The sequence below is a fragment of the Dryobates pubescens genome, chromosome 1 (genome assembly GCF_014839835.1).
Source record: "Dryobates pubescens isolate bDryPub1 chromosome 1, bDryPub1.pri, whole genome shotgun sequence".
Taxonomy (NCBI): domain Eukaryota; kingdom Metazoa; phylum Chordata; class Aves; order Piciformes; family Picidae; genus Dryobates; species Dryobates pubescens.
This window is the reverse complement of record NC_071612.1, coordinates 7,528,493-7,672,163: the sequence shown is the minus strand read 5'-3', so window position 1 is coordinate 7,672,163 and position 143,671 is coordinate 7,528,493. Positions and strand designations below refer to the sequence as shown.

Below are 143,671 nucleotides of genomic sequence, written 5' to 3'. Positions count from 1 at the left end.
AGTCAGAGACCAGAGAGGAGGACTCTGACTCTGAGATGAATCTGCCTTCTGCACCCTACAAGAAGGAGAGGTTTTTTGAGACTCCTCCTAAGCAGCCATCTATGAATCTGCTCATAAGCAGGACATAGTTAATGGTGTGTACAGAAAATGGTAATTCAGGCAAGTAATGAATAGAGGTTTCTATTTGTGTACATCACAGTTCTTCGCTAACCAAAGTCACCTACCAGGAGCAACCAGGCTGAAACAACTGGGATGGGGAAACTGCTACTGTAGAGAATGGAGGGAGGTGTTTTGTGCTTGGAAAAAAGGGTTCTGGGTATAAATATTTACTTGTGGCTTTTGGTGTGGGCTCAGGACTGAGTCCCATTCTGGCATTCTGAAGAGCTGTCTTCAGTATGTTGTGGAGTTCCATCTTCTTTTTTCCACGTTTTTCCCTGGGTTTTGTCTCTTTATGCATCTAGAGAAGGTGCTGTGACAAACTTTTGAGTGATTAAAGTTACATCTTCCTTTGTACTGTAAATTACTCAAGTATCTGTTTAAGGAAAATTTCCCCTTTTTATCAAACATGCCCAGCCAGAAGCCAGGTTTGGTTCTCTGCCATGGTTCTGGTACACAGGGGCTCCCAGAACATGCTGCTCTTTCCTCACTGTCATGGGCAGTAACTCTGCTTTTGGTGCTGTACTTGTCACAGTGTTTATTTGTCCCTTGGTGTTCAGATAAGAACATATCTATTTGCTAGCAAAGGCATTGTAGATATCCTTCACACTAGTTGGTTCCACTTAAATGCCTCTGAAATACTGCAGAACAGAGAAATATCTCGTATTTTGTGTCCTTTTAGACTAGAATTAATTTTTGCCCAGGGAGATATCCTTTCTTATCTCTATTTAATGAAGGTGGGTCTGAATTTAAACATGCAGAAGTCAAGTGAACCCTCAGGATGAGGATATGAAGTGACTTGTAGCTGAGACTTTTCTTTCCCCACTTTTTGTTCAACCAGTTCCAGCTCCCACATTGTTTCATTCCCCAAAAGAAAAGCTCTGGAACATGCAGTGTCATTGGCTTGGGGAAGCAATGCCTGTTTGCTCCCTGGTCAGACAGGAATGTGTGGAAGTAGGGGTAGTACATTGTTTGTTTCAAAGCAGAGATCTTGGGTATGATTTCCTTCCTTCCTATTATCTTGTGTGGAGGTGAGCAACACAAACCAAGTGAAAATGCACCATAAAACCAACCAAGGAAACGTTCTGCAGTGTGCTCTCAACCATGGAGTCCAACGTCCAAAACCGTCAGTATTTCACTGTTTCCCTTGGGAATAGGGCCACAAAACATTTTCCACTGGAATATCTTGAATAAATTAGTGAGTGAGATTGCTCAGAGAAAGCAATCACTGACCTTAGGGCAAGATGCCCTCTAATGCTGTAGAGTATAACAGCTGAAAAATGATGGGCCGGCCTCCATGCAGCTGGCCCTGTTCCAGCCTCCTCCTCTCCTTCAAGGGAAGGAGAAACTTTAGGGATATGCCACGTACATAGCAGGATCAGCCCACAGTGTACAGATCCTCTCCACCTGCTGCCCTGGGGAGCCATGTTATGCAAAGGGGGTGTACAGTCATTTTTGCTTCCTCTGCCTGGATTTTGCACTGTGTAGCTCATCCTGACCTTCAACTCTGCTCATCTTTCCTTCACTAGCTTGTTTTCTTCTCTTTGGCAATTTCCTGAGCACACTGTAGTTGATGCTCCTTCTTTCTCTTCTTCAGTCTCCTGGCTACTGTTCATCTATTCTTCATGTACAAACAAAAATAAACAATTAGAAAGTGGTACAATTCCAGGTCAGAGCTCAGCTAATACTTTCATCTTCAAAGGCTGCAGCTATCTAGATGAGGAGCTGCTAGTCATGCCCAACTTGAGATTCTTTTGGCACCAAGGCAGATGTTGTTGTCTACTGGACAGGTTCCTGGGTTTTTCTCCTTGGGTTCAAAGACAGGGCTGTTACCCCTAGAGCAACTCACCACTTGGGAATTATTCACTGTGAATCATTTTCCCTGTGTGCAAGACCTTTGTTGCTAGAATGAAATAATCAGCTTCATTTGTTGGGGATTTTTTATCTTCCAAGAAGAGGGTAAAAGTAAAGTCTGGGCGTTGTGTGCACATTTGGTAAGAGGTCATTCTCTGTGCTGTTTCAAAGAGGTAATTATGATTGTAGCATATAAATCACTGGGGAGGCATAGGACTGTCCTCTTCTAATGAGGCTTTTTGCAAATGAGTGCTGATTATTTGCTTCCTGATGGTGTAATTGTATCTGGTCTGAACTTACCATACAGATAGCAGACTGCTATGGTTATGTATTTGCCTCTCTGAGGCTGCCAGATACATGCAGCATGTGTGAGCTGACCTCTGGCAGAGGCTCTACAATTGTGTTTTTTTTTTACTTTTAATCCCATTTCCAAGCAGTGTATCACTAACACAAAGTTTACCACCTGAACTACCTCAGCAGGACAGAGGACAGTGGTGCTAGGGTTATAATATTTCCTGGGGGAGGATATTTTGTCCAGTTCTAGTGTGAGCAGCACTGACATTGTGAGGGGGTCCACTAGGTTCTAAGCCAAAAGCATTGACTTAAGTGTTGTATTAATAGACTCATAATTGCTAATGACACTTTAAGGATTAGACACAATATGGCTCAAGTCTGAACTTCATAAAAAGTCTGGGAGCAAGCTGGCAGAGATCAGTGGTGGTTTGAGTATCATAAAAGGAGTTGGCTCTGTGATGCTAAATGATGGTTGCTTACACAAAAGAGTAACGCCAAGGAAAAAGCTGAACTGTTTGGCTCACAATGTTTCCTCCCCTTACAAACAGAGGAAGCAGTGGCTTTGGGATTAGCAACACTCTACACAGCACAAGAACAATACTATCTGTATTTTTGGCTATAGGGAAAATAATCTATTTGTTGGATTTCTCTGTGGAACTAGCAGAGAAGTCAGGTCCCATTAAACCCATCAGCTCCAAGACTGAGTAGGTCTTCCCTCTGGTTGATAAATCCACTGCAAGCAGTCCTCTATTGTGCTCACAATAGGCTCATGTTCCTCTCACACATTTGCAAACAATTTGGCTATGAAGCAAGCAGGGCAGGGGTCCCTTTGGATAAGATTTTTCTGATTTTCATTGAATAATTGAAGAAAGATTAAGAGGGAACCCCAGGTTAGGATAGTGGCTAGGCCACTCAACTGTGAGTGTATATACTGGCATCCAGGTCCTGGAAATTGTGGTGTTATTTACATACAGAATAAATACTTAGGCTAGACTGTCAGATCCTGCTGCGATGGCAAGTTACTCAAATGGGAACTCAGTGCATGTGGCCATTTCTAGATAACAAAACCAAAAACTTTTTACAGTTTGCTTTCCTAAACAGCTTAGGAACACAGACTTCAGACTCCTGGGCATCTTACTTGTAAGTCACTTTGATATTATAGAATTGTTAGGATTGGAAGGGACCTCAAGGATCATCCATTTCCAACCCCACTGCCATGGGCAGGGACACCTCACACTAGATCAGGTTGCTCAGAGACACATCCAGCCTGGCCTTTAAAAACTCCAGGGATGAGGCTTCTACCACCTTCCTGGGCAACCTGTTCCAGTGTCTCACCACCCTCCTGGTGAAGAACTTTTCTAACATCCAATCTGAATCTACCCATTTCTAGTTTTGTTCCATTCCCCCTAGTCCTATCACTACCTGTCATACTAAAAAGTCCCTCTCCAGCTTTCTTGTAGGCCCCCTTAAGATACTGGAAGGCCATAGTTAGGTCTTCTCAGAGCCCTCTCCAAACTGAACAGCTCCAACTCTCTCAGTCTGTCCTCATAGGAGAGGTGCTCCAGCCCTCTAATCATCCTCATGGCCCTTCTCTGGATGTCACTTATCATGGCATAGGGCAGGAATTCAAAGCAGATGTTCCTACATTTCAAGCTAATACTCTAAGTAGGGGACTAGCTCTGTAGAAAGGGGTTTTTTTGTTCCCAGTGGAGAAAGGGCACAGGGAAGAAGAAAACATTTGACAAAGAGAGATGGAAGGGAACTGGACAAAGGAAACCCTTTGTTTGGATTGATGATAGTTAAACAAGCAGACAGTCTCAAACTGCACCAGGGGAAGTTTAGGCTTGAGGTGAGGAGAAAGTTCTTCACAGAGAGAGTTGTTAGCCATTGGAATGTGCTGCCCAGGGAGGTGATGGAGTCACCATCCCTGGAGGTGTTCAAGAGGGGATTGGATGTGGCACTTGGTGCCGTGGTTTAATAGTCATGAGGTCTTGGGTGACAGGTTGGACTTGATGATCTTTGAGATCTTTTCCAACCTTATTGATTCTGATTGGTTTGGTGGTGTGTTTTTAAATAGGGAAACTATTTAATCCTTCCAGATACAGGCAGCATTCACTAGTAAAATTCACACAGAGACTCTGCCCCTTTAAATAATAATATTTTATTGCATTATTTGTAAATTGAGGAACTCTGTGGTGCTGTTACAAAACCCCCATGAATATCCATTAGATAGTCATGTTGGACATGATGATCTTGAAGGTCTCTTCCAACCCGGTTTATTCTATTCTATTCTACCATTCTAGAATGAACTGGTATTAACTTTATTGTGGACTTTATTTAGCTATAAACTTTCAAAGCAGGTTGTTTCTGTGTTTATGTAATCTCAGTGTCTTTATGCCATTAATTTTCCCATCTTAAGTTTCTCTGACAGCCATAATGTTTAGAGAAGGGATTAGATTTAAATCTGTGAGTTGAGGTTTGGGGGAGATGTGGCATCCAATTAGCCCCATTACTTTTACATAGCTGGCCTACCCCTCAAAGAGCCTTAATCAGATCTGCCTAATTTCAGGGACTTTCAGCCCTAGCTTCCCGTCACACTGACAATTGTGACTGTAACTTCTGCCCTCCTTACCATCTCACACTGGATAGGGATAACACACTTCCCCACATGCTTGATGAGCCCTAATCTTTGCACACTGCCTTTGTGGTCCACCCAGTCTAGTCACCTGCTGTTGCTGACTGATGTTGGACACTCAGTTTCCCAGCATCACAGTTTGCTGGAGACTCAGGGTCAAGTGCTCAGGAGCATTAATCAAAATGCAAAGTTGCCTCAGTCCATCTCTGAAGTGATCCTTGTGTTTGTAACTTCACACAGGCAAAGAGCTGTAGGAGATACAGTTGAGCAAGGTCAGTGTTAGCCTCTGCAGTGGATGATTTCAGCAGCTTTATGAGATCAAGCCTTGCAATTTGAATCCTGTAATCATGCATCATTGTGAAATCAAGCATAATATCCCCACATTTGTGATTGGTGTTGTGATGGAAAAGGCACTCAGCAATTCACTAGAAATTGCCTGGCTTTGTATGCAGGTCCCAGAATCTTTTCCAACCCTTCACACATCTGTATTTTTCTTGCATCCAGACCATGTGCTTGTATGCAATCCAGGAAGGAAACTTTTCCATGGGCAAAGGTAGTGTGTGCTGTCTTACCTGTAATTAAAGAGGGGGAAAAATGCTACAAAGCAGAAAAACTTTGAGGTGTTAGGAAGAGAAGAGGGGAGTACACACGCCCCAAAAAAGTGTCTGCATTTGTCAGGTGCACATTGCAGTATGAATGTGTTCAAACAACTCAGAGTTTTATGGTGCATTCAATTAGCCTGGCTCATGAGAAATTCTTGCAAATTAAAGTGAGCTAGTAATTACCCTCCAAGTATCCCTCAGTGCTCCAAGAAGCACTGAAGGAGGCTTTAACGGCTTGTATGTACTGTATGCCTCTCAGCATGACAGCATGAGTTTGGCTTTGCTGCTGTTATGGTGTATCTCAGTGTGTCAGTATGTATTGGAAACTGGAGACAGATAAATCTTTCCTTTAAAATATGTAGCTAGAATGAGAGAAACAGAGCCAGTGGAGCACTTTGGAAGCTGTTGTAACTTTTCATATTCACTGGATTAGAAAAGGAGGAGGAAAAAATGGGAGTGAATAAAATGGTACTTTGAGGTACATCAAGATTGCTGTTACATTGTAGTCCATCAGTTCTTATATATTAAGTAATGATGTTCTTCACAAAATCTGACTTTTCTCCTTGTGTGTGTCTCCAATGTTTGTACTTTTTATGAGGAGAAGGATCCTAGCATTGCTTCTCTTGTACCTCTCCCTGCCAATGGCACAGGTCATCTATCATTGCCTTCTGGTTTGGAATGAGTCCTGTGTCCAGTTCTGGGCCCCTCAGTTTAGGAAAGATGTTGAGTTGCTGGAATGTGTCCAGAGAAGGGCAACAAAGCTGATGAGGGGTTTGGAGCACAAGCCCTATGAAGAGAGGCTGAAGGAGCTGGGGTTGTTTAGCCTGGAGAAGAGGAGGCTCGGGGGAGACATTATTGCTCTCTACAACTACCTGAAGGGTGGTTATAGCCAGGTAGGAGTCAGTCTTTTCTCCCAGGCAACCTGTGACAGAATGAGAGGGCACAATATCAAGCTGCACCAGGGGAGGTTTAGGCTGGGTTAGGAAGAAATTCTTCACAGAAAGAGTGATTTGCCATTGGAATGTGCTGCCCAGGGAGGTGGTGGAGTCACCATCACTGGAAGTGTTTTAAAAGAGACTGGATGAGGCACTTGGTGCCATGGTTTAGTTGATCAGATAGTGTCGGATGATAGCTTGGACTTGATGATCTCGAAGGTCTCTTCCAACCTGTCTAATTCTGTATTCTTCACTTAAGTCAGACATCTACAATTCCTCTTCTGCACCCTTCATGTTGGGAGAGAATCTTTTGGTTAGATTTTAAAATCCACTGAGAAATGCATGTGCCTATTGATGCCTGAAGGGGACCTTTAAGGACCACTACACATCTTCTATCAAAACTGGTTTATTTGTATATGTGTCTAGAAGGGAACTGAGCTTCTCCTGGAAAACCAAAGCAAATAAAAAATCCCACTCCTAGGAAAGATTTAATTTTTTATTTTTTTTTTCTGTTTAAAAGCTAAGGAAGTTAAAACAAAAAGCTTTAACAGAGATAAATCCTGAACTTCACCAAAACTTGTTTCCTGCTAAAACTTATGCCTAAGCAGAAGCTGTGGCAGAAAACATAGCAGAGCCATACAGCACATACTTTAAAGCAATTTACAGTACTGAGAATCTAATAAAGGTGGCTGACAAGATAATTGCCAAATTATATGAATGCATTACCACCACTCACACACAAATGCTCTTTAATTATTTTTTGGCATCTGAGGAAAGGAAGAGAAACGCTGAGTTAATAGACAACATGTAATCCATCTGTGTTTGTTTTGGTGCATCCTGCGCTTGTGGAAGATCCCGACAAGAGACGTTGCCTGGGGTACAATGACCTTTGTGAACAGCAAAAAAAGAAAAAAGAAATTGCCACTCACTAGACTAATAGAGCAAAAACAAGAGAGTTGCTTGTCTTTGGATTATGACCCGGTCACCTAAAGCATGTGGGAAAAATGTGTGCAGATAAAGGCTACAAAATTGTTAACACTTTTAATTATGTTTAGATTACAGAGCATTATACAACTGGCAGTGTCCATGTTATTGAAAACCTTATCAGCTGCCATTCAGGGAATGGCCCCACTAATAAAGTGCTTTGTGGAATTTCTGCGTGTATTTGTGCCTGGTGTTTGTCCAGTCACATCTTGGTGGCTTCCTTCTGAGCTGAGGTATCCATCTGATCCTAATCCCAGCCAACAATTACCATTTTATTCTGTATTACCCTATCTCTTAGTAATTAAAGAAAATATTTCCTTGATGTCACTATCGTTGCCTGTGTATGCATCACACAGATGAAAACGAGAACAATACATCATCTTTAGGCAGTTTTCTGGGGTATTATTCAGCCACTTGTCTGTTAGGCATTCTCAATCCATTTAGAAAATGTCTTCAAATTGAGGCGATATAAAACTCCTTATTAGCATCATTGTCTGATTTCATTTTTGAAATCTTTTCTAAACTGAAGTCAGCAGTCTATTCTGAGAGAGGTGAAGGTAAAACGTTCTTCACTTAGAATACCTTGTTCAAAGCTTGCTGCTTTAGATGGTGGAAACAAAAGGCTTAATGAAAACTGACTTGAGTGAGAATAGGAAATATTGGTCATGCATTTCTTATGCATAGGAGAGAGAGATGAATAAACCTTCCTGTGAAAGGTGTCTCACTGGCAGTATGGAATACCTGGGTTATGTGACTCTGTACTTCTCCTTGCTCAATGCATTCAGCATCCCCAAAGTACTCTTTTTCTTATATGTGGGACTTGATGATCTCTGAGGTCTTTTCCAGCCTGGTTGATTCTATGATACTCTGTGGAATCAGGGAAATTTGGCAACTTGAATATTTGATTTTGGAGGTTTGGTACTGAGGAATCCACCAGCCAGGGGTCGGGAGGACTGGTATTAGTGTTCAGCATCACTGCCATTGTGGCAGGGGAAGGGGGCACATTAATGGGAGAAAGGCAGAGCAAGGCAGCATGGGGAAGAGCTTGAAGGGCACGGAGTTCATCTTATGACTGTGCCAGGGCTTTGAGCAGAGCGTACTCCTTGTCAGTAAAGAAATTGAGATTATGCACACATGGAGCTTGGAGATACTCAGTATAAACTTATCTGATACCTTCCTATACCTGGCACAACCAGGTTCTTTGGGAGAATAAAAGAGGTAATCCTCTCCAGTTGCTCCACAGAGCTGCAAAGTGATGACAGATAGTAGATATCTCATCACTGAGGGTTGGTTGGAACTCCTTTCCTCCCAGAATGCAAACGCTTGGATTGCTTCATGGCCCAAATCTATTAGTCTGGATTTCCAAATGAAAGCTTCCAATAAAAACAGGCATGCCTGAGGTGTTACTTGAAAGCCCTGGTTTTTTTATGTGTGAGGATGGGAATATACTTGGAAGAAAAGCTTTGGAAGGTGGTGGCTGTTCAACAGCAGTCAGGAGACTGCACCTTTGGGGTTGTTTTTTCTTTAAGCTGCTTCGATTTTTTTTCAGCAGTGCAAGGCAATCGCTTCTTCAGTCACCAGCAGCATGCTCTTTGGGGACAAGGGGAATATGGGACAGGCAAAAATAATGGTAGGATTCAGGTAGTTGTAACATGTGGAAGAAAACAGAAACGCAGAGGATTTTGTGTTCACCACCCCAGCAGCAGGTAACCCCAGAAGACTGCAGCACCACCTTCAAGCATGCACACAACCAGCCAGCTCTCCTTGGTACAAGTTCCCAGCAGTAGACATAACTGGGCATGCAGATTCATGGCTTTTGCCTGTGATACCTGAATGCAGATGTTTCTATCACACAGCATTTAGTGCAGGTACAGCAGAGGTTCAAGCTGCACCAGCTGCTTTGCTGGTGCCTGTTATATATTGGCAAAGTGATGTCTTGCCCTGCTACTCCTCAGCATTTTCCCAGCTGGAGTTATCCCAACCATCAGGCTCTACACAAGAAAGCTGCCAATAACAATGTCTTTTTTTTCTGCCTAAAAATATTTATTTTTGAAGGTATGAAGCTTCCAAATAGGCCTTCTGTTTGTTCTCAGAGTCAGGCCTATGGGATGGGCCTGCAGTTGCAGCTGTGGACCACACATCTGCTAGCTGCTTGTGCTCAGTCAGCTCTCTGATCAGACCTGCAAGATTTGCCCCTGGTTAAAGCATGTGATGCAATTGCAAGTTAACTGACTACCAAGGTGCTTTTCCTGGCTGGGAATTTTGAGCCCAGCTTCCTAGTCAGTTTTGCCATTTTCTGCTCAAATCCAATTTCCAATGGGAAATCTGCCTGTGCCTTTGCCAGCATTAGAGCAAAGCCTGCAGCTCTCAAAAGAACAAACCTCTTTCCTGGGTTAAAGCAAAGGGACGTGTTTGAACATATTATATTAGCATCACCTCCAGCAGAGAAGAGTTCATCCTTAAGTTCTTGTGCTCATAAATGTATGGCCGAGTATAAGCTGGTTTTCCACCAGTCACCATCCCTGGAGGTGTTCAAGAGGGAATTGGATGTGGCACTTGGTGCCATGGTTTAGTCGTGAGGTCTGTGGTGACAGGTTGGACTTAATGATCTTTCAGGTCTCTTCCAACCTTGGTGATTCTGTGTGATAAACATGTGCACTACTTGGGCACTACTGCACAGTGAACAATTGCAGAAACTTTACCAAAACATAGGTAATGAAATTATCTCCATTTGCAAGGAGTGGCTCAAGAATTGTCACAGAAGACAACTGTGCCTTAGAAACCATTTTGGTTTGCATGCTCATCAAACTCAACTGTATTGTGGTTGATGTGGAGCAGTAAGAGCAGGTTATCATCCCTAAACCAAACCCATTCCCGTTCAGATTCTTTATTTCTCTGTATTTTTAGTCAAAGAGTGGAGGTGATAGGGCTGAGACAAACTTGTCCTTAGTGTGTGAAGAGGCGGGGGAAATAATTATTCAGAATCCTCAGGGTTACTTTAACCATTTTTCTTCTTCTTCTTCTCCCCACAAGGAATTTCTGCTTTCAAAAATCTATGCTTCCACTGATGGTTTGAATATTCCATATATGTCAACAGACTTTGGTTGAATGTTGCCTTCTCTTTTTCTTTCACGTTTTGTAGTTTGGGGAGTGGGGAGGGGTTGCTGGTTGCTTTGTGGTTTGTTTGTTGGGGGTTTTTTTAATGAGAATTGGGATAAGATCAACAGGCCATGTTTCCACTCAGCAATTTTGTGCATTGCTAGTTTTAAACAGCTTTCCAGTTATGAGTGAATCATTTCTTGTTGGCTTTTTCTTATCTCATGGAGACTCTGCATCAGATTTCACCCCTGTGCAGTTAGGAATTTAAACACTCTTTGCTAAAGCCTAAATATGTGCTTAAAACTAAGTGTAAGCAAGTGTTTTCTTGGATGTAAGTGACTGTAAGTTCATGTTGCCATTATTTTCTGAAGGGTCACACAGGAGTCACTTTCTTCAAGCACTGCAGTGGTCCTGAGGTCTGTGAGATCTGTGGCACACACAAAGTTAACTTTGGCTAAGTGGCTGTGGCACCTGGAGTTTGGTTTCCAGAGTATATCTTGTAAATGTAAACATTGTTTCTCGTTATTCTGCTCCAGTACTTGCTTAAAACATATTGCTTGTGTGAGATTCCTAGCAGAGAGATTTGCTAACAAATGATACTCGCAGTGCAGCAACACCAAAGCAAACCCATTTGCAGGGTAGAACAAATGCACACAAGGTACTACAGACAGCCACCATCCCGGTTTCACTGGCAGCATTTCATTTCAACACATTAGTGATTAAAAAAACAGCAGAGAGCACAGCAAAAGCTAGGCTAGGAACTGTCCTTGTCTGTGGCGAGAGAGCAAGTATGAATACTTCCTTGGTCTCACAACTGATTTTCTATTTAGCATTCATAATATTTCAAGTAGTTATGCTGCTAGCAGGTAGACTGATTAAGGCTATTTCTGAGCTATTTCTTTTTAGCTGCAACTAATAGGCATAAATATTTACTCTGTAGTTATCAGTAAAATATATTTTTCTGCAAGTCCCAAGTAGCAAACCAGTCCTTAATTAGGATATAAACCAGCTGGTGGCATTCACAGAAACATTTCCCTCTCACAGATAACTCAAAGAGCAGGGAACAGTGCAATTTTCATTTGGACCCTTTCAAAGAAAGAGGGAAATAGGAAGAGAGTTTAAAAATTGTGTTCTACATGCACATTAACTCCCACATTGTTTTCTGCACAAGACTGTAAACAATGCTTATCTGAGAGGCTTTAGAGCCAGTTTGTGTTTCTAATACCACAGGGAGCAATTAAAAATACTGAATGTTAGCCTCTTGGTGGCTCATCAGAAGCACCTCCAGCTTGTGCCCCCCTTCCCCAAGCTAAACCCTCTGCAATCACTGGAACTATGTAACCTTTCTGCTGCTTGCAGATTGTTTAGTACAAATTTCATCTCAAATAGTCAGCTCTTTTTTGATGTCTGCCCATGTGTGGTGCCTGTCAAGAGTTGGAAGGATAGATGGGTGTCAAATAACTACTGTTTGGATCCAAAAGGCTTTTAATAACTGCATTATGATCCCTAGAAACTGCTCAGGGATTCTTTAACAGTAGCTAATGAATGTGTCTTAGTGATGAGAACAAAATAAAGTCAGGGCAGGCTGAACTGTTCCAAATGGTTTGCAAATCCGAAACGCAGCATCGATTTTATTCTTAACTTCATTCAGCAGCTTATAAATTGATGTGCGAATGGGGGTGATAGGAAAGTATGGCTTACAGTCAGCTGTTGTCTCATGCTTTTGAGAGCAAGCAGACTCAAATTCAAAGCATCTGTTGCACAACTAAATGAATTCTGGCTGAAATTTATATCTAGAAAAGTCGTCCATCGGGGCATTTCTCCAGTAAGTTGAATATTTATTTCTGCTCTGAGACAAAATTGCATCTGCTGTGTGGTTTTGATTTCAGAGCATCTGAGGGCCAAATCTCAGGTGCCCTAAATAGGTATAGCTGTTCTCCCTTCTTCTCTTAGAGAAAACTTTGCTTGAGATAATCAAGCCGTGGGAAAGATGTCTTCTGAGAAGACTTTGGATGACTTTGAGGTGTTCTGTTTTGGTTTGTTGGTTGTTTTTTTTCCCTTGTGGAGATCAGGTCAAATTGCAAGTAGAATATAGGCAGAAATGATGCTCTGCTGTGGCTGGTAAAAAGCCCAATTTAAATAGTTTCCTTAATAAAATTTAAAAAAAATTAAATGGGCTGTTCTAGTGCAAGTTACTATTTTGTTTTGCTCAAGTTTCTATTTCCTATGAGCACAATAACATTTCATTAACAACCTAGATGTTTGCAGCCAAGATCATGCCACTGCACTTCAGTGGGAGTATGAGGGATTCATGGGGCCCAGTTCCTCATCATGAAGCAGCCAGGCTCTCTGGCTGAACTGACACTCAATATGAGGAGGAATATAAACTCATTCTCTGCCTGGTTCCAGAGGACAGAGATTTGGGGGTTGGAAGATTTTTTGAGACTGTTTTGGGGAGTTGTAGGGATCTTTTAGGAAGAAAATACTTTCTTTTTGATAGCTCAAGCTTTGATTTATTTTTTTCCCCCCGTATTTTTTTTTCATTCAGGGTCCACACCAAGGTCTTTTGCTCAGCAATTATTTTGCCCTTGAGAAAAAGATGGTATATTGGGCTACTTCCATGGTCTCCCAAAATATCTCCACAAAGTTTCTCCAGTCTCATTTACTGCATGTTGGAGAAGGTTCTTGTTGGATGAGTTGCACACAGAAAGAGTAGGTGCAAACAGATTCAAAGAATTGTTAGGGTTGGAAGAGACCTCAAGGATCATCTAGTTCCAACTCCCCTGCCATGGGCAGGGACCCCTCACACTAGATCAGGTTGCTCAGAGACACATCCAGCCAGGCCTTAAAAATCTCCAATATCTTTCCATACCTCATTGCTGATGCTCTGTATCCTGTGGATCTCAGTGATAGTGCTGAGACACCTTTATAATGTTAGAATTTCAATACAAAGGGTTGAGGAATTTTAAGGGTTTTCAGCCTAACTTTGCTTCTCAGTCTTTTGTCTAGCTACTTGGTGCATGAAATAATTAATGTGATTTGGATATCTTTTGAGGAGAAGGTTTTAAGTTCAACTTTCAAACTGTTTAGTTTGTGTATGAGAAATTTTTTCCCACTCACTTTACTTTGGGCTATTGGCCATAGCTGTATCCTGGCCAAGTTTTTTTTTTTTCATGAAACATCAAGAATTTACTGAGTACATATGTTCATTTTTTTCCCCCCAATGGGACCACCTTTCTCCTGCAATCCAGCCTTGAAAAGAAACTTACCACTCAAATGACCTTGACATTTTGCACAGCCTTTCCCATACTTATGCCCTTGGGTTCTTCAGGAAACCAGCACCAGTGGGGCAAGGTACAAAACTGCAAGTAAAATGCAATTTTGCAGTTGTACAACTCTTACATAAAAGTCACAATTTAAACAAATAGACATGAGTGTTGGGCATGTGCCAGGAGACAGAATAGAACTGGTTAGCTACTTAATATGCAGAAATCTTTACTACTTCATTAGTGCTGATATTGTGTGCTGGTCTAGGAAAAAAACTTCTGATCACAGACTCACGTGTGGGGAAACTCAACTGAGGCACCTCTGCCAGGTGTCTACTTATCCCAGGCCCTCAGTAATGAGCAGATGTGACCAGGCTGTGCAGCTGGATGTCTCACTCTTGCCAGAATGGATCCATCACCAGATTGTAGTTCTTTTTTTCAGTATAGATGGAGCACACTTAAGTCTGCACTGCCTGCTGGAAAGCTGACACCTTTCATTACTGGTGCTCAGCAAATGTTGGAATGGGCAGGAAAAGTCTGGGAGCTGGTTCTGTTCACAAGGTGGTTAGAAGGATGTGTCTGGGGGCACTACAAAAATAATGTTCCTTGGTAAATCCACATCCAGGGGTAATTTTATTGTGGAGATGAGTCATAAAGTTTGCCATGTATGGGTGAAGTTGGTTGAGGTTGTACAACAAATGTCCTGTGGAACTGTGTACTTTGCTTCTCAGACCCATCTCCTTCAAATACGTCCTTTCCAATTTCTCATGAATACTTGATACTGACACAGGGTGCTGGATTGGTTGTTGAGTACTAGAGACACAACAGCTTGTTGGGCCTGACTTGCTGTAGTGATTTCTCACCCTAAGACATCTGTGCTATTTCTTGATCCTGGTAAAAGTGCTAGCCAGTGAAAAGCAAGATGAAATCTGTAACATTTGTAATGAGATGTTTCTTGGCCACTGATGTCCATGTGTGCTTAGCCTGGAGAGGAGGAGACTCAGGGGTGACCTTATTGCTCTCTACAACCACCTGAAGGGGGGTTGTAGTGAGGCGGAGGTTGCTCTCTTCTCCCAGACAACCAGTACCAGAACAAGAGGGCACAGTCTCAGGCTGCATCAGAGGAGGTTTAGGCTGGAGGTTAGGAGGAAGTTTTACACAGAGAGAGTGATTGCCCACTGGAATGGGCTGCCCGAGGAGGTGGTGGGGTCGCCGTCGCTGGGGGTGTTCAGGGCGAGGCTTGACAGGATGCTTGGTTGCATGGTTTAGTTGATTGGGTAGTGTTGGATGATAGGTTGGACATGATGATCTCAAAGGTCTCTTCCAACCTGGTTTATTCTATTCTATTCTCTGCACAAGTGCAGGAGCGCTGATGGCTTCTGTGAGAACGACCTGATGTTATTCAGGCTTCTCCCCACCATTGTCTATATGTGCTGCTCTGTAAGTGCAGTGTGTGTGTGTGCAGCTTATGATCACTTAAATAATAATGACATGATTATTTCTATCAAGATTCATGAGATGGTGCTTAACACATTTTGCAATTCATACTCAAGGGAAATCTCTAAAAGAAAATGCCCTATCTAAATTACAAATATTTCCATAGATCTTGTAAGGGGATCAAAACTGTTGCTCTGAGTTTTAAGAACCCACTTCACGTTGTTTTTTAACCAGATGAACCAAATGTGCTTTGACTTTTGACAGAAGATAAGCGACCCAGGAAGAATGCAGCCAGTTCTCAGCCCACTGATTTTTCTGACTTCTCTTTCCCAAGTCTTGTCCTTTGGTATAAGAATTTCCCAGGAAACCTAGCTTTGCAATAGACCAACTGTTTTCTCAGTTAGTCTCTGAGTTATTTACACTATGTAAGATTGCCCAGCTTTAGGCAGATTTTCCAGTAAGGGTGGAGAACTCCAGCTGCTTAGGTCTTTTATGGAGTCTTAAATTAGACAACCGAAAATCACGTAAATTACTTACTCATCATACCTGAAACTCCAGGCTGTGGATTAGTCATTTCAAAGAGCACCACTTCTTTGTTTTTGTCCAGGCTATGCATGGCTACAGTGAGGTTCTTTTGTGTAATCATCTTCAGCACACCCTCTGGGTCCACACACGATGATGTTTGCGCACCTCCCACATGCAGGTGGTTATTGTCTGCTTTCTCTCTTTCCCAAGGAAAAAAATATGAGTTCCTTTGCTTGTTCTAATAGGGTGCTACCTTAATATTAGTGAAAAAGAGATTGCTGAAGAATACTTATGAATGTGAAGCAAATGTTTTCATGGGTTTGAGTTTTATTGTAGCTGGCTAGACATTTTGGACTGAAAGCCAGGTAAAAATGAAATTTGCCTTTAAAATGAACAGCACTGCTTTTTCCATAACTCTTGACTGTGTATACTCTTTGCAGGGGCTCTTGTGAGTGTTTTGGTTCCTAACTGCCACATTTTACTGGCCAGGAACTGAGATCTACAGCTCAGAGTTGCTATATTGTTTTTACTGTCTCCTGCGACTGGACTGATTGCTAGGCGAGGTGCGAATAGAATAGTATTATCCAGGTTGGAAAAGACCTTTGAGATGTTTTCAGGTAGCCCCATTTGTTGATATCTGGACATCATTTTGTACTTTACTGCCCATGGATTACTCCTCCTTGGGTGCTCTAAGTCAGTGGTATACTTCTTTTTCTTTTCAGGAATCTCAATATCATTGGAGTTTGAAACTGTTAATTTTTCTTGTTTGGGCCTGGTGATGGTGGTGGTGAAATCCTTTTTCTATATGGTTTAAAAAACAGTAATAAGACCAACCAAAAAACCCAAAACTACTCTGATTACAAATGCCACATAAACATTCTGAGTAACAATGGGACAGGTGAAGCAGAATAAGTCATCGTAATTTGAGGAGTTCGTATCTGGTATTTGGCTTGCAGCAGGAATAAGGAAATTCGATGATTTTGTCCACTATTTTGTTGAACACTGTCACTAACAATGATAAAAATGACAAGATGACAAGACCACATGTGCACTTAAGGGAAAGTGGGTGGGGAAAGGCAGGATAGTTCAATCTGTAGATTTAATTTTCATGCTCTTGTAGTCTCTAAGGACGTGTATGACTGACAGCTCTAATAGCAAAAATCTGGATTTGAGGGTCTTCCTCCACTGACCCAGTAAGCCTTTGCCAAATCATGATGGTTGCCTGACACACAGCCTGAGTGTCAACTGAAGAAACAGAAACACCTGGGATTCCAGAGCTCAGAAAGACGTTTCTAAATTAACTACAAGATGAAGTAGGAGAAGGTCACAAGCAAAAAACAAAGACTGGAGTAGCTAAAACTAATAGTATGGAGGAGTGGACGTCATTGCAGATGAGCTTACTCTTGCCTCATTGATCATATGGATTTCTAGCCTGGTTTTTGTTACTAGTGATACCATGTTATTGTGATATTACTAATTCAAGCCTGGATCTCCTCTAGATGTCCATATGGGCAATGGGCAGTCTACTTCTGAAAAGAGTAATAGCTGCATCTGGGTGCAAGCGCCAGGCAAGGGGACGCACCAGGGAACAGTGGCCTGCAAGGAGAAAGGGTTTGCTGCCAACAGGGAATTCTATAGAGCTGATCTGCAGATTTGAGCTCCTATTTAATGCAATTTCCAGCAAATCTTTAATCAAGTTTGTGATTATGGCTGACTAGCATTCTTATGTTGCTTTTTATCTGGATCTCTCTTGTCTCACCCCATAAAAAGTGTTTTTTATGAAGATGTGGAGTAGCCTACTGCACAAGTGACACATCACCTCCTGAAATCTAATAGAGCTGTCATCTTCATGTCACCATCGTATCTGTTAAAGCTATCAGCTGAACATCTGTCCCTCTGCATTTTACACAGTACAATCCACTCTGCCAAGTCCAGATTCTCCACCCAGCCAGGTTCCTGGAAACACCACATTTGAACTGTTTTTAGAGTGGGAGGAAAGAGGGAGTGTTTTAGGTTGTTGGGTTGGTTTTTGTTTTTTTTTGTTTTTTTCATTTTTCAGTCAGCTGCATCTGATAAACGAACAGTTTGCAGTGCTGGGTAACCCCCAAACATGTAAAAGCTGGTTTGAAAGCCATGCAGCAGTATTAGAAAAAGGACTGGAGCTCTTCATAGCCCCTTCAATTGGAATTACATTTGGCCCAAATCTGGCAAGAAACCCATCGAATTTCAGTGCTGAAATTTGTATCAAACAGGAATAAATTCTGATTAGTGTGGACTTCATATACATCAAGGCTTCTGTTTCCAAAACTGAATTACCCACAACAGCATAAGCTATTGTTGCTTTTAAGAGCAGATATCCAAAACCAAGCATGGCCAGTTCCAGGTGTTCAATGCTGTAATAGGGGCCAGAGTTGTTTGAGACAATTGGATACATTAAATTGCATGTTGAACTCTTCTGAAAAAACCTGGTCTAGTCTTGGCCACTACAGAAGGGATTGTTTACTCTTTATTGGATGTGGCACTTGGTGCCATGGTCTAGTTATGAGGTCTGTGGAGACAGGTTGGACTCGATGATCCTTGGGGTCTCTTCCAACCTTAGTTATACTGTGATACTGTGATATTTTTTATTTTGTTATATATGTTTAAAAAAAAAGCCTGCCCTCTTTTTTTTCTGATCATGAATATTACTAGAAAGTCCATTTTCTTTTGTTTGGTTTGATGTTGGCCCCAGGAAAGGAGTGCAAAAATGCTCATGAGCCTGGACTAGCAGAAGAAAGCTGGAGAAAGCAGTGATGAAGTGGAGGAGCAGGAAGGGGAGCAGACTGCAGAGCATGGCCATAGGGTTTAGCAAGTCACTCTTCCCATACACACTTGGATAACATAACCTCAAGCAGAGTTTCTTCTCCTTCTAAGGAACAAAGAGCTGAGCACGTTGCTATTAAAATCCATTAGTTTTCATTGCATTAGCTGTGCACTTGTGAACACAAAATAGCCAACTGCTCGTCCTTGTTGTAATGCTTTTTGCCAGGTGTTCTGGGTTGCCCTGCCAGCACTTCCATATGGGTCAGAAACCAAATCAGCTACCAAATACTGATACAAAGTAATTGATTACTTCATCAGTGCTTCTCAACTCCCTCTTTGCAGATACCATTTTTCTTTTCAGCTATGGGCTGTACCTGCCTGTGGGTCAGTTTCCAAGTTAGTGTCACTGCTTTTCTGGTTTCAGCTTGGTATGTGTGGAAAAAAGGTGGGGGAAAAAACCCTATCCTTTCCTAGCCTTAACTTTAAATTTTATTTGTGTTGTGAAGTGATTTTGTTTGTGACACCCCTGTGCTTAGACATGGCCAGAGAATCAAGCCATGGGCAGAGAAGATGTATGTTTAATATGCTGCTATTGAGACTGATATGGGGTATGGTGTATTTGAATGCTCATCCTGAGGGAGAAGTCATAGTACAGGTAGTTTATTAGCTGTGATGGGTATTGATATCTTGAGGAATTCACCCTGTTACACCTTCCAAAAAAAAAAGGCTGTCTCCTGGGAAAGCTAAGGCAGTTTATCTCAATAAATACTTGCATACAGCATACTTGCTGCCTGTGTACCCGCAATCAAAATGAGTTAAAACTAAACTGATTATGTGCTCCTGATCAACTCATTATCAAAGAAGTAAAATTTTCTGAAGATCAAAGGAGCTGTTATTCTTGTGGATGTGTAAAACACATCTGATTACAGGTCTAGAAGTGTCTTGCAGCAGCAATCAAGAAAACAAATGGTGAAGGAAGGCTGGCTGGCTGGATAGATGGATGTTTGGAGCTTAGTGCACTCTTCTCTGGCCTTGGATGCTCCCACCCAGTTTTGGGAGTGTAATACACATTGTTGCAGCCAGCATACCTCCATCTCTTCCAAACTGAATTTTCAGTCAACTGGAGAGACCTAGGTGGGATAGTGAAACTGTCAGATGTATTTTATTTGTGGAAAGCCATCAAGGGGGAAAGCAAGCCATACATTCTCCTGCTTCTCATTTTCCACTGAAGACACAGAAAAGAACCAGGGAGGAGAAAAGAAATCTTACTCAGATGAGACATCATTCATCCTTACATTTCTCAGTGTTATTCATGGTTTAGACTCTGTCCTAGTACTAACATGCTTTATAGTGTAGTAATACTAACAGCTAAGAGTTCTCAATGCTTGTTCCTCCTCAGAGGGTGTGCTCTCAGCACCCCTCACCAGGACCATAACGCTGTCTGTCTCCAAGGTTTGAGGGACAAGGGGAATTTTTGTAGGCTCAGGACACAAAGTTCAGGGAGTCTCTGAGACAAAAGTAGCTCTGTGCCAAGATTAGTGTTGATGGGGTGTGGAGGAGTTTGATTAATATGCTGAAACTTAAGCTGTGTCTGCCAGAGGCTGGTACCAAAATACCATGTTTGAGAAATGCTATAGATGGCCTCACACTGGTTGAGGCACAGTGAGGAAAAACTTGCTTACACTTCTTACATCTATCTGTTGCTGGTAGATATTGAAAAGCATAAAGAAAAAAGAAAAGAATATCTGGTGACAAGGACTTCCCCCAGAGCCATCCCAACAGCAACCACAGAAGAGGTTTTTTACAATGTGCCATAGCTAAACTTTCCCTCCCACATCCTTCATTCCAGGCAAAATTGTCCATCCCTGTCAACACCTCCATGGTGTAAAGGGTCTGTACAACGATCCCTGTCTCATCCAGGGTATAAAGTACTCATGCTCTCTTTCTTCACCCACTCCTAGCCCCCTTCTTCTGTACATTCCAACAATGGATTTCCCAGAACACTTCTGTCTTATTAACACAACATGCTGTCACTCTTGTTTGTCTGCCAGAGAAACTGGGTAGCACCTGAAAGTGTGAAGGGGAAAAGAAGAATACTTTCCTGATAAATGACCAATTATTTCTAAACGAAGACATTTAGAACAAGTGAGTCAAAAGGATGGGACTAGGTGGAATGGAACAAAAATAAAAATGGATAGATTTGGATTGGATGTTAGGAAGAAGTTCTTCACCATGAGGGTGGTGAGACACTGGAACAGGTTGCCCAGGGAGGTGGTGGAAGCCCCATCCCTGGAGGTTTTTAAAGCCAGGCTGGATGTGGCTGTGAGCAACCTGATCTAGTGTGAGGTGTCCCTGCAGGGAGGCTGGAACTAGATGATCCTTGAGGTCCCTTCCAACCCTAACAATTCAATGATTCTATATCTTGAGGAGGAGGCGGGGATCATGCTGAGAGATAATAAGGCACTGTATATTGCAAAATCTGGCTGCTTTAAGACTTCTCTGTGAAGGTTTGCATTATTTGGAGTCCTGGATCAGTGTTGTTTATGACAAATGCCTCATGAAGGAAAAAACATCTCTCATGATTATAAGAATGTCCTGGTCTTGCTATTTCCTGGGCATGTTGGATCATGCTTTGCTCTTGCAGAGGTCAAATGGTGTCATTCTGATAAAGCAGAGTGGGAAAAGGGGTTGGTAGGCCACTACTCTCCTATTAGTTTTCACACGCTCCATGTAACCAAAGACTGAAGCATCATCTATTGGCATGAGGTTGACTGAACTCTGGTATACAAAGAACTTTGTCAAATACTTGACATCTCAGTTTCAACCACAGTTTACATCTGAAGTAATCTGGAGATTTATTTTTTATTAGTCTTGAACAGTAATTTTGGATTATCAGACTGCACAGATCAGAAATGATGCAGCAAAGCTGAAGCCACTGAGATTGCCAAAGGTAACACACTCAGGTTTTCAGTCCTGAACTTACTTGAAGTTGAGCTGAACCGTGGAATATTTGTTTGTTTTACAACTGTTGTCTACCCATCTGCTTTAGGTTTTGCTTGATTTCAAGAAGAGTTGAGGGGTTTTGGGGGGGGGTGTTTTATATTAAGGATATTTAGTGCATTAATCCTCTAAAAAATCAAAACACCCTCAAGATTAATTGCAGATATGGCTCAGCTATTTGTTGCACTCTGTCCATATGAAACAGGTGTTTGGGTTGGCAAGTCACCCAGAGGCAAGGGAAGAACTTAGTGAGAAGCAGCCCTGTGACTTTGAGTTTATGGTGAAACCAACCTTTACAGATTCTTCAGGAGTCAGTTACTTCAAATGATTCTCACTGAAATGGTTTCCTAGAGTCATGGAACAATTAAGATTTAAAAGAAAAATTTTGGGTTATTTAGTCCAATCCTTGCACAAAGCAGGAACATCTGCCCCTGTCTTCACCATAGCCATCCATGAGGTAGCTGAAGAGAGGAATTCAATGCACCTATCCTTGGTTCTTTCTCTTCCAGGCTGAGCAAAAGCCTTTCTCAGTCTCTCCTGTGCCCCAGTCCTTGTCTGCTTTAGCCACAGCATATTCATGTATTCCTTGATGGTTATACTTCAGAGGTTGCCTTCCTATGAGACTACAAGGTAATAATCGCTTTCCCTAACACCCTGTCTAAGCTCTTGTGGGTTCCATGCAGTAGGTGGTTGACCTTCTTTGATGTTCTGCTGGCTCACACTCAGTTCCTGTCCACCTAGTCCCCACCTCCTTCTCTGCAAACTGTTTTCTATTTAGATAATCTGCAGCACATGTGGGGATTATTGCTTCAGCTGCAAGAGTTTGCTTTGGACTTTTTTGAATTTCATGAGGTTTCTGTCAGTTGATTTCATCTGCCAGTCAAGATGTAGCCCTGACATAGCTCTGACCTCTGTCATATCAACCATCAACAGCACAAGAGGACACAGTCCCAGTCTGTGCCAGGGGAGGTTTAGACTGGAAGTTAGGAAGAAATTCTTCATAGAGAGTGTGATTGCCCATTGGAATGGGCTGCCTGGGGAGGTGGTGGAGTTGCCGTCACTGGAGGTGTTTAGGAGGAGACTTGAGGAGGGTGCTTGGTGCCATGGTTTAGTGGATTAGATGGTGTTGGATGGTGGGTTGGACACGATGATCTCAAAGGGCTCTTCCAACCTGGTTGATTCTATTCTATTCATTTCAACTAATTTAGTATCTTACATGAACATGCTGAAGGTGTACTCAAACCTGTTAGCTCGGTTGAGGTGGCTAAACACAGTAAGCCCCAGTATCAAACTTGGAGGAGTTCCACTGATGATCAGCCACCAACTGAGTATCAAGTTGCTGAACAGTAACTTTGGAGCCTGGCCACCCATCCATTTGCTCCATGCATCTCCTTATGACCTGTAGAAGGCTGGCTTGGGTAGAGAATAGTGCAGACAAGGTCTAGGGAGATAAAATAGGAAGACAATGAGTTCACCCTCAGAGGACAGGCACCATTTGCTAATGGCTTCCAATGGGAGGTGGTGAGCTCACAGTGTGTTCTCTTGGGGAAAACTCTAGCAGCACATTTATGGTGTTCCTGAGACTTGGAACCCAGGTTTGTTTTCCTAAGATCTATTTGGCAAATGAATAATGCTTCCAGCAGCCAACAGTGCTGCAAATTTGATACAGCAGGGAGCCCTCTCATTAGGTAGAAGGAATTCAAACTATAGTGGTTAAATCCAAGTACTGGAGTCCCAGTCCAGTGCTGTGGAAGGTCAATCTTAAGAAGAGTTTGTTTGCCAAATGCTGACAGATGACTGTCTTTTCCTCAACAACTAAACTCTTGTTTAGTTTTATTTCAAATGTTTACTTTTCTGCTGGGGTTTCAATAAAAGACCCTTGTCTTGCAGCAGCAAGTCATCCAGCATAAGAATGGGGTCTGTAAAACTGTCCTCAGTTTGTGCTTGTAAAGCTCTTTGAGAGAGAGTGCACTACCCATCCTGTGTTTTGCTTTTGGAAGGAAGTTAAACATACATTATTTAAGTTATTTGTGTTATTGCTAGATCATCAGGACAAAAGGGGCTGACTGGTAGCAAGCATAAAGTAGTTTCAAATATATGCCACTCTGATTCATTTCCCAAAAAAGCAGTTTCTGTGGCTTTTCAGCAGCTCCCATTGCATCCAGCCCAAGTGCAACACCGAATTCATCTCTTCTTCCGGGTGTTCTGAAGAGGGGGGAGCCATGGAGGCAAAACCTGTAGGTCCGTCTCCCCTACTGGTGTTGACTAAATCATGTGAGAGGGATTAAGGAGACCAGTGAAGCATTTTAACCCTGCTCTCACTGCAAGAGCAGTGGGGACCTGGCATGTTAATAATTGGGCATGTGTTTCCTAGAGGCTGGCATATGAAAGGAGGAGCAAGGCAGAGTTTAAGAAACAGTCATCAATTCAGTTTGTTCTTGGATCTAAAGAGTTTCTACTCCAGGATTTCTTTCATGGGACTGTCAAGGATACATGCCCAGACAGAAGGCATTAAGGATCCTTAGCTGCTTTTAGGGCAGCAGCAGTGCCGCAGCAGATTTCTGTGGTGCTCCCACAGCAGTCCCCACTCCTCCCTGGAGCTGTCTGAAACCTCTCTGCCTTTTGATAGTGGCCCAGCTCCCCAGTTCAGTGCCTCGTCTTTGTGCAGGCACCGCAGAGTCCACGCTGGAAGGGAGATAATACTTCCTGAAGTGCTCATTTAACCCAGCAGGAGAGAGGCGGCCGGAGCATCCACACGGGTTATTAAGCTGCACTGGAAAGAAAGAGCAAACTGCAGAGTTGTATTAGTTTATGTATTATCAGCATTTGTAAGGTACCTGTTGCCTTAGTAACAAGGAACAATGTATATAGCTTTGACTGAGCAAAATCACCCTCTGGTTAGGAAAATAAAAAATTCATGGCCTTCCCTCAGGAGCCACCCCTCCTGTGCTTAAGGAGGGGAGCTTAGAAGGCAGAAGAAACTGAGCTGGTTGTTATGACCATACAATCCTGGTTTCTGTTCTTTCACTGCTCTCGGGAACCCTGCAGAGCTGCTAACAAGCTGTGTGTATATAGAGAGCACGTAGCAATATGTTGGAGGCAGGGGGGACAGAGGGGTGTGCAAGCTTATGTAACCCAAAGCATGTACAGAGCCTTTTGGTGGAACAGGCTTGGGGTAATCCTGAGCTGTCCTTTAGGTGTCCCTCCTGCCCTCATCTCAAAAAAAAAAACAACAAACCCAAACAAAAAAACCCCAACCTCCAAAAAAAACAAAAACCAAATCCACAAACCAAAAAACAACCCAAAACATTCCTGGTTGTGGAACACATTAACGGTGCTTCTCCTGGCCCCATCCACCCTGGGAACTGGAATGTTTCTGCATGAGGGGAGTGACAGGCTCTGTTTGTGTGGTGATTGCATGGGTTGCCTTGTCCTTACCTCTCTGGGCTTACTGTTTCATTATAAAATTGGAATAAATGCATTACTCCACCTGAAAAGCTACTGTAGGTCTCACAGGACCAGCTGCTCTTCTAATGTGAGCTGAATGAGAGAATGCACTAGATGCCACTGACATTTGTGTCACAGGAAGGTCCATTCTGGATACCAGGAGCTCAGTGTTGGCTGGTGTTCCTACCAGGATACAGCAGGGGTGTCACATCTTGGAAGCAGTGAGCCTGCCTCGCATGTTCAGCCCTCTGGACTTCCATATCCTTGACATTTGATATTTCCCTTATTGAAAAATAGTCTGCTCTGTATAACTACTGTAACAAGATAAACACTCTGCTCAGTGTGACAACCAGGAAAAATACTGCAAGGTCAACTTAAAGGCTGAGATGAGTTCAGAAGACAATGCTGACTTTGTGTCAAAATCAGGGGAGACTCATTGCACAGGTCCCAGCAGTCACGAGAGATAAACCAGCACTTTCTATCACGTGTGGGTCAGCTAGCACAGAGTGATTTATTCTATATGTTAGCTAATGACAATACAGTTATTGTTCTTACATCTGTTTGCAAAGGGAAATAAGCTGATGACAAAATTTTAGTGCCTCTCCATGAGGCAAATGGGTCAAATTTGGTTGTGGTTTGGGTTGGTTTTTTTGCTACTTAGAGCATCTGCTCTCCCAAATCTGAGCTGCAGCCCAAGATATAGATAGATAGATAGGTGTGTGCATGTGTGTATATATAGGCAGTTCAGAGCCTTATTTTATCATCTTCTACAGGACTTTAAAGTAAGCCATGAAAATCTCCATCAGGATAAAATAAGAGGTAAGATCCTGGTAGTTGTAAAGCAGGCAGCCAGCTAAAGTGAATCCAATTATTTGTGGCATTGCAGGTTTCTGCTGTAGGAAAGTGTCACATGCGGTAGCCAGCAGCACAAAACTTACTTCACTTCATCTTGACACTTGTTTTCACAACTGCTATACAAATAATAAAAATGCATCATCTATTACTGGTTCACTCTCCTCTCACCCTCTTTCTGTTGCATCAGAAGAGATTTATCTTCATCTTCTGCTGGCAGCTGCTGTGGTTATTGCCAATGTTACTTTAGCTATAATTTTAATTGCCTGTAGATGCTGCACAGGTCTTCCTTCTGACACTGAAAGATTTAACAGTGAAGTTCAGCTCCAGAATCAATGTTAACAAGTCTTTATTTGGGGCTATTTTATTTAATGGACTCTCATAGCTTACTAAGGGTGATTTACAAAACTGACCTTCACTGACTCTCTGGAAAACCAGAGAATTGGCAAATATGATTTTTATTTTTTTTTTTTCAGCAAGTAATGGATCCTTCCTTATTGGGAATCACCCTGGCCACAGTTTTACCTGCCCCAAGGCATTACCGCTCTAACTTCTAACCAGAGGATTTATTGCGTTCTGAAGGGCAAAATAAAACCAAACTTCTTGTTCAATACATCTTAAGATGCAGCAGAGATGGAAGTAGCTGATTATGTGCAGTGCAGAGCCTCTTCTCATGTCTAGTGGAGCTGACAGTATCATTTAAAAAGTCTGAAGTAATGGGAGCCTGGACCAAACACTGTAAAAGATATGGTATGGAACAGCTAGGCTTTAATGGAGACATGGCTGGCTAACCTAACAGGCATTCCTTGGCTTTAACAACCCTGCTACAAAGTGTAATGTTTTGTGTGGCTTTGAGTTCAGTATGAAAGTTTCTGCTTTAAAAAGTAAAGGAGGCAGAGGGGAAAAGGTAATTGCATTGGCATTCTCTTCCAGCAGACAATGTGCCACTGGGACCATGCTCCCCAGTGAAAATGCCATAGAGACAATCTGTCTGCTCCTACCCATCACATTTTTTTCCATGCCAGTGACTGGCAGGGCACTTCCATCCATACACAAAATCTGGGCTGCTGGCTGTGGTGGTATTTGCAAAGGTGAAATCATGCAGCTGGTAGAGAAGCTTACTTGGTCCCCATCAGTAAAAGTCGATGAGCATTCTACAGATGATGGCTTTGGGCAGTAGCTCTGAAGCGACTCCGCTTTGCTTCCTTTTCCTCTCTAGTTTGACTGCTGTAGATGCTTCGTGGTAAATGGTATAATAAAGAGTTATTGAGTGATAGGAGCGTGTGAAGAAGTGCTATCCACAAATCAGGACAAAATATTTCAGGTTATTATAAGACCCCATTACAAGAAAATTGAAGGCTTTTACACCAGTTGATTAAGCAGTTATGAAACTGTACCTTTTATTAAACTTTCATGTGACATATTAAATGCACAGCTGTAAATGAGAGGTGACTAGGCCATTTGTTGCAAAACACATGGATTGATATGATAAAAAGGGGGTTGTGCTTTTGTGTGGGGATACTGCCAAGAGGAATAGGAAGAGCAGTTCCAGAAATGAGAATGCCACAATGTGCTTTTACTCCAAAGCAGAGTCCTGAATTTGCCCTGTTAGAAAAATCTATCGCGGGGACTTGAGTGAAGTATTATCTAACCATCTGAGACACAGCCCTATAATTCATGGGTCATTGACACAGTAGAGAAGATCAGTTCTGTCTATTGTAGCAGCAGAGGGACTCTTAATCCATGGATTATTAACGTGGAAAATTGAAGGGGCTGTTACAGGCTTGTGGTTTATTAGACTATTGTGGATTTAGAGAGCTTTAATTTGAAGATTATGGACACAATGGAGTGCAACAGATCCCTTGACAATGTCAGTGGCAAGGCTTTTGTACAGGAGAAAGCTTCTGCCTGAATTCTGGGCTTCCCCATCCCACAGGATACTGCTTAGGGAAACACTTATGTGGCTGTAATCACCTTTTGAAACTCACTGGATCAAAGCAACTCAGAAACTCAACTTCACTGAAGATAACTTTCCATGAGCTATCTACTCTGGAAATTATTTTACTCTAGCTCAAGGCTTTTCTTAGCACTCACTGCGCTCTTTTTTCTTGCAAAACTTTGATGCTATATGTTTTGCAGGTCTGTGGGACATTTTGCAGTACTAATCACCTGAATGCTAGAGAAGGGTCAAGGAGTGAAACTTTGGACTTTCAATAGCAATGACTTGAAGGAATATCCTCCTGCTCCTCATTGTGACCTTAAAGGAACTGAGTTTACCTCAGCTTCACCTCCACCTTGCAGGACTAATAGGTGTGAGGAACTTGTGGATACAGAGATTCACAGTGAGGCTTGAACACAACCATAGTTCAAAAGAGACACAGGAAGCCTGCTAGGGAGAGTTTCTGCCCTGCCCCAGCATCATGCAAGGTACATATTCTCCTTTTATCCTCTTCTGTTCTAGAAGCAAGGAAGGGAACCAGCAATCATTATGCAAAACACTGCAGGAAGAGTTGGCCTTAAAGTGTGTTGAGACTCAGTACTGGCTTAAGTTTCCTAGCTGCAGTTGTATTTGAGAATGGGGATGGTTTGCCTTCGGAGAGCATGAGCCTCTGTGACAGCAGGTGAAACCTCTGCTGGGGAAGTCTTGTCAGTAACATTCTCCAATGCAGAGCAAAGGCATGAGCTGGACAACCTTCCGGTTTGGTTCTCTGATTTGTTTGCAAAGAGGAGTGAGCTGTGAACAGGGCTAACAAAGTGGCTGATTGGGTCAAGGGTCTTTACATGTCTTCTGGTGCACATGCTCAGTCCAGGGTGTCTATGCTTGCATGGGGTGAATTTGTGGTTCTCGCATGAATAGCTGAGGGGAGCAGGGAGGTTTATTGCACTGTTGTACTGAAAAGCACAATTTGGTCATGGGACTCCTTGTTGCTGGAAGCTGAGGAAGCAAAAGCATGAATGGGATCAAAAGAAGCTACACAAATCCATGGGAAACAGCACATGAATGGCTTTTGAGTGATGGCTCAGACACAGCCTCAGCAGAGAGATTTATATAAATTTGGAGGATGGCAGGAGGAACAGGCCATGCTTGTTCTCCTGTCTAGGTTCCTTCCCTGAGCTGGGTACTGCCTAATGTTTTTACTCTAATTCATTTAAAAGCCAGACCAAACTTCAGAACTTCTTAATAGAGAAAATACTAAAGGGAGAAGGCAACTATATAAAACAAAATTGGAGAAGGGAAAGAGCAAGGAAGTGGGGAGCTCTCCAGGCTCCAAAAAAAGCAGCACAGTGGTGAATTAATACTCCTGTTTCTATTCCATTGATGTTGGGTCAGGAGTGACAGTCCCTGTGTGATGGAGGTCACAGCAGGACATCATGCTTAAGTCAGCAAAGCTCTGTTTCTCCTATTTGTCCTTGCTTTGCAAGAAGGGATGCTGGAGGAGAAAGCACTTTAGAGTCTGGCTCAAGAGAGTTTCTAGGAGTAGCCTTGGGCACTCAGACAGTTGCTATCCTCTGATGTTCCAATGTGTACCGAGGACTTGATTACTACACAAAACACAGTTGTGCAGAGCCTTGATTTAAATCATTGTAAAATCAGTTGATGTATTTCACTGCTTTGAGTGACTATTTTAAATTGGAAGGTATGTAATTACTTGAAATAAATTCCTGTTTCTCAACTATGCTTAGGCTATACAGATAGCCTTGTTTATATTTAAATAGAAAATGTTTAATAATCATTCTGGGCGTAGTTGTTTAGCACAAATAACTATTTCTTCCATGTGAATTTCCACTTCAAGTATTTACATTTCCTTGCTTTCCCTCCTTTGCCCTATTCCATTCCTTCCCCCCCACCAAAATTTACTTATATTTCCCAGGGAATATTTGTTGTTTAGAGTAATGCAAACCAAATGATGGATTGAGTGCATTTGCAATGGCCTTTGAAAACTGTCCCAGTGGCCAAAGGCTGCTCAGTTTTATTCCTCTAAGTGTTCTGTGCTTCATGTGCAACATATCATCTACACAGCCAGGAAGTTGTACGAGATATACAGGATTTAAGCCAACAGGATAAAATCCAAGTGATCTTTTGGCCAGCTTTTGAAATTAATAGAATTTTGTGACCAAGATCTCCAGAAATTACTGTTAACTGAGTGGCCAAATGCAGATGGTCCATATGAAGTTTTCTGTGTAACTTCTCATTTGACATGTGAAAAGCTTTATAAAATATACCAGGAGTTTGAGCACTATGCTATCTCAGGAAGCACAGGAATAAGGGTCTTCTCAGAATTGCTTGGGTTTAGAAGACAGCTAGGTTTAAGTAGCTTTCAGAATATATGTAGCACAGCTATTGAGTTAATACTCCAGCCTCACCTCTGGCTGCCCTTGCAGTGAGACATTCTGAAACTGCAGGCTGTAAAACCTACTCAGTTTGAAGATGTCCTACAAATTAGAAGTTTTTGATGTTTGGATTTGTGACCTTCCGCAGACTCAAGTGCATAGTTAGACATCAAGGTGTTCACTCTGAAGTTAAGGATATGGGCCAAGACTCTTGCTGCTGGTGGTGTGACATACAATACCAAAAACTGAATGTGTGTGGACAGAACACTCCAAAGGGAGGCAGAGGGCTCATATCATGTTGTACCTAAAACCCCTCTGGCCTGCTTCACTGAGCACGCAAATCTTCCTCTCGAGCCAAAGATGTCTGATGTTTGGCAAGCATGGAACGTGCAACTCTGTGAAACAGAAGCACACATTTAATGGTCATGTACTGAACACCTGCAAGAAGTTCTGAATACTTAGGTTACGCTGAAGCCCTAAACTCTAAAGCAGTGGGACTCTTTCCTTTGGCTTCAGCAGATGTCTCCTGGAACTATGCAAGAAAAAGCTTTGCTTAATACTAGAAGTACTTTTTTGGTTATGAAATAGCCAAAGGTCAGAGCTTTGTTTTCTCTGGAGCACGGAGCTGAGTGAACAATAGTTGAATAACTTTCTTTTGGTATTTGTAGTCACTGATTATACTCCCTCAAGATAGTCTCACAATCACTTATTCTTCCACATTTGCCTAATAAAGTGGTTGGAGTTTGGTAAACAGCTGATCTGAAAGGGGGTGTAGGAGAAAAAAGCACTGTAAAAGTGAGGTAGGTGAGATGTTCTCCTGGTAAGAGAAGGAAAGACATTTAGTTCTGGGAGGTCCAGACATCAGCTTCTCCGTGAGAGGGTTGTGAAATGAATATTTTGTCATTTGATTGCCAACATTCAGAGCAGAAGTATATTCTACTTATAGTACTTTTGTCATCAGATGAAGCTTTCCTACTGCAGTTTAGAAAGTGGAACGGTCTTGTTTGACACTGACCTTCAGAGGGGGTAACCTTGGTCTGTTAGTTGGACCTCCCTTTCCATTGCTGTGTAAAACACTGAAACGTGTCCCCGAGGTGCAGGGGAATAATGCTGCCTGGACAACTTCACCAAATTACTTCTACTCAGGCAACTATTCTCCTCTGCCTTGTGTCTTTCCTGCACAGCAAGGTCAGATGGAGAGCCATCAGGAAACTGCTGACACTAATTGAGAGCAAGCCTAGCCATTTCCCTGCCTCAGCTTGGCCAAGATGACTATCTGTGCTGTGGAGAGCCAAGGTGGCAATTTATTCTTTCTTCACTTGATCAAAGCAGTCCAATTACATCCCTTTGGAGCTTTGCATATCAGCATCGCATAACATCTCTTTCACTTAACTACTCCAGTCATTCAGTATCCATCCAAAGGAGACCTGGCAGTGCTTTCTATATTCAAGGTTTTTTTGATCAGTAGTTGCATCTGTTGTTGGTCCAGAAAATGTCAGCTTTCATCTGTCCCCTCCCTCGCACGGAGCTTTTCTTTTTAAACCAAAATTTTGTTTAAATATTTAAACGTTTACTTCTTTAAGTAGCAAACTGGCTCATCCCCTACTCATGTCAATTTCACTAGACTGCTCTTCTCTGGCTTTGCTTTTTGTCTCATGGCTCAGCAGATAATGTATAAATGGCCTATGAAAAAACCCTAGCAAGATGTATCCTGAGGAGAAAATGGTTAAAGTCTGGGGTTTGGGGGGGGGAGGGGGTTGATGGTCCTTCATATGGAAATGTTGCTTAGAAAGGTGTTGTGACTCTAATGGAAAAAATACAGCTGCTTCTCTGCATGTACTACATCCAGGAGGAAAGATCTTCCATGGTCACTTGTCTTGTATCAAAACCTCCTGACATTTCCTCCAGGAACTCTGAGCTCTGTGTTTATTAGTCCAATAAATGGCTGTCATTTAATTCTCCAACCAAACCTCCTAGTAATTACAATCAGCAGGGTTCCCATGCTGTGCATCAGTGATGGTTAGTGAACTTGCTTCAGTAACTTCCCATGAATCATCAGCAGAGTTGACACAGCTGAAGCAGAGAAGTCAAACTACAGTTAGGTAGTTTCATTGGTTGTATTTTTTTTTTTAAGCTTGGTTTCCTAAAAGGAAGATTTCCACCAGTCACTCACCAGTCAGACTCTACATCTGAATGTGTTGCTAAGTTTCCTCCAAATTTGACAGGCAGCTGGATATGTCAGCAGTAGCAAGACAAGCAACTGAGGAAGGGAGAGATTAAATTTGTGTCCCCCCCCATCAGGAAAAACAGTTGCCTTGTAATCTCAAGTAAATCTCCAGATCCCTCAAACTACGCATAGGAGAAGTATTCCCATTATAGGAGATGTTCTGATTTGATTTTGTGTGTTGCTATCCAGAGACCAGTCCAACCCTGAGCCAGGGAGCCAAAGGAAACAAAGGTTTGCAGCCTCCACTGCCTACAGATTGGCTTCTCGTTAAATGCTTTCCTAACTCCACCATCAGAGATGCAAGTCAGATTTTGAGCTTTTGTTTTAAACATACAAACAAAGATGGATTTTCCATTAAATGCTGTGCAACTGTCCTGGGAGGTACATTTCCAGTATTTTCTTTGCTAATAACTCCTGAGCAGAGAAGGGAAAAGGAACCTGAGGCCAGAAGGTACAGCAGGCTTTCTTTCGTTAGATGACAACCTGAGAACATCTCTGGTGTGGGTCACAGGCTTATTCAAACTGAAAATGCAAACATGCCAGATTCATATGATATGGTGTGATGTCTCCATGCTCCCATGACTGTGGCTGGGACATTGACATTGAGATCATAATAGTCCTCTGATTAATGTTGATAATCCAGTGTCTGCCAGGCACCAGGCCTGTTGCAAGGTGAGGAATAGACAAGGGCTGTGTCTCAGCTCTGTAGTTTTGGGACACCCTTGTTAGCTTAGCCTCTCACTGCTCACAAAGGTGCTGGAGCTGAACCCCAGTTTCAGATGTGAAGCTCTGCCACAAATCTGCACAAGCATTTATTACTGACTGTACAAGAAGGAAAGCAATCTGTAAGAAGCAATGATGCCATTATAGGCTCTAGGTAGCATTGTCCAAGACAAGGACAATAGTAAATATTCTGTAGGTCATTTGTGCCTAGTAAAGGTGAGAAGCAACACATTCAACTTCCTGTGTTCTTTCTTTTATCTCCTTTTTTTCAGCTGACTTGTTAGTCAGGCAACCTCACTCCCCTGATCTTTCATGATGAAGAAAGGAATTTACTGGTTTTGCCATTTTCTAAGTAGGAAGAGCTGAGGTAGGGAAATCTCCATCTGTTCAGGCAAATTAGGAGAAAAAGAGGCACACAGAGCAGTTCTCAAAATTCTCCCCAGATGTCCAACTTCCCTTGGCACCAGCCATTAAAGAAATTCCTCTAAGTTTTGTCTCTGTGTCTCTGCAAACCTAAATCCCTCTGAATGTCTAGCACTAAATCATCTACCCATGGTTACAAGAGGAATTTGGAGTATTGCGGGGAACTGATCCTTCTTCAGCAACAAAAAATGGTGTTTAATTGCTGCCCTTTCCATCTCATGTGGTGCGCTCTAGAGAGTTTGCCAGCTTGAGCTGGGCGCGTTTCACCTGCCAAATTCTTTAGAGAGGAAACCTCCCAAATTCTTTTGCATCAAGGATTAATGTATATATACAAGTATTTAGAAGAGAGTGTATATATGTATATATCTCAGAACAAGAGTGTATATATGTATATATCTCAGAACAAGAGGACATAGTCTCAGGCTGTGCCAGGGGAGGTTTAGGCTGGATGTTAAGAAGAAGTCCTTCACAGAAAGAGTGATTGGCCATTGGAATGGGGTGCCCAGGGAGGTGGTGGAGTCACCATCACTGGAGGTGTTTAGGAAGAGATTGGATGGGGCGCTTGGTGCCATGGTTTAGTTGATTAGATAGTGTTGGGTGATAGGTTGGACTCGAGCTTGAAGGTCTTTTCCAACCTGGTTAATTCTGTATTCTATTCTAAGAACATACATAGTGTGCATATATGTACTTTAAAAACATACACTCTGTGTGTGTGTGTACAATGCGTGTGTGTGTGTGTACAAAATACACTTACCATATCAAGAAAATAAGAAATGAGAGCTCTTCTGAGATTCCCAATTCTCCTCCAGATAAGAATTATGTCTGTTACTAGTGGCTCATGAAATCATTTGATGTGCAAGTGCTAAGTTATGCTGCATCCCTCCTCAGACTTAAAGAGGTGAGAAGAAAGTTCTTCATTGACAGAGTCGTTCACCATTGGAATGTGCTGCCCAGGGAGGTGGTGGAGTCACCATCCCTGGAGGTGTTCAAGAGGGGATTGGATGTGGCACTTGGTGCCATGGTTTAGTCATGAGGTCTGTGGTGACAGGTTGGACTTGATGATCTTTGAGGTCTTATCCAATCTTGGTGATTCTGTGACAGTAAATGAGCACTAGTAAATGCTGAGTATCTTTCAACTTTTTAAACTTGCTTAGTTTTTCCAGTAAGATCTCTCCCACCAGAAGCTCAGCTGGGATGGCTTACTTGAATTTATTTTACTCAAAACAGGAACTGAGCCTTAAAACCATTATTAATAAACAGTTTAATTTTTACTGTGAGGCATCTAATGCAATTCATAAATTATTGTCCATCTAATTAAAGACACTCACCTTTCCAGCTGTTTCTCTAATCACTTTAATCTAAAGCAAATAATTCAGTGGTGCTTTGCCAGTAATATCAAGGACTTTGATGCAGGCAAAAGCACTTTCAGGGCTCCTTTTTTGCCCCAGGTGCTACTAGGTCCTGTTGGAGCTGATTTGCAGAGGCCCTCAGACGTATTTAAACTTCTGAGGACTCTGCCTCTTCAGCAGGTGGGGGCTGTCTAGCCTGGCCAACACAATGGGCCCCACCTAGAATCATAGAATTGTTTTGGTTAGAAATGAATGTTAAGACTGAGCTAAATTGTTATTTAATTCTACCAACCTGAGTCCAGAAATCAACCATGAAATTTGCTAGAGAGGCTTCAGCAGAAATAAGATGCTAGATAGAAGATCAAAGTAGCTGAAAACATCTTGGCTGGTAAAATTCACCTTACTTTCAGAGTGACCTGCAAAAAAGGGAAAGTGGGTTAAACTTTGTTTACAGAGCTCTGCCAAAGATGTGTACTTTTCTTCTCTGCATCTCACCTTTAGCTGACTTCTACTGACAGTTCTCATGTACTTCAGTGGCATCTGTGATGTGATTCAAACAGGGGGCGAGAGGCTGCAATGCCTGCCTATAGGAGAAGCTAAGACACGTCAATAACTAGAGGTAGCATTGGTACTAGTGTGGAATAATACAGAATACAACTGGCCTGCTCTCTCTGTGGTCTGCTCTAGCTTTGTCAGGCCCCAGAAAGCTGCCTTGCTCCTCAGTGTTTATGTGTGGGGCAAACAGAAAAGGGATGAAATGCTCATTCCACAATGTTTTCTCAAGCCATCTCTGCTGACCAAGGAGCTGAACTTTAGTGACTGCATCATCTGCAAGGTGACATCACCACTAGTTTGCCATTAGATGACACTTCTCAGAAAAGGGAATTTAATCTATCAGATAACTTTTCCAAGTAATTAAGGGAAATAATACAAACAGGGAAGCTTTGCAAGGCCAGAGTTTGTTTTCATTTATGACATCTTTTGCAGCAAAGGTTAACCATCTGCTCAGACAACTGTAGGACTAAGGTTCAAAACTGAAAGTACTGTTACTTTACCAAATAAACTATCTACATTTAGCCTGTATCTGGGGCTAAACTAGAGCAGTTGCTTTATCACCCAATGACCCTTCCTCAGCAGAGAAGGGGGATCAGGAAAAAGGGAGGAAACCCATGGGCTGATATGATAAAAATTGATTCAGTGAAGCAGCCAAAATAATACCAACCCAATATAAAGGATGCAAAGTTATATTTAACCTAGTGAATGTACAATGGTTACAATAAATGGGAAAGCAGTCCTCAGGAGCAGAATGGTAAGTGAGCCTCTCTGGGGATGGAAAGAAGGAGAAGGAAGAGGGTGAATTGAAGAGTGCTAATAGTAAATGTGATTGGGAGTTGTGTAGCAAGCCTGGGGGCTGTGATAAATCTGAATTGCTACAAGAATCTGCGAAGGCTTGGATATTTATTATTTTATGTTAGGTTTTCATTATCTGAATTGTCAATGTTACTATTGCAAGTGAGTGCTTGGGATTTTTGTTTATTCTTCATGAACTCTGTACAAGAAAACCTTTTAGGTTGGAGAATACAGCAAGAGAAGGATGATGGCAGCCTGGAAGTCTGTCCCCAGCCCCTCTCTTCTCAGAGGTACATGATCTCCAAGCCACCTGACCTAGTTTAGGATATTTTTTTTTTCCCCCCTCTGCAGCCCTCTCTAGGGGCTGTTCCTGTGGGGCAGGACCACTAACAAAAGCCTAAAGGACTATGTTGGGATCAGGGATTTGCTTTGCAGAACATCCCCTTCATACATGGCTGAAAAACTGAATCTGGTGCTGCTCAACTGAACGGGATCCTGTATTTGTGGATTTAACCTCATTTTCTGCTACAGGCCTCCTGGTATGGAAGAAAGCAAATTCAAGCATGCCACTGTGTTCACTGAGGCAGCAAACTTCAGGGGAAGGAGGGGGAGAAAATTCCCCTCCTGCAGTTCATGGTGTTCTTCTAAACTATTTATAAATAGGTCTACTGTAGCCAGTGTTTGCATTTGGACGGCTTCACTGCTCTCATTTTCAAGGCTTCTCTCAGATCTGAAAGTAAAGGTCGGGCTGACTCCCCTCGTTTGAAATAAAGAGGGGAAGAAAGTTAACCCTGTAGGCAGGTGGCTATAATGCAGCAATTTCCAGGAACATGAGCAAGTCCTCCCTCCTGTGTGTCTCTGAGCCTGCTCTCCCTTTGGCTCTGTTTTCACTTCCCTGCCCTCTTCATTAGCTGCTGACAGTTCTGACTTCCTGCATCCTTTTAAAGAGATCCCCCTGCACATCAGCTGGGATTCATGAAATGTAGAGATCTAGTAAGCTGCACAAATCACAAGCTTCTGGCCCACAGTTGCCAGAAGCTTTGGATAGTTTTTCAGCTGAGTTTATGCTTCACCTCCCTCCACTCTGCAGAGGAATACTATATGGCTCCATTTTCTCTGGTAAAACTTGCACCAAAACCCAACAACCATTTTGTGCAGGCTTATTTTTTGCTGATTGAGAGGTGTTTGGAAATAGCTGGCATCTGATCTCATCTTAAGCCTTAAATTGCAGTAAATCCTGTATTTATTTACTTTTTGCTTCAACCAAACAGGGTATTATCCTGCCTTTGAGTTAACACTTTCAGTACTTGCCTTAGCTGAGTGCTGCATCCAAAGGTGTTAATATCTGCTCTCATTGAATAAGGAACAGCACAGGGCCACCAATTCACATATGCAACAGCTAAAACACTAAATAGGATTTTGTGGTTCATAAGATACAGAGAATCAGAACCAGCCTGTTAAGCAGTCTTTAAGTTGTACTACATATATGCAACATCCCTTTTGCTTCTGCATGGGGTAACCAAAGAACTGGTAAAACCGTACAGGAGCCTGAGGTGCCGCGTGGTGTATGTATGGACGCAGGATGTGACGCCTCATCCTCTTCCAGCTGTTGGCTGGGAGGAAGAAAAGTCTCGGTGGATACTTTCTTGAGGTCTCCAGCCTATGTGTGAATGAGGAAAACATGGGTTTGGTGTGCCAAAATTCACTTCTGAACTGGAAAAGTGTTTGGTGTTTTTAATAACAAGAGCACCTTACCCTCCCATATCCAGCGGACCTAGCCAGCAGCCTCCTGACTGAAATGCTACGTTTACTTTGGGATGGGTTACTAATAAACAGAGGTTTCTAGGTGTTCTGAATGTGGGGAATGTATGTGGTAGGTTGGTACTTTATGAACCTAAACAAAGATGATTTAAAAGACTAACTATTGTTTTATTGTCCATTTAAGACGTTTTTAGATTAAATGTTTGTATAAAACAGTTGCGTTGTCCCAAGCCAGTAGCTTTATTTCTGCTGTTACTCATACAGTGTTACAAAGACCCAAGTGGTCTCTGTAAATGCTCTGTTCTGACTGAGCTGTGAATTGAGGCCAAGATGAACTTCTCCCAGTAAGTCCCCAACCACTGAGACAAGGCACTCACCTTCAAAGAGTTATCCTTGTCAATAAGGCCTTCAGAGATGGTCTGACCAGTAACAGCTAGTTCATATGCATTTTTACTGATGTGTGTCTCTTTCACCCAGTGCTAATGTGTGCAGGTGTAATTTCTTTCAGCACAGAAGCACTACCAAATAATTGCCATTGTTGTCCTCCTTCAGCTGCTACTTGTTCTGAACACCCCATGAACTCTAAGGGATGGTTTCTATGCAGGCAGTAGCTCTTACCCTGGCAAATAAGCATTTGTCCTCTATTTAGAAGCATAATTTTCTTCCCTTCTTTGTTGTGGAGAAAATAGCATGACATTCTTGTCCCAGAATTCCTTTTCTAGTTTTCCTGTGTTTTGCACTCTCCAAATCTCTGCAATTCTCTTTGGCACAGCAATTATCATTGTACCAGCTGCAATTCTTGCAATAGGTGATCCTAAGGAAACATTGCTAGGTGTCTTGTGAAATTCCAGCACTGGTGAGCAGGGACTCCATTGCAGTTTCTATTATGGATTTCTGTTAATTTGTTTGGGTATGCAGAAGGCTTGGATGTGATTTACCTCACATGCTATAGCAAAGTGAATTGCTAAAATTATTTGCTTCTAAACTATGATCTTTTATCTAGAGAAGTAGAGCAGGTGTTCAGGGACGGGTTTCTGCACAGTGTGCTTTTCACTTGTTTGGTGCCTCCGTTGAATGGCACAGGGTTTCCTTTTATACATCACTGAAAAAAGGCAAACTTCCAGATCATGAGAACTATCTCTGTATTTCAACAACTATTTTCATTCTTGTAAAACAATTCATTTTAATATAGTGTCACTTCAAATTGAATTTTTCAAAGATCTATTTCAATTGCACAGACTAGTCATGCATATATATATATATCCAGGGAGACCTTAAAAGCTGAATTTGCTTCTATTTCTTCCATTTACATTGATTAAATATCACATACTAAATAATTCCCATACCCATTAACATATGATTTGCTCACTAGTAATTACTTTGTCATCCTTACTTCCTCAGGCTATTTTCAACTCTAAGCCACTGTTAATCCATGACCTTAGCGCTTTTGTCTCCAGGGTCTGAATTATATAAGTATTATGGAACAAGGATTGAAATGAACTACTCTTGGCTTTATTGTACAATTATAGTCAGCTGATTGGCTTTTCTATTTCCACTAACTAAAATAATAGAGTAAATTTAATTCTTTTGTGAAAGGATCACAAGAATTTATTTGATTTATTTTTTTTTTCAATGTGGCAAGGCCAAATAAGAAACACTTCTAAGAGGAAAGCAATAATGGGGCAAAATAGATACTGTCTGCTTTTTTGGGTGTTCAGGATTGCTGCCAAGAGGACACAAGGATGACTGAAGCAGGAATGTACCCCTCACTCTGCAGTGGCCATTGCAATGGTAATTGAATAAAATCCTCTGAGGGGTTTGGTTTGGGTTTTTTTAAATGTGCACTTGGGTCATGGAGTTGAAATGGAAAAGTAGGTGCCTTTAAATGGCCTTTTTGTAGTGTGCCTCTTCAAACTCCTTCTCCTTCCATGAGACTGCCCAAACAGCAGAACACCTGTTGAATGTCAGGTTTCCTTTTGGATGCAGGAGTGCAGCATCGTATAGCGTGCTCACGTCTTGAGCAGGCTGGGGAGTTTGCTATTGCTCCTGTTCCAGGCAAGCTGTCTGATTCTTGTCTGAAATGCTACCTCTAGGCTGCCTTTGTTCAATTGCTTACTTTCATGAAAGGTTCTAATCAAAAGGCCAGACTTTTGGAAAAGTTTGCCTCCCTTGGATGATACTGGTTTCCAAGAGGCATGTAAATAAGGGGTCACATTTTCCAAAGGGAGTCCTGCCCCACCACCAGTGCTGTGAGAAATCTGCTTTGCAGCTCCCTGGCTGTATTTAGGGGGAAACATTGTTGGCAGACTGAGTCAGTGGCCCAAATTCTCCTCCCTTTATCCATGTAACCACATGAAAGCTTGTGCCTCCTATCCACAGAGTGTGCATGAATAATTTGCTTGGCATGGGACTGGAGCTAGCTAGCACAATAACTATGCTTTTGTAGGCTCCATATGTCCCTTGCCTTGGAGCTTTTCAAATGATACAAAACTCTGGTAGTGTGACTAAAATGAGAAAAGCCTGGCCAATGACTTCAGAAGCAGTTGGGAGTGACCTAAAGCTCATGAAAGGACTCCTTGGCTTCAGTGGTGTTGATCCAAGCCCATGAGTTCCATCCAGACCCTATGGAGATCCTGGAATGACCCCTGCAGTCTGCAGAGAAATGCAGTTTTTAATCACTGCAAGGGAGTCCCTATTCCTAAACACTTCAAACATTTCAGAAACACCAGAGTCTTTAACTGTGCTTCTCAAAATATGCTCAAGAAATAAGTGTGCACACACATTGGCCATCCCTCTCCTCTATGCACTGAACACTTTTGTTTAGGGAGAGAGTTTGGTAACGGAAGAGTAAACCTTCTGTTTACATCTATGAACAAGATAAGGTACAAATTGCTGCAATACAAACTTCCTTGCTTTGGCCCTCCTCTGACCTCAGCTATAAATGACAAGGAGCCTCCCTTCTCATAGTTGCAGGAGTTTCCAGTTTCTAGGACAAAGTTTCAACCAGCAAATGTGCTTGCAAAATCCTCTGTGTGAATCCTCCCAACTGCTGTGCTATTCATACACTGCCCCGGGGGTCTCTTGGCTGTGGCAGGAGGGCCAGACACTGCTGTGCCCGCACTTGCAGGGCACTCCAGACACCTCCCACTACACGGTGAGGCTGGTTGCATTTGCACCTATTTCCTGAAAGCCAAGAAACAAGCTACAGACACTTCTGCTAAAGGGCTTGGAGAGAGAAGTGCACGCTTGTAACCACATTCCAGCCTAAGTGACAGCAGGCATCTGTGTCACTGCGTCACACGCTCATGTCTTCTCCTGGAAGCTCTTTGCTGGGTTGAATAAATTGGTTGCAAAATATTTAAGATTCTGCCAAGTAAACACAAGTATAATTAGATTAAAAAGCTACTCATGCATTTTCTTATTTTTATAGATTTCAATGGATGGGGAGCAGGGGGAAGGATAGATCTGCTGATAAGAGCTGGTTCCTAGGCACGGGAACCTGACTCCATGGTGACCTGGGTAGATGGCCTGAAGGAAGGACACGAGAAGAGAGTTGGGGCATGAGAACAGGGTTAGGGAGCAGGACAGAAAAGTGAAAGGGACTTCTGTGCTCGAGAGCTCTGATTATAGTTCCATGAACTGAAAGATCTCACAGCCCTTTCTTGTTAAAAGCTCCCAGCCACTGGGAATCCCAGTCTGCCTGCACATGCATGCCATTGAGATGATGGTGAGGTATTTCATCAGAATTTGCCAGGCTGGGATTTTCACATCCATGTCTGTTCTGGGTCCTCAGTGGAACCTAAACTATCATGTTTGGTATCAATGTCAGACCTTAGAGCAGTGCAAGGTCAAACTCTACAACACCAACACTGCACTTGCAAAAAGTCAATGACATTTGTATCTCCCCAGGCAGGACTCGGATCCCCCTCTTCCTGGAGCAGCTCAACAGAGGAGCACAAGTATATCACGTCTGGCACAGGTCACACAACTGCAGATCCCTGGAAAAGAAGTGCTCAAGTCTGGCAGTGTTGTAAGTTTACCTTGTTCTTACCCTGTCAGCACTAAATAGTCACCACTGGCATGTCATGAAACAGCTCTAACAGCAGTAGTTCTTACATGTTTAAGCAGTGCAGATGCTCTTCCTTTGTTCTTGTGCTGCACAGCAGATTGCAGAGGGAGGCTTGGGGATAGTTGCAAGAGAGAAGGACCATGGAGACAGTTCTTGGTCAGAGCTGTTAGGATGCTACCAAACCTGTAGAGAGGTGATGACGCTGGATCCCTTCTGATGCAGTAGAAGTATGTCATGTCAGATCTGGAAAACTGCTGACTCCTGGCCCAGAGGCCTATTTTCTATTCATAGCAGTCTTCAAAAACTTTCATGCAGTCAATTAAACACTGTTGCTCTAAACCAGATGGTTTTATATATACGTAACCAGGGCTACAAAGCTACATTCTGACTGTTCAGAGGGCTTGACAGAATCAAACAGGATAAGCATGTGTTTGTTTTAATGAGCCTAGTACTACATATCTTTTTGCAGGCAGTGGCCCTTTTGTCTCTTGGGGTGATTGGTTGACCCGTGAGTGCTGGGTGATGCCGGCATAGCTCACAAGCTGAGGAGTCCAGGGCTTTCAGCCATGTGCCAGTACCTCCCTGTCCTGGTGTTGTATGAACACAAATGTCAACCTTGTTTGTAGATTAAATGGCTCAGATTTGGATAATTCTGTTTTGAATATGGGCTTTGAGTTACAAAGAGCTGTGGGCAGGAACCTGCTATGAAAGCAGTATAGAGAAACAATGCTGCTGCTATGTGCAAGTTTTCCCTCTCCCTGAAACAAATGCTACACTTAGCTGGCTGGTTAGCATGGAGTAACGCATTAACTGAGTGTGATAAGGCAGGGAAACTCCGCTATCAGCTCCATTTTCAGTGCTGTGTTTGTTCTGTAGTTAGCACAAAGGGGTCTTGGTCCCTTGGTAGGCCCTGTCATGTCAAAACAATGTCAGTTAAGTCAACAAACCCATTCATGTTACAGTAATTTCCAAGTCCTGCTTTCTCCCTTTAAAAATTCTGGATGGAAATGTTAGGGATATTTAAGAATTAAGCTGATAAAATGGGGGGAAAACATAGACACAGCTGGCTCACAAACATGAGCCTGATTCCTATCGTCAGCATTCAGTGATGTTACTTATATTCCAGTGTATGCAGAAAGTAGAGAGGCCTGAAAAATATGATAGGTGCATCCCAACATCCATGCCTTGTGGGACAGGGATTTACCTCCTTAGCAGAACTGCCCTATTTCCAAGCATCACAGATGTGCTACCCATGTGCATGTCTACTTGGGCCTGCCATGCACCTGTGGGTGATGAGGACCCTCATCAGGGTCATGCTTATTAGGAAGGTTCAAATCCTCTAAAGATGTCTGGCTAACAATTTCATCTGGGAAAGGAATGTCACATCCTCAAATTGGGATATATGGGGACTCTGTTCCTGGTGTCATTAGCCCCTGATAGTCTAGGTAATAGTTCTATAGTCCTTATTGCAAAGTGATCACACTTTGATTTAAAAGCAAGTTGGGTGTATAAGAGCAACATTTAGATCACTGGCAGGTTGCTAGCTACCTCTGTCAGCCGTACTGCTTATTCCTACTGACATCCTCATGGATCCTGTCCCAGCCCAGCCACAAAAAAAAAAAAAAAAAGCCCTAAAGTAAGCCTTGGTTTAAAAGTCTTGGCAGTTTTGAGGACTGAGCCATGGCTTTATGTGCTTAGCCGACAAAATTAGCTGCTTACTTCATTGACCGAAAACAGATAAAAAGAAATATCTGCTTGTGCAATGAATAATTAATCAGTGAAAGAAAGTGCTGCAGGACAGCATCTGGGGTGAACACTGCATAAGGTTAATCTCCACAAGTCAATCTGCTACCTCTAAAGTTAGAGATTCCTGCTGGCTGTCATCAAGGGGGAAAAAAAAAACACAAAACCAAACCCTTCTCTAACACTACCTGCATTTAGATACAGCCTAGGTTTTAAGTAATCACAACTGATGATCCTAACATTTGCCTCTAAAGAAACCGTCTATTGTAAATGTAAACTCACAAGATCCTTCAAGGCATACCAGCATGACTGTCTCCTAAAAATTCTTCCTAAGCCATCTGGTGCCTTATCTTTGTAGCCAAGTCATACAATAACTCTAAAAGAGGATTGTTACTGGCAGGCTTTAGGCTCAGGACTATAGATTCCCTTGGAAGTATCACAGCTAGCTCTGAACCCATCTCCAGGCAGCTCTGGCTGTGTGAATACACCGCTTCTTTCTGTCATGACCCAAACCAGCCAGCTATGGATCTTTGGGGAGATCCCTTCCTCGTGTGGTTTTTGAAGGGAGGGAAGGAGTTACAGGGAGAAACTGGAGACGCTGTGTAGTTCCAAACAGGGATTTACACTCCATTAATTCTCTCTACAGCGGCCCAGCCTGAGTGGCATGACATGAATGTGGTTACGAAGGCTGCAGCCAGTTCACATCATTCATGTAGCTCTCCCTGCACCTGCGAGGGGAACATGTGGATTCCAGCTCTGCTCCTACACCATTTTTGCCATCAAAAATGGTATTTAGTGAATAAGACAGCAGGAAGGTTTGTAGAAGAGATGGCTGATGGAAACCACTGGGAAGGAGAGGACAACTGTTTCAGCTTTTCAGATTATCCAAAGTTTGCTCTCCCTTGGTTACATTCCACCACTTCTGAGCCTGCTCCTTTACATCTCACACAAACTCTGTCATTTTAAAAACACTGAATTCTTATTGTTAAGTGACATATTTTGGCAGAGCTTGACACTGAAGTTAAATAACAAAGCCAGGACTGAGCCTGCTCCTTTACATCTCACCTAAACACTGTCATTTTAAAACCACTGAATTTGTATTGTTAACTGATGTGTTTTGGCAGAGCTTGACACCGAAGTTGAGTAACAAAGCCAGGACTGCAGGCACCTAACAGCAAAGCAATGAGCCAGGCAGAAGCTGAAGCAAGGGATTCTGCTTTGGCTGTGCCAAACTCCTCAGGGTGAGTGATGGCCATCATCAGAAACAGGCAGGTTGTCGCAGGGTGTATGGCTGAAAAAAGAATTTGCTCACTTCTCACTCATCCAGGGCAAGCACAAGTGGGGAGAGACTGACTCCCATGCTAGATTTTTGTCACATTTCTGTGCTGACTCTCCATCATGCAAGCATCCCTCATCCATTCTTTATCAATTCTGCTTTCAGAGGAAATGAGGAAACTGGGTGCAAGGGTGTAGGAGCACATGTGGGAGGGAAAGCTCCTTCCTCAGCACATCATCAACTCCGCAAGCTGGAAACTTGCTGGAAAGATGCATCTGCTGCATTTAAGCAGCATCCCTTATTCCTTCAGCATCAGCGAGCAATCCCGCATCACTGCTTTGGTCTAGTGCACCTTCTGGCTGTAGGAATCAATTACATGATGGCTATGAATGAGTCAAGCAATGGAGCTACCATTAGATTACTTTCTCCCTCTCTGTGACAGTCTATGCTGGCAATCCTCAGCTGCCCAGGCAACATCTTAAAAATCTGTGTTTTTGGGTAATGCATCTTAGGGAGCAGAGTCATTTTTCAAAGTTAGAGAGAAATGCTTGGGTTTTTTCCAAGCTGTTAATGTAATTCTGGGTGCTCTATATGCTTGCTGTGTGGGCATTAATGAGCGTGATGTGATGCTGTACAACAGCTCCTAGAAATTACAGCGGCTCCAGTTCTGTACCTCCCCAAGTGAGTGGAAGTTTTGTTGATGAATTTTGACAGGAGCTGGATTAGGCCTGAAACATTCCCATTTTTTAGCCATTGATAATTGTTTGGATGGTTTTATAATCAGTACAAACTTCCTACTACTATACAAATGCAACAAAACTGCAAAGGCTTCCCCCAGGGAGACGTCATTGCTTTTAGCCAGCTACCTTGTGACACAGTTTAGGGAAAAAGACCTTGGTATTTGTAAAGCTGCTGGGCTTCTTCCCTACTTTGATGGATATTTGTATTGTTTTCTCTCTGGAGACGGTCTGCTATTTGGGGAAAGAATGAAAGCAACACTCCTAAAGGAGTTTTACACTTTAATGATCCCTGCACTGAAATATTTCACTATACATTTATGCTGTGTGCTGACTTGAGAGGGAAGGCAGAACTGATCTCAGGGTCCTTTGCCAAACTGACAGTCTTGGTCTCCTCTTCTTAAGGTGATGGTGATACCTCAAAGAGCTGTTATGATGATTAGTTTATATGAATAAAAGTACATAGCTTGAAGGGTAAAGTTTTTTGTACCTGTAGAACTTCAGCATTTCCAGGTTGCCTTTTGGTGTGGGATTACAGAGCATCTGCTCTGCTTAGTCCTCCTAGTATTACTGGTAACCTTTTGGCAAAGGCAGCACAGCACAGACACACGTGTATATAATATCAAAAGTCAAAAGAAGGGTATTCAGGTCCTCTTTGATTTACAGCCCGTCAAACACAAAAGATAAACCAACATAATGCTTAGCTTGATGCCTTAATTTGCACAAAAAAAGGGAAGATACAGTAAGTGCTTCTCAGCTGCTTTAGGACCTTCCCCAGATTGCTACCTGTAGGAGAAAAAAAGGTAAGGGATAGGTCTATAAGTGCTTGCAAAGCCAAAGGAACTGCCAGGCTGCAGAAGACCCCAGAAGTTGGCTTCTCTGAACATGCATTTTCCACAAAAGAGATTAAAGGTGTAAGCAAAAGAAGCAGTGTGAGAATGGTCTGCGGCAATGCTGGGAGCAAGGGAGGGGCGAGCTGGAACCAGCAGTTTCAAGTGGAAGCTCTCAAGGAATCATTATGTCCATCCATGCTGACCTGAAGATGAAAATCCCACATGTTTGCAGCATCTATGTGGGCTTTGCAGTTCTTCCCACCCAGTCCCTTGTTTCTACTCATGTATCTGTTTTCCAGGGTCAAAGTTGATTCTGAGGCAATCCAAGGGCCAGTTTCCTTGATTGTGAGTGGAGACTTGTTTGTTTTTCCTCTTTCACCTTCTGTTCCCAAATGGTGGTTCCCCACCCAGGCAAGGAGCATGGATGATGTCAGCAAGGACAGGGTTATGCTTGCATTTCTACTGCACCCAGCTTGCACCTCTGGGCAGAGGGATGGTGCCCACAGGACACAGCTCCCACTGCAATGTATTGGGTAGGAAGACATTTAAGGATGCACAGTTTGACCCAGGCCCAAGCTGAAGAATGTTTGGATCCTCTTTGCCTTGGTGACCTTGGATTAGTCACATCAATGTGACATCTTGGTACCCAGAGGACTGGAATGGGACTAAGAGTTGGGTTCTGCTCTGCACATCATTTTACATCTCCTTCTGCCACCAGTCCAGGTGGGATTAGAATATGGGCCCGCAGAGATCAAACTGTGACAGCAGGGATAGAAGTGTTGTGCTGGTATTATTGTCAATGGCGGGTACCACTTCCGAGCCCTCTGTGGGTTGGAGGTGCAGACTCCCAACCAACCAAGTGACTCATGATGGCAACCACAAGCAATGCAGGGTTCAGGGCAGGGACAGAGAGCCCCATGGAGAACACAAGAGCTTAAATAGCCACTGTTGATGAATTAAACTGTATATTTAAATCCTTTTAGCTGAGATCAAAAAGAGTTGGCTTGGCACAGGTAAGTTTAAAAATTAAGTATACATCAAGAACTTGCAAGTTTCATCCCCTCCAAACAAATGTGAAAGCCTTAAAAGAACTTAAAAATCCATCCTTGACACAGTTCTTGAAAATGTGCTTTTAAATGGGCAAAAAAAGCTTTCTAAACTGAGAGAAAGGCAGCACAGAGCAGTATCTGTGTTACCAGCATAGGCAGATGAGCAAGAGAGAGGCTGAAATCCAGTCACCAAGCAGTCGGCTGTTTGAAGGGAAAGAAATCTTTCACTTTCTGACCACACAGATTAGACACAAGGAGAAAATGTTTGCTGTCTTCAGTTATCTTGTGGCATTGAAGAGCAACCATCAAAGGAAAACAGTCTGCCTTCTGGGATAATCGTTGGGCGAGTGGATGCAGCAGATAAAGGATGATGACGCTTACCCAGAGAGGCCGAGCGGCAAAGAACAAAGATGAGTGACTGGGGATTGCCCTCACCTATGGGGAAAAGGAAATGGTAAGGAGGGTAAAAAGCATTGCAAAAACCATGGGAAATCTGTGTTCCCCAAGTGCATTTCTGCAGCAATGCACACTGGTTTAAAAACAAATGGAAGTTTTGGTGTTGTGATCAGGTTCTCATTTTGTAGTTCATAGAGGAGGCATTTGCAGTTCAGCTTCTGCACTATTTACGTAGGCGAGGTTCCCAGTGTTTTAAGGGGATTTTTCCATGGGTAGGTATGGGCTCTTTAGGGGGGTTAGTTTTGACTGGGTGAGGACTTGGAATATGCACAATTACCATACCCTAAGTATTAATAGATCCTTCCTAACAGGAAAGTTATTTGAATTGCAGATGTAGCTTAGTTTCTCCAAACTCCACATAATCTGTTTACTTATGCTAGAGCTTTCCTTCTGCACTTCCTAATCTCCAGCTGTAAAGATTCAAAATGCTGTACAACTTACAACTTTTCCATATATCAATGGAAATGGTATTCTAAGTAGGTGATGCCATGTTCCTAGAGTGTATTTAGAGCCACTACAAAGCCTCATTTGGTCCTGGGAGCACTCCAGCCTACTACCAGCTCTGCCTTGTATTGAGACCTGATCAGGCCCTCCATGAGTCAGCACCCCTCTTCTGAAAGATGGAAGGGTTTTGGTTCTTGCCTACCCTTGTGTCTGTACATGTCAAGGTTTTAGATCAGTGAGGGCCTGTAAAGATGCTCCCCTACAAGACAGCCTCCATGTATTCAGCTCAGGGCCAAAAAGGATCCAGCCCACCTAAGTCAAAGTATATGCTGCTGCCTCTCACCCCATGCCAGCTTCCTGAGCACTTTTGAAACCCATTGCAGAGAAAAAAATGACTGTTTACCCTGTAGAAAACTAAGGGGAAAGAGTAAATAAATCTCTGGTAGGTTTTCCTGTGTTAAAGCTGAACAGGAGCAAGGCAGCTCCCACCAACCACAAGTTGATGCTGAGGCTGGGAGCAGTGGGATGCAGGGCACTTATGAAATGGGAGCACTGGCTGCCCTGGGGCATTCTGCAACCCAGATAAACCGGCATCAGACCTGTTTCCCAACACCATCCTGATGGGAAGATGAGGAGATGAGTGAAGGCTACACCTCTCTTCCCCAGAACGTTGGCAGGACTAACTCCACGTAAGCCTCCTCCCTTCCCTTCTGACTCAGCTCTAATGCTATGCTCAGCTCTTCGCTTCTTCCTCAGGCAACTGTTTGCTGCTCTTCACTCCTGCTTTGCTGACCAGCAGGTTGATATCACCCAACACGCCCAACAGGCAGCACCAGCTTGCCCGCGGCATTCCCGGAGTATGCGTCCGCACCCACCCGAGCATGGGATACAGCCTCTCCTCCCCAAGCCATGACTTCTGGGGCAGTACCCCAAGCTCAAGCACCCTGTATCCCTCTCCCTGTGAAGTTTTAACATTTTGGGGCACACATGGAAGTTGTGGGAAGGTGCTGGAAGACTGTAAGGGGATGGATAATGTAAAGGGTGCTCCCGTCAGCCTGGTGGAGCAGCGCTGCATCTCAGGGCACAGACATGGCTCCTGCTGAGTTAAGTCATTTATTTGATGATGAAAACAGAGAAAGCCTTAAGAATCAGAGTGAGGAAACATGCCTAGAGGGTAGCCTGGGCTGCTATGTAATGACATTTGAAATATGGCTTAATGGGCATGGTGGTGGTGGGTCGATGCTTGGACTTCATCATCTCAAGCAATCTCTTCCAACCTTAATGATTCTGTGATGTTACAAGATTCCTCTTTGTACTCATCCAACAGCCCAAGGATCACAGTAGCTTTTCCAGTTTCATCAGGACACAATCCAGTGTGGGATGGGTGGGAAAGCCATGCTTTCATGCAAACCAGGAAAGGCCAGGCAAGCCAGGGGTTTGTGTTGCACCCCAGCAGGCTTTGCAGACAGAAGTTATTTTAAAGAGTTTTGTCTTGCTCCTTCTGAAGATTTTTCTCTTTGTGTGTGTTCATAAGCAAAGGGTTATAAGCAATAGGATGATGTTACTGTGCTGCCCTGTGCAGCACAAAAAGCAAATCTGGGCCAGGTTTGCTTATGAACACCTGAGTGCATGGAGACACAACCACATTTGGTTATTAGGAAAAGCTGCTCCTGGCACTAGATGATACCTACCAAAATGGGAATATCATTGATCAACTACCTGAAAGGAGGTTGTAGTGAGGTACACAATTGGGTCTTTTCTCCCAAGTAACTAGCGATGAAAGCAAATGGCCTCAAGTTGTGTCAGGGGACATTTAGACTGGATATTAGGAAAAACTTTACTGAAATAGTGGTCAAGCATTGGAACAGGCTGCTCCAGGAAGTGGTGGAGTCACCATCCCTGGAAGTGTTCAAAAAAAACATGTAGACATGGCACTTTGGGGCACGGTTTAGTGGACACAGTGGTATTGGGCTGACAATTGGACTTGATGATCTTAGAGGTCTTTTCCAACCTTAATGATTTTGTGATCCTACACACCCATAGTGGAAGCAGGGAGACATCTCTTCTCCCCGGAACTGGAGGAACATCAGGTAGCTGTTGCCTATGCTTGCACCTGCCCTAGGGCTGGATACAGTAAGAAGACTCCACACTGTTGTCAGAGCCAACTGTACTTGAGGAAACTCAAGTCTGGAAGCATCCCAGATGTGCCAAACCCCCAAAGACAATATGGGTGAGTTATCTTCTTGTAAGCATCTGAGACTTAAATTACACATGGTTTATAATTGTGGGCACAATGCCATGCTGAAAGGTTCTGTTCCATTACACCTTACCTTGCATTAAAGGTGCACTGCTTTGGGTCTCCACCAGTGCAGAGATTTCTGCACTATGCTCTGCTGCACAAAGCTGCTGAGAACCAGAGAGTGAGACACTGAGCTGTGCAGGTGGTGCTTTGCTTGCTTTCATTTTTATAGACATAGCAGTAAGTTATTATTAGTTTTTTACAAATGGCTGAGGTTTGTAGGGCTTCACCAGTTAGTTTAGAAGAGCCAGGAATTGTTTAGCCTGGAGAAGAGGAGGCTCAGGGGGGACCTTATTGCTCTCTACAACCACCTGAAGGGTGGTTGTAGCCAGGAGGGGGTTGGTCTCTTCTTCCAGGCAACCAGTACCAGAACAAGAGGACACAGTCTCCAGCTGCACCAGGGGAAGTTTAGGCTCAAGGTGAGGAGAAAGTTCTTCACTGAGAGAGTTGTTAGCCATTGGAATGGGCTGCCCAGGGAGGTGGTGGAGTCACCATCCCTGGAGGTGTTCAAGAGGGGATTGGACGTGGCACTTGGTGCCATGGTTTAGTCAGGAGGTCTGTGGTGACAGGTTGGAATCGATGATCTTTGAGGTCTCTTCCAACCTTGGTGATTCTGTGAAGTACTGCTTTGCCCAGAAGCAGGTTCTGGGTTGCCTCTTTTATAAAGCTTTCTCTTTCTGAGAAAATATTTTATTTCTGTTCTTTGTCCCAAAAATTGAGCAATGAAAGTACAGAACTTTGAAATTTTCTATGGAATTGCAAATTGAACTTCCAACCTTTTTTCTTTTTGCCTTGCCTACAGGCTCACATTTCATTGCATCTTTCAGGTTTGAGGAAGGGTAGAAGACAATGTGTAATTACATTTATCTCTAAAAGACATCTCAGGTTTTTATAGAAAACTTCCAAATTGTACAAATAAACAAACTGAGATAAGGAAATAATCTTCCTTTCCCATCAGGGTGCCTGAAAACAGCACAGCATAAAAATAACCCTAAAGAAAAGTTGCTTTAAGTGCCTTGTATCTGAGAAATGCAGAAGAAAGCAGCTGCTACATGAAGTGTCACATGAGGGATTCTTCGATAGCTGGTCCACTGCTCTGAGCTGTCTTGGGAAGGGAAAAAGAGAGGCAAAACATCAATTATGTAAGAAAACTCGGCTCTCCTGCCGGTGAGTGACAAAGTGGCTCTTCCCCCCGGGACCCGGCAGATCAGGCAGCCGCCGGTGCCGCTCTGCCGAGGCCACTTTACGTTTTTACAGCCCTTTGCCAAGGGAGCGGCAGGGAGCCTCTGCGGCCGGGGTGCGGGGTCGCAGCTCGCTCCCCACAGCCCCCGCCCGTCCCCTCCAGCCACACGAAGGGCTTTTCTTGGCGAAAACCTGCGATTCTGGCGTTCTTCGGGAATGAAAGAAAGTGACATGTTGGAAGTGGAAGGGGGGAGGAGGAAGGGCTGTCCCTACTCCTGCAGGGCGGGATCTCTTCTCCTGCTTGATCTATGGAACCCGCCCCCTTAAATTGGCTCCGGGAGCGCCCCGTCCACCAGCCCGACGGGGGGAGAGGCGGAAAGCGAGGGAGAGCAGGCAGGCAGGCGGGCGGCCGGCCGGCTCCCCCGTGTCCCGGCCCGTCCGTCCCGGCCCGTCCGCCCCCCGCGCACCATGCGCGGCCGCCGGCGCCCCGCGCCCTGCCGGCCCGCCCGCCCCTAACGCCGCCCGGCTCCGGCGCCTTCCCCCCGGCAGCGCACCGGGGGGCGGGGAGGGGGCAGAAAGGGGGCGAGGGGGGGAAAAAAAAAAAAAAAAAGAAAAAGAAAAAAACAAAACCAACAAAAAAAAATTCAAAAACCAAAACACAAGAAGGGAAAGGGAGGAAAAAGGAGGAAAAGAGCCCGAGGAAAGCGGGGGAAGGCGGCGCTCCTCTGAGGACAGCGCGCAGCACCATGCAGCTGGCGCCGCTGGCGCTGGCACTCACCACGCTCTTCATCGACGGCTTGAGGACAGGAGCGAGAAGGCAGAAGCTGCACCCCAGACAAGGTAAATGGGGTGCTCGGGGAGAGGGGGTAGAAGGGAGCTACAGCTGGAGGGGTGCTGGGCTCGGCCCCCCCGCTCAGAGGCATGTGTTTCTCTTCTCTCGCAGTCAAGCTGCTGGAGAAGCTCAGCGAGTACGAGATCGTGACTCCTACCCGGGTGAATGAGTTCGGCGAGCCCTTCCCCACCGATGTCCACTTCAGGCGGCGGCGGCGGAGCACCAGCGCTGCCCCCGACGCCTGGACGGCCGCCTCCCCCGCCTCCCCCAAGGCTCACTACAGGCTCTCCGCCTTCGGGCAGCAGTTCCTCTTCAACCTGACGGCCAGTTCGGCCTTCATCGCCCCTCTCTTCACCGTCAGCCTCCTGGGAGAGCCCGCCGCAGACCAGCGGCGCCTGTACGCCGAGGCGGCCGACGCCGACGTGAAGCACTGCTTTTACCGGGGTCACGTCAACGCCCACCCGCGGCACACCGCCGTCATCAGCCTCTGCTCCGGGATGGTGAGACCCCCACGTCCCCTCTCCCGGCTCCGGCCCCACCGGGCGCCCAGCGGCGGCGCGCCGGGGCGGAAGCACGGAGGAGGCGGAGCAGGGAGAGAGGGGGTGGGCAGAGGAATGGAGACGGCTCCTTATCCCCGCCCCCCGGCTGGGCTGATGTCTCTGGCTCGTCCCAGCCAGGGATTTCTGCGAGCTCGGTTTTCTTTTTGAGTCGGGTTCCGGCACCGGGATGAACCCCGGCTCCTGCGCCGAAGTTTTGGGTGAAAACCTGCCACCCAGTGGCACCCCGAGGGGGAGATCAGCGAGCGCAGCTCCCCAGACATGTGCACCTTCCTAACCCCGAGGTGCCGACGAGGGCTGCGAAGGGATGTCTGGGGGCTCCCCAGCTGACCCTGCAGCCCGGGGCAGGGGCACTGCTCGAGGAGGACTGAAGGCAGCACCTCCTGTCGTCCTGCTGCCCTCCACTGCAGAGGGATATCGGCAAAAGGATGAGCAGGGCTGACCTGTCCAGCTGCCCTAGAACCTGCCAACATCACGGGTGCCTGTTCTAGGTGCACCCAGGGAGCCTCTGCTGGCTTTCTTCTGGTCCAGGTACTTCCCTGGGTGAGCGGTCCCCAGGCTGGTGCACTTGTGTGTGACCGGGCATGCCTGCCTCCCGTATGTCATACGTCCCAGTCGAGGAGGGCTGCAGGATGGGTTTTTTTTTTGTCTTGGATATCATCTATTTACCCACCAGATCCCTACATCCCTAGTCACGTGCTGCTAGGAGTGTTGGTCTCTTCTTATGAGCAGGGTTTTCACTGGCTGGATACCTTCCTCCTTACACATGGGTTTAAAGCCTGTCTTGGGATGAGCTGCTCTCCCAGTAGCCCAAGGCTGCACTGAGGCCTCCAGCATGTTGCTGCATCTTCTCCCCTCAGGCAGGAGTGGCTTGGCAAATGTCACTGGCATAGAAACAGGGTTTGAAAGACACATCCCTCTCATGCTCCCTGCCTACAGATTAATAATTTGCTTTCTGTAAATTCCAGTGGGTGCAAGCTCTGTGACAGAGCTGGAGATCCAGCTTGTTCCTTCATAGGGGTCGCTGCAGAACAGGGTACTTGCACACTTCCCTCATTAAGGACTTATTTTGTGGGGTACTCCTGTTCCATGGTTTGTCATTGCCCAAAGCTGACTGCCTGTTCCTCTCTGGTCCCTCTCAGCTAGGCACGTTCAAGTCTGATGATGGGGACTATTTCGTAGAGCCGCTGCTATCGCTTGAAGAGCAGGAGTATGAAGAAGAGCACAGTAAACCACATCTAGTCTACCGCCACCGGACATCTCCGACCAACTCTTCAAAGGACAGGCAGACTTGCGATACTCCAGGTACTCCTTTTGTTACTACCCTTGATGACTTGGTACTCAATGAAAGGGAACTAGTTTGCAGTGAAGATCTAGTAGGTTTGCATGGGGGCAGAAGGGATGCAAAGATGAGGGACCCCTCTAGAACCAGTCACAGGTGCACTAGGGCCAGGCTGGTGGTTGTACTACTGTCCTGGAGAGATGTGGTGTGCCTGTGCTTTCTAGTAGTCAGTTATGAGGAAGTTTTGGTCAGGAAAATTTACGGTTTCCATTTCATCCTGGCTGTAAGGCTGACTTTCCTGAAATATCCCATGAGCCTTTACATTTTCTGTCTAACCTCTTCTATGTGCAATTCTTTACCATCCTAATCTGATAGACAGTCTGTCTGAAATTCTGGTTTTATCCTTTAAGCGGCATCCTTCTGTCTTGGTCTCACTGTGCTCCAGGTCTCTCTTCCCCAAATCTAGTTCTGAGTTTCAATGTCTTCTTTCTTTCTAGTTAGTGGAAATGAGAAGGTCCTAATGTCAACCCTGACAGTTCTTCCCTTGCCACTCACTTTTACATGGTTCATTTTCAAAGGCTTTTTTCCCTTATGGCCCTTTCTCCACCAGCACCATCTCCCTGACCTCCTTGCTCCCTCATTCTAGTCTTTGCACATATGAAAGAGCACAAGCCTTTTTATCTCCCCTTCATGTGCCTTGGTGAGCAATAGCCTTGCTCCTACTGTCCCTATTATCTGTGGTGGCCTCCTGCTGCTCTCTGCTTCGTTGACTTCCTGATTCTCGCAACTAATCCTCTCCTTTGGCAGCAAATACTTAAGTTCTCTCTGAAGAAGCTTATTCCTCCAGTCTGCTGTTTCACCTGCTGGTTTGACCCCTTCCTTTGGCCTGTAGCTAGATCTACAGGAGCTTTAAAGCCTAAACAGAGTAGACTGGCTTCCCTTGCATGGGCTGCAAGCTGCTCATGTGCTGCAAAGTAGGTGGAATTGCTCAGAGACTAAAGGTAGCACAGGAGAAGCAGCATGGTGCCAAACTTAGACTGCATTTAGCAGACATGATTCGTTTGGCACCCATGATTGTGGATTGCGGCCGTGCTATTGAGCTGTCAAGTCTATACAGCTCGTACTGACCATGCTAAGTCAGAATATGCTCTGGTTTTCTGTAACCAGTCAGACCTGATGCACTAGCAACGTGTGTTTCTTCTAGAGACACATGAATACATGTCCACATGCAAACATACCTGCTGGGGCACAATGGTACCTCTCACAAGGCTGTCATTGTTTGTTCTTCCAAGGGTTACTGCTGGACTATGCCATTCTGGTTTCTCTCTTCCAGCTGTTTCTGCTCCCTTTGAGATCAGATGCAGGAGACTCAGAACAGTTGGAAAGAAACATGGAATCTGGCACATTGCATCAGTAGCCCTTGGAGGAACGGAGCAGCAGATCACAGGACCCATTGAATCAAAGGTAGCTGGGAGGATTCTGACTTTTGCTTGTGGTCTTTCCTCTCTGCTGTTATACTAGTTTGACATATTTCACTCACTCTGTCATAGCTTCTGTTTAGGGTATTATTCTTCTGAATCATGATTCAGAAGAACAATATTTCATCTGTGATATTACCTACATAGTGTATATCTCTTTCTCCTCTTTTGAAACATGCTTTGCTTCATGTCTTTGTTTCCTTGCTTTCCTCATTTGCTTTGCATAGTGGAGGAGGAAGGTTCAATACAAGCTTAAGTGTTTCAGATAGGTGTGACAGATAGGTTGTCCTCCCTCTCACTTTTACTGTTGTCCAAGTTCTGAAAAGGAATGATGCTTTGGTCATCCATGTGTGGTGGTCTTGGTCATTTCATTGAAGGAGTAAGTACAGGCTGTCTTGGGCTATGCTGAACTATGGTGTTCTCCTTGGTGTTTGGTGATGTTTGGTGGAGAGAAGGTATCTAATATATCTTTGGAGTAAAGAGGAAAGCACAAAATCTAGCAGCACTAGTTTTGGACAGGGTGCATCTGTCACTGAGAAGAGAAGAATGGTTTCATAACAGTTTGGAAGTTAGAGCTGTAGGATGTTGTGTGAATCCAGTGTTTTGTCAGAAGGATATGTGAAGGGATGTGCTTGCAATGCAGGCTTCTGGCAGGGATTGAAATTTGCTCAAAGAGGAAATTCCTGCATGGGAAATCCTAAGTACTCACCCTTCAGTGAGCAATGGAGCCCACACTGCTGGGCAGTGGTGCTATTAAGAATGGCTTTCTGGTAGTCTTCTTCCTGGAAATGATTAATAAGGGGTATACTGGTGTGCCCTTGCCATGATGATGTAATTATAGACTCTTTGCAGTATCCAGGAAAAGCTCCCTTGTGAGTTGACTGACACTTTGAGTAAAAGCTTTCATTTCCAGCAGTCTCTCTGGTATTACTTTTAGTTTTCAGCATCCTCAGGTCAGCTTAGAAAAGCAGGCACTTGATTTTGTTAAGTTTTCATGAGCAGTTTGTGATAACGTCTTTAGGTGCTCTGACACACGAGGCACTCTGCAGTTGTTCTGAAAAAAAAGAAAAGATGTTTCTCCTCGGAGCACTGATGGATATTGAATGCAACCTGTGCTCTGCATATGAACTTTCATAGCACTGGGGTCTCCTGGCAATGTGCTTCAGCTGTCTGGCATATAGCTCAGCCGCTGCAATAAAAACTTCTGACAAAGTTTTCCTTGGGGTAACAGGTTAATGTAGTTTCAGTCGTAGGAAATGGTGCAATTTCTCCTCCTTCCCTTCTTTTAGTTAGTGCCGTGAATCAATTTGTCATCTGGTGGAGGATCTGGTGGAGCAATTAATTGTATTTTACTGAATAGCCCTGACGGGATGAAGACTTGGCCAGGCTGACAGCGTGATGTCACTAGGTGCAGTGCCGCTACCACCCATCGCTTCACGATAGCAAGCTCTTCCTATCCAGATTATTAAATATCCGCCTTTTTGAGGTGGAGGAGGAAGAGAAAAGAAATTCTGATCCTAAAAAAAGAAAAAAAAGGAAATGGCTCATTGCAGAGCTGGAGTGTGGAGCTTTCCTGCGCCCTGTGGAGGAACAATCTGACACTGATGATAAAAGGCGAGTAGCTGCATCCTGCGGCACCATGTGGAGGCCAGCAGCAGCTCTCCAACTTCTGTCCAGTCTAACTTCTTGCCAAAAGCAGACCAGTGAGCCCTACCCACTGTTTTCCATGTGAAACCCCAAAGGGGTGGTCTTGCAGAGAGATGTCCAGCCCCAGGTGCCAACAGAATATGGCCCATGGCTGTCACCTGACTAATCTACTTTGGGCCACCTCTTGGTCTGTGTCATGCCCCTTTTTGCTGCCTCCTCTTTCTTTTATGTTCCCCACATTTTTTGTCATTGATATGTCTGAATGTATATTTTGGTTGTTGGCTGCTGTGGAGCTCTCCTCTTCCAATTTTGTTGAGTGATAGCTTTATCCTGCATTTTAGTGAATCTTACACAATCTTTCTGCCTGTTGGCCACACCTTGTTCTGAGACCATAATTGCCCTGTGGCCATGAGTATAAATGCAGGAGCTGGGCTTTCTCTGCACTTCTGTATGCTCAGCTAGTTCATTGCTCCAAACTTTTCAAATTCTTTGCAGCTTTCACTGTGACCCCAGTGCAGAACTCCTGAATGAACTCTCTTGGGAATCTCCTTCTTTGTTCCCTCTTCATTCACTTTTCTACTGTCCTGATCTGTGCTTTGTTTCCTTCCTAGCTAGTTAAATTTCTCCCTGTTCTTGCCTGGTTTTTCATAATTCTGTAAGTAAAGACCCACCTGTGACTGAAATTAGTACATCAGGGACTGAATATATAGCAAGCACTAGCTGATCCCATAACCTGTTGCTGCTCAGCCTTGCCCATCCTGAGGCTGGTGTTAGGATGTGGCCTCTGGAGCAGCATGTGAGGATCTTGTACAAAGTCCTGGCTCCTTAATGAGAGTGCTTAAAGCAGGAATATCCACCACGGGAAAAACTCCTCATGCAGAAGCTGCAGCAGCGCTCTGACGGTGCCAAACTAGTAGGAAGATGATTAAAGCTTTTTCTGTTTCTGGAGGAGAGCCAGGGGGCTGTAGCCAGCAAAGAGGCCTTCCAGCAATCTGTGCTGAAATGGTGAGACTCTGAAAGTGGGCTCAGATGAGTGCAGGACAGAGCAGATCTTACCTGAATGGAGCCGGCTCTGCCCCACCCGCAGAGACGGGGAAGCCCAGTAACCCAGTTGGTGAGGTTGCTTTCCAAAAACCACCAAGGATTACCAGCACAGATGGCTGCTGGGCACAGCCTGGAGGCTTAACACATCACAGTATCTGCCAGAAATGGATGCAAAAGGGTCTCAAATTTGCAACTGGGTATTTAATTGCAAGGTGTTAAAAGTAGTTTGACTGCGCAGGAGGCAGCACACGCTCAGCAGCTCCATAAAGGCAAGGCCCATGTGCTCATCCAGGCGAGAAGGAGAAGAGAAGCTCTGTGTGTGTAAGTTGGATTGAGAAGGTTGCTATAAAAAGCACAAGACAAATCAGCAGCGTGAACCAAATCTTGCCTCTAAGCTAGCGTGACACGGACGTAATCGGTAATATGTCACTGATTTTTTGGTGGCATTAATGAACAGTTTGTAATAGATTATCCTTTCATAGTAACTTTAACAACCCTTCCCACTGAACGTGACACTGAGGAGCCAGCAGAGCAGAGCCCTGTGTCTTGAGCAAGCAAATGCCTGGTTCTGCCGGCTTGATGACTGTGGTCTTGTTTCTGTACGATAATTAGCACCAGCCTACTCAGCCCTTACAGATGGTTGTCACCTCTCTCCCAATGCCATCCAGTTGCAGGGGAAGTCATTGGTGAACCCAAGGCACAAGCAGGAGAGGGTCCTGCCACTGTATTTCCATATGCTTGGGAAAGGGTGGCCAGGTAGAGTCTGCCATGGTGTGTTTTTGTTAATGCGTTATCAGTCTTGTGACCGGGGAGGTGACCTGGGGAAGATGTGGGGGGGGTCTGGCACCATAACTAAAGTCTGACTTTGTCCCTTTCCATGTAACAAGGTCTCTTGTTGGCACAGGTGGGCGATGAGCCTGAGCTGTGGTTTGAGGTGTTAGGTGGGGAATGGGGCCAAAAGGGCCAGAAGTGGAAAGCTTCATACTAGTTCTCCAGACAATTTATATGTGCTGTATTGTTAATTTACAGCAGTTTTGAGGCAGAAATTTTGAATGCCTTTTCCACAGGACTCAATGTATGTAGTCTTGTGAGTGGTCCATGGTGAAATCCCAGAACCTTTGCAGTAAAGCTGTTGATTCAGAGCCCTTTTGTATTTTTGCTGTTTCTTTTGGACTGTTTGTCATGCCTCCAACTGTGACCTTATTTTGGCTTTCAACTCCTTCATCCAGCAGAATTTCACATTCTTGGTGTCTGGTTTCCAGGCAGGTCTTCAGGCAAATTCTGCACTGCTGGGTCTCGCATAACTGTGGGGTTGCAGAAGATCTACAGGGAGGTTTTCCTAAGCCTTTGCTTCCAGATTGAACAATCCTTGAGCTCTTTCAAAAGTCTGTTTAAGCTGTCAGCTTTGCTTTTGGCCTCAGGGTAAAACATTGACTTGGTTCTTTCCATCAGAGAAGTTTCTCATCTTAAGGAAGTGAGTTGTAATTTTTAGTCAGATAGTAATTATTCCAGGTTTCCTTCCCTCCCAAAAACCACAAGTGAGAGAATGGCGTCACAAGCCCCATATGCTAATGCAATTAATTCTATTTCTGGTTTCCAATTGAGGTAATAGTGCAGTAACAGCCAGCCAGTACTTGGTCAAATGGACCTGGGATGACAAACACAAGCTTTTCCCATACTGACCTGGGAAAGGGATCAGGCTGGTAATGTTTGTGTTGTCACTGTGGTGTTGGCAAGTGAGATAAGGTATTAGATTGACTTCAGTTAAAAAATGTGATTGCAGCCAGATCCCATAAATGTGGCTTTGTTTGAAAAATTCTCAATGTCAGTTATTAGCAAGGTGCATGCAGTTTGCTGCTGTTACCCTCTGTATTCAAAATGCATCAAACATCCTAATGGTGGAAGACCAAGATTGTGACTGAACAAATTATTATTCGTTGGTTATTACTTGGCAGCTTAGATGTGGTAAGTGAACAGAGTTTAGTTATTCTCCTGGAATCAAAATGGATGTACTTGCAATGTTGCATCTACTTACACATCATCTATGGGGACATCTGCTGAAGAAGGGCAGGTGGGAGAAGTAAGGAGGTACCAGTTTGGTACTTTCCATCTCTATCTCATGGCATACACTACTGAAAAGAAACTGACTAATCTGTGTCTTCTGCTCCCACATGCCTGTGTTGTTATTACCAGCCTCCCTGTGGCCAATTGTTAAGCAACAGTTTTTTGGCTTTCTAATGGGTTATTTTTTCTCATCTTTTGCTGAGTGTCAGTTCAAAGTTGTGGCGATGTCAGTCTTGTTGTTGTTGGCATGGCACCTCACAGGTATCACTAGACGAGAGTATGGATAAACGCATTGGTGCTCTTGCAACTGTTATGCATTGAAAGTTGTGTTAAGAGCAAGCAAACAAGCACAGGACTTTGGGTGCTCAGGTGGTTTGCAGGGCAGGCAGAAAGTTCAGCAGGTACAACCTCTAGAGCATATAGGTTTGATTAGCCCAGGCAGCTCAAAAAGTAGCAGCTCTGGCTGTTTTCCTGATATACTGAAGTGCTACCAGGGTATATCTGTGTGCCTGGCTCAGATAGGTGTCTACACATAGACAAAACACTGGGATGTACTTCAGCAAACTGCCCAGCCCTGTGCAGTAGTTTTCAGGGTGGCTTTCAAGGGCATTTTGCCACAGTTTTTTAGTCATTCTGCAGGGCAAGTTTATTTTTCTTCCTGAACACAAGGGATATGGAACTGGTACCAGTGATTTTTCATCATGGTAACTTTCTGCTGGCCATACCTGACACCAAGTTTCTACCAGTTCAGTGGTGCTTTTGTGCCTTGCAGTTGGAAGGTGCAGTTACTCAGCCTTTTTTATCTGTAAGATGATCTTGAATCATTTTCTGCCACATGCTCAGGACACATGTTACTATCTGCTTTCTTAAAGAGGCAATTTATTGTTTTTTTCATTAATCTAGTTTCTGTCTACTGTGCAAAATTAATAGCTTTCACGTATAACTTTTTACCTTAGGCAGAAAAAACCTCTTTCAAGCCAGAATGCATTCTCACATACATCATCAGGAGAGGAAGTGTCTAGAGTATGTGTGGTCTTTGGTGTTTGCATGCTATAAAGCCAGAGGCTATTTTCTCCCTAAGGGAAGATGATTGGTGCTACCTGTAAGTCCATGGTTCTCATGTGTTCTGGTTCAAGCAGCAGGAAGAAAGCAAGATCACCTCAAAAGATGTAGGTAGGCTCAGCATCAGCTTGAGATTTGGCACCTCCAAGGACAGAGTCTCCATAGGCAAAGCCACCACTCTGCTTGCTTCAGTGCACAGGCAGCAGTGGGTGAATGGAAGTGGGACTGATGATTTTGATGTCAGTGATGCTTCATACCAATCTAAACTGCTCTTGACTCTATAGCATTGCTTGCTGGCCTTCTGCCAGGCTCTGTGCTTCAGCTGACTTCAGCAGCAGGTGCTTCTGGGCATGGACCTTTCTGAGGATCTGAACATAGTTCCAGTTAGGCATCTAGGAGGCTACTTAGTGATAATGTGTATGCAAAATTCAGAGGATGAAGTCAAGAAAATGAACAAGCAAATGTGCCTGGATCCTGAGAGATGATGATCTGTTCATGCAAATGTTTCTCTTAGTACAAAAGAAACAGTTTTGTAGAAGCCAAATATTTTGATTCTTCTGGAGCAGTTTGGGAGGGAAACTGCTGAGCCCAGACTGCTTCCTAATTCAAAGGGAAGTGTGAACAACGAAGTGAAAATTAAAGCTTCCCTCTTTTGTATTGCTCTAATAGCAACAGTTGTGAAAAGTCTGATATTTTATTTCATTTTCAGTAGTCCCAACCTTGAATGTTTGATCTGTGCAGTTTTGTCCAGCTCTTACTGATGAAGGTTGAAACTCCAGTTGGTCTGTCTGTTAATTGGGTTTGGATTAATTTGCATTTGAACACTTTCTGGTTTGCAGATTAGAAAAATTGAACAAAATTTCATTTTCACCCTCAGTGCAGAATAGCTTTCTTTTTTGATACTGGGTGGCTCAGTTCCTTAATTTCCCAGCCAATGTAGCTCATTGATCTTGCCTCTATCAATAAAGCTTGTTTTCCTTTTCTAGCTATAGCAGCCGCTCCAATTGCACAGTCAAGGAGCTATCCAGAGCAGAATTTGTCCTGCTCGTAGGGCTGGTCATCTCAGTGTGAAACAGAGCAAGGCAATTTCTGCTCAACTGTTAAACCACTATCCCTGGCAGGGTGTTGATCTCTTCTCTCAAGTAACTAGCAATAGGACAAGAGGAAATAGCCTCAAGTTGCACCAGGGGAGGTTTAGATTTGATATTAGGAAAAAAATTCTTTACTGAAAGAGTGGTCGGGGATTAAACAGGCAATTGCACAGGGAGGTGGTGGAATCACCAACCCTACAGGCGTTCAAAGAAAGTGCAGACACGGCATTTTGGAACATGGGTTGGTGTTCATGCTAGTGTTGATTTGATGGTTGGGCTCAGTGATCTTAGAGGTCTTTTTCAGCCTTAGTTATTCTGTGATTCTTTGGGTTAAAAATCCTATGTCATGCATTCAGAACAGGTATGACAGTAAGTTGGTTTGAAAGGACTATGCTCCTTTTCTAGCAGGGAGAGGTTGTTAATGTTACTAACTTGAGAAATGGATTATTTTTCTTCTCCTCTCTCTTTTGCATCTGTGGGGTTTTTTTCCTCTGCTACGGGCAACTGTTGTGAACTTGGAGCTGAACTGGAATTGCTTGCATTGTCTTATTTAATTGTGCAAATTACTTTCTATTCCAAGGACAAGTTAATGTAGAAATAGAGAGGATTAGATCTGTTGAGATAAATGATCACTCTTCATTTTTTATTTTAGCATAACAATAGCTACTATTTCAAAAGCAGTCCCTGGCTTTGCCCTGTCACCTTTTCATGCAGGCAAAGCACTCACATAGAACTAGAGTCTCCCTTGTCCTCTCTCTCAAAGTAGATCTGAAGTCCATTAATAAGCAGGAATCATCCGTAAGTCAGCTCAGTGGGCTCTGAGCTGAGGCTTCTTGGGCAGGCAAAATTAATGGCATGGGTGGGAAGATGCCAACATCCCTGTCACAGGACTGGATCTCCTTATAAGTCCCACATAATGAAGAAGAAACGAAGCAGAAAAAAATATTAATGTGCACTTCCAGGTCTGTCTAGAGACAGTCAGTGCAAACACCACTGTCTTAGTAAAGCAAGCAGTAAAATGGATCTTATTCCAGCAATCTTTTAGCCACCTCATAAAGTGCAACAAACCTGGTGAGGGATTTGGAGCACTAGGCCTTTGAGGAGAGGCTGAGGAAGCTGGGGTTGCTTAGCCTGGAGAAGAGGAGGCTCAGGGGAGACCTTATTGCTGTCTGCGACTACCTGAAGGGAGGTTGTAGCCAGCTGCGGGTTGGTCTCTTCTCCCAGTGGCCAGCATCAGAATGAGAAGTCACAGTCTCAAGCTGCACCAGGGGAGGTTTAGGCTGGATGCTAGGAAGAAGTTCTTCATAGAAAGAGTGATTGGCCATTGGAATGGGCTGCCCAGGGAGGTGGTGGAGTCACCATCACTGGAGATGTTTAGGAAGAGTCTGGATGGGATGCTTGGTGCCATGGTTTAGTTGATTAGATAGTGTTGGATGATAGGTTGGACTCGATGATCTCAAAGGTCTTTTCCAACCTGGTTAATTCTAATTCTAAATATTAGCCGTTGATTCAGTGTACAAAATTGCCTAACAATTGAATTATTGACATGTAGTTTGCATGGTTTCAAAGTGCTTCTGTACTCATTGGAGTTTGTTTTTTCTGCAAATTGAAGAAAACCCTTCCTAGTTGCTGTCCTGTGTAGGTACATGTTTTTGTAGTCATTTGTAGAGATTGACAGCTTGCCAAGCAAACCATTTTCCGTCCTGGTTTCTCTTAATGTGTTAACACAATGGATGAGGGTAAAAAAGCAAAAGCAGGTGGAAAATTATCACACCCTTTTTTGGTGTTGTGTGTGGCAATAGGAAGCTGTCACTGTAAAATTGTAGTTTTCTTATGTAAAGTGAGATTTTTCACTTCTGCTTGATTAAATCACAGTGTGCTGCACCATTCAATGGGGACTTTTATGTTGTGGCCATCATAACAGGGCAAGATATCAACAGCATCAGGCACAAGGAGTACTGGCGGTGCCTGTAGGTAACTCCCATTAGCACTGGTGGGGTTTTATGCATGGACTGAGAGCAGTTCACAGCCATTAGTGTTTAATTTTTTACAGGTGACTGTGCCCCATCTCTGAGTGTAGTTATATGCAAGAAAGATGGGTGAAGATAACAGTTCACTACTATCAACGTCCAAGAGTGGCTTTCCATACAATGCATCCCCACTAGCTTGTGCTTGGTTTTACAGTAACTAGGCTGGCAAATATACTACATGTGACTTGTCCAAATAGCCTGCTGGACTTGTTGGAGTGACTTCATACCTGGAAAAAAATGTGTTGGTTTTTGAAGGAGTGATGTGGCTGACTTGATTGTGTGCTGGATGAGGGAAGTACACTGTACTGACAGTTGACAGTGTTACTTAATGATTGAATCTTACAGATTTTTTTTCCAACATATGAGTCTATGGCACTGTGTCACATCTCTGCAATAGACAGCAAGGTAGTTTTTCCTTTGTGCTGGGCATACATGGTTGTGTTGAGTTCTGCTTCTCCTGTGTGGTGAGTCAGGTTGGGGGGTCTCAAAACCAGACTTGGTATTTCATGTGGACTTCTTTGTTTTGGGTGGAGGGTGGAGGTTTTTTGAGCAGTTGGCACTAGCTTCAGGATTTCAGTGCAAGCCTAGCAAATATCAATTAAATTCTTTTAAACACTTGCTGTGTAACAGGTGTCTCTTCACAGAATCCTTTACATTTTCTTCTTTTGCCATTGAACTTCCCTCTGCCAGGCTGGCTGCAGGATCCATTCAGGGCCTGTGAAGCCACAGTGGCCTTCCCACCACAGCCTTATCTTTGGCCTCACTCATTCCCTGTTGAGCATCTCCCTATCCTTAACACATTTTTCCTTGAGCATTCACTTCTTTTGGAAGTTAGTTGTTTAAAAGGGACATTTAAGTGCCTGGCTGAGGGTGCAGAGAGGATGGGAACTGGCTTGAAGGGTTGAGGTTAGCACTTTCTTCTCAGTCTGGTCGTCTTCTCACCTTTAAGTTATTTGTATGCATAGTTGGCTTCCTGCACTGATTGGCACTGAACACGTCGGGATAATGTCACAGTTGTCCATGAAGCCATGCCAGCATGAGAGCACAACCTTGCCAACACAAGGGCATTGATTAGTGCAGAGGAACTAGGGCAATCCAATTATAACTGCAAATGCCATTGGCTTTCTCAAATTCTTACTCAAATAACTGCAGACTCTCTGCTGTATTAAGGTGGTCTGGACTATATTGAGAATGGGGAGTTTGTAGTACTTAGGTAGCACAAAGTAAATGGGAATTCATTCTTAAATACTCTATTGCCTATTTTCACACAGGGCAGAAGTATAGGGTTTTTTTTCAGATAGGTAGAAGCTAGGTGACCTCCTTTGCCTGCCTTGATATTAGAGAATGTGTTTTATATTTCTTTTTTTGGAAATTATTACAGAATATCCTAAAAGGAAACTCCACAGGAAAAATAGCCAAGAAGTTTCCTATCTTTCAATCTTGTTTGAACATTGAATATTCCTTTGTTCCCTAATATTATGCTTCCTCTAACCTACTCAGTGGGTCAGATAAGGAAATGTGATATTTTTCAGCACCATGACGAAATTAAACTAAAGCTACAAAGAGCGCGAGGGTTGTAGCCTGGAGTCTTAGATGAGTAGTTCAGATCTGGCTTTATATTAAATGCAGAAGTGAACAGTCTCTCATGGATGAATCACATTCAATTAGCTACTTCCTATGATGAACTGATTAAAAATTAAGTGGCATCAAATAAGACTGATTTTTCCTCTTACATTTAAATAATGCTATAATTACATACTAATCAGATGGTAAATCTTAATTGTACACGTTCCATATGTTTTATTTGCCTGTTCTCCCTCCTCACTTTGTCGTCTTTGTATCAGCATGGAGTATATTTTCAGGCTGCTTTTATGTTTGGCCTAATTGAATATCAAAAGCAGTATATGTGAAACTTCCTGAATTCTATTCTTTAGCCAGTGGCAGCTGTGCTATTAGATGACCTTTACCATTCCCGTAGCACAGAATAATAAAGGGAGGGGGGGAACTGAAGCCCAGCCGTGTTATTGTTAGAGACAGAAATAAATCATATATAATTGCTTCGCTATGAAGGCCAAATCCTGCCGTCCTTCATGCCTGAGTTAGAAATACAGGATTTGGACCTTTGTTTCCTGTGGTTTCCTGGCCACCTTGGACGTGCCCAGAATCCTCACGCTGCCGCTGCGGTGGCTAATTACCATCACTGGGCTCACATCGCGTTACACTGCGCCGCAGCTCAGGCTCCATCACTCCTGGGACAGCTCTGCTGCAGGAAGCCTCTACATGAATGTCTGCCTTCAAGTGTCACTGGTTTCCATAAGGTGACTTTTAAAAATAAGAAAAGCCTTAGATGATGTATTACATAGTGGGCTTCCACAGAGTACCTCTGGTTTGGTAAACTGCTTGGAGCGAGCCTGCTTAATTTGCTGAAGTAAAGAGGTATTTTGACATTACGTTGCATGTGGTATTAACTGTATCCACTCCAGAATGTACTTTATGGTTTCATCTGCTTTTTAATCACAGATCATGAACACAGTCATAAAAAGAACAAGCAGAAACACTGGAGAAGGCAGCGAGTAGAAAGCAGCATATTATCTGATGTGGAGGTGTTGAAACATAGCCTGGAAATGAATTCATTTTCTGTGGATAGCAACAAGACTGGGAACATCAGTGAAAAGAAGAGCCACAAGCGAACAAAGCGCTTTCTCTCATACCCTCGGTTTGTGGAAGTGATGGTGGTGGCTGACAGCAGGATGGTTGCCTACCATGGAGCCAATCTACAGCACTATGTCTTAACGTTAATGTCAATAGTAAGTATTCAGCTAAGGGGAGTGGATTCACCCACAGATCATTTTCTAGTGGTCAAAGAGTACCCTTTCCACTGTGGTCTTATGCAATACCGCCAATGTGCTGTGACTGGACATGGAGATAATGTTGGGATTACTGTGAAGCTTGGTAAAACTCAGCTAGGAAATACTGGATTCATAGAATCATTGAATTGTTTTGGTTGGAAAAGACCTTAAGGTCGTAGAGTCCGATCAGTATCTAAGTACCAAGTTTCCTGCTAAAGCATATCCCTTAGCACCACATCTCTGCTTTTAAACACCTCGAGGGATGGGTGTTCAGCCACCTCCTTGAGGAACCTATTCCAGTGTTTAATAACTTCTTCAGTGAAGAAGTTTCTTCTAATACCTTCTTCCTTGCAAAACCCATCATGTTTTCTAACCCTTCCCACACCTTTCCCCTCCATCTTTCTGAACCTCAGGCAGAAAGAAAAATACCAGCAGCCCTTTAGTCCACATACTGTAGTCTTCTTTTTATTTAAGCCCATAGCAGCTGAAGTAGAAAAATACTTTGGGGACTATGCCTTCCAAGGGATTGATGCTGGTAGTTTATGCAGTTACCTGAATTCCCTTGCTGTTGCAAGGAGAAGGAGAAGGTCATCTTGATCCTTAGCATAGTGCTAGAGTTGGCTTTCCAGGAAGCATTTTAGTATCTACTGGTACTAGGATACAGTAGCGCTGTCCCCAGTCAGTCAGCTTTGTAGACACAGTGACTGGAAATGAGTATCCAACATAATTATGTCACTGGAGTGACTTTCATCCTATTTGAGGGTAGAAGTGCAGTGAATGCATGATCTAAAACGGTCAAGTCCAAATGAGGCACCTCAGAGAATGAGTTGCTTTTGAGAGTCTTGGTCAGTGGTCATTGTATCTTAGCAGAATGGTCCTGTAACTTGGTGAAATGTGCTAAAGCAAAAGGAAATGTTTGGTTTCTGCAATAACAGCAGGTTGGGTCCATTCTAAAACTGCTTCTGGCAGGAGGTTTCTCCAAGCAGCATCAGAGCGCATAGTGGGGCAGAAGAACAGCTCAGTTGCAAAACAGAAAACATGTGTTTTGTCTTAATTGTTTGTGTCCTGGAATGTTGGCAATAATTTGAGTATTTCTTTTTTAAACAGGTGGCTTCTATCTACAAAGACCCAAGCATTGGGAACTTAATTAATATTGTTATTGTGAAATTGGTTGTGATACATAATGAACAGGTAATGGAAGTGATTTTCTTGACCTTCTGTTTCACAACGGCATTTGTAGCAAGGCTTGTGATGAATAGTTAAACTACCTGCTTTCTGTGTGTTCTTTATTAGGATGGTCCTGCAATATCTTACAATGCCCAGACCACATTAAAAAACTTTTGTCAATGGCAGCAATCCCAGAACCACCCTGAGGGAAGTCACCTTCAACATGATACAGCTGTGCTTGTTACCAGGTATGGAGAATATCCTCATAAAGACTGTGGCCAGTCATGTATCGGAGCCTGTGGGCATTTAATGTACACAGCGATGGGAGGTGTTTGGGTTCTGATGTGGATGTAATGACATTTGCAGTTATGGGAGCAGTGTAACTCTGAGCAGGACTGGGATAGCCATAGATGACTCTTGAGAGGTTCAGGGCTGTCCAAGTCTGCTCATGGGTTTAACATGTGATGAAACAGTGGCTATGGTAGGAAGTTGGTTCAGACTCTGCTGAAAAAAGTGACAGACCAACACGAGAAGGTCTGTTGAAGGACCAAGGATTGCTTTTGGATTTTGTTATTGTTGTGCTTGTACCTTAACTTGCTGCTGCATTGAAAATTAATGTGTCAGGTCTGTTCTGCTTTCAGGCAGGATATCTGTAGAGCGCACGACAAATGTGATACTTTGGGTAAGGAAAATCTTTCCTATGTCTTTTGATATTTTTTTTTTTCTTTTTGTAGTGACAATGTTAGTTGCCTGTGCTGAACTGTGGATAATATTTCTTTGTTCATAAATCCCTTTGTTCTCTCCTAGGTCTGGCAGAGCTGGGCACAGTCTGTGACCCTTACAGGAGCTGTTCAATTAGTGAAGATAACGGACTGAGCACTGCTTTCACAATAGCACATGAACTTGGCCATGTGTATGTTTTATGTAAATACATTTACATTTAAATAGCCCAAAATTTATGCTAGCTGGGGCTTGCCAGCCAGGCTAAGACTTGGTACCTGCTGAGCCTAATTATTTGAGAGGAGATAAATACACTTTTGGTGGTGTGACTGGGAAGAGGTTAGATACTCCAGAGCCTATCTGACAGCAGCAAAATGAGCAGGCCCACATTTTGGGGAGGCTGAGTGACAGGGTACAGACAAGCAGCACCTAAGCAAGAGAGGAGAGCTAACAAAATCACTGCATCTTCTCACATCTACATGTGGATATCAGCAGAATCTGCCCCAGTAGACATGATGTCCTGGCTAAGCCATTAAGACTATCCAGGATTTGGACCAGAGCTGGGATGTGCTGGTTGCCTTGGGGAGGACCAAGGCGAGAGGCACAGGCATGTCTCATTTGGCCTCAGAAATGAAGTCTCCTCCAAGAGCTTTATCTAGGGCATCTGGCATCTGGTTGAGGTATCTATGTGAGGCTGCTTACCTCCTCAGCTACTTCATGAAAGAAAATCAGATGCTCCTGGACATCACTGGAAGAGATGCTGTTATTCAAGATGCTCCTCCTCCAAAGGAAATCTTTTAGCTGATGTTGACTCTTTTTGAGAGTAGTAGTGAGAAAAATCCATTACCTTCCAGCAGCTACATCTCTTAGGCAGCTGGTTCAGTCCCAAACAACCTCATGCCTGGTTTGCAATGAAAGTCTGTAGGTGCGGAATGGATAAGTTCTTGGGAACAGTTCTCTTATTGTTTTAAACTCCATTTTTCTTCATGGAGAACTGGCTCAGATGGTCTATTTTTAACCACAGTAGTATTTGTTTAAATGAGATTTCCTGACAGAAAGTCCCCAAAGGTTTGGCATTCCCCACACCTAACCTGTGGCTAATTCCTTTGCTAACACTGCTCCAGAGCTGCCGGAGGGGTTAGCAGCGTTCCCAAGCAGGAAATGCCTCTTTGCTCTTTTACAGGGAGCAGAGTGAAAAGGTGGTTCATTGGAGGTAATCTTAATGGGATATAAACTCTCCAGCCTTCAGATGCAGGATCACACTGGGTCATTTCCCCTTCTCCACTTCAAACAGCAAAGCGCTTTAAGCCGTTCTGTCTCCGTTAGCGTGTTTGCCACATTCTTCAATATGTCATGTGCTGCAAACTTCACGTGGGTTTCTGCTGAGGCTGATGCTTGATGGCATTTTGTAAACCTACCACATAAAGTAGAGGAGCCAAGTCTGTCCCTGGTGCAACCGTATTTAGGCAATACAGGCAGGATCAGCGTGGCCCAAAGTATTCTGCCACATTAAACGGCATTTTGCAGCCAGTGTAGAGTGGTGTCTATGTACATGAGTGACTTCAGGCAGCAGTGGTTGGTGGGCTCAAATCATTTATCTCCTTCAGAAATGTACTCCCCCAGATCAACTCTTGGCTCTTTGGCTCAATTCCAGAGAATTTGTTGAGTTGTTGAGTTTATGAAGGTGGGGCCAAACCCCAGCCTGCCTGCAATTTTACAACCATCAGCTGAAAAGGAAACTGCAACTGCAATTGCATCTTACTCCAGGCTCTTTCAAGGGCTTGTCTGGCTAAATACATGCAGTCACAGTGTGGGGAGCTTACTGGGCAGCTGTGTAGCTCTTTTGCATAGGAGGGCTAGGAACCCTATTTAGGCAATGCTCGTGGGCACTTATGAATCTATGTATAGTAATACATTTATTCTGTAATATCTGCTAGCAAAATATGTAGGAAAAAGTCTTGCATCTTCCTATATTTAGCTCAAGTTGTTCTTGCTATACTAAATAATTGATGTTTGCCACTTGAGTGACTCTACTTTTCACTGCTGTTTTTCTCTTAGCTTTAACATGCCACATGATGACAATCATAAGTGTAAAGAAGATGGAGGTAAAAATCAACAGCATGTCATGGCACCAACACTCAACTTCTACACCAATCCCTGGACGTGGTCAAAATGCAGTAGGAAATACATCACTGAATTTCTGGAGTAAGGCTTTGCATATGGATTTGTTGGGCTGATTTTACATGTGCATGCATCCCATGGGGTTCTTCAGTTAATCTGAAGTCCTAACGTGCAGTGTTCAGAGGAAATCAGAAGGATTTGTCTGTGCACGCATCCTTTACATAGAGCAGGAATGTACCCCTGGCATCCAGTCCCTGCCAGTTTAGCCTCATGATAAGCTGGCAAGGACCAGCCTCTCTATGGGGATGAATAAGTCTTCCCCCATGGATATTGCTTTAAAGGAATGTATGTTCTCCTTGAACCTGAAGAGTGAGTTTTCCAAGCCCTGTGGCCCAGATACGGAGCTGTGTTTTAGGAGGCAGATTGAATCTGCCTTTCTGCTTCACAGGTCAAGATAAAGCCCTGGCACTAGTCCATGGTGGGAACACTGTTCCAGGAGCCTGCGGGTCAGTTTGATGCACAGTGATCGCCCATTTTGCTGTGATGCCTTCCTATATGCTGTGATGGGGAACAGCATGAGAGCCATGATGATGTTCTGGCAAATCCAGGAGCTCGGTCCTTCAGACGGTTCTGCTGCAAATCAATGATTTTCTGTCTAACTATGTACCAGCGCTTGCTCAGCAGCTAAATGTGGGTTGTGCACACTCAGAAATGCTTTTGCCAGGGTAGCTGACTGCACTGTGGTGGATGGTCATTAGCACAGCACAGGCATTGTGGTGGTGAATGGGTAATGCACCCTCCTGTGGTCCTGTGCTTGAGCCTGCAGTAGCTGTTGTAGTGCTTGTGGCAAATGTGGTGTGCATATACCCTAAGGCTAGCTCAGGTAAACACCAATGGGTTCTGGCCTTGTCACCTCCTGTTTAACACCATTTTTCTGCTTTCTGTTGTAGTACTGGTTATGGCGAATGTTTGCTTGATGAACCTTCATCAAGAACTTACACGTTGCCTCAGCAGCTCCCAGGCCTGATTTATGACGTTAACAAACAGTGTGAGTTAATTTTTGGACCTGGATCTCAAGTGTGCCCGTATATGGTAAGTGGAATTTCACACCTTGGTTTTGCTTGTGTAGCCAGAGCATACTAAGGCCGCATGGGGTTGGATGAATGGGAGGCTCAAGAGCTATCAAATTACTGTCCAGCTTGTGAGTTCATGATAAGTCCTAGAGGGATAGTTTCATAAAGTATTATCTATGTGGTAGGGCACATGGCACGTGTTTATTTAATATCTTTTAATGTCTTTTCAATAACTTAAGCAGATGCAGTGCCGACGTCTTTGGTGTATTAACATTGATGGCGCACACAAGGGATGTCGCACCCAGCACACACCTTGGGCTGATGGGACAGAATGTGAGCCTGGAAAGGTCTGTAACGCCCTCTGGTTCATGCCTCTTAGCTATGTTTACTAGGGTTCAGGCGAATCATAGCAGTCACAATCATTCCGTCCTAATGGCCACTTGTATGGTGCACAGCTTCAAACTACAAGGGTGGAAGCCCAAAGCAGCTCTCTGTATTTTAAGCCTGGTGCTCATGGGTCAGCTCTGCCCCAGATAATGGGATTAAAATCAACTGCTTGGCATAATGTTGTTTAAAGTAGATATTCCTTCTGCAGTGCTTATTTTTCTAAATTAATGCCCTTGAGTGAACTCTTGAGGAAAAACTTTTGCAAAGCTTCTCTAGGCTTTTATTAGAAATTTCCTATGTGATGTGACCAATTAGTAATTTTATGTAACATAAACTTGCCAACTGGCTTCTCATTTTGACAACTTCAGAGTAAAATATAGAATGAGTTGACATTTTCTGTATGGAATATTTTTGGCAGTAATTCACAGAAACTTCCAATTTCCATGTGCAGTGTTAATTTTCAGCTAGCATTGTGGTTTCTAGAATAAGTATTTAGTTTTCAGTTGTCCAGATCTGGAGGAAAAGTAGTTGAGGGTTTTTCTTTTTCTTTTATTGGGATACTGAAGCTTCTGAAGAAAAATGCTAAGTAGTTTTTGACATTTGTGCCTGAACAAATACATTCTCCCTCTGGGTCTGCTGGAAAAAAAAGTGTGATGTTATTCTGCGAGGTGTAGCTTTAAAAACTGCTTTACTAGCTATTAATGATCAACAAAGGTTTCTTTAGAGTCTACATTTTAATTCATAGTCTTTCAAATGTATTTTAATAAAAATAGCTGCATACTATTTCAGATAGAATTTTCCATACAGACTGTGCATCTCCTGGTAATTAGTATTTTAGTGTATGTGTCTGAAAAGTCCATTGTTCCGTGACACTTGACAATGGGCATAATGTATTAATTTGCCTTCCTTTCTTAGAGAAAAGTGCAGTCAACATATTTGGGGTTTTTGTTAAGAACATGCATTAGAGTTATGGTTGGAAATCCTATTCCTCTGCTACTTCTTGGAGCCAGTGGTGCACCAGTATTTTCTGGGTTTATGTAAAATGCCCCTCTTTTGAGACTCAGGATAAAGCTTAGGCATCTGTGGAGTCCCCGTGACTTGAGCCTTTGTGTCTTCAACTCCTCAGTTTGTGAGCTTGAGGTCTGCCTACCACTGGAAACTCAGAAATAACTCTTTTCTTGAAATTCCAAAAATCTAGCCTGAAATTTTATTCTGACAGACCTGCCGTTACCTTTGGATATGGCCAGAGTGATATGCAAGCAACTGCAATGGAGCACTTTAGCACTTCCTCAGTCCTCTATGTCCTGCAAAAGACAATGTCCAGCTTCATGGCTCTTAATAATTTTGCTTTTGTGTAAGCAAAAACTTTTCAGTCCACAAATTTAGACAATTTGACAAGTTTAGACAAATTAGATACATGTGACCTGATCTTCTCAGCCAAGAGCAGCTTGACTCTTAAGCTGTGCTGTCCTGTCCTGTCCTGTCCTATCCTATCCTAATGCAGTCCACTTGTGTTAGGGCATTTGAATGTATTGTCACAACAAAGCATTACAGTGTATTTCTTGTATCTGTGTGTTAGTCTACATCAAGCTGAAGGTTTGGATCATCATAAGCTTTCCTCCTCAGTGTTTTCTTGGGCTTGTAAAGTGCTGAGGTGGGAGACTTGAGTGCTTTCCGTTGGAATAAATCGCTATTTTGGTACTCTGCTGTGGCCAGGAGCCCCATCAAACTGCTGCTTGCTGACTAATGCTGTGCATCATGTCTGCATGTTTAAAGCCTGTGATACATAGGTTGGCAGATGGAGAGAATACCATTCTATTTCTGAGGGAGATATCTTTGGAAATGAGGGAGCCTGAACAGCTAAAAAAATAATAATAATTAAAAAATAGCTAAAACTACTAGGATGTAGATTTAACCAGGCTCTAAATTTATTCTTAAACCAACATGGGAGCATTAGTATGTGCACATTTTGCATGTGAGGACACTGAATCTGATATGCTTAAATCAAGTAATAAGCCCAGCGCAGAGTTTGGCCTTTACTGGGTGAGCACCAGTTGTGATGGTTTACAGCTTTTCACAGCACCAGTGTGTTGTCAGGTGGAAAAAAAAATCACTGAAAGAAAAGAAAGAGTGTGGTAAACCCGGGCCTCTATCTCTTGTGGTTTTCAGGGTTGTTAAAGAATAGTAAAAGAAGAGTAGCCGAATAGTAATCATTTCTTTCTCCTGCCGTATGGCAGCAGGTAGCGTATCTGTTATGCATGCATGAAGCTTCACAGCACTTGTCTGCCCCCTGCTAATCTATTCAGCTGAAGTCAGCCCAAGGATGGGAGCTGGATTTGGTGAATTATCTGGGACTCCAGTAGCAAGACAAAGGAAAGGAAAGTCTGTTGTAGTGTCTCCTGTCCCTTCCATTGCTCTCCTCCTCAACTGTGTATCTAAGTTATTTTGAATTTGCTCCAGACAAAAAAACTCTTTTATTCTCTTCAGTTCACTAATCTGTATGCTCATAGGAAGGAGAACCCTGGCAGGCTGTTTAGTTTCTCTGTTGTAACTCAGCACAGAAATTATTTTTAAAATGCAAAGGCACAAAGGTTGCACAGCCAGCCTGTTCACAGTGCAATCCCAAGAAACACCATTGCCTTTCCATAAGATAATCTTGCTGTCTATTTAAAACAGCTGCTTCCACCTTCACCCTTAAGTTGCCAGCAACTCCAAGCCCCCGATTTTTAATGAAATTAAGGGATATAGGTGATTTCCTGGTTAATTCTCAACCATCAGATAGGAGACATATAGGTCATGTCACGGTCTGTTAGCTGTGTATATTCACTAGTTAGCTATTCAGTCGTCTTTCTCTGGGTCAGTGGTGCCAAGCATGGCTGTGGTTATATATTTAGCTGTGAGCATCAACATTGCTGCAAGACGTTCCCCACTGGGACAGCACTGTTGGATTGGTGTCATGTATTTTTGTCTGTTGATAATAGCTGTCAGACCTCTTTGTCCCTGTGCAGGCCTGGCAGAGGGGTGCTCATCCTGCAGTTTTTCAAACCTCTAAATGTCAGGAAGAATTGTGAATCATGAGGGTTTGTCCTGCAGCAAAGAAATGGGCATTTCACCTGATTTTATTCCTGCCTTTTACTGTAGCAGATATTTTCCAGCCAGTTTCTCTCTGAGGAATCAAATTTTCAGATGAAAGTAAATCCAAGGCATGTTGCAGCCTAGAGACCAGGCTCAGCTCTGAGCAAACACTGCATTCAGAGTCCATGCTACAAGTTGTTCAGCTGTGCTGCAAACCATGCCCATAGGCAAATGTACCTGAGGTCAGCTTTCTTCATCAGCAGAACAGCATGGCAAGATATAACCACTGTGGGCTAAAGGTACTAAAATGCTGCAGAGCCAGTGGCCCATGGGCTGGGTACACAACCCCCATGATAACTTGGGTTTGCTCTCTTTTGCTAGATAGCTTTCTCTGAGGTGGTTCATAAGGATGTCTGAAAAGAGGTGAGAACTCATGGTGTGTCTTGACACAGCCTTGTTGTGCTGTTAGTAATAGGGCTGAGAAAATGTGTTACATGTGCAAATTCAACCCCATTTCCATAAAGATCATCAGATGTTTCCCTGACTGTAGAGTATCTGATGTGAAGAAATATTGCAAGGGAATATTTTAGTGATGCATTACATGTTTTCTTCTTTAAGTATTTAACCTCTTTTAATCTGTGGGCGATCATCAATGTTTGGGTATCCTACAGTGGCAAAGATTTCAGCATCTGCCAGCAGCGGAGTGTGTCTCTGGGTTTAAATCTGCCTTAGGAAGCACTGTTCAGTGAGAAGGAAGCCTTGCTCTCACGAGTCTTGTGGACGCGTTCTCCATGCACTCTGATGGGGCCAGAAAGTGGCTTCCCTTGATCGTATCTCTCCAGAAGTTCATGTAGTTGAACTAGCAAACATACCACAAAGGGACATCATTTAAGAAAATGTCCTGTCCATGAAAATGGAGGACAGGGGCTTGCCAAGATAATTTAAGCCAGTTTTCCAAACAAAAGAAAAGAGTTAGAGCTGGAAAACAAAAGTGTAGTCCAGGCCTTGGCAAGTTTCATGTTATGACTGAGTGAAAAAAAAGTACTTTGGACTGAGGAATTATTTTTCTATTTTATTTGCCCTTTGAATTTGAAAGTTTCCTTTCCTGCTTTGTACAGCTGTGGGGAGGTTTGAGAGTTCCCTGTTTTCTTCCCTACTGTCTGTCTCCTCCTGTGACATGGTGTGGTTCCTGCTGCTCTCCAGGAAATCAGATATGCAACTTTTTTAAAAGCCATGACCATTGCCATGCTGTTTGGCAGCAGTAAATGGGGAATATTTGATGGTTGCTCTTGTCCTCAAGTCATCTTCCCGTGAATCATTCCCACGGACTCTGCAGCTTGCCTTCACTTCTTCATTTAAGGGTACAGGGAGATGAAAAATATAGGGGTGACAGACAAAAAGTCATGAAGTCAAGTTTCATTTAATTGCAAAATCTTTGCTGCATTTTGTGTGTGTTTGAGAAATAAGTAAGTATGGGTATTGGTGTCTGGGATGGTCACCAGTGGTCACCTCTTCCCATCTCTCTCCCCTACATGCAGCACTGCCGCTTTGGGATGTGTGTGCCCAAAGAGCGAGAGGCGCCCATGATAGATGGAGCATGGGGGACGTGGAGCCCTTTCGGGACTTGCTCGAGAACCTGTGGTGGTGGCATAAAGACGGCGATACGGGAATGCAACAGGCCTGAGTAAGTGCATGGAGGGGGAGTGCCAGTGGATGAAATGGGGAAAAGCAATTGGGTTGCCCAAATGGGCTGAAATCCCCTTCGACTGTCCCTAGTCCACATGCACCCAGGGAACCGGTGGCTTTGCCTGGCACAGGTGAGACAGGACAAGAACCAAGGAGGAGCCAGTCTCCTTTTTGATCTGTGGGTGAAGGGATCCCTTTTTAATGCACTTTAATGGAGAGAGAAGGGAAAAGCTAACATCTATATGGGCTTACTGCCTCCTGTTTCCCTGGGGAGGTGCAACTGTAGTCTCACTTCCAAAGGTGCTTCTCTTCCTCCAAAGCTGTGGATCAGAAAGGAGGGAGAAGGGAAAGAGACATGGTTTTGTCTATTTTTTACCATTTTACCCCTGCTTTGGTTGCTTTTGCAGCTGTTCCTACAGGCCAGATGCATTATACAGTTTTCTCCCACTTTACTCCTGCTTTGGCTGGTTTTGCAGCTTTTGGCTGCTCATGCAGCTGATCCTTTATACAGTTACATGTGAGCTGGTGCAGACTAGCTAAACCTCAGCAGAAATCTGTGCTCCATTAAAAAGTGGCACTCAAAAATGTTTGCCATCAGCCTGGAATGTAAATTCCTGCACCCTTTGAAATGGCAGTGAATTTTGCTGCAGGCTGCAAGAAGACAAATGTGTGGCCAGCAAAATATTAGTAATAGGTTGAGCAACTGGTATGAAAACAGCCTGTCTACATAAAATGTGAATTGTGCTGGTTTCTGTTTAACTGCTTCTTTTCAGCCTGTGGGAGAAGGAAAGGCTAGGCAGGATGCTTTCTGGGCTCTCATTTGAGACTAAGACATGTAGAAGAGAGGGCTCTGCAGAGCCAGTTGAGCCAAAGGGCATAAAAAGATTGAGCAGCCTCATTCCACTTTCTTATCATTGGTCTTGGACAGCTTATTACCAAGCAAATTGTCGTGAGTGATGTGCCAGTGCCGCTTTCATTAGTGCTAATGGAAGAGGGGAGAGCTTGTACCTGCAGCACCAGTGGTGAAGTGACAAGAGGGGCTGGCTCGGCACGGCTGGACAAGCGCTGGAAGAGAAGGTTGAGGCTTAAGGGAGTAGGTCATCAGCACATTAATTAATGTGATGCTGAAAAACACAAGCACAAAGAAGTTCTCGTCTTGCTGTGCTGAGTCAGCACACAACATATGGTCTTCCAGTAGCCATAGAGACGCACACAAAAAATGTCTTTCCACATGCAAAAATAGCCATGCTGCCAAACCTTTGGATGCTGTCAGTGAGATGTATCCCCATCTTCTGGAGAGGCATCTGTTTGGACTGCTATCTTTTTGTGATAGAAAATGTCCTTTATCCTAAGGGCTAGCCAAGGGATTCTAAATTCCATCTTCTCTTATAGCTTGTGTTCTGTATCTTGGCATTCCATGAGGCATATTCCTTTGGCTGGGATTTGCAAAAGCACCTAAATACACTCGGCACCAAGCTGCTTGTGACATCCCCTGTGCTTATCATTAATAGTGGTTATTTTCCAAGCCCCCTTTCAAGAGCCATGTAGCTGGCACTGGCCTTTTCACTAACCCCTTGCAAAGTCTCTGCAAGGAGTCATCTGCCCTAGCACCATACACAGAACTTTACACTGTCTCTGTGCTTCTGTCCCTGTAATTTGACATCGTTGCCTGGGCTCCTGCTGTCTGCATACCTGTTATCATGGGGCTGCTGAGATGAAGAAAATGAATGGGGCACTGCTGAGTACTTTCAAAGGACTTAAAAAATATACAGGGTTTCTCCTCTGCTGTAGAAGGCAGCAAAACCAACCTAGATCATAGAATCAATAAGGTAGGAAAAGACCTCAAACGTCATCAAGACCAACCTGTCACCCAAGACCTCATGACTACTAAACCATGGCTTCAAGTGCCACATCCAATCCCTTTTTGAACACCTCCAGGGACAGTGACTCCACCACTTCCCCTAAGGTCTAAAATAGTTTTTAGTAAGTCTTTTATATTCCAAGATGCTTTAGATATTCATTTTTCTTATTCAAAGATGCTTTAGCTTTTTTAAGCTTTTTCTGTGTGTAAGGATCTGGGGTAGAATCTTGCATGCTGGTAGAATATTGTGTTAAAGAGCTGTGCGCCTCTGAAATTGCAGCAGGCTGTGTTTTGACACTGAAGGAATGTAGTAGCTAACCAGACCAGACCCTTCCCATCAGGACTACCCACTTGGGAACGGGAGGCTGGCTGATACAGACAAAGCCCATGACTGCAATGTGTCACAGAGAAGGTCTGTGGTGCAAGCCCTAGTTTTCAAAGCAAAGCATAGTTGCAGAATTGTAGGGAAAAGGCATATTTCATAAGATGTCAATATTGGGAGCCCAGTTTGGGGAATGGCTTTCTAAATGGGGCAGTGTTATCTCTGGGTGTAAGTCAGATCGTGTGTGCATTTTTTAGTCCATTACAGAGGCAACCACCTGCTCTGAAAGCTGGCCGAGCTTGCCATGTAAACTCATCTATAGAGAACTGTGCTGGCCACTGGCAGCACACATATCAATTCCCTGTGCCCAGGGCTTCCTGAGATGCTGCAAAGGAGATCTCAAACTGATTTGTGCATGCTAGAACTTCACAGATTTTTCTGCGGTCAGGGTGCACAGGCAGATGTGCAAATGAACATACATGCCCCACATGTTAGTTCTCTAGGAGCCTTTTGTTTTGGCAGTCTGAGTGTCCCAGGCAGAACTCCTGGGGCTGAGCATGTGCAAAGCACCCTCAGAACAACACTTCTTGGTCAAATGCCTGTGCCTGGTGCTCCTGGGCTGCTAAGAGATGGGTGCTGCCTCAAGGTTTGTGAGCAAAAGTGCTTGGGGTTAGTAACTGCAGATGATGCACTAATCATTGTATATTAAAGACCTGTTGAGGTGGGAATGGGTATGAGACCCTGCTGTCCCCAGACTTGTCTGCTGTGCCCTGAGAATTTCTGGTGTACTGGAAGGAACACAGCAAAGCTGGGGTGTGTGCAGGAGCTTGTGAGGGCAACAATGCTAGATGCAAGTCCACAGCAGCTGTTAAGTGATCAGATAGACGATTCAGGGAGAAGGGAAATCAGGGCAGAATAAGGAGGTTTCTAGACATGTACTGCTTTCCCTTCTATCTCTGTGGTACATTGATGGTTATCCATAAAAATATTATGCGGTGGGAATAGAATAGAATTAACCGGGTTGGAAAAGACCTTTGAGATCAAGACCAACCTATCATTCAACATCATCTGATCAACTAAACCATGGCACCAAGCGCCCCATACAGTCTCTTCCTAAACACCTCCAGTGATGGTGACTCCACCACCTCCCCAGGCAGCCCATTCCAACAGCCAAACACTCTTTCTATGAAGAACTTCTTCCTAGCATCCTGCCTAAACCTCCCCTGGCACAGCCTGAGACTGTGTCCTCTTCTTCTGGTGCTGGTTGCCTGGGAGAAGAGACCAACCCCCACCTGGCTACAACCTCCCTTCAGGTAGTTGTAGACAGCAATAAGGTCTCTGAGCCTCCTCCAGCCTAAGCACCCCAGCTCCCTCAGCCTCTCCTCACAGGGCTGTGCTCCAAACCCCTCACCAGGTTTGTTGCCCATCTCTGGACACCTTCCAGCAACTCAACATCTTTCCTAAACTGAGGGGCCCAGAACTGGACACAGTACTCAAGGTGTGGCCTAACCAGTGCAGTGTACAGGGGCAGAATGACCTCCCTGCTCCTGCTGGCCACACTGTACCTGTTACAGGCCAGGATGCCATTGGCCTTCTTGGCCACCTGTGCACACTGCTGGCTCATGTTCAGCCTACTATCAACCAGTACCCCCAGAAGCATCCTGTATTTCTTTGTGACATTGAAAATTAATGTTAAATGAGGCTGACTTATTTTTCAGGGCCAGCTTTTTCTGTTTACTCAGACTCCCTGAAAAGCAATGTTGGTTTAAAAACACCCTAAAAGTGTCAGGGTGAGCTTGGGACTGTTTTGAAATGTCAGAAGTATGTCTGGTTCTTCAGCACCAAACACTAAGCGTGGGGAGATTTACTACCGCTGTTACGAAGCTGACAGTTTGGAACATGATGGCAAGTTTTAGCATCCTTCAGTTTGTGGTATGGCCTTGTGTTCAATGCTATCTCCATTTCACAGGTCATGTCTGGAGAAAAGGAAACTGGCTGGTAGCTTGAGATCTTAGGATTTTGTTAGACATAGCCATTAAAACAAACAGACAGACAAACAAACCAACAACAAGAAAAGGCTCCTGTATGTTGTTCTCAACTAACTTAATATTTAAAAGCCTAATTTTAACTAAATGGAAGTCCCTTGGAAGCAGTGTGGTTGCCTTTTAAAATGTTGTAGTTGCAAATTTTTTTGCTTTGTTACAGGTTTGTGTAATTTAGAGCCTTTGTCAAACTGCAGCAGTTCCTGCTTGCAGTATAAGTGTTTTTGAAGTGAAAATGATGAATCCTGTTAACTCTTCCATGAATGATTCAGACTTACCAAGGCCTGGAGTGTGCTGCTGCCGCAGCTAAGATGTTTCTTCAGGTACTGTGGGGTCAAGATGGCCAAGATGTCCCTTTGTAGCTGGAGGAAGATAATTTGCCTGCATGACAATAGAATCATAGAATTGCTTTGGTGATAAGAGACTCAGATTATTGAGTACAGCTGGTAACCCAGAACTACCAGGCCACCACTAAACCGTGTCCCTCAGCACCACATCTACACGTCTTTACAGTGTCTCCACAGAGGTATAAATATCTCCAGTGGCAACTCTCCCACATCCCTGAGTGGCATGTTCCAGTGATTCACAACAATTTCTGTGAATAATTTTTTCCCAATATCCAACCTAAACCTACTCTGATGCAACTCAAGACCATTTTCTTTCATTTTATCACTTGATACTAGGAAGAAGAGACCAACCTACACCTCACTACAACTTTCTTTCAGGTAGTTGTGAAGAGCAGGAAGGTGTCCCTTCAGCCTTCTCTTCTTCATACTAAACAACCCCAGTTTCTTCAGCTGCTTCTCATAAGACTTGTTCACTAGACCCTTCAGGAACTTTGTTGTCCTTCTCTGCACACACTCTAGCACCTCAATGTCCTTCTTGTAGTGAGTGGCCCAAAACTTAACCCAGTATTCGAAGTATGGCCTCAGCAATGTGAATTGCAGGGGCATGGTCACTGCCTTAGTCCTGCTAGCTACATGATTTTTGATACAGGCCAGGATGCTGTTGGCCTTCTTGGCCACCTGAGCATACTGCTGGCTCATGTTCAGCTGCCTCTCAACTAACATCCCTCAGTCTTTTTCTGCCAGCAGCTTTCCAACCACTCTGCCCCAAGCCTGTAGTGTTGCATAGGGTTATTGTGACCCACGTTCCGGACCCAGCACTTGGCCTTGTTGAACCTCATCTTATTTTCCTTGGCCCATCAGATATGGCTTTCCAGATCTCTCTGCAGAGCCTCCCTAATCTCAAGCACATCAACACTCTCACCTAACTTGGAAGTCTGCAAACTTACTGAAGGTATTAGTCTGCATAATGGACTTCAGCGGTGGGAAGACCCCATCAACCACCATTGTGCCTGCAAGGCAGGAGTCCACAGGGGCTGCTGTGCTTTGTTAGCTCTGCAGTGATCCCAGGTGTAACAGGTAAATTGTTTCAAATTGTTTGTCATACCAAGGTGTAGAATAGGCTAAATTGGTAGAAACCAAGTTTAAACTTGCTCTACTAGGAACTGGTGTGATATCAGCCTATAAACAGGAGCTTGCACTGGGTGCTGTGTGGTTGCTTGAGCTCTTTATCACTGGTGCTTGCTTGATTGCAAGCAGCAGAAACCTTTGCAAATGACACATGCTTGTTTTCCAGCTGGCACATGAAAGCTGCCCTCAGAGCAGTTAGAGCTGATGTTACCAGCTCTTGCTCCAGGCTGTGCCTAAAGACAAATCATATCCTTCAGCATTTAGGGTAGGATCTGAGGGGTCTGCAGCACAGCAGTGTGTATCTTGGTGAAGAGAGGATGCTAGCAGGAAAAATCCCGTGTGTGTAGCTGATAGTGCTCTGCATCTCTCCTTTGGCTGCTGGAGGAGGCAATTCCTTCTGCCAGACCTGTGAGCATCCCTAGCATGATGAAGATGGGGTGGTGAGAAGCCTGCCTGCCCTTCCCTGCTTTTTGCAAATTATCTTTCGGCAAGTGCAAGCTGTTCTGTGCCTCTTGGTCTCTCCATTTATTCCACAGGAACTCTACTACTGGAATCACAAATGGTTTTCAAATGTAAGAGTGAAGAATTGTTACTTGTAGGAGAAAAGACACATCTGGGCTTCCTAGATGGTTGATGTGCAGAGATGCTAAAAAAATAGTGTTCAGCTGTTGGAACTTCTTGACTCACTGTGTGTGGAGACCCTCACACATGTGCAGAGAGGTTCTGTCTTTGTTATACTAGGAGACCCTGGCTGCATGAAATGTGGACAACTTACGGTGAGCATCTCTGTACTAAGGGAAGTGTCTCCAAATGTACAAACCAGCTTCCTTCCCAAGGAGGCTCAAAGGGAAGATGCACTTTGCCAACATGCTTGGGGCACACACAGGCATCTCGTTCCAGGGCAAGGCAGAGCTGATCCTGAAGAAAAACCCTGAAAAGCAGGAGGTGTGGTTGTCAGGACTTCAGTGCCTGATTAGTCACTTTTCTGACCTGTACTTCTTTCTACTTGTTTTGTTCAGGTTTGGGTAGAAGATGTAGATTTAGTGGTTATTTTGCATCAGAGGCTGGAGGTGGGCACAGATGTTGTACCAATCTTCACAAGCCTCTATACATGTGCCCTGGCTATACATGGTCAGGACAGAGCAGTTTGGTCACTCAGGATGCTCTTGGCCTCTGCTGACTTCTTTGAAATAGTCTGTTAAAGGGAGAGGCTGGGGCTAACCTCAGCCAGTGGAGGCTTTCCTGTGCTGATAGCTAAGATGCAGGTTAACTTCATCTACCACTAGTGTGGGCTTTAGTTGGTATAATGTTTCCTTTTTGAGTAATTACTACTTTGCCCAAGTTTACCTTGGCAACATTTCATCCAGCTTGCAATGCCTTTCATTCTGTAACACCAGGGAAATGCAAAATTGCTTGGGTGATATTGCAAGGTTCTGTTAAGCATATTAATGGTGGGAGCCTGTAGAAGCCTCCACCATGCCCTCCCAATTTCATTTGAAGTTTCAGGAGAGGGCAGCAGAAAGAGTGGGTTGTGGTGGGGTTTTTTATTTTATTATTACAATTCATTGTATGCATAGAAGATGAACATAGATGGGCATGTGAAATCCTGCTTGAGTTCCTAGAAGAAATTTCCTTTGACCAGGCAGTCAATAGGATAGCTTGTATCTCAAGGGTACTTTTCTTGCAACATTATCACAGTTGTAAATAACTCCCCACCAGAAAAGTGTCTTCTACTGGTCTTTTCTGATGCTGTCCATGTCCAGCTCACTCCCACACTACTGCTGACAGTAGCTGGAGGGGGAGAGGCTTTGTTGATCTCCAAAGTGAGCTGTTATCTGTCAAAGGCTCTGTCTACATGTGAGGACAAAAATAGGTTTATGACTGAAGCCCTGAACCTGGGAATTGGGAGATTAAAAATGACAGTTTCTCCTGGGTTTGTATGCTGGCTTTTCTGTGGCTTGGATGATACTACTCTCCCTAGTTTATACCAGAGTGATCCTACTGTAAGACAGGGGTAAATTAGCTACTGACCACTCTTGATTCTTTCTGGAGTACAAGGAGATAGTGGTGTTTAGAAGAGTCTAGCACTATCATTTTGGGTCAGAAATCCTGAAGGACTGAGTGCTGCCTGACCTTTCAGCCTACGCAGGCTGCTGTGATGTTTAGTATTTTGCAGCACACCAGGTGCAAACTCTTAGCCACCAAATCCATAGGACCAGTGGAGTTGTAGAGACTGACGGTCTTGTATGGGACACCTCAGTGTGAAACTAAATCCTCAGACACAGAAAAAGATGTTGCTGTTCCTCACTACTGCTGCATTCATTAGCAAATATTCCCTTTTCAAGAGGTGTCCCTGCACATGGCTGGTTGGTTGGAGTAGACGATTTCTGACGTCCCTTCCAACTTAAGCTATTCTATGATTCTTCATCCCATTTAGCATCACATACATGAACTTTTTTATTAGATATCTGCTTAAGTTTTCCTACTTGTCAGCTGGTGACGTGCACAAAGACAGAGCCCACAAAATGCTTTGCAAAATACCAACTGTGCTGAATAGGTTGCAGAACTGCATCTCATTTACAGCCTGATCCCAGACAGTCTCTCTTGTTTCTGCAGGCCTAAAAACGGTGGCAAATACTGTGTGGGCCGTCGTATGAAGTTCAAATCCTGCAACACAGAGCCATGCTCGAAGCTGAAGAAGGATTTCCGGGATGAGCAGTGTGCTGACTTCGATGGAAAGCACTTCAACATCAATGGGCTGCCCACGAACGTGCGCTGGGTTCCCAAATACAGCGGCAGTAAGTGGCAGAGCGGGAATGCAGGGCCTGCCTCTTGCATCACCCCATTGAGCTGATGGCATTGGGATAATAACATGGTTCTGGTTTTCCTCCCATCCCCAGTCCTGATGAAGGATCGGTGTAAGCTGTTCTGCCGGGTGGCAGGAAACACAGCCTATTACCAGCTGCGGGACCGCGTCATCGACGGGACGCCCTGTGGCCCAGACACAAATGACATCTGTGTACAGGGCCTCTGCCGGGTAAGCAATTTCCTTTCTCCTTAGTTGAGGGTTTTGCATGGCAGTAGGGTGCTTCTGCACCTTAAAATAGAGTCATAGAATGCTTTTCATTGGAAAGGAACTTTAAAGGTTATTTAGTCCAACCCCCTGCAGTGAGCACAGACATCTTCAACTAGAGCAGGTTGCTCAGAGCCTGGTCCATCCTGACCTGGAATGTTTCCAGGGATGGGGCTTCTATCACCTCTCTGGGCAACCTGGACCAGTGTCTCGCCACCCTCATTGTAAGAAGTTTCTTCCTTACATGTAGTCTCAATCACCCTTCGTAGTTTAAAACCCTCACACCTTGTTCTGGCACAATTGTGGTAGTTTTAGGCTATGCCTTCAAATTTTTTCACAGATCTTGAACAAAAAAGTAGTAAAAATGTAAATAAATCACTTTTGGGTGTAAAAAGGAAAATACCACACACTACAGGCCCTGCTGGAAAGATTGTCCCCGTCTTTCTTATAGGCCGCTTCAATTATTTAAAGCCCACAATACAGTCTCCCAGAGCATTGTCTTCTCCAGGGTGGAACAATCCCAACTCTCTCAGCCTTTCTTCACAGGAGAGGTGTTCCAGCCCTCTGATCATTTTTGTGGTCTCTTCTGGATCCTCTCCAATCTGTCCATGTCTGTCTTGTGCTAAGAAGCTGGCTCCAGCACAGGAGCTACATTGTTGGTGTGCCCCTGTGCTCAGGGGCTACCAGCAGCATCCACAGGCTCCACAAGCCACAGCTGTTCTGAAGCTCAAGCCAACATCTAGATTTACAGAGAAGCCATCCGTAGAGGGTGTCTGTACATCTGTCCTAAGTTACTGAGAGCTGGGGAGGTCCAAGCCTGGATCCCAGTGATGCTTCTTTCTGTGCTGTGCCCTAGTTCTTCCTGGTCAGACCCCGGAGCACATTACATTTCCTTTCACAATTTTTCCCCCCCCACACTTTCCTCTGTGGGAACAATTGATACAAGAAGTTTTCTCTAGTGAAGGCATCACTTGGTGCAAACAGCAGTTCTGATTTTTGCTTTTTGTTTGAAAATGGTTGTGGGATGGCCAGACTGTCAGAAAAAATGTGGGGAAGCAAAACAATTTCTTTCACAGCAGCCTTTTGCATACAGAGCTTTTGTGTGTCATAATTGGGAGGTTTGTAAATGATGTTCTAGTTTGTATTTGCTCAATCTATTCCCCCCCCTCCCCAATTTCTCTCTTAAAGCAAGCTGGATGTGATCATGTGCTGAATTCAAAAGCAAGAAGAGATAAATGTGGTGTTTGTGGTGGAGATAATTCTTCATGCAAAACTGTTGCAGGCACATTTAACACGGTGCATTATGGTAAGAATCTGTTGCTAAAAACTTTATGGTGAAAAATGTGGGTCTATAAAAGCCATTACCACACTTAATCTACAAAAACACTGATGTAAAGTGCTTCCAGCTACAGCGTACTCCATTTTATAACTATTTATGCTACCCCTAAATGAAAAGTATCATCATGTGTAATGTGAGGTAATTTTGCTCATTTCCCTACCCCTGGTAAAAAGCAAATGAAATGTCTGTGTAATAGCCTTGACTTTCCGTTAAATCTTTTCTAGGTTATAACGTTGTGGTCCGCATCCCAGCTGGTGCAACTAATATTGATGTGCGTCAGCACAGTTACTCAGGGAAACCAGAGGATGACAACTACCTGGGTGAGTTGCAGTCCTTGTTTCAATCCAGGAATCTGATTTATTGTCTGATTGTGGTGATACATCTCCTGGCTGCTCTCTGCTAGGGAGGTTGAAGAATTCATTTGAGGGAGATGTTTCTCTTATCAAGTACTTATCTCAGGCTTATCTTGTTCTTTCTTTTTGTTCGTGCCATCCTTGATGCAAAGTTTGGGAGCTTCATAGACTTTAAGAAATATCCCTTTAGAATGTCTCTGAGGCCAAGAAGGACTAGAAGCATGGGCTCAACAGTGGGCTCCAGTGGGAGCTGAGGCACAAAGCTGGGACCCAAACAGGCTTCTAAGCTCTGCTGGAGTCTCCTCATCATGACTTAATACATCTCCACTGTTGCTGTCCCTTGGCTGGAGCGTAAATACACCATACCCTGAAAGGCATGTGTATAAACAAATCGAAAAAGAAGTTGTTTTCTACTCTTCTGAGAATAAAAATTCCAGTTTTACATAGACTGAGGCCTTCTTGTTTCTCCTTGACATTGATATGGAGCTATAGAAATACCTTGCACCAAAGACCTTGTTTGATTTAAACCTAACACTAATTTGGCCTTTGGCTGTTAGATATTCATAGTCACTGTATGCTCTTCTGTATTCTCTAGCGGCAGTGGGTAATGCTTGTGGTGCTGTGTTGGACCAGTCTGGTGCATGCACATGCGCTTTAAGCATGGCCATGTGTCTCTCTTCCACCATACAGTAACTTATCCCATACAGAGCTCTGTTTGTGTTCAGTAGCAGAGATAATGAAAACACATTGTGGGTGATGTTCCATCTGCCAGTTGAAGGCTGGTTTTGCCGTTAAGTCCAGTCTGGGTCCCTCAGAGTCTCTCTGGACTGCTGACAGAGCAGGGTATTTGGGCTGTAGCCCCATGCAGTCCCAGGAAGATGGTTGCTTTCACACATCTGTTCCTCCTCTTTGGCAGCACTGTGCCTTGCACTTCCAGCTGAATTTTGGTAGCACAAGGTCCTGTATTTACATTTTTGAGCAGGACATCTCATTTCATCACACAAAATCTCTGCATTGTTGAGAGCTTTTGCAAAATGCAGGGTTTAACTCGAGTGCTCGCTGTAAGTGGGTGTGCTAAAAACAGGACTAGGATGGTGGTTCCTAGCCCATCAAAGGTAAAGGAACTCACTTGGGAAATGAGTAAAGGAAACTACTATGCACCAAAGGGGAGCTGTGCTGACAGCTTTGGCTATTGCTCTGAAATGGTTTCCATATGGCCGGACCCTTCATTCAGGCAAAAATCTGAGTGGGTCCTCCCTGTCCTCATTCCCAGGCTGGGGTCATGCAAGGCTGTCTGTCCCCACACACATGCAGCCATTCACTGGCAGTTCCATTGCATCATTTCTGCACGTTCACAGCAAAGAAGTGCACATCGCTACTGAGAAAACTTTACTGAGGTGGGACAGTTTTCCATCCTAGGAGAGTGACATATGTTTCATTATTTCTCTTTTATAGAAAAGCAATCCTCCCCATGTCATGCCTATTAAAACTGGTTCACCCCAGAAAGAGCCCCAAATAACTTCTCAGCTCTTCATGGAGGGCCTTTAATCTTCTTGGGAAGCAATGAAGTCAAATCTTCTTTAATGTTGCTTTAATATTGCTGGGAAAGCATCTCTTCACATTAGGCCTGACTGGAAGCAAATGAGAAGTGTGCATGTGTCCACTTATTTTGCAGCTCACTGAGTGTGTAATCTTGGGCCCTTAGTACTGTGAACCTTGTAGGTGCTTAACAATTTAGGAGGAATTTGATGTTGTCATCAAGTCCAAGGTGTGTACCTACTGTTGTAGGAGATACAGTAAATGGTGAGGAATCCTTTAATGAGTTTTAGTACTGCCTAATGATATTAAAGCCTCCAAAGTGTGGAATTTGGTTGAGTGTAGCATCTGCTTTGTGAGTTTTACTCCATCTATGTCTGTTTGCTACCAAGCAGTGTTTCGCTTTGTTATCTTTCCTCATTCAGTGTAAAAACTTCCCCCTTCAGTGTTTTGGTGTTAAGTTTAGATTTTTCAGTACAGAGGCTTTGTAGTAATGTAGCTGTGATGGGTGAAATGGTGGGGAAACTAACTTAGGAAATTAGCTACATAATCGCATTAGTGTGAAGTTGTGCAGCAGACTGCTGTTTTCAGGAAACTGTTCCTCTTATAAAGCATTTAGGCTTTAAGCCTTCAGTGCTTTGACATACCTTAAGATTTGGAATAATAAAAAGTGGGGGGGGAGGAGGGCGAAGGAGAGGCAGGGGGAGATACTGACCAAACTCACTGTAACTATCTACTACAAAATTATGTTTGGCTAATTACAGTGCATACATTTACCCTAATATGCCTGTAAACAACAGGGAAGCCACCCTATCCTCATGACTAGCAAAAAAATTTGAGCAGGGTTATTTCTGTGGGACATGAGGGGATACAGACTGGGTGTGCTGCCTACTGCAGACATCCCAGTGTGCATTTTGGGTGTCTCTCCACCCTGGGTAATGGGTGAACTACTTAGCAACAACTTCAGGCACTCAGCTTTCACTTTAACGAGTCTCTCCAGTGGCAACAGGAGAAGACAAAATGTCTGTAAGAGCTCTGCTGCTCTCTTTGCATCCTTTCTGTTTGAGAGTGCCAGGGGTTTTTTTCCTCCCACCCCAATGAAAATGACTGCTGAGAGGGCATGACCCATGTTGTTATGTACGTATGAGTTAATTCTACGTCTTTAGTTCTTGTTTTTTGCACCTATGCAGCCTTATCTAACAGTCAAGGAGACTTTATATTAAATGGAGACTTTGTCGTCAGTATGTTTAAAAGGGAAATCAAAGTTGGGAATGCTGTGATCGAATACAGTGGATCGGATAATACTATTGAAAGGATTAATTCTACAGATCGGATTGAGCAAGAAATAACACTTCAGGTGAAGTATATGTTGTGTGTTTGGAAAAGTCTGCTCAGCATTACTGGACCGCAAACAGTGGGGCAGTGAAATCTGTTGGTTTACTCTGTTGCATCTTTTTTCTCCTCTCAGGTGTTATCAGTGGGCAATTTGTACAATCCTGACGTTCGCTACACATTTAATATTCCCATTGAGGACAAGCCTCAGCAGTTTTACTGGAATGCATATGGCCCGTGGCAGCCTTGCAGCAAGCTCTGCCAAGGTGGGTTGCATGGGAAGGTTTCGTTTTGTCCTGGATTTGTCTGGGATCTGGGCAGTGCGGTCACAGAATCAACCAACCAGGCTGGAAGAGACCTCCAAGATCATCAAGTCCAACCAATCAACCAACCACAGCTAATCAACTAGACCATGGCACTAGGTGCCTCATCCAGGCTTTTCTTAAATACCTTCAGGGATGCTGACCCCACCACCTCCCTGGGCAGTCCATTCCTGTTTAATCTCTTCAAGATTCTCACATTATGAGCATGACTGTTTCCTTGTAGTATCACGCAAGGTGTAGCATTGCTCTGCTGCTCCTCAGTTTCAGAGCAGGGCGCCTTTACAGCCCCTTGGTGCCAGGTAAGCATTTCAACCTAGTTTGCAGGTGAGGAAGTTCAAGTGCAGAAGAGCTTTTGTGGCATTTCCTAAGCCTGCAAAAGGCATCAGTGTCTGCTTTTGGGTCTGACTTCCAGTCGTTGCTGCCTACCAGTGTTGACCCTGTTAAACACATCCTTGCAGGGGTGCTGCAGCTCTGTCTGTGTCCGTCTCTTCTGCATTAAACTCCTGCTCTTCTTATATAGTCTTAATGCCCTCCCTGTTTCTGAAAGAGATTGAAAAGCTTAATTAAATGTCTTATAATTGCTACTATAAACAGAGTAGCAGAAATAAGTGATTTTGTTGCTTTCCTGTGTGGCTCAATGTGCCTTTTTCTTTCTGTGTAGGAGAACGGAGAAGGAAGCCTGTGTGTACAAGAGAGTCGGATCAGCTCACAGTGTCAGACCAGCGCTGTGATCGCATACCCGAGCCTGACCCCATCGCTGAGCCTTGTAACACAGAATGTGAATTAAGGTGCACTTTACTCAGCTGTGTATATACATTACATCATATATTTACCATTTACTCCTCTCTCCTTTCACTTCTCACCATAACTCCTTTTCTCACCAGCCTGTATTAGACTTTAAAAAAGAAAAGCATTAGCAGTTGCCTCCTTCTCAACCAAGAGGGACTGGCATCCAACAGCTGTGTTTTGAGAGGCCCTTTTCTACATGTTCACGTTTAGCTTGTTGGATTAAATTAGTGCCAACTCTTAAAACAACCCAAAATAATTATCACCTAACATGGGAAACTCAGTCCCTGAAATTTGCATTTGCCTTGATCAGAATTGCTCAGCACCGTCCTACAAACAGCCTGCAAAGGAAGGGCAGGGGGAGGGGGGAGGGTGGGCGGAATATGCTCAGAGAGAAAGAGTAACTAAGCCTTGGATTTATCATCATTTGCTTAAAGCGGAGAATAAGCTCAGGTGTAGAGTGGGTTTGGGGCTGTCCCCAGACAGTTCTTGAGGATTGGAACTGATGGAGCATGGACTAAATCATCACAACCCGTTTTCCTTTAAACAGCAATCCGTTTTCCTTTCTGGAGCTTAAATATGGTGGCATTAAACGGCTGCTGGTGAAGCAATTCAGATGGCTACGTTTCCCGAGGGGTTATTCTGGCTGTGCTAAACCCGGGGCTCTGTAGGGGCTGTAGCTCAGGTTGTCGCGGTAACAGCTGTTGCCATTGCAACAGGTTGGAAACTTGAGAAGGGCAAACGCAGGAGTTTGAAAAGCAGGCAGGGATGTGAGGGCTCCCCCCATTCAGGAGCTATTGACTCCAAATCCCCTTGATCTTATTCTTCTCCTAGCTTGCTGAATTTTGCTCTCTCGACAAAGAAACAGGGCTTTGCCCTCCCTGCACAGCCCAGGGGTCTCCAGGACCTGCAGGGAACATCACTGCCTCCTTCCCCAGGAGCTACTCCTCCAACGTGTGGGGTGCAACCAGCTCCTATTGACTCCTGGGCCTCCAAAAATCATCCTGGATCAGGTCTTATGCCCAGCTTCTCTTGCCAGAGCTGGGGCCAGGGATGATGTGAAACAGAAGTGTATTCCCAGGTGGGTCTTTGAAGGCCACCAGCACCTGCCCCTGCTGCCCATCCCAGGAAGGAGACAGCAGGGTGGGAAACTCCATTGAGAGGAAATACTTCTAATCCCTACTGACACCTCTCAGACTCATGTGTCATGGAGCAAGGCTTTTGCCCAGGCTTTGGAGAGCTGAGGCTATTCTGTAGTCATCCTGCCATGTGCCTTTCAAGCCTCTGCAAACCACTTTTTGATGCTGTATTTATGAGTTTTTAGTTTTTGGAAGCCAAGGTGGCACTCCTGCAGGAGAGTGTAGCATGGAAAGCCTTCAAAACACTGCCCACTGGACTCCCCCTCAACACCCTGCATGGTCCTGCAAGGGTAGCTTTGTGGCCTATAAGAGGGATCTGGTGACAGTTCCTTCCATGCAAGAAGCAAGGGTTAATTGTCTCTGAGTTTTGGAAGCCACAAAGCATTCTATAATATTACAAAAAGGCAAAACTCCCAGCTGAAGAGCATATATTCTTTACTTATGTCAAATGTGTTTGAGCACATTACCTGCAGGGTCCCAGAGCCTCACAGCTGATGTTTGCTCTCCTCGGCTCAGGTGGCACATCGCAAGGAAGAGCGAGTGCACAGCCCAGTGTGGGCTGGGCTACCGTACCCTGGAGATCTACTGCTCCAAGTACAGCAGGCTGGAGGCGAAGATAGAGAAGGTCGACGACCGCTTCTGCAGCAGCCAGCCCAAGCCGAGCACGAGGGAGAAGTGCACTGGAGACTGTAACGTGGGAGGGTGGCGGTACTCAGCCTGGACAGAGGTAAGGAATGCTTGGTGGCCCACAGGGATATGTCAGTTTGCAAACAGTGTGGACGTGTCCTGGATGGAGTGACACAATTCACTTGTTATAGAGAAGCAGCAAGAGTGATTTAAGTTTGATAGTAAATGAGACAGTGGTTTAACAAGATTTGATGGTGAGGTACACTTAATTATTTAGTGCATAGAGAAGAGGGAGAACCTCCCATTGAGTCAGAAAGTTTAGAGTGGACCATCTTGCTTTCCAAATGGAACTTAGGGGCAGTTACATCCATTCTTAATTTCATATTTGGTTTATGCTGAAAGGGTTATATTTGCCAAATCAATCCTTTATACTCTCAACCTGGAAGACTAACCTTGAGAGATGTCCTTGCTCAAGGGGAGATCCTGGTGTGCAGCCTGCTGCCATGCAGGATAGCTCAAAGGGCCCTGGGGCTGTCCACTATTTATGGAGTATGGTAATTGACTTACAGTCATATTTACATACCAACCACAGATGTTGGTTTCTTCCAAATGTGTCTTGAGGCAGACACTGACCAGCACTGTGGTTAGGTGGAGCCATTGCTCAAATGAGCCCTTGATTATTGTGTTGTTATCTGTCTCCTCTTAATCCACATGACAAGGTGCATCCATTACAGTCACCACTTGTGGTTATCACTTTAGCAGGCTTACAGAAATAAAGGTCAGGTTGACAGAGGGAATGACCACACCACTGCAATATGTAAAAGCTGGCCACAGTGATTCTGCTGCTGTTGCTTTTTCTGAAGGACACTCCAGTCTAGTCCAAATCAGCCTGGTACTCAACTGCAATTAATTTATGCTTTTAAGCATCCCAAGGTCTGGCTTTCTTACACAAAGTCCTGCTGTCTTTTGTCTCCCATCAAAAGCAGCACCACTGCCAGGAGCTGGGGAGGACATTACCCTCAGCAGAGGACTTCTGAAATTTGTTTCCTCCACACTTTTTAGCTTTTCCATGAAACAAGAAAATTCCTGAATGCAGGCCTGGCACTTAAGAGAATGATGAGCCTGAGGTGTTCTAGGGAGGGCACAGGGAAGGGGCACTGGCTGTTTAGAGGGAATTAATCTCTCCTAAAATGAGAAGGAGCAGCAGCCATTTGGGAGAACTGAAAGGCAACACTTGTAAAAGTAATAATGGGGTTATAACCTAAAATGAATTTGTGAAACTCATTGCCATGAGATCTTACTAAGTTTAGCGAGACTGTCTTTTTAAAGGAATATTTAAGGTAACAGCCTGTAACTTAAAGTACAGATTGTTCTTGTGGAGGTTTTCTGCAGTCTCTTCACAGCTCTGACTCCAAAGAGGGGGTGGGAAATAAGTGGGCTCTTGGCCCATAACTGAGTGGCAGATAGTACTTACTCAGTGTCTCTCCTTCCCAGTGCTCCAAGACCTGTGGTGGGGGCACACGGCGGCGGCGAGCAATGTGTGTGAACACCTACAACGATGTCCTGGATGACAGCAAGTGCAGTCAGCAGGAGAAGCTGACAGTGCAGCGATGCAGTGACTTCTCCTGCCCCCAGTGGAAAACTGGTGACTGGTCCGAGGTAGGTGTTGGTCACCAGAGTGGGCTCGCCCTGCTGGTCCATCACCCTGAGGAGCTGCTCATCCTTCATGTTGGCTTTGTGCCCTGGGGCGTGGGATCAGTACGCCTTCTGTAGAAAGTGTCCTGAAGTCTGTGCACCTAGAGGCTTGGAGACAGGCAGCAAAGGCTCTGGCCTTGTCCCTGCTGGTGTAGTAGCCATTTCCCTCCTTGCAAAGCTGTGGGGGTTTAATACTTCTCGAACCCTGCATGAATTTTTCCCAAACCCTGCATGAATTTCTCCCCAACTTTTCCACAGTTGGGAAGAAAAATACTTTATGCCCTCATTTTCCCTTGAGATTGTCCTCTCAAGCCCTGGCAGCTCTAGCTGAAGAGTAGCATTTCACTATACTAATGTCTTGCTTACATCTCTCCCTGATGTTTCTTAACTTTACTTCTCCCATTGCTGCTGGCATCCTTGGCAGTGCTGCAAAGCCATATCTTGGTAGGCTTTTCCCTGCAGCAGGACCAGGGATACTGGAGAACAGTTTTCAAAGGCTGCTTGTCACCTTTATGGCTGAAGAGCTCTGGTTTCTGTGAATCACATTGTTTCAGGAAATTATGGAGGAAATTAACTGGCAACAGGAATTGTTCTTTGCAAAATGTCTGTCTTCTAGATTAACCTACTGGCAGGCCAAACCATGCCAGAGCAGTGAAAGAGCCGTTTGCAGCCCATTGGAGCTGAGACCCATATTGCATGTACTTGGAGCTGAACAACTTTTTGCAGCCTTTGGCATCTTGTGCACAGTGGAAGCTCAGCTGGGTGGTGCTGTGGCTTTGCCTTACATTTCACAGCTCCTAGAATTCAAGAGCCTTTGTGGTCTTGCTTTGCCCATGTGGCCTGGCTGTGATCTCTGTGCTCCAGCTCTGCTCAGGACCAGCTCCTGAGAACAATCATGCCGTATTGCAAGACACGCATGTGTTTTCCAGCACGTGTGGTCATTAGCTAAGAACTGCCTCCTGGCTTTTAAGCAGTGGTTGCAATGGATCTCTGGACTTACTTTTCAGTACTAGGGCAGGTGCTGAGCTGCTAGCACAACCCAAGCATCGCCTGACCTTGTGCTTTCCTCCTCACAGTGCCTGGTTACCTGTGGAAAAGGGCACAAACACCGCCAGACCTGGTGCCAGTTTGGAGAAGATCGATTGAATGACAGGTTTTGTGATCCTGAAACAAAGCCAGAGTCGGTGCAGACATGCCAGCAGCAGGAGTGTGCCTCGTGGCAAGTGGGGCCGTGGGGCCAGGTACTGCAGAGCTACCATGAAGGTCCCAGCCAGTGGGGCATGGGTACTGGTAGCCAAGGCTGGGCACTATCCTTTCATCCAAATTCAGAGGCATAACTGTGTTAATTGATTTGCAGACCAAAGCAGCCCTCTGTTTGCAGAGGCTGCAATAACAGTACCTGCCCTAAGTGCTAAATTAAATCTGTGTCAGACTAAATTTGCCATGATTTTCAGAAAAAAGGGTTTCCAAGGTTACACTCCTAAATTCATATTTAGACATGTAAATACACAGTCTAATTTCCACAGGAAAGCTGCTCCCATTGAATAGCTTTTGTTGCTTTTAGAGTTTTCCAGTTTCTGGGTTGGTGAGCAATTTTTTATCCTGTTAAAATAGAAGTTCATTTCTCCCAGAGTGTTCTGGCACCTCCTTTTCCACAAAGCTCTTGACTCTTGACTTAAAAAATCAGCAACAAACCCAGACCAGTCGTCCCAGCCCGACTTATTTCCCATCAGCAAAATTATTCATTAGCTGCTTGTGCTACTGTGGGGATGAACAGCAAGTTCTAAAGAAGGGTATGATGCAGGTTCTACCAGGCTATGATTTACTGTGTGTAGCAAAGTAAATCATTTAAATGCTGGCACCTTCATTCCCAAGGAAGCAAGTGAAGCGTGCAAAGCTCTGGTGGGCACAGTGAGTTAAAACTTTGACCTAATTTAAAGCTGAAATGCGTGAAGTGGAGAGAAACCAGAAGGGAAACTGGGTTTTATTTTTGCTGCTCATGCTACATGGCTAAACACAGGCTGGACTGATTTATACTGAAGCAGCTACTCACATCAGTGTTTCTTTGTGCCCTCTGTCCTCTCCCAGTGCACGACAACCTGTGGCCAAGGCTACCAGATGAGAGCAGTGAAGTGTGTTGTGGGCACGTATGTGTCAGTGGTGGATGATAATGAGTGTAATGCTGCAACAAGACCAACAGATACCCAGGTAAATCATGCTCTCCTCTCTCCATCTTTGACAAATAAATGGAGAAATGTTGCACACCCTTTGGAAATTTGCTGAAGAGCCTTTTTGTGCTATGTTCACTAGTACTTCGAAGCAAACATGTAAATTCCAATTTCAAGCAGAGAATGTCCCCAAGGTGTCTGAAGGACTTGAGTAAACCAGAACATTACCATCTATCTGTCATCTAGGAGAGTTGAATTAAGGCCGCAACATCTAGAAGAGGGCTGCTTTTCCCATGTATGGAGAGCAATCACACACTAGTTAAGAGGTAACAAACCCACTTGTCATCAGCCTTCGTTTGGCTTGCACATCTACATCCCCAGTGGAAGTAAAGTCACAGCAATGCGGAAACCATTTCTGCCATTTGTCATGAGCAGCTCACTCCCTTGCAGTGATGATCAGTATTAATTTCCTTTTTGGCAATGACTGCTCATAGGCTCATGCAGTAAAGTCATGGCTATTCATCATGTCTGTCACCAGACCTCCCAGGAGATACAGACAGGACCAGAGCCCTCCTGTTAGTCACCATACCAAGACTGAGATGAATGACATGCTGGTCCCCAAAACCTTGCATGCTTACTGTGTGGTGAAGATCAGCACATGGATATAGGTGGTCTGGTGGGCTGTAGGGAATCAAAGGGCTGCAATCAGCTCGGCAGCGTGACCCATATTAAGTGGGTGGCAGGTCTTGTGCTGAAGGAAGGGAGCTTTGAAGGGAGATAAAGTTGCTGCTTTGCAGATGTGCGTTTGCTCCAGAGCTCTCTTACTGAACTTTCATCTTTTGCCTCAAAACCATCTGGTTTTAATGCGTGGAGATGGCACATGGTTATGGGATTCCTATTGTAGAGTTCCTAATAAATCAAAAGTCCACTGAGGGTTCTGCTTATGCAGCCCTTGGGGACTTGATACCAAGTTTTGCTGACTCACCAAGAGGATGCAAAGGAGAAAGCCTGCCAACACACAAGTGTGCAGATCGCAGCTCTTCAAGATGTCTGTTGTTCACAATTACATTGAAGAGGAGGTGATTTAACTAAAACATCTGCAAATTCTTTATTTCCCTCCTTTCCCTCACGTATTTCATGTACAGGACTGTGAAATAGCAGCATGTCCTCCCCATCCAAATAGTCCCGAAGCCAAAAGATCCATATCAGGCACTCACAGGACGCAGTGGAGATTTGGATCCTGGACTCCGGTAAGTGTGTGTTGTAATACTTTCAGGAGTATTTCACAGCAGACAATGTGATGTATCTGAGTGCATTTGACACTTGGAAGCCATTGTTCCAAAGCCCTTGTACTATATACCAGGCAACCTTCTAGCGGAGCGCTTGTTTCTCTTCCCTAGTGCTCTGCAACCTGCGGTAAGGGTACTCGGATGAGATACGTCAGCTGTCGTGATGACCAGGGCTCAGTGGCTGATGAGTCAGCTTGTTTCCACCTCCCCAAGCCGTCAGCCACGGAAATGTGCACCGTGACACCGTGCGGGCAGTGGAAGGCCTTGGAGTGGAGCTCTGTAAGCATCACGCCGTCTCTTGCAGGAGAGCCTTAGAGACCTCATTACTGGAAATGTAGTTCATTAATCTGTCATGCTTGCCCTTTTATAAGTGGGGGCATAAAGGTTTTCCACTGTTTGTTACAGCAATAGGTGTCTGTCTGGTGCTCAAAGCTGGAAATGTGACTGTGTGTCATTTTCTTGCTCTAACACAGTGCTCGGTGACATGTGGTCAAGGTAAGGCAACGCGACAAGTGATCTGCATCAATTACAGTGACCAGCTGGTGGATAGGAGTGAGTGTGATCCAGATGACCTCCCTGCCACCGAGCAAGACTGCTCCATGTCTCCTTGTCATCCAAACAGCCATGACTACGGCAGGCCCATCCACCCTTTCCTCTATCCGGATCATCGCCTGAAATTGCACCCTGGAGGCAGCCCGAACCGAAACCGTGCGCATATACCAGGAGGCAATCAGTGGAGGATTGGCCCCTGGGGTGCTGTAAGTGCCCTGGTTTTCTTATTGCTCTTTTGTTTTGTTTTCTTCCTGGGCTAATCCAGAGTTTTCTTAAAGTCACCAAGCAGGGAAAAAAGAGACCTGCTACCTGTTCTCTGCTCGCATGAGCAAGTGTTGTGGTAGGGAGCAGGCACCACTTCTCAGCCTCTCACACCTCATATCTCCAAATTTTCTAGGCAGAAAGCTGTCAGCATTGTTTTCCATGAGACAAAGGCCAACCTTTGCTTCTTGGCTGTCTCCTGGGACATTTACAGCTGTGCAGAGCCGTTGCCAAAGCATAGCAGAGCATTAATGCCAGCTCCTCTCACCCCAACCAGTTTACAGTGCTTTATCACAGAAGTTCCTAAAGGGAATTAAGCACAAATGGGATGTCAAACACTGCATTAAGGCTGTGGGGATTACTCACCTGCTTAAAACTAGGCTCATGTTTATTTTCTTTGCTTAGTCAGCACCTAGGTCATTGCACTGCTATTAGTAATAACTGGAGTTTGAAGTTAATAATGCCTGTTAGCTGTATTCCATGTCTAGCGGTGCATTCCCACGGTGCAAGGCACTGGGAAGGACCTGGGAGTACAAAATTATTCCTGGACTGAACAAAGCCATGGGCAATTGTGTCTTCCAGTGCTCTAGCACGTGTGCGGGGGGGTTCCAGCGGCGGGTCGTGGTGTGCCAAGATGAAAATGGATACACCGCAAATAACTGCGACGAGAAAAGCAAACCCATGGAGCAGAGATCATGCGAATCTGGCCCCTGTCCTCAGTGGGCTTATGGCAACTGGGGAGAGGTGAGTGCAACATTCCCTCTGTGCTCCCTGCGCAGGGGAAGGCTTTCCTTACCACATGGCTGAAAAATGGGAGAAGGAGGGCATGCCGCAGTGACATTTATTAGCCAGACTGGAGCATGAAAGGCAGCCTCTGATAAATGAGTGAACCCTTGCAACTGCTGGGTGGTATTTTCCTTTCCATTTGTCTTGGGGAAAATTTTCTGCTCAGGCAAATGTAAATTCTACCAAAATTGAGATTCTTTTTATTAATTTTTTTGTAAGAGCAGCCTGGTATAACTGAAAGCCTTTTTTGTTTAATCAAAACACTTCTCCCTTCTGCAAATTCATCTGAGATAAGCAATTAGAGAGATTAACCTCCTGAATCATGTTGGGTCTGGCAGTATCATTGTGGAGCAGCATAAGCAGCATTGGGAAGAGAAGCTGAAGCAGATGATGCCTCATCTGAGGCTTATGCATCATTTAGGGCGGATTTAGTTGGAGTGAGTTTGCTGGGAACAGAAACAACCATTGAGTCTCAAGAGGTGCTAGTGCTTTGAGTGACCAGTTGGCAGGATTTTTACTGCCCAGTCAGTGATTTGCTCTGTCCTCTGCTAACTTCCAGTGCACAAAGCCTTGTGGGGCAGGGACAAGAACGCGGCTGGTGGTGTGCCAGCGCCCTAATGGAGAAAGGTTTACGGATCTGAGCTGTGAAATCCTTGACAAGCCACCGGACAGAGAGCAGTGCAATGTGCAGGACTGTCCTAGGGATGCTGCCTGGAGTGCTGGTCCTTGGAGCTCGGTACGGCCATAAACTCTTTCTCTTTGTGAACCGTTTCGTGGATATCCCATAACAACAGATTTAATTTGCTTCAAACCAAGGTGCTAATGCTTCATGTCTTAAAACTGCACTTAAAGAGGATTATTGACAATATATTCAGAATAACACCTGTTCAGGAAGGGCTTACATTAGGGGAGCTCGAGGCCTTTAATTTAAAAGGCACTTTCTGCTAAGTAGCCACCTTTATCCATTTTATTACACTGTGTGAGTGCTGTGCATTATGAGTCTGGGTTCTGGCTGAGTTCTTTGCATATGGATTTAAACCTGGCATTTAAGCAGTACATTTCCATTGAAGTTAAATTGTTCTGATACTTAATGGTAGTACTGCACTGTGCACCTCCTGTTTTTCCCGTCATGTGTTCTCTGCCAATAGCAAGATGACAGGGAAAAAAAATTGTACTGGATTGCATCAACTCCCAAGAACATCTAAGCATGTAAAGATGTGTGCATGTGTCCCTACCTGCCCACACACACAGCTGTATAGAAACATGTGTGCGTTCACATCCATGCTCTATTTCTATTCTCATGTATATATAATAGAGCTTGATGTACTGTGCAAAGGCACCTGATAGCTATTGTCATGCATCTCTCTGGTTGTGGAGAGTTATTGTCTGGCCTGATCTCTGACTGCTTGTTCTGATACCATTAAGTCAGCAAGAGATTAGCAAGGTGGTAAGAAGGCCTCAAACTTTGAGAGGTTTCTAATAACGAAATAGTGTTTGGAGCCGAGTTGTCTTGCACTGCTTCTTTGCCGCTGGAGGAGACTGCTACAGAGATGCTCTTGTCAGGGCAGAACAGACCTGAACCACAGGCCTGGGATGCTGGTTTGGATCCCACACTTTGAAATTCTCCCTACCCAGAGCAGCATCTTCTGCTCGGCGCAGAGCCCCTGGAGCCCCTGTGTGCCAAGATGAGTGCTGCCTTGGGCACTTCTGGCATGCTGGAAACAACCGACCTGCCTGTTTTGGAGTGGCCTTCAAACAAACGATGACCTTTATTGTGTATTTCATTATAAAAACATTTGAAGAAGGTTTTTAAAAAAAAAAAAATTAATCTGACTCAAAAGCACTTTATAGGAAAAGAAAAACAGAGGCCTGTTTGTAATGCATTGGACTTCCTTAATTGTGACTTTTTGCAAAGCTGTCTTGCTCAAACGTAACTGCACTCTTGTTTCTGCGGGTGCTTGCAGTAACACTCCTCAATATTTTGATCATACCTCAGTGAGTTATGCAGTATCCATAAAACTGCTGAACTGGTGTTAATATGGTGCTTCACCAGTACAAGGGACAGCGGTCTGAAATATTTCATTTGAGGTGCTAGTGTGTCACTTGTACGCTGTTATAGCTGGTGCTAAAGAGGAGCTAAGCAGAGCTAGCCATGCGTGCGGTGGCCTCCCCGCAGAATTACCAGCTGGGAGTTGCTGCCATCCTTTGTCACCTGTGCTGGACCATTTGCAAGAACCAAAGGTGTGGACTGAGTTGTGTTGCATTTGGTGTCTTTTACCATTCAGTCTCTTCACATCTGTTTAGGAGCAGGCTCCAGGGCTGTGTCTGTTCCTCCATATTGGGAACGCAGAGTGCAGTCCTCTGTTTTGGTTTTGGGTTATTTTACTTTTCACCCAGGAAAAACTCCCTTGACTGTACTATATGGTATTAACCTTGGTGGGTTATCTTTGCTTGATCTTCTGGGAGCAGGCAAACAGGTAGAGTAAAGGGGCATCCTGTCCTACTTGTGGCATCTCCTCCCAGCTGCCTTCAGGGCTCGCAGCCCCTTGCCCTCCCACAGGCAAAGGGGCTGCAGAGTTGAGCCCCAGTCATTGCCACGAAGTGACTTGATTTTTCAGTCTTATTACCAAGGTGTCCTTTGGCTCTGAGGGAGGTAGGGGACCCCAGAGCTGTTTGAAGACTGAACTGTATCTATGGGGTCAACAGGGCTTCTTGTCCCTCCTGCAAAATACTCCACGTGTATGTCTACCTCGTGCTACTACTGTAGGTAGTAACGTCCAAATCTTTTTTCTTTAGTGTGGTATCACCTGGACTTGCTTTAGCTCTGTCATCGGTTGTGAACATCATCCTGTAGCTGTACATACTTCATCTGTTGTGATGGAGTGTCACTACCATATTTTTCTTGGTCACTTTTGAAACAAGAGTATAGTATTAGCTGAAACTTTTCAGCGGTATGGATTTATGTATTTATGTAAAAGTGTATTTATTTTTCCAATATTGTTATTTAATTTTATATAAATATTGCATACATTTACAATGTTTAATGTTGATGTTGAACAGTGAAAATTAAAGACAAGTAGAATGTAATCATAAGCGAATTTGTATAATGATTTCCTGAGTCTTTTGCTAAGTTAAGAGCCTATACTTAGTTCTGGTAACTTTTGACTTGCTTTTCATTGCTTTGTTCTCCAACAGAACCTGTCATTCTCAATAATTAAACACAGTTAAAAGTGTATGAATTATGAAGTTTGGATAACTAATTTCTTACAAGCATCTGATTGGCTTGGCTTCGCTCAAGTTTCAGTGAAATTAGCGCTCTGAAATACATACAAATTAAAGCAGAGAAAGCCTGAGGAGTCCAACCTCAGTCCTGAGGCAAAATTCCACTGGGATTTTATACAGCAAACAAGTGGTTTTTATCTGGCTGGTAAAATCCAGGTTTTAAAGAGATAATTAAATGAATAAACAGATTCTGTATGTAAATAATAATTTCATAACCAGAGACTGGTGAGATGCCTTGTCGTCATAATGTATGTCCAAAGAGGACTAAGAGGAGGTGACACTTTTATTTCCTTGCTTATTTAAGAACATGTATATAGATGCTGCAGAATTGTACACCACGTGATAGGCCTGACCTTTTTATTAAAATAATGTTTTAGAAAACATACAGAGACTGCCACCAGGATACAGAGAGTGTTTGTTCTCTTCTGAATGCCTTATGGTATGAACACAGATCTCCATACATGCTCTCAAATGCAGAGAGGAAATCTTGCCGTGTTCTCCAGAACAAGGGAGACGTTCACAGAGAGCATCACCCATTGCTTCACTTAAAACCTGAAGCTGAACCCACTTCTCTCTGAGCAGATCTGCTCCTTGCAATAATCTCTGTGAGGCTTTGAGTTTACCCTAATACCCATCTGTATCCTGATACAATTTATGAATAATGCTGAATTAACTTGTTGTGGGCTTCTCATTCTTTCTGAGTTGTAAAAAGATGATATCTCACAGAACCCTGTCCTGGTTCAGTCAGCTGGGTCATTCAGGCTCCACTGCACTGGGACAGTCATAATTTGACTTTGACCTGTGGAAAATGGGTGAGCAGGGTTTGGGGATTTGTGTTGTTTGTTGTTTGGTTGTGGTTTTTTGGTTTGTTTTTCTTTTTTTCCTACAAAGCTTTATAATTTTAAAAACAATCTGCTTTGTGAAACACTTAGCACTCTTGAGTATCAGAGGTCCTAGCTGCTAACACAATGGTTGTGTAGCTCTTAGTGCCTGTGAAATGGTGATGTGCTTCCCAGTTCTGTGGGGGAAAGAAATGCTGGTGCAGAAATGCTAGTGTCTTAGTCCTTGAGGGTCTTTGGTCTAACAATGAAGAATTGATAGCTTAGCCTAAAACAGAATATTAATTGACTGAGCTCCAAGTTTTGTTATTGTCAATGTGAATTCAGGTTTGGCTCAGGACAACATTGCTGTATGGCCTTAGCTGGAAGCTGGTGGCATTGGCAGCTTTGCAGGGCTCTTTGGCTGCACACGAGGATGTCAGTGGTGGCGAAGGGGCCCTGGGCTCAGTGGGAAGTGGGAGAACTGCCCGGCCAACAGCCGTGTGAGGGAGCTGGCACTCAGGAATTTTAATCTTAAAATTGGTGTCAGTGGAAAGTTCAGGTTATTAGTATTTAATTCTGTCATAGTCACAACACATTGTTTACAAAATGCCTTCCTCATGGAGCTAGCTGTAAACAGGCTGTTCAACAGCAATATTCTTCATGTCGTCGTTCCGATAATATTCTTAGCAGTCAGGATGTCAGCTCTGGCTAAGGCAGAAGTGATAACCAGGAGCAGATTTGGTTGCAAGTGTATATAACTCTGCTGTTTTCCTCCTCTCTTCTGCAGTAAATGAATTTGCTGTGACAGCAGCATTATGGAGCTGCTATATGATTCTTTACACATGTTTTGCAATAACAAAGCCATCCTTGAAAATGAAGTGATAGACACACTGAACTTTCCAGGCACTCAGTGATTCATGTTGCTTCTTTTTTTGTCTTTCATTCATATGATGAGGGTTTAGTCTCTGAGTCTGCGACAGCAAATCTGTATTTCTCTGTAGTGCCAGGTATTATCAGAAATCTAATAAAAACAATCCTGCCCTGAGAGCCTGGGGAAGAAGGACAAATGTTGCTGCAGCAGAAGGCAGCTGTGCGCATGGTCCCAGCATCCGCAACCCAGGCAGGGGGATTCGCTGAGTGGTTTTCATGCCTTTAGAAAGCCCGGTAGAAATAGTTGCCTTAGTAAAGATTTAATAAAGCTGATCCAGGACAAAATGAGAACGTGGCAGTCTGTGGATATCCCCAGCCACCCATCTGAAGCTGTCTCCATCTCAGAGCTGTTTACTGTATGCTTAGATTGGCCCACCAAAGCTGCTGTCCCTCTTGGGTTCCTGGCTGTCTCCCCTTTAGAATCAGTCAGACCGACTGACTCCAAGGTCTGCCGGTTTCGTCTGCTGATGTAAGGCAAGACGTTGTCTGCTTTGGTTCCCCAGTCAGAAAAAGGCCTCTGACAGTGCAGACCTCTTTGCTTTTGTTTTGAAAAAGCAAACCAGACCCCTTTCAGCCCTTCCCTGTACTCCCTGCTACATGTCACCCATCCAGAGCATCCCACTGCCAATGCTCAGCTTCAACCATCTTCCAAAACTGAACATCCCTGGGTGACAGCTGGGGAGGACACAGCCTTGCCAGTCATCTTACCGTCCACATATTTGCTGCCTCATTCTCTTCTCAGAGCTTGTCCCAGAGGGTAAATGCAGATGAGGTTTTTGTTTGAAGAATTTTACCCTGTTGTTCCTCTGGGGCAGTGGTGATGGATGCTTCTGCAGCTCTTTCCTCAGTTCAGTGCCCACCATCTCTGCCAAGGCTCAGAGACACAGCTGGTGGTTCCAAGGCAGTTACAGATGGGTGAAACCAGTGGTACCCAGCTGGCTGATAGAGGAACATCACTTTATTCCTCTCTTGCTACTCTAAAATCTCCCCTTTTTATTTTTCTTTCCATTTTTGTTGTTTGCTTATCATCACCACACAGCTTTCATTGCCACTTCTGTTTCTTCTTAAATGAGGAGAGCTATATAGGTGTTGTTTTGCTGTAGGTTCTCCTGTCTCATTTGTTGATGCTCCATGAGCAGGAAAACAACCATCAAAGTCCGTCTGCTACACTGCAGGTGAGGGACTACCCTGCAGCACTGTGTGCTTAGAACTGAGCCTGCATTTAGGTGCTTTGCTAAACTGACTTCTTGCAGGACTGATTTACTACAACTTAATGGTCAGGTCTTGCAACTCACACTCACCCATTATGATCTGACCTGGTGATTAAATCTAGTGTCTTTTAGTCTAATGGAGAGATAAAAGAACAGGGCAGCAGCATCCCCTCTATCCTTCCTAATCCATTGACTAAATGCCAGGGAAATACCAGGGTAACAAGCTGCAGAGAATGGTCAGTCTCATCTGCTCTCCTTTGATAGCCTCTCCTGTTGCCACTGCAAGGACAGACATGAGCTAGACTAGTGGTTAGACTCAGGAAGAATACTTTCTTTTACCTAGAAATCCTTCCCTTCTCCCTGCCCCCAGATGATGCATCTTTTTCCCAAGTTCCTTCCCAGTGTACCTTCCCACTCAGAGCATGTAATTTGTTCTTATTCATTGATGTTTCTTGCCATGTATAGTCCAGCCCATGGTTCTGTCCTAATTTACTCTAAAATAACAGGGAAGTACAGTGGCTGTTTGGCTGTGTTTGGTGTGCCTCCCCTCTTACACCTCATCTCAATTAGGTGGCCATTTTCTAGGCTGTGCACAGCTGGCCTGAACCTGAACAGCAAGTGGTGGGACCACTGTTCAGTAGTGTCTGTGTGTCACAGGTGGCCCATCCTTGGCTGCTAGCTTCATAAAGTCTGCAGATTCCCTATACACACAGACATGCAGAGTCTCACACAGAGAGGAGAAATAAAGCAATACATTAAAGGGCAATTGCTGGGAACATTTGTCTCCCAAGGCCCTGGCTTTGAGTGCAGACATTGAAATAAGTGTTGGGCTGCAGGAGATGCATTAAAGCAGTAACATGCTTTCAAGGATGAGCTGTGAAGTTCAGCACTTCCAAGCACTGAGCACTGAGAAGTCTGCATGAGTTTTTGCCTGTATTCCAGACTCCCACTGTACACCCCAAACTGCAATAATTGCTGTTGCTCACATCCTAGGGACTGTAGCATTTAGAAACAAGGCTATGCGATGATGAGGGACGCTAAGCACAAAGGCATTCACTATGTTTCTAACTTTCCCAGTGACTGATTTGTGCAGTCATTAAGGAGAAAGGATGTAGCCAGTCTTGTTCCAAAGGCACTTAATGCTCTGTTCATGTTTTAATTTTAACTAGCTCACAGGAGAGGCAAGTGAGCCAGCAGCATGGATGAAAATCTGTCTGATGCCCAAGACCATACGCAGGCTGACAGTGTTTGCTCCCTAGTGCATTGAGCCAAGCTTTTTCTTTACAAAACCTGAGAGAAAGAACTCCTAGAACCCGCCCCCCCCCCCCCACCATCTCTCCACAGTGTGATGCACACCTGTGAAAAGGGGCTGGCGTTCCTCAGAGAGCTTTTTACTTTGTGTTTCGCTCCATCTGAGACAGGGAAATCCTGTTCTTGAGTGGGACTTCTAAATGACTTTATATTACAACTGTTCCCTAAAAATATGAAGTGTCAGCCTAGGCTGCTTGCTGCTTCAATTGATACTCTCTTAAAAGAGCCACAGCATGGAAAATAGGCTTCATCAGTGCCTTCCACATTCTATTATATCAGCATCCTCGGGTAGCTCACACTTCTCCTCCTAATTTGAGGAAACACCATCTAATGCTTCACTCCCTGGAGAGACCTGCAGTGGCTGTTTGGGAGCCTTTGCTTGTTTGTTGTTTAAGTTGAATGGCATGGAGTGGAGCAGGGATACAGCTGCTAAGGTAGCTCTGTGTGTTCACAGTCCTGCTGACTTCTGTCCCTGGGGAAGTCTTTGTACAGAATGTAACAGCAGGCTGGGTAAAAGGGGCAGAGAAGGTGCTACTTACTAGACAGACATCATAGAGCAGGAGATGCATGGCTTCTCCTGCTGCAGTTACCTGTTTTTCTTCCATATATCTTGTGAGACTTCCCAGCTTGGGGAAATTATTGTATTGACTTCAGTGCTCAGGGCCTTAAATCTTACAGGAATCAAAGAGCATCCTTTCCTGTGGGTAATACGTGCTGATGGAGGAACAGGCTCCAGACACACCAGCCTCTTCCCTCTGCTGCAGCAACACATCAAGTTGGACCCTTTACTTTGAGAAATTTTTCCTTTTCTTATGTCTCTTACAGGACATCATCTGAGGTCACTCACCAGTGTCTGCAGCTTGGTTTGGCAGCAGGAAGGTGCAGGTTTAGCAGATCAGTTTATTTCTCCCTTTTGCAAATACTCTCTTGGGAAACTGCCTCAGCTGCAGAGCTGAGCACAAGGCAGCTGAAGGACAGCAACCCTGAATGTGCTGCAGAGCCAGGATGAGCCAGCATGGATGTTTCCCTCCCTTGTGCCTGGGGCAAGGAGCAAGGGGGACACTGGCAAATCCTGCTCTTCTTTACTTTGGAGGCTGCCCTCTGGCTCTGGGAGGGCTCCTTAAGACATTTCCACAGGGGTTCTGGAGAGTGCTCACAAACATATTTGGACAACACACTGCAGAATCCCTAATGTTGATGTCATTTTTCAAAACTCTCATTTCTGGGGAGTCAGCAGAGATTAGGCAAAAGAAGGCTCAAAGCAGACCTTAAAACAAAGAGGTTGGAGCAAGGTGGAGGTTGGTCTCTTCTCCCAAGCAGCAGGCAACAGGACAAGAGGAAATGGCCTTAAGAATAGAATAGAATAGACCAGGTTGGAAGAGACCTTCGAGATCATCATGTCCAACCTATCAAGTTGCAACCTATTAAGTTGCAGCAGGGGAGATTTAGGTTGGATATTAGGAAAATTTTCTTTACCAAAAGTGTTGTTAAGCCCTGGAACAGGATGCCCAAGAAAGTTGTGGAGTCACCATCCCTGTGGGATTTAAAAGGCATGTAGATGTGTTGCTGAGAGATGTGGTTTAGTGGTGACTTGGCAACATGAGAGTTATGGTTGAACTCGATGTTCTTAAAGGTCTTTTCTAATCAAAATGATTCTATGATTCTGAAGCCTCTTTCCAATTTCAGTGGAGTGTGCTGGTCTGTTTTGCTTAGGTCTCTCATCTAGGTGCCCTAACTTGAATGTAGAGACCACTCTTACCTTGTAAATATACAAAAATCAGATCTATTTTCTGGCCTTGTCGCAGCTAAAATCACCATGACCACATGCTCTTGGCAGCAGTGTGTTAGGCTATGGACACCCTCTTGCAGAGTTGCAAGAAACTGTCCAGCACAGCATGTTCCCATCCCAAGGGCATGGACTTCTCACCATGCCAGTGCAGCCAGGCCTGAGACCAAACTAAAATAGATCAGCAGAAGGAAGTGTATTTTGAAGTAGCCACAAATACTTCCTAAATATCTTCTAAAATGCTGTAGCCACTGGAGAAACCATAGTATGGAGCAGCACCCCTCTTTTAAGCCTGTTGCTGTTCTCACTGAAGCCAGGGAAGTTACCTGATGAAATACTTTGCTGTCAGGAAGCTAATTTAGTTTGGATGGCACAAAGCCTCTGTTGCCAGAAAACATACAAAGGCTCAGGCATTTTAAGATTTCTAGTAAAGGTTCAGCTGCAAAAGGAATGGTCCAGGCTTTTCTTGATACTGTCTGCTGATGTCCTGTGTGCTTGAGAGGCTTCAGAGGTACCCAAGTTGCACAGCTGTGATTTCAGCTTCTGATAGCAGCAGTCTAAGTTATAGGAAGAGCTGATGTAGATTCAGTGTAACTGAAAGGGTGTAACTATGAGGGTGCATGTTTAGGCTCTGCTCCTAGTTAGGGAAGCTTTCTGACATCCAGGAGCACAGCCCCTCGCAGGAGGGAATGTAAAGCAATGTAGGGCTCAGATTGTTGGAAAGTATGGATGAAAGCTTACTTATGAACACTTGCTTTACATATAGCTCTTGATGTGTGGAAATCTAAACCTACAAGGATTGATTTTAATTTCCTCCCAAAAGTTGCTCCTGGCAGAATCTGATAAGGCCATTTTTAGTCTAATTCTTCCCAGCCCCCAGCCCTGCCCTCGGTGAGCTATCAGAGCATACCTATCTTTGGGAATTCATTTGGCAATCGCTGCAGCTTGCATTCATTATCTCAAGTACCTCCCAAATCGTTAGCTGGTGCATGTGAGGCCTGGAAAAGAGGTCTGACAGCATGTTCTGAAACTTATCACTTTTGGGGTGGAATGTCCCCAGGTTCTTGCTGATGGGTTGCGTTTCTGCCCCATCTTGAACTGCCACTTCAATGCACAAAGTTAGTAACTGGAGCCACTCCATTTCTTCTCAACTGCTCTGCAGCTTTCTTTTCACCGAGATTTGCTCCTTTGTGCCCAGGGTTGTGGAGTCCTTTCAGTGCCTGACCCAGCTCACTCCCAGCCTTCAGCCTGGCAGCAACACAGCTGCAGCATGAGCTCCCAGTGAGGAAGAGCAGGTCATATTCTCCCACAGGAGGGTAAGAGCCTGGGCCCCACCAGCCAAAAATTTTCCAAAGTTCAAAAAAGCTTTTATGGTATATATGCTTTGGTTTGGTTTGCTTTGGTTTGGGGTTTTTTTGCTGTGATCAGCCTGGTGAATCAAGCAGCAGCCTTTCTGTCGTAAAGATATCTTGGTGAACAAGATGTACCCTCATCTTCCAAAACATTGCTGTAGGAACTGCAGCAAGGGTTAGCTTAAAGCAATTTGCATGTGCTTGGTGAAACAGAATGATCTTCATCATTCCTGAACTCTGAAACAGAAAACAAAGTTTATGTGGAAACAAAAACACAGGCTTGCCACGGCTGTTGGAGCAGAGCAATACATTGCAGGAGAGATTTAGCATCATGTTCTGACCTTTCTGGAAACAGTTGATATGAAAATATTTTGTCATATTTATTTAAACTTTTTCTTGCATTTACTGAAACTAGGCAGTATATTTATTTGAAAGAAAAAAAAATCACCAGTGTGCCAACTCCTGGTTCTTGGCACGTGTAACAAAACTAATCATGCAATAGACATAAACCTCTTAAATCTGGGCTCAAAAGCTTTGATGCTAATGCTCTGAGGAAGATCCTTTTGTTCTTATTCTCCATATAGAGCACCAGGTGTGACTGTGGTGGTTTTAGGACGTAATAAAGATGCTAACAAGAGGAAGGTCTACTGGAGTCTTTAGTGTAATGGCTCTAGCTGATTTTTTGAAACAGTATTTATTATTTTATGTGCTGCAATCATCTCAGATACTTTTTTTTTTTAAGAAACAACAGAATGTGTTGTTTTCACACCATCCTCCATGCCTAGCTATCCTCACAGCTTTGCCCAGGGGTGCTGTTTGCTGCCATGCTTCAACCACAGGCTGGAAGCAGCATTTCAGAGCAATTTCTTCCCACACTTGAGTGAAGGAGGAGGCAGGTTGACCCCGAGCATGCCCAAGTGCATGTGATCCTCAAGTCTAGAAAGCTGGTTAGTGAAAAAGGTCAATACAGTACCTTGGCTACACCTTCAGGGCTGGATCCAGAGGTAATTAAAACCTGTAAAAGTCTTTCTGTGAGTGCAAAGAGCCTTGGATGAGGTTGCTGTTCCACAGAGTGCCAGCTCTCCATCTCCAGTACCTGGACTGAATATCTACAAAGGGTGTAAGACAGGAAGAAAGAAAACAAAAGAGTAATATGAAAGGAGTGAGTTTATCTGTCCTATTCAAATGTTTAAAGAAGGCAAGGTCAAAGCTTACCTCACTGTGGCACTGTTATTGATAGATACTGTAAACAGGTGACAGTGTTTGCAGTGATGAAGAGTCCTGGTAATGAAATGCAAAGTTTCTCCAGCATCCAAAACAAATAATGAGACTGATGGCAGTAGCTAGATGTATTGCTTCCCTAAGTCACATCATAGAATCATAGAATGGTCTGGGTTGTAAGAGACCTCTGAAGGTCATCTAGTCCAGCCCCTTTTGCAGTAAGCAGGGGTTTACTCAACTAGATCAGGTTGCCCAGAGCCCTGCCTGAGCTTCCAGGGTTGGGCCCCCAACCACCTCCCCAGGCAACCTATTTCAGTGTTCCACTATGCTCATGGTAAAGAACCTGTTCCTAACATCCATTACATTGAAGGGAAGCTCACTATTGAATAAATTTCTGTACGTGGGTCACATATGCTTAAAATCTATGTGCTAAATAAAAGTTGGAAATACCTGAGATGAATTAGAAGGCAGCTATGAAGTGGACTCTTTGCCAAGGGTTTTGCAGTCTCTTGTACTTGGGTTACATTAGATTATTCAACCTCTCTTTTCTGTCAGTGCAAATGAGATCATAACTCACACGAGCATGAAAGCAAACAGGAGGTTTAGATCTGAAAATGCACAGCTGCCTAACTTTGATTTATATTAAAGACAGACAGAGAAATGATTAATTCCATCATCTTGGGAATTACACTTAAGTATTAACCAAATTGAGCAAATTATGCCTTAACCTCTGAGTGCAGCAAGGTAGGCATGAAGTCTTGTGTTTGATCATGGGATGGCAAAGATAAACGTCAGGATCAGGCTCCATGCCAAAGTTAAGCAGTTTGTAGAATGGGGATAAAAACTTAGGAAATTACTAGCTCCATATTATTCATGAGATCCAATATTTATCAACCAACTTCAGGTCTCCAGAAAGATCTTTGCATAGTTGCACTATGCAAGCATTCTTCCTTTAGAATAAGTAGTGGCTCCAATAGATTTTTAAATCAGAGAAAAGACGAGCTAGGCTGTTCTGTCTCAGGATGTGAGGCAAGAGAGGGTCCAGGTCAAGTCTGTGAATTAACTCTTTAGCTTTGTCTGCTTCAGCAAAGTGGCATCAACCTGCATGTAGACTGCTTACTGAGAAGCACTTGGATTTTTGCTGAAGTATCAGTGTTGGTGTTTGGTCCAGAGACAGAAAGTATTAGAAGTTTACAACTGGGTTTGGTAGGATTTGACATTTCCTTCTTGCTGTTTACATTTGTTGCCTGAGGAGGGATAGAGAAAGAATGAAAAATAGAACTTCTGATAAAATTTGAAGGCTTATAAAACTAGGATAACATTAACCCAGTCTTCTGTTAATGCTCAAGGAAAATGTGAAGTTTATGAATCTGGGTAACTCATGAAAAATGTGTCTTTGAACAAGGGACATCATTTTCTCTGTTTCTCAATGCAAGCCTGAATGATGCTCATTGGGTTTTTTGACCTATCTTGGAACTAGAGCTTGGCTGAGAACTCAGCAGCAATCAGTCCTACTGCAGGCTGGTCTGGCTTCCTTACCTTCACCTCCCCAGGTCCGAGGAAGCCTACAGGAAGCTTGAGGGGAGTACAGAAGGGCAGAGAAGCAACATTAATGACCCTTAAACTCTATTGATTGTGAAGGAAAACAGATACCATTTGCCATCCTGTAAGGATCTTGCAGCAGGAAAACAGCCTTTTTTTAACCACATCACTTATGCAAGCTTTTCAGCAGTATGTCTGATCCTATGGGTTACATCCATTTGTCTCCTTGGTGGTGTGCCCTTTTCCATCTCGGAGCAATCTAGTGCTCCCTCCCTAGTTCTTTGTGTACCTGTTAACACAACAGGGGCTGAATGAGTTGGAAGTAATTTAAAATAATCACAAGTGCCAATATATATAACAAGTTCTGTACTCCTTGGTTCTTCCAGTGCTGCTACATATATCAGTTGTAGGTTTTGGGGTTTCAAATTTATTCATTGACTGAGAAGACCTTGGGCTCTTAGTTCTCATGGGATATTCTGGTGGAGTGGCTCCAAAGCAAAGAAAGAAGCTTCATCTCTGCATGTTTGCTGCATTCTGAAAAGAAATCAGAACATTTTATATTTAGAGATGGTTGGACTACTGTGTTTGTGCTTAAGGATTAAACCAGGATGCTTGTGATATAGCATGTAATGACTTGCATAACACGTAATGAAGAAATTGAAGCTGAGTCTCTAGGTGCATCATGCTGAGTAAGAGGCTTGTTCTACACGAAACTGTCATATTAAATTCTTGTCCTGATTCCAGACCCCTTTGATTCCTAAATCTTTTGGAGGAGACTAATCTGAAATCAAAGTGAAGTTGGTTGGGGTTTGCATGCCAGAAGTGGTCACATTTGAAAAAGTTCAGTGAACCTGCAGAGGGAGGTTGAAATTAGTTGCTTCACTACAAAGCTTACAGCTAACATACCTGCTGACTTGCTTTTTTGCTTTGATTCTTCAGGCTCTGCCTTCTTGCCACCTTCTGAGTTGTTTTCAAAATGCATAAATCTTAAGGATGAGCATGCCCTGGTTTCAGTCCGTTTGGTAAAAATAGTAAATCAGTCTACACTGGTAGAACAAACACAAGCTTTAACACCAAGGACATGGAAAGTCTGCTTTTTTCTCTTCTGCCTTGTCCTTTGTGCAGTCATTTCCCTCTGTGAAGGTGTATATCACAATTTATTCTCCTGATTTGCCAACATTTGACCTCCCTTTGTACCAAGGTAAATGGAAATGGTTCCTTTCAAGTTCTTCTAAGTAGACACTGAGGGCTCCTGCCTTGATCCCTGTAAGATGACTCTGCTCCTTTGAAACCCCTGGAGCAATGCCAGGAACCCAGCCTGTTACCCCTGCTGAATGTCAGCTGCTTTCTCTAATTCGGTGTTGGCATTTTGGGGGCATTAACCAAGAATATCATGCAACATTAAGTGCCAGTGGGAGCATTTTCAGTGGTTGAATTCTGCCCTTCCGTATCCCCCTCAAGTTTTGTGTAGGTTTCTGAGGACCTGGGGCTGTGCTTCTTGGTCCAGTTAAAAGAAGATGCCCTGGGTAGCCATGGCCCCTGTATAAGTGTGTAGATGGCCCTTGGTGAAAGCTGATCTGTTGTTACTTTACATTTACAGTGTTCTGTCTCCTGTGGAAGGGGCCAAAAGCACCGCAATGTATACTGTTTGTCAAAGGAAGGGAGGCATGTAGAAGAAGATTATTGCAAGCATCTTGCTAAGCCCAACATGCAAAAGAAATGCAGAGGGGGCAGATGTCCGAAGTGGAAAGCAGGAGATTGGGGACAGGTGAGATGTGTTATATACTCTTTTGCTCCCTTTAATATTCTTCCTCCATCAAGTCGGTTAGAAGCTGGTTTTCCCATCACTCTTAGAGTTACTTGAGTTTTTCAAGAGTAATAGTTCTGGGCCAGATCCTTACTCTTGAGTGTTTCAAGAGTAATAGTTTTGGGCCAGATCCTCAGGTGGTCTGAAACAGTGTAGCTTCATGGAGAGCAATGGAGCAGCACTGATTTGTGTCAGCTGAAAACATGGCAGCTTGCTTTTAGTGCCTATCTGAAAGCAAATTCCTTGTTGCTAGAAGAGGCATTAGTATAGAATATTAAAGAGGATCTATTGTTTGTTGATGTTTTTAATATTGTTATTATTTAACTGTGTCACATCCCAAGCAAAATCTCCCTTAGTTTTGAGAAATCTGGAATTAATTTTTATTACCAGCTTCCCGGGAAAGCCGAAAGAACAATCAGAGCTGTTCATTAGGAATTGTTTTCACTGCCTTTTGTTTCTTAACAAGCTCATCACTTGATTTGGCTTCATTAAAAAGTCAGACACTGATACATAGGCTGCTAGAAATGTGAAAGTGCTTGGAGTTACTAAGCATCTTGTCTGCTGAAAGCATACCTTGAATCCTTGTTCTCCTGAAAACAATGCCTTTGCCATCACCTTGAATCTCCCGCATCACAGCTTCTAATCTTTTTACTCTACCTCATTAGTGTGCTAATCAGCAGAATTGTAGAAAATCCCAGACTAAATGAACTATTAACTGTTAAAACATCATGTTCTTTTAGGAGCTGTTTCCCAAATAAAGGTACAAAGCACCAATTCTCACTGTTTGCAAGTTCCCTGAAAGATAAAACCTTAACATCTTTACAGGCACACACACACATATTAGGACTATGACAGCATACTGTTGTTTAATGTCAACTGTTCCAAAAGACAACAAACCCACTGATGTTCTATGGTTGTTTACAGACTTGTTCAGGTTGGTTGAATGCTTACCTTTCAATTCAGAGGGTAGGAATATTTGCCATTGTGTGTATCAGGGGCTAAGTGCATTCACCATGGAGGTTCAGTCACTGATCTCTGGGTCCTTTACCTAAAGTATGGCTGGGAGCATGCTGTGAAATGCTCAGTACTGCACCCATGTTGGAAATTAAGTCAATGTTATTGCTTTTATTACCTGCAGGACTCAAACCTCAATTTTATAGAGGAAGCTAGACTGAAAAGAAACGTGAGGCCGTTAGACAATCTTGTCATATTCAATTTGCACCTTATTTAAAGTGACTGCTCCTGAAGGCAATTTTTTACAGCTAATAATTGTAAATATAATAATGTAATGGTCTGTTGATTGTGGTGAAATACACTAATGCTAATTGATAAAAGGGTGTTGTTTTTTTAAATTCCCAACATTCCACTGCATGATGGGAGTTAATTTTGTCCAAGTGGAGAAAGAAACCCAAGTTAATAGGAGGATGAAATAATTTATGGCCTGAGGTAATCTCTTGTGACTAGGCAATTAAGGAATATTTGTATGCTAATGATACAGCTAAGAATAGGCAGAGCATTTCCAGGGGTAGTTCTTCACATGCTGTATAGGCTCAGCCAGCCGACATCTTGCTTGGGGGGCGGGGGGGAAGGGGAGGTGAGAATTGGGGGGGGGGGTAGAAACACTCATTCTGCAACATCAAACTGGGCTTTTTAAAGACACATGAAATGCTGTGACGTTGCTTCTTTGCATCCTGATCCTCACTCACTCCTGCTGGCAGCGTTTCTTTGCTTCCAGCAGATGAAGAGTTGGGCTGTCAGATGTTTGGAGCACAGGCTGGGGCTGTCCCTGTGAGTGATGTGCAGGGGCTGGCATGGGTTTGCAAAAGATTGAACATCTCAGAGCCCGAGGTGGGTTTAGGTGCAGAGCTCCTCACTAAGGCTGTAAAACAAGCAGGAGTTTGGCACTCTGAATACCCAGTAGACCAGGATCTAAATGAATGCAGAAACTCGGTCTCACTTTTTTCCCCATCTCCAATGCCACTGCTGAAAATAGGAGCCATGGTCGCTTTTCACTTAGATCTTATCAAAAAAAGCTTTCTGAAGGTTTAATTGCCTTCAAAAGATAATCCCAAAGCTGAGCTGTTGTGAGCTGGCTGCCTTTTGTCCTGGGTAAACCAGTAAATCTGCATGAAAAATAAGGCAAGGTCTTCCCATCAAAGAGTATCCTCCTTGTAGTCATAGAATCAATAAGGTTGAAAAAGACCTCAAAGATCATCAAGTCCAACCTGTCACACAAGACCTCATGACTACTAAACCATGGCACCAAGTGCCACATCCAATCCCCTCTTGAACACCTCCAGGGATGGTGACTCCATCACCTCCCTGGGCAGCCTATTCCAACGGCTAACAACTCTCTCTGTGAAGAACTTTCTCCTCACCTCCAGCCTAAACTTCCCCTGGCACAGCTTGAGACTGTGTCCCCTTGTTCTGGTGCTGGTTGCCTGGGAGAAGAGACCAACCCCTTCCTGGCTACAACCACCTTTCAGGTAGTTGTAGAGAGCAATAAGGTCTCCCCTGAGCCTCCTCTTCTCCAGGCTAAACAATCCCAGCTCCCTCAGCCTCTCCTCATAGGGCTTGTGCTCGAGGCCTCTCCCCAGCCTTGTTGCCCTTCTCTGGATATGTTCAAGAGTCTCAATGTCCTTCTTAAACTGAGGGGCCCAGAACCGGACACATGCATGCACAGGACCTGTTGCATGTGCCTTTGGGGTTTTTTTCCTTTTCTTTTGGAAAAAAGAATGATTTGAAAAAAATCAAGATTGAACAATACAGGAATGGTTAAACATGAATCCCAGCTGGCTAAACTGGTGCTCCACTCCCAGGTTATTTCTCTCTGGATGTTTTGTATTCACAGGCTTGGTAATTCTTTTCTAGATTGCTATGAATCCACTTTCCTGCAGCAAAGCTTTTTTAATGTAGCCAGGATAATCAGAAGGGAAGGGAAAAAGGCTTTCTCTGAGTTTGAAATGTGCCTGTGTCTGCACTGAAATGTCAAATTTAATGTGTTTGCATCTCCTAAGTGGTATCAATTACGACCATTTACTTTTCACTTAGCAAAAATACCAATATTTATTCTTCTGACTTGTATTTACATATTTCAGCTATAGGCTGAAACTGAACCCTGTCTAAAAACACAGGCAGAGCACCAGGTAGAGCTTCTCCACAGCTGAGCTGGCACTGGTAGTTTGATGATTGACTTTCTCAGTGGAGAAAGGAGCACACGTGGCAAAAGGTGTAGCCTCTGTAGAAAGGACAAACAGGCTGCCTGGCTTGTGACATTCCATAGGGGAATATACAAGCACAGTACAAGTTAGCTGCTCCCAAACTGGGTATCTTCTGGCAGTGTCAGTTAGCTGTGTTTCCCCAAGGTAGACACAGGTTGGCTGACCAGCTTTATGGATTAAAACAGCCAGGATGAAAATGGTGTAAACCCCCACCTTTTATTGCTTCTGTAATAGAGTGTAACGGTGGTATTTTGTAGTCATAAATCTAGCCAGAGCTAGCTGCAGCACAGGCAGTGGAGGGAAGCACCCTACAAAGGGAGATGCCTGGATCTGATGGGAACTCTCCCCTGGCCCCAGCTGACCAACTTTTGCCCAAGCCTGGTGCACAGTTGCTCTTCCTTGGCTGGGTCCTGTGCTCCAGCAGCAGTAATACCCTGGGATGGCTGGGTCAGCCCCACCACAGCCCTCCTCTGGCCCCAGGACGAGGCTCACCTGCATCTTCATCTTCTTGTGCCAGGGCCACATTAGTATTCCCTTCTCCCTCTTCCCTTCTCCCATGTTGTGGTTGGATGGCACTGTGGCTGCCCTGGGTGTCTGGCCAGCAAGTGCACTTCGGAAGCCTGTTTAGCTAAGCAAAGCCTTTCCTGTGTGCACTGTTGCAATTAGCCCAAGGAAAAGCTCTTTGCTTGCTCATTCACAATGGGTATCTGATCTCTTCCAAGGGATGATCTGGGACATAGGAACCTGACCTGAGGTCCTAGGGTTTCTCACTCCCCCACTATGAGTCCTCCCACCAGTTCGGCCAGGATGCAGGATTTATCCTCGTGGGCTTACAGAGGGGCAAATTTTCACCCCAGACACACACTGAAATGAGTCTACAGCTTTGTCTGGTGCCCTGTTTTGCCCTGCACAGCCACAGCTCAGCCTCCCTCTCCCCAAACCCACTCTGCCCATGTGTCACACCAGCACAGCCCTTTGAGAAGGAGCCTCAGCGTGCCTTGCTCTGCCTTATCATAACATACCCAGGCATGCGCTTTTTAGATGTATAATAAATATAACCCAAAAGGCAGTTTAGAGCATGGTATACTTCCTGCTGTATGTGTTTCTCCAAGTTTGTGGCCATTATTCAGTTTAACTATCCCCTGTGGAATGCATAGGACAAACAGCGCCGTTAGTCTCAGCAAGGCAGCACAGCAGCATATGGGAAGCATTTGCATCACAAGTGACAGAAATGTCACTGCTGCTTTAAAAAGTTGCACAAATAAACTACCCCCCCCCACACACCCCCATTCCCCCTGCCCCCTTCTTACAAATATCTGGAGCCAGGCGAATATTTACAGTCAGCTTTTCTTTGGTCCTTTATGGGGCATTCAGATAGTAAAGCAAACGGAGCTTTACAGAGGAATTCTCTGCAGAGGAGACAATAGGCTGTGTTTAACTCCCTGCCTCAAGAAGGCTCGGGGTTTATGGGTATTGTAATAACAAGCTGTAAACTTGTTTCCTTAGTTCCTGAAGTATTAATAAGGTTGCTTACATTCTTAATTCAGCAACCAGCTAATTGCAATATCTATGTTTTAAAAGCATGCCTTTGATTTTTACATGCTTTCTTCTATAAGTGCAAATTCTCTTTATTTCACATCTCTACAGTACGCTTTATATGGCATCCTTTAAGATCTAGCCAGGGAGAATCCATACCAGAGGGACATTAAGTACTGCTAAAACACTTCAGTGTGCAGTCACAGTGCTAAAAAAAAGGCAAGCTGTTGAAAGCCTTGGGAGTGTAGATAATAATTTGGAGATGTTTGAGAAGCAGAGAAATTCAGGCTTTGCTTGCTGTGCCTAGGAGTGGAGAGAAATGTGCTCACAGTGTGATGAAGGAAATGCAGTTATTGTAAAAATTTCCTTCCACAAACCAAGAGTATGTCCTAGTTTGTGGCCATGTGCATGGTTAGATGCATGCTGAGAGAAATCCCAACAGTATCTCATACCTTTACCTCTCTAGTGCTACAGACTTTCTTCTGTCTACTTTGGGCTTGCTTTCCATTAAAGTCCACTCCAGTGACACCTGTGGAATTTGATGTATTTTGAACTATTACTTTTTTTGAGCCAACTGCCTGAGAAGTAATACTCAGACCCTCACCACCTCTGCTTTGTTGTGCTGGGGGTAGAGGTGCTGCTAAACCCAGAGGGTTTTGCAAGAAAAATCTTGGCTGGGAAATCTTGATCCCACTGAAGCCAGCAGCAAAATTCCCACTCCGCTTCAGCAGAGCAGGGATTTCAGCCTCTCTGCTCTACCTACCCAAAATTTTTCCCTCCTGCAATCAGGAACTTTAAGTGCTGGCATTATGAGCATTGCTATCAGTGGAGCCCAGAGCAGAGGGTGCGCCCCGAGGTATTTACCGTTGCGGAGAGATGGGGATTGCCACTCACCTTTTGTGCTTTTCTCCAGTGCTCCGTGTCCTGCGGCCGGGGTGTCCAGCACCGTGTCGTGCAGTGCCACAGCGGCACCCCGAAGGCAGCCGAAGAGGCAGAATGCGACCCGGCCTTCCGGCCCCCTCCGCAGCGGGACTGCCACCTCCCCGAGTGTCCCACGCACCACTGGGCAGCCGGCGAATGGCAGGCGGTAAGCGGGGTCGCCCCCTCAGCCCTTCCCCAGGGTCACGTCACCTGTGCTCTCAAGCGTGCAGTACAGGATGATGCTGGAGATCAGCGAGGCCAGGAAGCACTGCTGGAGGGCTGGGATGTGGGGACTGCAGCATGGGCTTTCCAAAAAAACAAGCAGAGGAAGCGCTCATGTGTGCTGGCTGGAAGGGGGAGCTGAGAAACACCTCAGTAGGGTTAATTTATTGCTGTGTGCCGCTCTGCGTTTGGCTGAGACCTATGCAAATAATGAGCAGGTTTAGGGTAGGGCGGATTTGGGTCTGTTCCCGGAGGCCGAGCCCTGCCAAGCTGCACCAGCAGCCTGTGGATTTGAAGAAATGAAGGAACATTGGTAATTCTCACTCTCCTGCTCCGTTACCCCAGCTCTTTCTGACAGCTGTCTCCTTCTCCGAGCTCCCAGTCTGTGTTTTCTGTCGAGGCATGAGCAGTGCTGAGGTGAGGTCTCCCACAGGGGATGGTGCTTTTTTGAGTGAGTGGGATCAGTCCCTAGCAAAGCCAGCCACTTAGGCTGGAGCAAAGGGTAAAGCTGCTGCTCTGATAACTTGGGAAGCAATTCTGACTCATCTGAATTGTGGGCCAGTGGGTGGGCAGGAAGACAAGGTGACTCTGGGTGGAAAGAAGGGGTCCAAGAGGAGCCCTCCCACGAACTTCCCACAGAGTGCCATGGCAAGCTTCATGTGTGCACCTGGTTATGGCACAGAGCATTCAGACCAGACAGCAAAATTATTACCTTAAATCTTGTTTTGTTCCATTTTTAGCTATCCCTGGATGAGAGAGTCCTGCCCCAGTTCTCCTCCATCCCTATCCCACTGTCCCAAACCTTTCCCCACAGTGCAGGGACTGTCAGCCTTGGAAATAGGTGATGGAACTGCCAGTGTGAGAGAGCTGACTCCGGTGTCACACAGCCTGCAGAAGAGGTCACCACTCCCATGGAGAGGATGCCCTCTTCACAAAGGGGAAGGGGACTGCCATCATGGGCCCTCCCCACCAGGTGCATCAGCCTCCCTTCAAAACCATTGCTAGCCCCAGTAGCAAGGCAGCAAGGACTCTACCCTCCACTTTTTGAACAGCAAAAATCACACTGACTTTGGAGGTACATGATCAAAGTCTGATCCTGGCCACTGTGACACCTGTGGTGAGCGGCTCTTGGAACAGGAGAGATACTAACTGAAGGGAGGGGCTTGGCTTTCACTGACAGTCAGGCTGCTTTTATATTGCTCCTGCATGGCCCACAGGGGTCTTGAAGGAGGATGAAATTGGTCAAGGTCCCTTCCCCCACCAAAACAGTGTGAAAAGGCCATGGCATAAATGTGATACAGGGCCTCCTGCTCTGCTAACAAAAGACAGGGAGGCACCATCGGTTTCCTGCTCAAAGCCTTGGTGTTCAGAGGCACTTCCAGAGCCTGCCTTTATTGTGTCACTGAAAGAAAGAGAAAAATAGAAGGGAAAAAGAGGAGGACGGGAAAAGCAAATTAACTGATAAGAGAAAAAGCATCTCATACATGCAGAGGCTGCATAACTTTTCTGCTACAGCAAGAACTTCCAAGGTTAAGGCAACGTCTGCTTTCTTCTTTCCTCCCCCCACAACAGGCTCGTTCTTGGCTCATGACTGCAAGAAGCACCCCAGGCTGCAGGCAGCTGCTTGGGTAGCATTATTTAATCTCCCCCTGCCCATGGTACCTCAGCCTGATGGGGATGGTATAAGCAAACATAACTTAATTTCCTCAGTCTCAGCAGCTTTTAAAATGTTAGGTTTATAATCCTATGTAGCATGGCCACAAGTACAAGAGGACAGATGGGACCATGCCCCATTCCCACCTGCCAGGGAAGCGCAATGGGAGGCAAAGCCGAGCTGATCACGTAATGGTACCTGACAGAACCACCCCAGCCTGGGAATAAAAATGTAGGCATGGCTGAGGGGGCTCCAGCAAATTCTTTGCAATGAACTTTTTGCTTTTACAGGGCTCATTAGATTTCTTCAGCTAATAAATTTCCAGGCAGCAAAGTAGGTCACCAAACAGCATGCAGTTGCAGTCCTCACCCAGTGGTGTAATTAGCCCTGAAAAGCCACGGCTCCTACCCCATCCCTTCAATCTCTTCCCCTTATTTTTGCAACTTTTCAAGCCAGCAACAAGAGGTCCTTTGCCCACTCCCACCTTGCCAGGCCCTTAGTGGGACTCCAGTGCTGATGTTTTTCTGAGTTTTCCAGGGCTTCCCATTGCACATTATGGAGGGGAGCTTCGCTAGAGGGGTGGGCTAGAAGTTTCCTCACCCATAAATAAGCATTAATAGGAACCTGCAGGAGATGTCCAATGTGAGCTGACCCCGTGGCTGACTCCAAGCACTTCTACTAAGCACTTCTTTTGTTGTTCTGATGTACCTGATGGAAAAGAAAAGTAATAGCACCTTCTTCCCAGCCATAAGTACTGGCTGCATGTTATTTATAGTGAGGAGGCACAGATTGCATTAATATTCTCTGAGCAGGGAACAGCAATGAACCCTAATTGACATGAAAGGCAGGATGTGAAATAACATCCCAGTGCTGTCTTGTTCTTCATTTCTTATCTTTAAAGGGAATCTGTCGAGACAGGGGTTTTTTATTGTTCCTTTTTGTTGTTGTTGCTTAGAAAAAACCAAAAAATTGGTCTTGCCAAAGAAGGAATAAGGAACTTATTGGAAACCGTTTATTGCCCTGTTGGTGTATTGCCATTAATTAGCTGTTCTCAGCGCCCACACTGGGGAGAAGAAAGTCAATAGAGAGGGCCTTGCTAATGTCAAAGTAAAACTCAGACCAGGGTCACAAAGAAAAAGGGGAAATTGGGAGAGAGAAGAGTTTTGGGTCTGTGAAGGATGACAATTCATGGATCTGGACTCTGCAATGCAATTCTGGAATCTTTGACATTTGCCATTTGGGGGAAAATCATGCCATGCTTGCCTGACGTGGATTGCAGTTACCCAAGGCATGTTTGAAGTGTTTGTGGCATGGGGATTGCTTTCATCTCTGTGTCAGATTTTGTTTGGGGGGAGGCTTGAGGAGGGATTGTTGTTTGTTTGTTTTAAACAAAAAGAGAAAACAGTGAATGCTTTCACAAAGCGATGCCTCTGGGGTTTTTAATTATTATTGCTCTTTTAGAACAGTTGCAGAAGTGCTTGGAAAGGTCCTTAATTTACACTGCCAGAAAACCAGTTTAAAATCTGGGAAATGAGGCAAAAGAGACAAATATTGTCAAATGCCTGACCTGCTTTGTTAGCTCTCACTATCAATAGCTGCTGTAACCTGGCCCTGCTGTTTTATGTGAGATTTAGATCAGTCATGAAAAGGAGATTTCATGCAAAATCTATCACCATATTAAAAGGGAAAATGGCCTTTTCGTGCTAACTGAACTGTCCACTTCCTATGTGAATAATGTTTTATAACCTCAAGGTGGCTGATGAGAACATCTGCAGCATTTCTCTCTGATTTATCTTATGGTAGTCTCACTGTCTTTGAGCCATATTTAATATCTCGGTGGGATTATTTTATTTGCCAGTTATCCCTAAAAATACAAACAATCAAACCTTAATTTACTGATGATGACAAAACTCACAGAGCTGGCTCAGGTTTGTTTGGCCATACAGCCATTATTTGCAGACAAACCCAAAGGAGGATGGAGTGAGCATGCTTGAGGCTGTCAAGCTCTCATCAGCAACTGATAATTTTGAATGAGATGGGCTTTTGATGTGATAGCTCTTCATGGCATTGATGGCATAGGGATTGTTCAGCTTCTTCAGATTAAGTGTGAGCCAATGTACTTTGCAAATTTAGGCTTAAATATACATTAAGAAGAGGAGATGAAATCAGCCTTGTTTTGGTTCTCAGTTCTTGCAAGATGCCTCCTTTGCTGGTGAGCAGTGGAGGACTGGGATGATTTATCCTATGCTGAGCTGGAATACATGAAACTAGACACAAGGAGAGCTTGGAGCATACCATGGCCCTGCTCCTACTCTCCTGGAAAGTCACTTGCTAAGAAGGAACAGGAAAGTTGGATTCTCACTGCCACTGAAAGGTGTTGCTCAGGGAAGTATGTGACAGTGGAGCATCAGTGATGCTTTATGCACATGCAATAAGCCCCAGATTTTACTTCTATAACAGGGAGATATTAGAGAAGCACAAATGCAGCACAGGTTTTTTGGTCCTTGGGGACATCACACTCCAGTGAATTCCTCCAGCCCCTATAGGATCACAGTTTTTCAGCACAGACCTAGAAGGAGCTTCCATTCCAAGGACTAGAGAGTAAATAAGGTTGAAAGCACATGAAGCCCTTGGGCTTTTTTGGCTGACTGAGGATTTTGCAATGTTGACTGTTGCCTAAGAGCTCCTAAGTTATTCCTTTGGAATAAAAAAAATGCTGCTTTGTAGGGCTGCCTCTCCTTCACCGTCCCCTTCTACTTTGCTCATTTACTAAGTATTTGCAACCAACATAGCTTTGCACTTGCTGCAGCTTTCTTGTTTTGCTGCTTGTGGCACGGAGGGATCTGATTTTTCAAAGTTCTCCCATAATTTGCCATTTTGATTCTGGCAGCTAATTGCAAAAAGGGAGGAGGGGGGCTCTGACAGTGCCTCCGTTTCACAATTAACTGAACCCACTAAGATCTTGCTAATTATGGGCTAGCCAGGGGAGCAGGAGCTGCTTCAGGGAGGCTGAAAATCATGTTTGGAGGGTAAGACTCTAACTAGATTAATCTGGCAGAGTCCTCCAAGCCTAGGTGCCTTCAAACACTGTTTCTGTACAGACAGGGATGGTCTGATTGAATGCTGTATCCTTTTCCTTAAGGGAAGACGTTTCCTGCACGTTACATAAAATGATTATTTTCCATGCATTTTTCTCCTTGTTAATCCAGTTAGTTGAAAGTGTTAGAAGTTCATTACAGGCAGTAACTTTAAGAAAACAGGGCTTTATCCAGACGGCTGCTCTTAACGCTGATTTGTTTTGGTTCATGTGTGTGTTATAGGATGCACTCTGAGCACAGACCTACTCCCAGGAGCACAGTCTTGCTGCGGGGCTGTTCCAAGACAAGCAGAGTCCTTAAAGTCTCCAGAAACCCCTGGGGAGCAGTTGTGTTCAGCTAGCAGGGGGTGCTCTTAATACTGGGAAGGGCAGAGATTTAATAAAGAATAAACTCACAGGATCCCCTCTCGTGCAGCAGCTGCAGAGTTGTACCCCAACTCCATGCCAGAGCAGAGAACTGGGGAACAGACTCCCCCACACCAGGCACAGCCAAGGGTGCAATAGCATGTATTTTGGAAGGGGGTGGGTCCCTTTCTTTTCCCTTTGCCTAATTTCTTGACCCAGTATGCCCACCCCTGCATCTCTTGGTCCCAGCACAGCTGGACCCCACTTCTGCCCCATCCCAATACCTGCTGTCTCAGTTCCTCCTCTCTCTCTGTGTCTGCGATTTGGCTTGATACCTCCAGAGGATGGGGGCCATTTGTCACTGGATGCTCCCACAGTGCCTGGCACAAATTTCCCACCAAGTGACACCAACGAGAGTTGCCAGCACGGGGCACAGAGCCATCTGCTCACTTGAGCTGCGGGGAGGAGGGCTAGCTCACTTTGCAGATGTGGATTAATTTACTGAAGTCCCTCATGGGTTGCATGAGCCATTGTTTCTTGCAAACAGTGCATGAAGACATGTGGGGAGGCATCTCGATACCGCAAGGTAGTCTGCATGGACGAGAACAAGCGGGTGCAGAGCAGCAGCTACTGTGATGCCAGCAAACGCCCCCCCGAAATGGAGAGCTGTGGGCTGCCGCCCTGCGAGTACATCTGGATCACCGGGGAGTGGTCAGAGGTGAGTCCCCATCCCTGTCCCCGCACTCGGCACTGGACCACGCTCTCCTCCTCTTGCTGCTGGCCTCTCTGAGATATCGCAGCCCAAACCAACAGTGGCAGGGCAGCGCTGCATGGTTTCATTATTATTTTTGTATTTGTTTCTGTGTGCAATTTCCCTCCTGGAGAGAAAGGAGGAGGGCTGTGAGAGAAGACCAGGATATTAAAGAGTAAACACCAGTGTGCTCAGAGTCCTGGCTGATACCCAGAGGCAATTTTCTTCCAAAGCACATAGCCTTCAGCAAGCACCTTCTTTGGTTTTGTGCCAATTTATTTCATTTATTTACTTATTTGGGTTTATTTCCATCCCTTCTTTGAGAGCTCTGGAGCCTCATGAACTGGGTGAGCATCCTTAGAGAAAGGCAAGCCTGAATGTGACCATGGGGACACATCCTTCGTCAATGCCATCTTACGCAGGAGTGGGGACCTGGTGTGAGCAAAAGCAGCAGGTTCACCCTCACAACTGAGAGAGGGCTCAGCAAGGAGTTTGCTTTGCAGCAGGTGCTGCAAGCAAGAGGACCCAGGCTAATCTCAGCCTGTTTCCTTCTGCAGCAAGTGAAGGATTTCTTTCCACTTGAAGAAACAGCAGAGGGAAATGACAAGGCAGCTTGCTGACATATCACTGATGAAAAAGAAAGAACAAGAGAAGGGGAAAAGGAAAACATGCAGAGGCTGAAGGGGGAAAGAGACAAGATAGTGCAGGAGGGAGAAATGTGGAAAGATGAGAATTTCTCCAAGCAGCCTGTTCTCTTGGGTGACTTCCTAAGACAGGGTGCCGGTGAGGCTGGAGCCATGTCTGCCTCTTGCCCAGACACCCTCTACCCACTCCCATTACCTGTGACTCCTCAGGAGCACTCAGGCCCAAAGAAGATAAGGGGGTGGGTGAGAGCTCATGGCTGAGCTGGAGCTCTGCTTTCCCCAGCTGCCACTCTGCCTTTTGGTGAGGAAAGCAAAAGCACTGTTTGTCCTATAATTACAAGGAAAACCTTCCCTTTCTTCCAGGTGCTTCCAAGTACCTGCATTTCAGGGTCTTTTCTTTCTCTGTGCATCCCATGGAAGGGAAAAAAAAAAAAAAGAAGAAGAAGAAAGCAACCCCATAAAGTAGAAAATTTCTGACTTCCAAGGATCTGCTCCTTTCTTTGTCCCTGGGAAGAGAGAACACTTGCCCAGGAGCCAATCTGGAGTAGAGGGTGCTGGAGCAGCTTATGGGACAGCACAAAGAACTGGATGCTCAAAAAAAGCTGGGTGCCAGCTTACTTGTAGCTCCTCACAACACCTTTGGGTGGCATAAATAGTTAGTAGTGATCCCTCAGAGCAGTTTGTTGTGTTAAAAGCTGGCAAGCCTGCTTCTCCTCCTCATTTTGGGCAGCTTTCCCAAAGCGTGCTGTGCTAACAGGCACTTCCTCTGCCCACAGTGCTCCGTCACCTGTGGGAAAGGATACAGACAGCGCCTGGTGTCCTGCAGTGAGATTTACACCGGGAAGGACCACTATGAGTACGGGTACCAGAACATGGTCAACTGTCCTGGCACACAGCCTCCCAACATCCAGCCCTGCTACCTCGGGGAGTGCCCTGTCTCGGCATCCTGGCGTGTTGGCAACTGGGGAAGTGTAAGTTTGGCAAACTTCTCTTTTTTCAACCGAATAAGGTGGGACAAACTTATTCTTCTTTACACCGGGGACACAGTCTGCAGGTTTGGCATTTAAGTGCTGCATAAATTAATGCAAAATTAAAGCTGCAGCCCCAGAGCTCCGTGCTCCAAACTGAACCCCATCATCAGAGAGAGTCCCAGCAGCTGTAGGTAGAGTCATGATCCCCACGGTAGTTTGGATGCAGTCAAAATCAGTGGCGGTGTTGATGGTCATGCTGAATGCTTAGTCAGAAAATGGAGTTACTGCCAGAAAACAAGGATTTGAAAGCATTGTGCTAGAGGGATCAATGGATAGCTGTCAAGTGGGGTTAGTCCCGCTTGGCCATGTGTATGAGCAGGACTTGAGAATGACTGATAGACCAAAACACTGGTAATTTGAGCCTTGAAAGGAGCTTTCTTTCTTTTTTTCCCCCTTCCCCTGCTTCTTAAGGCAAGAACTTAGCCTTTCTGCTAAAGTCATTTGTGTAGAGCCTCTTCTGGGGCCTGAACTACAAGATGAAATTTTAGTTAAGGTGATAACATTTCACTTTTTGGGCCTCTGACATTCTTTGAAATGTGATGGTTTTCCCATAAATTTGATTTATTAAGCCAGCTCAGGCATTCGTAGGAATTTGTCAAACCTTTACAAGGCACCAAGGGTCAAGTCAAGCAAAACGCAGTGGAAGTTGTTGCAGAGCCGTTTGAAACCTAAGTTCCTCCCGCCCCACAGGAAGCTTCAGATCCTCCCTGAGAGTCAGAAAAGAGGAGTTAGAGCGTAGAGATCAGCCTCAATTAATTGGTATTTTCCCCCAGAGTTTCAGTGTGAAATGTCTAACTCGTTAATACAACTTCGTTGTGAAGAGTATTTCAGAGAGCAAGACCTTTGTCCTCACTTTGGGCTGCTGAATGTCCCAGTAACTACCAAGTGTTACCACCCTTCTCATCTCCGATTTTCAAAGGGATTTGATGTAAAAATACCATTACCTTTGGACAAAGAGAGTCCTGCCTAGCTCCTTAGTTAAGTTGTCTGGGTATGGATCCACTAAAGAATAAAGACCAAGTTATGAATTCCATGAGCTGTTGAAGGCCAACTCCTTTCTGGTGCACTCCTTTAGACTTAATAATTTCTAAATAGATGGGCATCATCATTTTCTTTGCAGCCTAACCTATTACCTGTAGAAAGACGTGATTTTCAGTTCTCAAATATTGAAAGGACAAGTTGTCCAAGGACAAGTGCAGAAGGACAAGCAGCACAAGCAAGCTGCTGCTGGGTAGCTCCAGTATATTGTGCAATTTGAGCCTTAAAATTGCCCTTGATTTGGGCTTGTTGGGGTTGACCCAGTGTTTCTGTAGGCTTAGTCATTTCTTCAGTGGGTCAGAAGACAGAGGATTTGTAGACTGTGGGGGTTATGGTGCATTTTGGGTAGAAAACAACCACCTATGTCATGTTTGTTCAGAGGCCTCTGTCAGTTCTAAGCCATGTCTCCCAGCCACCAGGAGAGGATTTCTGCCATTCAGGCTTTACAGTGAACATTGGAATCATAGAATGGTCTGGGTTGGAAGGGATCTCCAAAGGTCATCTAGTCCAACCCCTCCTGCAGTAAGCAGGGGCTTACTCAACTAGATCAAGTTGCCCAGAGCAATGTTGAGCCTCACCTTGAATATCTCCAGGGATGGGGCCTCAACTACCTCCCTGGGCAACCTGTTCTAGTGTTCCACTATGCTCTTGTGTTCCGTTACTCTCTTGTGAGACCTTCCCAGTGTGAGAAATAAACAATTTCACATGAGCACACAGTTCAGCTTAACCAATACTGCCTCATCCTGTAGAGTGTTTCAGTGCCAAGTGAAGTTCAGTTGTCTACTTGAAATAGTTAGTGACAATGATAATAATGAAGGGATTAATAATAGAAGGGATTACTTGTTTGATTAAAATTAAGCCTGTGTTTGAACAATTTGCAGGACTGGGGCTTTTGCTGCTGTCTCTTGATATAAAGGAAACAAGCTGCCTTTGTTCTTCTGAAGCCCAGAAAGCCTTGAGATAAAATACAAATCTCTGTCTTGCAGTGCTCTGTCACCTGTGGAGTTGGAGTCATGCACCGCTCGGTGCAGTGTCTGACAAACGATGACCAGGTCAGCAGTTTGTGCCATGTGGATCTGAAACCTGAAGAGAGGAGGACGTGCCATAACGTCCATGACTGTAAGTCTGAGGATTTGCACCTTCCTTTGCCTTTCTTGTGGCTTCAGCATCGCTTCCCATCGAACTCCTAGAGCTGAGCAGTATCTCCAAGCATTGGGAGCCATCCAACAAAGTGCTAAGGCACTTCAGGGAAACCTCTTAAACAAGATGTTTTGAAGCTTTGGATGCCTCACAGTGTGACATGAGAAATGTTGACGTACCGTTGTTCAGTGACTACAAGTCTCTCTGGTTTGTTTCAGGTGAATTACCAAGGAGTTGCAGAGAAGTTAAGAATCTCAAAGGTGTCGCTGAAGATGGTGAATATCTCCTTCAAGTCAAAGGAAAGACGTTAAAGGTGCGTTTCAGCAACAGATTGATAGCTGATGCATTTCCCGAAGGCGCAGGAGGATCTTGCATGTGCTCTTCATTTCCACTCCTGTTTTTTCTCCCTTCAATTTTCTCAGCAATCCCCTTGCACATGATGCCTGACAAAATTCTGCCTTCTCTCTCTCAGGTGTATTGCTCTGGAATGCATACTGACAGCCCAAAGGAGTACATAACCCTTGTAAATGGGGATGCAGAGAACTTCTCAGAAGTGTATGGATACAGGTAAGAAGTCCTTTAATCCTGAGCTTTGCAATGTTTTTGTTTCCCATGCCAATATTTTCCAGTCATGAGTAGAAAGGGTTTTCTTCTGATTTAGGTTGCATAACCCGACCGAATGTCCGTATAACGGGAGCAGGCGAGAAGACTGCCAGTGTAGGAAAGATTACACAGCAGCTGGGTTTTCCACCTTCAGCAAAGTAAGGCTGGACCTGAACACTATGCAAATAATAAGTGAGTAAAAACAGGGCCTTGCCATTAAACACAATACAAATGTTTGTCTTACACAAATATAGCTGTAACTGCAAAGGAGCAGTGGTACTCTAGTGAGCAATATTCCTGAGCTCTCCTGTTAAAAGCTGCTTTAAAACTTGGTCACCTGTTTGCTGCATTTCACTTAGAGACCACAACTCAAGTACATCAGAGATGCTTATGTTATTGCTCTGTAATATGGAGAAATAATAAGACAGTCACTGGTTCATCTGCTGTACAGAATGAATATCTTCGTTTAGTTTGGTCTATTTTCAGACTAGATTCAGGCAGAAAGCTTACCCAGGGAGGAGCTGGCCCTCCATTTTACACACAGATGTGCTGGGAGATGCCATTGCAGGGGTCTCGCTGGAGTAGGGATGCTGCTGCCTCTGGGATAGTGTGGTGGGGTTGCAGAAGTGGCTCTCCACAGTCAAACCACAGGAAAATAACTTGTGTTGAAAGTGATGGAGCTGGGGCCATGGATTTGCAAGGGAAGAGGAAGGGGCTGTAGCTGTGCAGTATAAGTGGTATCTATTAGTGGGAACTGGGAACCATCCAGCTGCCAGAGAGCCAGCAGCATCCTTTAGGGTTATAGTTTCAGTCCATTTGACTCCAGGGATGCTATCAGTTTCCAGCCAATGTTATAAAACTATGACAGACTGTTGGGGATTCATTCAGGAAAGAGCAAAGATAATTATTTTTTTTTTTTAGCAAATCCAAGTCCATCTTTGTACAATGACTCTTTAACTGCTAGGGGCTTTTTATCACTTGATTTTCAAACCATGAGACCTCCCAGACTATCAATCTGTAAAAAGCTACTAATAGTCTGTAAAAAGCTCCTAGGTAAAGATCTCAAAGGAACCACCCTCATGGAATTTGATACCAGCTCCCTTTGAATTTCAAGAGGCACTGGGCACCTACCTCTGTCAGACAGGAGCTATCTCGCATCCCCATCTAAATGAGTCTCAGTTACTTCAGATCCCGACAGAGCAAAATGCTCCAATTGCCTTTTGAAACCTCAACCCCTGGGCTGGGGCAGGCAGGAGAGCACAGAGATTGTTTGCCTTTGTTTAAAGGGAAGATTTAGGAGATCTCATAGCAAGTCTTGCAAGTGGGGAATTTTCTGATAGAGAAATAAAACCCAGGTCATGGGTTTGAGTTCTGTGGTTATTTATACCCAGGTCCTAAATCACCAACGTACTGTGAGCTGTAAGCATTGAGCCTGTGAGTGTCCTGTTAAATTCAGTGCTCACGTGTCAGGGAGCCACATGGGGGAATGAATTGGGGATTTCATGTTAAAAATTCGGCAGACGAGGTCTTGACTCTGAGATTAATGCATGAACCCAGCTTTAATGAGTTTAAACATTAGCAGGAAGCATGTTTCCATTTGTTTTGTACTCTTTCCCTGCACCTTTCTTTCCATGTTATTCACCAACTGTTCTCCACAGCGACTGATTTACAGTTTGCACGGACACATGACGGACGGCCTGTGCCTTATGCCACTGCTGGGGACTGCTACAGTGCAGCCAAGTGCCCACAGGTATTTGACAACAATATTTTTCAGGAAATGGTGCCATTTGTTATTTGCAGGACCTTTATTAATTACTACTGATTTCATCAGCCCAACTTCAGTCCCAACCTCATCTCAGTGACACAAAAGTTTTCCCATTGTCTCTGCAAAAAGAGACCTTCCCCAGGGCCTCAGTAAAGGAGAAAAGGAAGTGCAAACAAGCTGTGGGAGAAGGACTGGGCTTTGCATGTGTAGTTGAAGGCAGGAGAATCAGTCCAAGGCAGTGCAAATGTTGGGCAGGGAAAAGTAGTAGTGGACCAGGCCATCAGGATGCCCTTAGACCCTGCCTCTGTGCTCTGCAATCTCATATCCGCTGAAACTACTGTTTGCAGGAGTGCAATAAGATGGGTGAGATAACCCCTCTGGTGGAGAAGGCAGCAGACAGACAGTGGGACTCCAGGCATGCCTGAAAATGAGAGGACATTTGTGGGGTTGGAACAGGTCAGGTTTCTGCTGCTAGACAGAGAGAGCCCACCTGTCAGACCACAGTGGTAGCTGCCAGCTGCTGCCCTTACCCTCTCCATGCCTCATTGCTTATTTTCACAGCAGCCTGGTGGGACCATCGCTCACTCCACTTTAGGGCTGGGAAAACATGGACAAAATGAAGGTAGTGCCTTTGCATCAGGGCAAATCCGGCCTGTCCCAGCACTGCAACGTGCCCAGCAATGGAAGCACAGAGCTGCACACAGGCTAAGTCCCTTCTCAGTAGTTCTGTGAGATGTAGGATATCCAGCCCAGTTGCTTGGAAAAATGATGCATTCCCAAAAGTCTTTAGGAGACTAATGAATGCTGTGCTACAGGTGGTTTGCTCCTCATCCCCAGCACACCTGTCTTTTGAAGAGCTGGAGGATGATAAGTGATACTTTTGGATGGTCCAAGGTATTGGGTGGGCCATATGTGCAAAGTGCATAAGCTGGGAGGCACAGCCACAGATGGCAGAGGACAAACCTCTCCATCTCCTTCCCTCCCTGCTTTTGGAGCTGATGCTTTTCTGCACAGCTCAGCAGCTTAGGGATTGACAACTTAGCTCAGGAAGGTTCATGAATGTTAATATCCATCCACCTGACCCACACAGTTTGCTCCTCACAGAAAATCAGCATTCCTAAAGTAGAAAAGCTCACAGCCACTTGGTACTGCATAGCCATGCTGGGCTACCAGTCAGCCCGGGGATGTGTCCAAAGAAGCCCTCCTTGGGTCCAGAAACAGGCAGGGCTGGGGTCTGCCATGGGGGAAAGGGGAAGGCTTGGCATAGCCTTTAATTTTCTATCCATTTTGAGACAGGGTGGAATGAAGTGAAGGATGGTTTTAAGAAATAAACAAATGAAAGCGTTATGATTTTGCTGAAGTCTGAGGGGAAAAAAGCTGAGTGGAAAATAAGCACAAGTGTGCCCTCTCCAGTTGAGGAGGGAGCAGTGAAAGCAGCTGCAGCAGGTCCCTGGGGTACCTTTCCCATCGGCTGCTAGAGCACGTTCAGGTTCTGCAGTTTGCCATGGAAAAGCCGAGAATGCCCTCAGCCGGCAAACCATGAAAAAGCAGTGAAAGCCACCCAAAACTAAACTCCTCCTTCCCTGCAGCCACCGAGGAGAAGGAAATTCCTCACCTGAGACATGGTGTGATTTGTACAATATGTGCTAATGGTGAAGGGATAAAGTGTACCCTCAGCAAGTTTGCTGATGACACAAAACTGGGAGGGGTGGCTGACACACCAGAAGACTGTGCTGTCATCCACTGAGACCTGGACAGGCTGGAAAACTGGGGCAGAGGGTAACCTTATGAAATTCAGCAAGGGCAAGTGCAGGGTCCTGCACCTGGGGAGGAAGAACCCTGTGTGTCAGTACTGGTTAGGGGTTGACCTGCAGGTCTGTGGGGAAGACCTGGGAGTCCTGGTGGACAACAGGATGACCATGAGCCAGCAACATGCCCTTGTGGCCAAGATGGCCAGTGGCATCCTGGGGTGCATCAAGAGTGTGGCAAGCAAGTCGAAGGAGGTTGTTCTCTCCCTATACTCTGCCCTGGTGAAGCCTCATCTAGAGTACTGTATTTAGTTCTGGGTTCCCCAGTTCAAGAATTATGAGGAACTGCTTGAGAGGGTACAGCAAAGGCCTACAAAGATGATTAGGGGACTAGAACATCTGTTGTATGAAGAAAGGTTGAGGGAGTTGAGGCTTTTTAGCCTAGAGAAGAGAAGACTAGGAGGGGTGGAAACTTATCAATGCTTATAAATACTTAAAGGATGGGTGTCAGGAGGATAGGACCAGTCTTTTTCCAGTGACAGGACAAGAGGTAAGAGACACAAACTTCAATATAGGAAGTTCCATCTAAACATGAGGAGGAACTTCTTTACTGTGAGGGTGTTGGAGCACCGAAACAGGCTGCCCAGAAAGGCAGTGGAGTCTCCATCTCTGGAATCATAAAAACCTGCCTGGATGCTGTTCTGTGCAACCTGATGTAGATGAACCTGCTCTGACAGGGGGATTGGACTAGATAATCTCCACAGGTGCCTTCCTTGGATGATCCTGGACTGGATGAGGCACTTGGTGCCATGGTTTAGTTGATTAGATGGTGTTGGGTGATAGGTTGGATTTGATGATCTCGAAGTTCTTTTCCAACCTGGTTAATTCTATTCTATTCCAACACCTATCATTCTGTGATTATCAGTATCAGAGCAATGAAAAAGACCCCAAAACCAAAAAAAGTGGAAAACACTGTAGACACGATCATGTTAGAAAAGTGACACAACAGCAAGACCTGGGGACCTTGAGTACTGTGTCCAGTTCTGGGCCCCTCAATTTAAGAAGGACATTAAGACTCTTGAACATGTCCAGAGAAGGGCAACGAGGCTGGGGAGAGGCTGAGTGAGCTAGGATTGTTTAGCCTGGAGAAGAGGAGGCTCAGAGGAGACCTTATTGCTCTCTACAACTACCTGAAGGGAGGTTGTAGCCGGGAGGGGGTTGCTCTCCTCTCCCAGGCAATCAGCACCAGAACAAGAGGACACAGTCTCAAGCTGCACCAGGGGAAGTTTAGGCTGGAGGTGAGGAGAAAGTTCTTCACAGAGAGAGTTGTTAGGCATTGGAATGGGCTGCCCCGGGAGGTGGTGGAGTCACCGTCCCTGGAGGTGTTCAGGAAGGAATTGGACGTGGCACTTGGTGCCACGGGTTAGTTGTCATGAGGTGTTGGGTGACAGGTTGGACTTGATGATCTTTGAGGTCTTTTCCAACCTTACTGATTCCATGATTCTATGATTTTGGAATAACCAGGCTCATCTGCTTGTTTTTTTAGGGTCGCTTCAGCATAGACCTCTATGGGACAGGCCTATCCTTAACAGGAACAGCAAAGTGGCTCTCACAAGGGAATTATGCAGTGTCAGAGATCCAAAAATCCCCAGTAAGTTGTAATTTTAATTGTGGTTATATTCACTCCTGAGATGTGTTCAGTTGCCACATTGTCTTTTTGTGGCAACACCTTCTATGTCAAGACAAACAAAAAAACCTAACATCTGACATGAAAATGTTGCCCATAATTGTATGGGGTGCAAGAGAGGCTAGCAGGCTGAATTTGATTTGAGTTCTTGCAGTTAATTAATGAGCCTGCTTAACTATGAAGCTGAAAACGCTGCGTGCTGTGGAACAGACTTATCCTTAATTAGTTGTCTGAAATGTCCAGCGTGAAGCCTGCATCAGAGGGCAGGCAGGACAGGGTGCTACATGGTGATGGCTGCAGAGTGGGGCTTGACTCACTGGATGGAGTCCAGGTACCAAGCAACAGCCGTGAGCAGAAATTGTTCCCAGAATGCTGCTCATGTGGCTGGGCTGGGCCGGATTTATCTGCCTGGGACATCCCTCATCACCTGGGCTCTGGTGCGTTGGGGCTGCCCCACAACACACTGCACCCTAGGGCACTGTCCCCTGTGTATGCCCATGACTCTGCTCATCTGAGGCCTTCAGGAAAGCTAGGTAGGCTTCAGAATCACTCCATAGCCAACTTTGAACGTGTATGGCTTAATTTGCCTGCCTGGTAACACCCCTATCATTCTGTGCCTTCACACTGTTGCTTCTGTGTCATGTTCTGAAATTGGAGAAAGCCAGGATCATGTTTTTTGGCTGTTACTTCACATGAGTCATCCCGATTGCCCCTGTTAAAATACTCCAAAGGAGGTCACTGTAGTCATTCAACAAAAAGCAATTGGTGAAATATCCTGTCCTGTACTGCTTTCACTCTCCCTGGTTCTGGGTAGGCCCTTACCCCATGGTCCTCATCAGTAATAGTGCTCTCACAGGAGAATGAGATGCTACTGGTCTGACCATGCTGCAGGAAAACATCCTCCAATGCAGGTAGAAGAGGAGCAGTAGAGAGCCCACGTTTGTTCTGGCAGGCGCTTTGTTACTCTTCTCCCAGGAGAAGCCTGGGCAGCTGACTTTGAGGCTGCAGAGGGAAGACACCATCATGGCTGGCAGAATTAAAACTTTAAGGGTCAGGGGGTCTAAGAGACAACTCTTACCTCCATCACTCGGTGGCATCTGTCAAGTGCAGTTCCAAGGGTATAATTGCCCGGAGAAGCAGAAGAAAGGCATTGAGAGAAGAGATGATAGCAACCTGCAGTAGTCACAGATCAATAGTGTCAAGGGCAGGATGGAGCTTGTTTAAAAAGAAATGCTTTGTGCAAGCTGCTCCTGCTCTTAAGACCAATTTTCTGGTAATTGAGGTTTGAATTCCCCTCAAGGTCCATTGCAATGACTGAGAGGAAAAAGACTCCGCCAAAGGTGGAATGAGAAGGGCCAGATGAGGTATTAATCTCCTGACTCAAGACCAAAGTCAGACCTGGAGATTGGGCCAGACCCAAAGCTACTCCACATTTTGCTTTGTCTCTTCTGGCTGTGGAAAAGCAGAGCTGAGGAGATTTGGCACCTTCGCAAATGGCATAACCTCACCCCATCGCTTTCCCTTGTCTTGGCTTTGGAGCTACTCCAGGCCTTTACAATCTGAATGGATGTTTCTTGCTATTGACTGCAAATATCCTTCCTGTACCCTTCACATGCTCAGGCACAGCTGAGGAGCTGTTATGTCTAGATGTGGTTTTGCTCTTGCATGAGTCAAGTTTTCCACTCAATACAGTCACTCACTCTGGGGCAAATTGGAGAAGGCAGATACCCTTGAGAGGTCCCTCCAAATGGTCTTCTCCTTGGGCATCTTTCAGTGTACTAAATCAAAGCTACCCTTTCTTATTTGTGTTCACCGTCTGCTCTGGTAGCACTAAAGAGAATTACATTTGCATATATTTAAATACAATGGGCATTTCATAGATTGATTTAGCCATCATTTATTTTATTTCCCTGACATTTTCTATTAAAATCTCTGGCTAGAACAACCCAGGTCTGGCCCTTCTGCAGCACGGAGTTCCTGAGCCCTGATGTGAGATATTATTTCTGATTTTGCCTGCAGGATGGTACCAAAGTAGTAGGAAAATGTGGTGGTTACTGTGGGAAGTGCACTCCATCATCTGGAACAGGCCTCGATGTTCGGGTGTTATAACGACGGTGAGTTCCCAGCTGCTTCTGCATAAAGGGAAATCTCTCTGAAAACATCCCAAAGGAGCAGGTCAGGCCATGCTTGCAAAAGCACTCTTACAGCATCAGTGACAGCTACCCACTCCATCGAGCATCCAGGGAACAATGCAATCCCATGCTCCCAGTCTTCTCTTCCCCTTACTGGTATAACACTGTCAAATGGAAACACACTTCCCAGCTCTCTGGTGCCCTCTCAGGCTCTGCCCTTGTGCCAATCCTTCTAATTCTAATTCCTGAACATGAGCCAGCAGTGTGCCCAGGTGGCCAAAAAAGCCAATGGCATCCTGGCAGGCATCAGAAATAGTGTGGCCAGCAGGAGCTGGGAAGTCATTCTGCCTCTGTACTCAGCACTGGTTAGGCCACACCTTGAGTACTGTGTCCAGTTCTGGGCTTCTCTGTTTAAGGACTTTGAGACACTTGAACGTGTCCAGAGAAGGGCAACAAGGCTGATGAGATGTCTTGAGCACAAGCCCTGTGAGGAGAGCTGAGGGAGCTAGAGAAGAGGAGGCTCAGGGGAGACCTTATTGCTCTCTACAACTACCTGAAGGGAGGTTGTAGACAAGTGAGGGTTGGTGTCTTCTCCCAGGCAACCAGCACCAGAACAAGAAGACAATCTCAAGCTGCACCAGGGGAAGCTTAGGCTTGAGGTGAGGAGAAAGTTCTTAACAGAAAGAGTGATTTGCCATTGGAATGTGCTGCCCAGGGAGGTGGTGGAGTCGCCATCCACGGAGGTGTTCAAAAAAGGCCTGAACATGGCACTTGAGGCCATGGTTTAGTTGTCAGGAGGTATTAGGTATTATGTAATAGGTTGGACTTGATGATCTCTGAGGTGTTTTCCAACCTGGTTGATTCTCGGGGGAGACCTTATTGCTCTCTAAAACTACCTGAAGGGAGGTTGTGGACAGGCGGAGGTTGGTTCTCCCAGGCAACCAGCACCAGAACAAGAGGACACAGTCTCAAGCTGCACCAGGGGAGGTTTAGGCTGGAGGTTAGGAAGAAATTCTACACAGAGAGAGTGACTGCCGATTGGAATGGGCTGCCCAGGGAGGTGGTGGAGTCGCCATCATTGGAGGTGTTTAGGAGGAGACTTGATAGGGTGCTTCGTTGCATGGTTTAGTTGATTAGGTGGGTTGGGTAATAGGTTGGACATGATGATCTTGAAGGTCTCTTCCAACCTGGTTTATTCTAGTCTAGTCTAGTCTAGTCTAGTCTATTCCATTCCATTCCATCCCATCCCATCCCATCCCATTCCACGAATTCCAGGTTTCAGAGGTGAAGACAACAATCTGACTCTAGCATGCACCTTGTCTGTGTTCTCCAGGTTCTCTGAGAGCAGCCAGCGGAGATGAGACGGATGAAGGATAGCGATGCAATACCTCTGCCTTCCACTTTTGTATCTGTTTATGTGTGTATATAGATCGCATATTCTTAATGTACAGTATAATATTTATGTTTGGAATTATTTATTTTGATTTAATATTTTTGTACGTAAAATCATTATATTAAGGCTGCTTTTCCTATGTTTTATTTTTTATTGTCAGATCCTGCAGTCAACCCACTGCATTTTGCGTACTCTACATTATATGTAGCATTATGACAAGTGATACTTTATTGTCACTGTATTCAGTTGTTTACTTTCAATCAGTAAATTTTCCTTCAGTTACGGGCTGCTTTGGCCCTCCACGGTGCTACACAATCTGCACAGGGGTATTTTTGGCATTTCAATCTGTCTTTCTGTAAGGCAAATGGACAAGATGTGCTTAACATTTTATTTTTAGGGATTAGGCCGACAGCACTCAAGGAAAACATGACAATGAATACAGTGCTAGTTGCATTAGCAATCTTTATCTTTTAGGTATGTTTTGAATTTCACATGACCTCTGTGGCCAGCGCTGAGACCGCTGGTTTGGTGCTAACATGATATTTATTAATGCCCTGTAGTTTTAGTTAATCCAGTGCCTTTATCAGTGGGGAGGAAAAAAAGGGAAGAAAGCAGAAAAATTGTCAGGCGATTCAAATGAATTAAGTTCCACCTCAGGTTTAGGAAAATTCCTGCAGATGGATCTTCAGCTGGAGCCCCTAGCTCATAGGGCTCAGAAGTGAACTCACTTCTTTTAAAAACAAAAAACATATCTTTGTCTCCTGATTGTGCCCCTGTGCTTCCTGGCTCCATCTGGAAGCAGGGCATTAACTCATCCCAGACAGGCTGATCAGGCCATATGTTTCCCTGGGCTGTGTGCTGAGAAGCGATGCAGTTTCTTGTGGGCATTGTCACAAAATCCTCCCATGAAGCCAGAGGCATCCCTGCCGCATTATCTCCTCACAGAGCCAGTGAGGACCGCAGGGTCCACGGCAGGGGATGGGGACATGCTGCCCAGCCAAGCCACCCCTTCCTTTTGGCTGGGGGACTCCATTGCAGGCACCTGCAGCGCTTCCCCAGCTTCCTACTCACTCACAGACCATCTGCAAAGGGAGGCTTCAGCGCCGGCTCTGCCTCATTTCAATAAGATCACTCTGTACTTGCAGATAACTCTGCCCCCCCTTTCAAAAACAAGCTGCTTTACGCCTACTTCTGTGTTGCTTCAAATCTTCCTGGTAAGGCATCTGCACTCCTTGCCTAGCTGCCAGCCCTTGTACAACCAGACCTTTAGCATTGGCGTTTTTAATATATAAATTGAGGAGACATCTGCCGTGGGTGAGTGATGGCTCCTGCCTGTACATAGCCTGCCGCTTGTGCCACGCCACGCTTCCGCAGAGCTTCGTAGCACGCTGAACAGGGGTGATGTGACCAGATTATTTTTGTAGTCTATGACTATGTCCCTTATCTCTTTCTCCACAATTTTACTTAGCCATAGGAAGATGCTGCCCCGTTGCCTTCTATCTCGGGGCAGCCAGGAGCACAAAGTACACGGAAAGGAAGCTTTTCAGCACAAAATTGCCAGCAGTTTGGAAAACCAGAGAGGGTTGTCTGCCACTTCAGATAGCCCTTTCAATTTTGGATGCAAATAGTTTAACAAATGTAACCTCAGGATCTTGTGTGAGTCTTTTGCAGAGCTCCCCAAAGGGTGTGTGATCAGTCTGTTACAAAGCAGCTGGATCAATTGTAGCAAATGATCAGATCCCTGGATTCCTAACCCATGCATGTGTTCAGCCTTTGGAGTGAAACCTGTCAGCCTGACAGTTAGGGATCAACACATTCACATCAGCCAGGAGACACCTCCTGGGGAGCAGGGCTGTGTTACAGTCCAGCAGCTAAAGAACTGGTGCTCTTCACTTACTCTCTGCTGCTATTATTAATATTCAAAGAATGAGACTCTTACCCATAATTTGGGGGTTTTCACTTAACAGCACATAAGCAGATAGGATCATATCTTGGAAAGTCTAATTATTCACCTGCGGTGTTTGTCTATGCAAAACAAGAAATTCTACTTTTCTGAGAAAAATGCCAAAAATACCATTTCAAAGGTGAAATAAAAGGGAAAAAGGGAAAGGGAAAAAGGGAAAGAGAAAGAGGGGGGGGGGAAAGAGAAAGGGGGAAGGAGTAGTAATGGAATAGTGGCTTTTTAATGATAATTGATTATGTATAATTTCTGTAG

The 143,671-nt window shown here is 44.6% G+C and overlaps 1 protein-coding gene across 1 annotated transcript; it reads left to right on the top strand.

Moving 5' to 3' along the window:
- Positions 1 to 52,781: 52,781 nt before the first annotated feature.
- On the top strand, positions 52,782 to 143,376 carry ADAMTS9 (ADAM metallopeptidase with thrombospondin type 1 motif 9). Its single transcript, XM_054161136.1, has 40 exons — positions 52,782 to 52,981; positions 53,085 to 53,473; positions 54,673 to 54,835; positions 67,749 to 68,035; positions 69,185 to 69,268; positions 69,371 to 69,492; positions 69,886 to 69,926; positions 70,052 to 70,157; positions 72,023 to 72,169; positions 73,036 to 73,177; positions 73,401 to 73,505; positions 78,159 to 78,304; positions 86,623 to 86,804; positions 86,907 to 87,043; positions 88,268 to 88,385; positions 88,643 to 88,738; positions 91,498 to 91,664; positions 91,776 to 91,905; positions 92,624 to 92,750; positions 94,404 to 94,614; positions 96,009 to 96,173; positions 97,286 to 97,450; positions 98,298 to 98,417; positions 99,523 to 99,627; positions 99,778 to 99,945; positions 100,140 to 100,424; positions 101,062 to 101,223; positions 101,825 to 102,001; positions 116,322 to 116,489; positions 122,199 to 122,372; positions 128,072 to 128,242; positions 129,696 to 129,890; positions 131,975 to 132,107; positions 132,347 to 132,441; positions 132,601 to 132,695; positions 132,790 to 132,923; positions 134,390 to 134,481; positions 137,791 to 137,895; positions 139,951 to 140,045; positions 141,397 to 143,376. Exons 1-39 carry the CDS (start codon positions 52,888 to 52,890, stop codon positions 140,038 to 140,040), a joined length of 5,793 nt encoding a protein of 1,930 aa, XP_054017111.1. The 5' UTR covers positions 52,782 to 52,887; the 3' UTR covers positions 140,041 to 140,045; positions 141,397 to 143,376.
- The last annotated feature ends 295 nt before the right edge of the window (positions 143,377 to 143,671 follow it).

Coding starts and splice junctions, on each gene's coding strand:
- ADAMTS9 (XM_054161136.1), top strand. CDS start 52,888: ATGCAGCTGGCGCCGCTGGCGCTGGCACTCACCACGCTCTTCATCGAC. Junction 78,305..86,622: donor CGGGAATGCAACAGGCCTGA/GTAAGTGCATGG, acceptor TTGTTTCTGCAG/GCCTAAAAACGGTGGCAAAT. Junction 88,386..88,642: donor ATTTAACACGGTGCATTATG/GTAAGAATCTGT, acceptor AATCTTTTCTAG/GTTATAACGTTGTGGTCCGC.